The 140124-nt window shown below is 41.2% G+C and overlaps 3 protein-coding genes across 4 annotated transcripts; 1 reads left to right on the top strand and 2 right to left on the bottom strand.

Moving 5' to 3' along the window:
• Positions 1-20816: 20816 nt before the first annotated feature.
• klhl8 (kelch-like family member 8) lies at positions 20817-57051 on the bottom strand. Of its 2 annotated transcripts, none has more exons than XM_052010130.1 (10): positions 56907-57051; positions 49784-50086; positions 47082-47630; positions 35322-35508; positions 31186-31329; positions 30990-31101; positions 28672-28840; positions 27676-27835; positions 25528-25729; positions 20817-23506 (listed from the first exon to the last, which is right to left on the bottom strand). In XM_052010130.1, exons 2-10 carry the CDS (start codon positions 49979-49981, stop codon positions 23383-23385), a joined length of 1845 nt encoding a protein of 614 aa, XP_051866090.1. In that variant the 5' UTR covers positions 49982-50086; positions 56907-57051; the 3' UTR covers positions 20817-23382. The 2 variants fall into 2 exon arrangements, with proteins under 2 accessions (XP_051866090.1, XP_051866089.1); XM_052010129.1 differs by having other exon boundaries at positions 49784-50014; positions 56907-57025.
• A 6913-nt stretch (positions 57052-63964) lies between these two features.
• On the bottom strand, positions 63965-87307 carry LOC127587032 (flavin reductase (NADPH)-like). Its single transcript, XM_052045179.1, has 5 exons — positions 86963-87307; positions 75854-75996; positions 75468-75669; positions 72011-72178; positions 63965-64818 (listed from the first exon to the last, which is right to left on the bottom strand). Exons 2-5 carry the CDS (start codon positions 75986-75988, stop codon positions 64661-64663), a joined length of 663 nt encoding a protein of 220 aa, XP_051901139.1. The 5' UTR covers positions 75989-75996; positions 86963-87307; the 3' UTR covers positions 63965-64660.
• A 5223-nt stretch (positions 87308-92530) lies between these two features.
• On the top strand, positions 92531-131668 carry sdad1 (SDA1 domain containing 1). Its single transcript, XM_052039615.1, has 22 exons — positions 92531-92697; positions 95429-95533; positions 95805-95903; positions 96834-96944; positions 97038-97109; positions 99560-99660; positions 101517-101574; positions 104566-104640; positions 105593-105694; positions 106653-106722; positions 108115-108218; positions 109461-109518; positions 109603-109661; positions 113910-113986; positions 115160-115257; positions 117505-117581; positions 118203-118317; positions 120299-120393; positions 122125-122312; positions 124834-124918; positions 127479-127640; positions 131023-131668. Exons 1-22 carry the CDS (start codon positions 92608-92610, stop codon positions 131068-131070), a joined length of 2049 nt encoding a protein of 682 aa, XP_051895575.1. The 5' UTR covers positions 92531-92607; the 3' UTR covers positions 131071-131668.
• Positions 131669-140124: the final 8456 nt, after the last annotated feature.

Here is a 140124-nt window from a genome sequence, read left to right as displayed (position 1 = left end):
CCAAGTGGAAGGTCTTTAAAAGTGTGATGTCAAGACTTCAGGGCCTACATGTTCCTGTTAGGGTGATGGGTGTTAGGGTGAAGATCCCCCAGGGGATCGCATGTGTCGTAGACGGTGTCAACAGTATTTTGATTTGAAGTAATACGTTCTGCAATAGTTTAGTTCGCATCTGATGTAGTTATGCATCTGTGTAGTTCACTTTGTTGTAGTGGCTATTGTAATAGCTGCTGTAGTTTTTGACTCTGTATGTTATTTTGTAGTGCTTTTAGCTGAATAAGCTTTTGAATATTTTACAAAAAAAGAGCAGAGCTCCTTCTGCTGGGACCAGAGCAGCAGCAGAAAATAGTGGAGGGTGCAGCTACTGCAGAGGTCAGAAATTCTCGGTGGGCCAGACAGCATCTGTGTAGGGAGAAACAGGTAATGTTGCAGGTCAGTGACCTTTCACCAGAACTGGATAAACTGGAAAGCAAACACAGTTTATGTTGCAGAGAAGGGGTGCGGGTAGAGTGAGAGTCTGTGATTTCCAACATCTGCATTATTCTGCCTCTCTAGTGTTTTATATCCCACAATACCAACATTGCTTTTCTCTCTCATTCTCTACCTTCATCCTTCTCTTAGTTACATCTGCTCCAGATGTCACTTGCAATAAAGAAGTCTTCGCGCCCCTCTCTCACCCAGCACCACCACTATTGTCTCCCTTGGTCTCCACTGTATCACAGACGTTCCCCACCATCATGATCCATGGTTGAATTCTGTCCTCCCGGCAGGACAGATCAACAGGAGTAAGAAAAACCAGTAAATAGTAATGTGGAGGTGGTCCCAAGTCGATGTTTGGATCCTATGAGATAGAAATATGTCAGGTCAAAAATCCTATTGATTAAACTTCCTTCCACTAACTCCCTCAGCTGATAAATCAATCAGCATCCCCCCATTATTAGACACGTCGGCCTTAACTTTTGATAAGATGTAAATGCCAAGAAATTCATCCCCTGTCAGTATCACTGTAGAGACTACTTAGACTCATTTCTAAAATCAATTCTTTTTCCTGGGCAATCCCTTGGGATTGAGGATGACTTGTTTTCCCTCTGGTTTTCTGGGAATGGAGGTGGCTAGAGAGGTCGAGGTGGGATCCTGAAACTCTCCCACAGATGGTGGCTGAGTGCATGGATAGTCTACGAGGTGTGTTGTTCCTTTCTCAGAAGGTTTTAAAGAGACAGCAATGGTTGTATCTTTCCAGTGCCTTGAGGTGCCTGCTGTAGATAGTCTTGGACGCAGAATCATACAAGATGGCAGGGATCGCCTGTGCTTGATCCCCTTTCCTCAAATCAATTAAAATCAACTAGATAGCCACAGAATATTGTGACTATCAGGGCAATCAGAGTCTACATATCCTATGTGACTCAACTCCCAAAGCCTTTCCATCATCTATGAGGCTTGTCAGGAATTTGATGGAATACTCTCTACTTGCCTGGATGAGTGCAGCTCCCACAAATGGCACGACATCTTCTGGGATGTATTCCAGCAACTTAGAGTCATAGAGTCATACAGCAGGGAAACAGGCCCTTCGGCCCAACTCGTCCATGCCGACTGTGTTGCCCAGCGAGCTCGTCCCATCTGCCCGTGTTTAGTCCATAACCATCTAACCCTCTTCTATCCATGTACTTATCTGGATGGCTTTTAAATGTTGCTAATGTGCCCACCTCAACCACTATTTCTGACAGCTCATTCTAAATATGCACCACCCTTTGTGTGAAGAAGCTGCCCCTGATGTCCCTTTTAAATCTCTCGCCTCTGATATTAAATCTACGTTCTCTTGTTTTTAGCACCCCCTCTCTGGGAAAAACACTATGTGCTTTCACCCTCTCTGTGCCCCTCATGATCTTATATGCCTCTATCAGGTCATCCCCCAATCTCCAACATTCCAGGGAATAAAATCCTAGTCTACTCAACCTCTCCTTGTAACTTAGGCCCCCAAGTCCAGGCAACATCCTGGTAAGTCTTTTCTGCACTATTTCCAGTTTAATAGCATCTTTTCGATAACAGGGTGACCGAAACTGTACACAATAATCCAAGTGCGGCCTCACCAACTCCTTATGTAACTGCAACATAACTTCCCAACTCCTATATTCAATGCCCTGACTGATAGAGGCCGGTGTGTCAAACGCCTTCTTCACCATCCTAGCTACCTGAGATGCCGCTTTTAGCGAACAATGCACTTGCACTCCTAGGTCCCTCTGATCCATAACATTCCCCAGGGCCCTACCATTCACTGTACATGTCCTACCCTGGTTTGATCTCCCAAAATGCAATACCTCACATTTATCTGGATTGAAAGCCATTTGCCAATCCTCAGCCCACATGCCTAAGATCCCCCTGTAGTTTTTCATAACCTTCTACACTATCTACAACTACATACTTTAGTATCATCTGCAAACTTACTAACCACACCTTGTGCATTCACATACAAATCGTTCTTATAAATTACAAACAACAAAGGTCCCAGCACCATTCCCTGTGGCACACCACTAGACACAGGCTTCCAGTCTGAGAAACAACCCTCGACCATCACCCTCTGCTTCCAATTATGAATTATGAATTCAATCTGAGCCAATTATGAATCCAATCCACTATCTCCCCCTGGATCCCATGCAATCTAACCTTCCAGACTAGCCTGCCATGAGGGACCTTGTCAAAGACCTTGCTAAAGTCCATATAGACAACAATCACTGCCCTACCCTCATCTTCCCTCTTGGTTACCTCCTCCAGGAGATTTGTCAGACATGACTTCCCATGCACAAAGCCGTGCTGACTGTCCCAAATCAGATCCTGTCTCTCCAAATGTTAGTAGATCCCATCCTTCAGAATCCCCTCCAGCAATTTACCCACCAATGATGTCACTGGCCTGTAGTTTCCTGCCCTGTTTTTGCTACCCTTTTTAAACAATGGTATCACATTAGCCACTCTCCAGTCCTCCTGTGGCCAGAGATGAAGCAAAAATCTCTGCAAGGGCCTCTACAATTTTTTCTCTGGCTTCCCACAAGGTCCAAGAATGCACCGGGTCAGGCCCTGGGGATATATCCACCTTAATGCACTTTAAGGCCTCCAATACCTCCTCCCTGCTAATTCATATGTGGTCCAAGACAACACCACTCATTTCCCTCCATTTCCTTCACAAATTCCATCATTTTCTCCACAGTAAAAACTGAAGATAAATAGTTATTAAAAATCTCACCCATTTCCTTTGGTTCCACACACAGATGGCCATGCCGATCTTTAAGAGGATCTATTCTTTCCCTAGCCACCCTTTTACTCTTAATATACCTATAGAATTTCTTAGGATTTTGCCTCACCTTGCCTGCCAGATCCTTTGTATAGTCTCTTTTTGCCCTCCTAACTTAACTCCTAAGCGCACTCCTACACTTCATGTAGTTATCAAGAGATTCAATAGTTCCCGATTGCTTATGTGCAGTGTATGCCTCCCTCTTTTTCTTAACCAGAGCTTCAATATCTCTTGTCAACCAGGGCCCACCGATCGCGGAATTCCCCCAGGGTGCAGGGTGACATGGCCTCAATTCCCATGGCCCAAGCCCTTTAAGATTTCAGAACACTCTACAGCAACTTGAAATTGTCTGTACTGCAAACCAAAATATCTAATGCAGTCAATTTCTCTACAGTTAGCTGTCATTCTTTCTAAACATCTGTGGCAATTGACACTTCAGCCATGGTGCTCGTCTCCCATCAGAAACCCGGCAGAGTTGCAGAAGAGGCCACTTTGTTTTTAATTTCAAAAATAAACTATTCCTGATAAAAAGATATATACAAAGGAAGAACACAGTGCAAAATACAAAACCTTAACATTCATGGTTGTTACATTCAGAATTGTAAAACTTAAGGGAGAAAAGAACAACAAACAAACAGCAGCATTGTTACCTATGTGGCTCCCTGTGGTGATACCCCTTTTATAGTTCGAGGGGCTTCCTCACCCAACTCTGCCCCTCCATGTGCAGTAACAGAAGGATCCTATACTGTGGTCCTTCCCCACAGAGTCTTAGCACTGGCTGCACTGAGCTTCAGTGCATCCCTCAGCACATACTCCTACAGCCTGGACTGTGCCAGTCTGTAGCATTCCCTTACAGACATCTCGCTGTGCTGGAAGATCAACAAGTTTCGGGCAGACCAAAGGGCGACCTTCACTGAGCTGGTGATCTTCCAGCTGTACTTGACATCTGTCTCAGTGCATGGCCTTCCATCCTTCTCCACACCCTCTTAGCAAATCCAGAGTCTGCAAAGAGTTGGGTGACCGTTTGTTCCCCACCACAGCCGTCCCAAGGGCTGTGTGCATTGGGGGTGATATGTCATCTGTAGAGGAAACCTCTGACTGGGAGGGCACCTCTCACCGCCAGCCAAGTGAGGTCTTTGTGCTTGTTGGTCAGATCTGGTGATGAGGCATTCTGCCCCCGCAGGGGATCGTGTGTGTCGTAGACGGTGTTAATGGTATTTTGATTTGAAGTGGTGTGTTTTGCCGTAGTTTAGTTTGCAATTGCTGTAGTTATGCACCTGTATAGTTCTTTTTGTTGTAGTGATTATTGTCATAGTTCATGTAGTCCTGCATGTATGTCTTCTTGTAGTGCTTTTAGCTGAATAAACTTTTGTATTTTTTGTAAAAAAAAAGGCATTCTGCTATATGATTTGGACCGTTTGCTCCGGGAACAAACCCACAGAATCCATATTGTCCCTGTCCTGCAGTGTCTGCAGTACATTCCGCGCTGACCACTGCCTGATGGACTTGTGGTCAAAGGCGTTTACTCGGAGGAACTCTTCCACAGAGGACAGGTGGTGCGGCACCATCCAGCTGACTGGGACGTTGCACGGTAGAGGTCCAGGCCTATATTCTGCAACACCGAGAACAGGTAGGACCTCAGTACGTAGTGACACTTGGTGCCCACGTACCTTGGGTCCACACACCGACTGATACAGCCACACACGAAGGTGGTCATCAGGATGAGGGCAATGTTGGGTACATTTTTACCCCCATTCTCAGGGGACTTGTGCAACGTGACCTGTCAGACTCGCTCCACCTTGGATCCCCAGGTAAACTGGAAGATGTACCGGGTGATTACCAAGGCAGAGGAGCGAGGAACAGGCCACACCTGCGCCAAGTACAACAGCCCTGAGAGCACATTGCACCTGATGACCAAGTTCTTCCCAGTTAGCGACAGAGGACGCCATTTCCACAAACCCAATTTTTATTTTACCTTCCCAATCTGCTCCAGCCAATTCTTGTTACATGCCTCAGCACCCCCAGCACCTTCAGGTAGTCAGAGCTGATGGTGAAGGGGATGTTGGATCCGTCGGGCCAGTGTCCGAAGAGCACGGTTTTGCTCTTCCTGCGGTTGATTCTGGCCCCCGATGCCAACTCGAACTGGTCGGTGAAAGCAATACTGCCCACAGCCAGCTGCTTGATGTTTTCAGGCCAACTTTTCCAGGAGAAGCCTTGAGGGACAGCACTTCCCACATAACGTGTAGTGCAAAGGAGAAACTGAAAAACCCAAACTTGACCTCGGACCACATTTCCCTCAACTTGTACTAATGTCGTTATGTTTATTTTGTTGTGTAGGTTATGCATAATTTATGTTAATTTAAGCTTTTGTAATCTATGCTTGTCGTATTTGTAACATACTGTGCTGCTGCTGCTAAAAGATAATTTTCATGGCATTTATACCCTGGGTATGTTTGCCTATGACAATAAACTTAAACTTGAAATGCTTTCTGAATGAACGGCAGAAGGGATTGGTGGGTGGGGTGGGGTGGTGGGGGTGGAGTGCCCTGCTGAACCAAAGTACATCCCAACAATTCTCATTCTGTATACTTGTTCCTTTGACAGTGTAAAATCTTGCTGAACCCATCTAACCTTTATACCTAATAGGTTATAAAAAGTGAGGCTCGTTGTCTTGGCAACAGGCCTGTCTCCCATGTGCAAAAGCCTTAGCTTGAACTCACTGCATGTTTCATAAAGTACAGATATTAATTTGTGATTGATCCTTAGTTAGCCACTGATGTTCTTTGATGTCCTTCAAGATTTTTGATGATAACTTTGGCTCCAATGTTTAGAATTAGGAAGTAAGTGACAATCCAACACAAGGCAGTGCCTCTTTTGCCCCTCCTATCAAACCTCGCCCTCCCTCCACCATCTCCTCTGGCAGGACTGTGCAACTTGGTGGAATATTTAAGTAAAGGCTGTAGTTTACTAAAACGCAAGCTGTTTTTGATATCAGTCACAGATGGCTGCCAGCAGGCAATGTTTATAAATTAAACTTTGCTTGCCAAGAGACTACTGGTACGTAAAGAAGACATTATATCATGATTAAGAATGTCCTTGGCTGCATGTCGAACACAGTGAAACAAAGCAAACATAAAATAAAATGAATAGCAACAGTTTTTCCAATAAAAGTCATTTGGAAACGTGTGGATTGGTGGCACCGGGTATTGGAGTCTACGTCCCTACTGTGCTCCTCTGGAGAAAAGCCAGGTGGGAAACCAAATGTTTCGAAGGGTGGAATCCATCAGTCATTCACTGGCTGATCTTCAGCATCCCCTAGTGGCTGTCTCTAGAAGCCTGAAGCCAGGCCACCAGTCTCCTTCCTGCCACAAAACAAAGCGCTCTCTCTGTAGTTCAAGAAAATTTAAACATGTTTCACAAATTCAATAAGTATGTACTGTGCAATGGAACCACCATACACTGATGTAGGGACAACACAGTGCAGCCAGTACTCTCTGACAATCAGCCACAACATTCCTTACCTCCAATATCCAATCACAGATAAACAATGATTTCTTTCCATCAAACAATGAAAAGGCCAGTGCTGCTACTTCCATTTTCTGAGACCCAAGTCGTATCATTGCCAGAACCGTCGTTCCTCTCACACGTGAAGCAGATTTTCACAGCAATCTGTTGAGCTCTGAGCTGAGTTCCCAACTCACTCTATATCTGCATCATCACAAAGACTGCCTGCTTCCACCTCCAAAGTGTCACCCATGTCTCTGCCACCTTGACATTATTATTCCAATACTGTCCTGGCCGACCTTCCAAACTCCACACTCAGACTTTCAACTTAACCAACTCTCTCAAGAGCAACAAACAACCTGCTGGAGGAACTCAATGGGTTGAGCAGCAACATTTGGGGGGAAAGGAGCTGTCAATGTTTCGGGTTGAAGCTCTCAGTCCTGATGCAGGATTTCAGCCTTCCCTTCTGTGCTCGTTAACAAACAACAGATCCAGCCTACTGTCCTCTGGAGTCAAACACACAGCTCGGTCTTGCAGAGGTTCTCCAGCATTTGCCTGGGGCCATCAGCTGCCAGAGCCTATCCTCCTTCCCTGGGAATTGTAGGACTGTGGGAATGGAAGGAGGAGGAAGGTACATTTACCAAGTATTTCAGGTTTGTTTAATGTTTTGAGTATCTGTGTTGATGTTTTAGCAGTTTTTTTATAAATTTTGCTTTTTAAGAATTGATTTCATTTTTAATGGTTTTCTATTACACGGTAGTATAGCGGTTAGCGTAATGCTATTACAGCACCGGTGACCCGGGTTCAATTTTTTCTTTTTATTAAGTCTTAAGTATAAGGCTTAGTTTTTAATAGGGTTATAATTTACTAGTGTTAGGATTTTTTATAAGTGTTTTAAAAGTTTTTAGTGGTCGAGTGGGGGCTAGACTGCGCAGGCACGGCGCAGGCAGTTTAAAAAGCCAACTGCCTATAGAGCGGGCAGCGTCGGAGCGGGCAGCGGAGTGAGTGGGAGCAGAGTGTTCTGGGCTTTGGCTCAAGGGGCTTCGGCGTAAAGGGGTAAGGCAGGTGAGTAGCTGGTAGGTAGGCAAAGGTAAGGTGACCTGTGATAAATATTTAAGTAGGATATCAGGAGGGGTAACTAAGAGGAGCGGCCAGTGTGTGAGTGGCTCAGGGTAGGAGTGGACCTTGGGGCTTTGGCTCAAGAGGCTTCGGCGAGCAGAGGCTGAGGAAGAGCTAGCACCCTGAGAGGTGAGGCCGGTAAGTTCCTTTAAGTTAATTAAAGTTGGATTGGGTAATGAAGGCAGCAGCTAGGGCAGTTGTGTGCTCCGAATGCAGTATGTGGGAAGTCAGGGACAGCACGCTTGTCCCTGATGACTACACCTGTAAAAGGTGCATCCAGCTGCAGCTCCTGGCAAACCATGTTAGGGAACTGGAGCTGGAGCTGGATGAACTTCGGATCATTCGGGAGGTGGAGGCAGACATAGATAGGAGTTTCAGGGAGACAGTTACACCTAAAAGTCAGGAGGCAGGTAGCTGGGTGACTGTTAGGAAAGGGAAGGGGATTAGACAGAAGGAGCAGAGCACCCCTGTGGCCATTCCCATCAACAATAAGTATACTGTTCTGGATACTGCTGGAGGGGACGACCTACCAGGGACAAGTTGTAGTGGTCAAGTCTCTGGCACCGAGGCGGGACCCTCATCTCAGATAGGAGGGTGGGTAAAGAGGAGAGCAGTAGTGATAGGGGATTCAATAGTTAGGGGGACAGATAGGAGATTCTTTGGGAGAGATCGAGCATCCCGGATGGTCTGTTGCCTCCCTGGTGCTGGGGTCTGTGATATCTCAGATCGAGTTCTTGATATTCTCAGGAGGGAGGGTGAGCAGCCAGATGTCGTGGTCCATGTTGGGACCAATGACGTGGATAGGAAGAAGGAGGAGGTCCTGCAAAGAGAGTTTAGGGAATTAGGTGCAAAGTTAAAGGACAGGACCCCCAAGGTTGCCATCTCAGGATTGCTACTGGTGCTACGTGCTGGTGAGGCTAGAAATAGAAGGATCATGCAGCTAAATACGTGGCTAAGGAGTTGGTGCAGGAGGGAGGGCTTCAGGTTTCTGGGTAATTGGGCTTTGTTCCAGGGAAGGTGGGATCTGTTCCGAAGGGACGGTTTACACCTGAACTGGAAGGGGACTAACATACTTGCGGGTAGGTTTGCTAGTGCTGCTCCGGTTGGTTTAAACTAGATTTTCAGGGGGAGGGGAACCAGAGTGTTAGAGAAGAAAGTGAGGAGGAAAATGATCATGCGAGGTCTGCAGGTATGGACAGAAATCAAAGGTTTGTGCATGATAGTAATGTTCTCAGATGCATCTGTTTCAATGCAAGGAGCATTGTAGGTAAGGCGGATGAGCTTAGGGCGTGGATTGGCACGTGGGATTACGATGTTATTGCTATTCGTGAGACATGGTTGAAGGAGGGGCAGGACTGGCAGCTTAATGTTCCGGGCTTCCGTTGTTTCAGACGTGATAGAGGGGGAGGGATGAAAGGGGGAGGAGTGGCATTACTGGTCAGGGAACAGATCACAGCTGTGCGTAGACAGGACAGCCCAGAGGGCTTGTCTACAGAGGCCATATGGGTGGAGCTGAGGAACAGGAAAGGTGTGGCCACACTAATAGGGTTGTATTATAGACCGCCCAATAGTCAGAGAGAATTGGAGGAACAAATCTGTAGGGAGATAGCAGACTGATGTAAGAAACAGAAAGTTGTGATAATAGGGGATTTTAACTTTCCTCATATTGACTGGGACTCCCATACTGCGAAAGGGTTGGATGGCTTGGAATTTGTCAAATGTGTTCAGGAAAGTTTTCTAAATCAATATATAGAGGTACCAACGAGAGAGAAGGCAATACTTGATCTCCTATTAGGGAACCAGGCAGCTCAGGTGACAGAAGTATGTGTAGGTGAGCATTTTGGGTCCAGTGACCACAATGCAATTAGTTTCAAGATAATTATGGATAAGGATAGGTCTGGTCCTCGAGTGGATGTTCTAAATTGGAGAAAGGCCAATTTTGTGGAAATGAGAAAGGATCTAGGTAGGGTGGATTGGGATAAGTTATTTTCTGGCAAGGATGTGCTCAGTAAATGGAAAGCCTTCAAAGACAAAATTTTGAGAGTGCAGAGTTTGTATGTTCCTGTCAGGATTAAAGGCAAGGGTAACAAGCATAGGGAACCTTGGTTTTCAAGGGATATTGGTGAGCTGGTTAAGAAAAAGAGAGAGGTGTATAGCAGGTATAGGCAACTAGGAACAGATGAGGTACTTGAAGAGTATAGGAAATGTAAGAAAATACTAAAAAAGGAAATCAGGAAGGCAAAAAGAAGACATGACGCTGCTTTGGCAGATAATGTGAAGGTAAACCCAAAGGGTTTCTATAGGTATATTACGAGCAAAAGGATAGTAAGAGACAGAATTGGTCCCCTAGAAGATCAGAGTGGTCGTATATGTGTGGAGCCTCAGGAGATGGGGGAGGTCTTAAACAGTTTTTTTGCATCAGTATTTACTCAGGAAACTGGCAGCGTGGATATGGAAGGAAGGGAAACAAGCACTAGTGTCATGGAACATATAGAGATTAAAAAGGAGGAGGTACTTGATGGTTTACAGCGAATAAAGGTAGATAAATCCCCAGGGCCTGGCAAGATATTTCCTCGGACCTTGAGAGAGACTAGTGTAGAAATTGCAGGCGCCCTGGCAGATATATTTAAAATGTCCTTAGCCACGGGTGCGGTTACAGAGGACTGGAGGATAGCTCATGTTGTTCCATTGTTTAAGAAAGGCTTGAAGACTAAACCAGGTAATTACAGGCCAGTGAGCCTGACATCAGTAGTGGGTAAATTATTGGAAGGTGTTCTGAGAGATAGGACATATAAGTATTTGGACAGCCAAGGGTTGATTAAGGATAGTCAGCATGGCTTTGTGCGTGGTAGATCGTGTTTAATGAATCTTGTGGAGTTTTTTGAGGAGGTCACTAAGAAAGTAAATGAAGGTAAGGCTGTGGATGTTGTCTACATGGACTTTAGTAAAGCCTTTGACAAGGTCCCACATGGGAGATTAGTTCAGAAGGTTCAGTCAATGGGTATCCATGGAAAGGTTGTAAACTGGATTCGAAATTGGCTGAGTGGGAGAAGACAGAGTGGTTGTGGATGGTTGTTTCTCAGATTGGAGGCCTGTGACTAGTGGGTGCCTCAGGGATCTGTGTTGGGGCCATTGTTGTTTGTTGTCTATATCAATGATCTAGAAGATAATGTGGTTAAATTGGATCAGCAAGTTTGCTGATGACACTAAGATTGGAGGCGTAGTGGACAGCGAGGAAGGCTTTCAAAGCTTGCAGAGGGATCTGGACCAAATGGAAAAATGGTCCAGAAAATGGCAGATGGAATTTAATGCAGACAAGTGTGAGCTGTTGCATTTTGGAAGGACAAATCAAGGAAGGACATACACAGTAAATGGTAGGGCACTGAGGAGTGCAGAGGAACAAAGGGATCTGGGAGTTCAGATACATAATTCCCTGAAAGTAGAGTCACAGGTAGACAGAGTTGTAAAAAAAGGCTTTTGGCATCCTGGCATTCATAAATCAAAGTATTGAGTATAGGAGTTGGAATGTTTTGGTGAGGTTGTATAAGTCATTGGTGAGACCAAATTTAGAATATTGTGTGCAGTTCTGGTCGCCGAACTACAGGAATGATGTCAGTAAGATTGAAAGAGTGCAGAGGAGATTTACAAGAATGTTGCCGGGTCTTCAGGAGTTGAGCTACAGGGAAAGACTGAGCATGTTAGGACTTTATTCCTTGGAGCGGAGAAGAATGAGGGGAGATATGATAGACGTTTACAAAATGATGAGGGGCATAGACAGAGTTAATGCAAGTAGGGTCTTCCCACCTAGATTAGGAGAGAGAAGTACGAGAGGACATGGCTTTTGGGTGAAAGGGGAAAGGTTTAGGGGGAACATTAGAGGGAACTTCTTCACTCAAAGAGTGGTGGGAGTGTGGAACGGGCTGCCATCTGATGTGGTAAATGCGGGCTCGCTCTTAACTTTTAAGAGTAAATTGGATAGATACATGGACGAGAGAGGTCTGGAGGGGTATGGGCTGGGGGCAGGTAAATGGTACTAGCAGAATAATGTTTCGGCACAGACTAGAAGGGCTGAATGGACTGTTTTCTGTGCTGTAGTTTTCTATGGTTCTAATTCCAGCCACTGTCTGTAAGGAGTTTGTACGTTCTCCCCATGACTGTGTGGGTTTCCTCTGGGTGCTCTGGTTTCCTCCCACATTCCAAAGACGTACGGGTTAGGAAGTTGTGGGCATGGTATGTTGGCTCCGGAAGCTTGGCGACACTTCCGGCTGCCCCCAGAACACTCTACGCAAAAGATGCATTTCACTGTGTGTTTCGATGTACATGTGACTAATAAAGATATCAAACATCTGAATATCAGAGGATGTCAGGAAAAAAACCACCAGCATTGGCAACTGACTACACAGGGGGCAGGGTTTGGAGATCATCAAGACTGTCGGGGGTACTACATCAGTGCTTCATCGTTGGGGGGAGGCCGTCTGCCATTCAGCCCACGCTGCTTGAGACTGGGCCACTTCCAACCAATCAGTTTGGCCCTCCAGATCTAGATCAGATGTCTTTGGGCAGGATGCCGGACCAGAGCCAGCAAGACCTAGCTCACAGATACTGCCTGCCTGGTCATTCCCAGCATTTACTGTTTTAATTCGAGATTTATGGCAGCTGCAGTACTTTGGTTTTGTGCTCTACATGCATGGGTTCTGAAATTAGGTATTTTCCTTTTTTTTGGCGGCATCCTATTTAGTAGAGACACAAGAGACTGCTGATGCTGGAATCTGGAGCACAAAACAAGGTGCTGGAGGAACTCAGTGGGTCAGGCAGCATCTGTGGGAGGAAAGAAATAGTCAATGTTTTGGGTCGAGATGCAGGATTTTGACCTGAAACATCGACGATTTCTTTCCTCCCACAGATACTGCTTGACCCGCTGAGTTCCTCCAGCACCTTGTTTTTTGATCCTATTTAGTAGGTTTTATTTCATCCATGGCTTCAGTTCTAACTCATGCCACTAGAATATACTGACCCCCTCTACATGAAACTTACATAGTCCAATACATGACTTCAAGGCTTGGATGGGTGTGTAGGAGGTGCTGTGGACTATCAACAATAGCAAGAATGTACGCCACTATGACCTGTATCATGGCCCAGTATACCCCTCAGTTTATCATCAGATCTACCCAAGTTCAATGAGGAGTGCAGGGGGCCCTGTGGGGTGCAGCACCCAGCATACCAAAAAATGATGTGTTGTCAGCCTAGTGAAGCTTCAATACAGAGCTACTTGCAAGCAAAAACCACATGCAATAGAACAGAGCTAAGTAATCTCAGCGCCAACACATCAGATCAATACTTGCAAAAGGTGATTAAAGAGCTAATGGGAGAAACTTTTCCAACCTCAGCAATGGTGGGGCCCAGAATGTGGGTGCTAAAGGCTACAGCATCTGCAGTCCGGTTCTGTCAGAACAGATGATCCATCCCTCTCCTTATCTTGTTCCACTCGTCACCTTCCCTTCTCGTCAGACTCCATAACCTGCAGCCCTTTGCTGTCTCCACCTATCACCTGCCAGCATCTGTTGCTATCTCCACCCCTCCCTCCCTCACCTGTCTCCAGCTGCCCTTCAACCCCTCCTCACCTGGGTCCCCCTATCGTTTGCCAGCTCCTGCCCCACCCCTCCCCACTTTATACTGGCTATCTTCCCCTCACACTCTCAGTCCTGGGGCAGGGTCTCGACCCGAGACATTGACTGTCGCTTTGCTTCTTCAGATGCCGCCTGACCCGTTGAGCTCCTCTAGCAGCCTGCTTTTTGCTCTAGGCTCCAGCACCTGCAGTCTCCTGTGTTTCTTGATGATCCCGCTCCACTTCTTTCTGAGATTCCCATCATCATAGGAGCCATTCTCTAGCCAATCTGATTCACTCTATGTGATATCAAGAAACAAGTGAGAGCACTGGATATAGCAATGGCTACAACGGCAGACAACAACCCAGCTGAAGTACTGAAGCTCAGCACTCCAAAACTTGTGCCGCCAGCCAAGCTGTTCCAATAGAGTCACAAGACACTGTAGATGCTGGGATAAGATATCTTTATTAGTCACGTGTACATTGAAACACACAGTGAAATGCATCTTTTGCGTAGAGTGTTCCGGGGGCAGCTCATAATTGTCGCCACGCTTCTGGCGCCAACATAGCATGCCCACAACTTCCTGACCCGTACGTCTTTGGAATGTGGGAGGAAACCGGAGCACCCGGAGGAAACTCACGCAGACACGGGGAGAATATACAAACTCCTTACAGACAGCAGCTCAGGTCGCTGTCGCTGTAATAGCGTTACGCTAACCGCTGCACCAGCAACAAACAACCTGCTGGAGGAACTCAGTGGGCCGAGCAGCATCTGCGGGAGGAAAGAAACTGTCGACGTTTCGGGTCGAAACCCTGCACCAGGACTGAGAGTGGAGAGGCGAGATGGCTGGTATGGGGAGGAGAAGGGGGGTGGTGAGAAAGGATTCCGAGGCAATTGGTGGACGGAGGAGGGGTAGTGACCGGCAGGTAGTGCCATGTGGGGGGAGGTGAGCGGGGGTGGACTTGGAGGACCGTGGCAGTGAATGATAGATGAAGGCGGAGCTGTTCTAACACTGACATCTATCTGACAATGTGGAAAATCGCCCAGGCATGTTCACAAACATGGATCAAACAGCTGAATCCCAAAGGTATTGGGAGAGTAACAGCCCTTGATACCACTGTGGAATTTGACCAAGTGTGGTGTTAAGGTGCCCCAGTTAAAACTGAAGTCAATGGACATCAAAAGGAAAACACTCCAGCTGTTGGAGTCACACCTCACAAAAAGGAAGATGGTTGTGGTAACCAGAGGTCAATCACCTCAGCCACAGGACACGAACGCAGAAGTTCCTCAGGGCCGTGTCCTAGGTCTGGTCATCTTCAGCTGCTTTATCAATGAGCTTCCTTCCCGCATTCTCCTATGACATATAATGAGGCCGTTCAGCCTAATGAGTTTACGCCGGCTCTCAGCAATATCACAATCCTATTTCCTCCTCTTACTTCCCCATAATCTCTTCTCTCATCAACTACAGCCCGATCTCCCAATCCTAAAGTAATCACCTAGGATTAGGAGATGTATCTCGTAGAGTAATTTACAGCAGTCAGTTAACCAGCATGTCTTTGGGATGCGAGAGGAAATTGGAGGACTTGTGGTAAACCCCTATGGTCAGAGGGAGAACATACAAACATAGAGCTAGCACTGGAGGTCAGGATCAAACCTGGGCTGCTGGAGCCCTGAGGCAGCAGCTCTGTTGCCCATCATAGGGTCAGAAGATGAGATGTTCACAGATGATTGCACAATGTTCAATTCCATTGGCAAATGAAGCAGTCCATGCCTGCATGCAACAAGACCTACAAAACATTCAGGCATGGGCTGATAAGAAGCAAGCAACATTTGCACCACAGGATTGCTAGGCAATGCCCATATCTGAAAAAAAGAAAGTGAAAATCCTTTGCAATAGCACTGTGGGAGTCCCTTCAGCAGAAGGGCTGTGGCAGTTCAAGGTGGCAGCTCAGCAGTGATACAAGAAACTTGAAAATGAATTTAAAAATAAATCCATTGGGTTTAAACCACACTATAAATTACTCATAATGTATGCAGTTGCTGTTTGAATAAAGACATTAGTTTATTTGAACTAGCACCTTTCCTAAAGCACAGGGTATAAGAATAACAAATCAATGCTTTTGTTACTAATATAGCACTACTTAACTTCCATGTCTTGCTTTTAATTTGTTACCTCATATCAGGTTGTAAGTAGCTAACTCAATTAGCTTCTGAACAATTAATTCACCAAATTACTCAGTAATAACTTCACTTGAATTGTTAGTGAATCATTGAAATAGTCTAGTACTGAAAGTCTACTACTGAACTCAAAACCATTTACTGAATAATTTAAATTCGAAAATGGTAACTTGAATTAAGCAATTACAATAAAATGGATATTCATCATTTCAATGCACTTGACAGTTGAATTATGGAATCACTCAAATTATGTGCCTTTGAGTTATCAGATGTCGACTCTACAATGCAAAGCATATCTTCATTCATTTACTACAACCCTTTAATAATTACATTTCAAAACAATCAATATTACAAGGTTCTCAAAAATGGTTTAAGATAAGCTGCTGTGAAAGATAGGTTCTTCTATGCAATCACAAGAATTACATTGCAGTACCACAATCCATCATCTACTGGGGCAGGCTAGACAACTACCAATCTGCTTTGTTGCCTGCCTCAGAGAGCTGACAATTTGTTTCATTAACACACATCTCTGCAGTATGAAGTTAATCCTACAACACTGGTAATCACACAAGTTTTGGATGGTGATCAAACAGCTCTGACACCCACATGTTGCCAATCAAATCCTGAACCCATATGGCACTGCAGGTAAGTTAAGGAATCATTTGTGCAAAACCTTTTATCTATATAGATTCATAAGGCATTGACAAACCGAATAGTGAATGGTCCTTTTATATCCAATACCTGACAATTTATGTGATAGATATGATGGAAACAATAAGGCTGGCAAACAACCAAACAACAACGGTAACATAAGTTGTGGTTAGAATGATAAACCTGCTGGTAGCATTCCATAATACAAATCAGATACAGTTCCAGCTTGGTTCACCAGCTACATCTTCTGGGAACATCTCAGCTTGTAAGAGTATAAATTATGTCATTGTGCACCATTTATCACATCATGCCCTGGAGAGCTGTTATCACTAACATTAAATAAAATATATTGTCAGTTAAATAAAAATGTGCCATATTTTCCTGCGATATTTTAAAAAAATCTATTGGCCATGAAAAAGATAAAATTTTTGCTTTAATAAAATAAACATTGCCCCCGCCAAAGCCATTTTGCTAATGCTTTGTTCTGTTGAAGTTGTCTACCCTTCTCTCCTGTGGGATTTTCTTCACAGCGTGCAGTCCTTCAGACACCAATACCCTCATACCTCTCATAAATAAACCCTGATACTAAATGCAGACATTAATCAATCTGGGTAGCATCATGACGAAGTTCAATCTTGCCTCACACACATACAATCCACCCTGTGGAAATTTCTGGGGAGCAAAGTGGGACAAGAACCTCTGGCTGATTTCCCCCCAACTCGGACACTCTCACTCACAGTGCCTGACACGGACTAACCGTGCATCATGTCAAAAGCTCCACCACTTACAGATTTCACCCCTTTACTACCCAAAAGGAGCCAGTCCTTTACTCGGACAATGTAAAAATGTTAAAATTCTAGTTGAACAAGGCCATATGAATGATACACAAAGCAAAAGCAGAATTCAGTTGACAAACTAAAATTGAGAAAGAATGAGAGGGAGGAGCTGAAGAAAAAGCAGAATGTGCCATCTTATTTTAAATAATCTTAGTCATATTTGGGTGGCGTTTCAATAAAAGGCTACTCCTAAATTTGGAGTCTATTATTGCGCTTAAGTTTGTTCCATTGTTTTTGTTAGTTAGCTTTGTGTGGCAGATTCCCAAAAATTGGTCATCTACAAGAGTAATTTGTCTCATTGTGTGAATGGTGTCCACAGCATCAAACCTGGCACCCCTCTCATGGCATGCTGCGTTCTCACCCAAGCACGCTGCATTGGTGGGCACAGTCGGTGTACCCAACGTAACCTGCTTCACACCAAACACAAGGAGCAACGCCAGCCTTACCCTTCCACAGGTCAGGGAGTGTGGTTCCTTGTCACACAGCATCGGCCCATCTCATCTATGCCAACCAAGAAGTCTAGCTGAGCTAGTCCCATTGCCTGCATTTGGCCCAATCCCTGTAAACCTTTTCTATCCTTGTACCTGTCTAAATGTCTTTTAAACATTGTAATTGTACTCACCTCTATTACTTCCTCTGGCAACTCATTCCATACACCCTCTGTGTGAAAAGGCTTTCCCTCGGGTCTCTTTTAAAGCTTTCTCCTTTCACCTTACATCTATGTCCTTTAGTCTTAGACTCCCCTACCCTGGGAAAAAGACTGTAACCATCCACCTTATCGACCCCCTCATGATTTTATAAACCTATGTACTGTGATAATTTACCTCCTGCCAGAAACTGCAGGCATCCTTCATCCTCTCCACGTTATTGTGACAGCCAGAAAGTGTTTACCATTCATGGTCTCTAAGCACAACACTCTGTAGCTGCTTCTAAATGGACACCTGCAGCAGGAGATCTTACTCTTTCCTTCCACTATTCCACTCTGCGTCTATATAAGCGAAAATATTGAAAATGCTCAGCAAGTCAGTCAGCATCTGTGGAGACAAACAGAGTTAACCATCTGTATCTACCGTCTCCTCACCCACCCAGTTCCATCCGCCTAATTTTTCCCCCTTATCTGTTTCCACCTATCGCCTGCCAACCTCTTGACTCAAACACTCCTCCCTTCCCCTAACTTGGGCTGCATCTGCTTCCACCATCACCTACCAGCCTCTGTCCACACACCCCCATCTCACTTCTATATACTGGCTGTCTTCCCTCTACATTCTCAATCCTGATGCAGGGTCTCGACCCGAAACACCAACCATCCCTTTGCCTTCACAGACGCTGCTTGGCGCACTGAGTTCTTCCAGCAGTTTGCTCCGGAATAGAATTCTATCCTTAGTTAGTAAAGGTGTTAGAATGAACACAGGTTACAAACAGGGAAAGGAAAACTAGGCCACTGTCTGGTTTTGAGAATTGCACCATAGATTTGTATATTTTAGCTGATATATTTACCATGAGTAACACCTGCATGAAAAGCTTATTAATTTCTCATTTTCCTATCTGATTTCCATGGGGATCAAACAAAAGAATAATCCATACCACCACAGCAACAATAAACTATACTAGAATTGTTTGTACAGATAATCTGAATTAACAAATAGGGAACCATCCCTCTGATGTACTCACCTGAAAATGTAATTCAACAAACAGCATTTCACATGTATCTGTTTTCTGATTGAGAATGACTTTGGTAGGGTTACATTAATCATCCCTCTTTAATTACTGTGACAAGATAATGGTAATCCTTCATCAGCAATTCTGTGTGCAGCACTTGTTAGATTCATATACACAGTTTAAAAAAAAATCATTAAACAAATGGGAATATTCAAAGTTTCCTTCAGGTCACCAAGGTGGGAGAATGACCCCAAAAGGATATTAGCCAGAGCAGCCAATCTTGAAAGAATTCATTAATGGTTCAGTTAAATTGAATGGATTAGTGATAATTGTCTTGGTCTTTACCTACAAAAGGAGAACTTACAATATCTTAGACCATATCATTATCATCAAATCACAATTTACTGCTCTGGCAACAACATTTACCAAAATTAAGATTTGTTTTTGTTAAATCAGGTGTTGCCAGCTGCTGACCTTAGCAAAACAGTACGTTTTCATTGCTACTGCCAGTGGCTGCATGTGCCTTACAAGTCGTAAGTGTATTGTAATAAAAAAACTGAAGCTTTTAGCTTTACTTGCCCTGAATTTCTCAGTCTGTCATACGTTAGGAAACACACGTGCATTCATATGAATCTATGTATCACCACCATTTCTTTGCTCAGAGCTTCGGTCCTTACATATTAAAACACCCAGGCCCTCCCTGATAATATCAAAAATACATCTTAAAGTTTCCCATTTCACACGATTTGTTTATAGAATGATTCAACTTCATGTCATTTTATCAGTACCATAAATTCGCTCTTGAAAATGTTTCTGGTAAAACCCATGGTTAGAATTGATAGTGTAGTATCCAGTATAGAAATGAAATCTTCCTGTTGACGTGTCAGACAATAGCCCACTCCACCACTGGGTGCACCTATTGGTTTATTATTGTCACTTGTACTGAGGTACAGTGAAAAACTTGTCTTGCATACCGACCGTACAGATCAATTCATTACAGTGCTGACGAATTGCTGGCTCAGAACATGGTTACACTGGGTGCCACCAGATTTATGGTCGAGAGGAAAGGAACTGGAGCAAAAACAGCCAGTTCCAAGCCAGGAGAGAAAGCAAGAAGATTTTGAGTGGATGACAACGTCTCCAGGTCAGGCAGGTGCACTCCGATGGAATCTAAAAATCATCAAGGTATACAGAGCCAAGAATTTACTTGGTGAAAGTCAATAGAAAATTGAGGGAGGATTATACAAGTCATTTGCTATTGGACAATTCCCAGGAATTGAAAGTCATGACTCACAAGCTGAGAAGAAAATGGAACAGTTGAACACAAGGGTGCAACAGACAAGCTGGTGGTAGAGAGCCTGAGGGAGGTTGCAGCAAATTTTGAAATGGGTGGTTGGTCAATAGCCAGAGGTGAAGCTGGAGCAACATCAATCATACTGGCCCTACTTAGAACATCCCAGAAATAAGACCTGTGGGATGAGAAACCCATATATTTTCAAATGTATGCATAAATGCGTTTTATGTTAATAGGGAGAAGTGTTTTATAATAGTATTGGCTATAATGGGTTTATTGTTGCCTTAAAGTTGCTATCTCAAGGTCATATGAGGTACACTCTAGGTTGCAACATTGCTTGTAAAAGCTTTAAGTCTGGGAGAATTTCATTTGAATAAATAGACATATTTATCAGACATCATGAGTCTTGGCAAGTTTGTCCAACAATTCACACAGTGGCCAAACAAAGAACCCAGTTACCTTAATAATGTTCTCAGATTGAAAGCTATATAGAAAAATCACTTGTTAGGTTGTTTAGCTCTGTGCATCTTGGGAAGGATATCAAAGCCATCTGACAGTGCAGAAAAGAATTCACTGATGATCTTATGACAGACATCCTTTAGTTATCAGGCTGAAACTAAATGAATTTGTGCAGCTTTCATTTGGAAAAAACGTTTATTAAAGACATTCAAAATAATGAGGTGCTTTGATGAGATAATCTGGGAAAGAATTGTGGATCTAAACTTATCATAGAAAGATATAGTTATGTTTTTTGCCAGATGCAACACTCATCATGGCACAGACATGACAAAGAAAGGATGAAAACACTGATATTTTTTGGCAGTAAAATCCAATGGGCTCTTTAACCCTCTTTAACCCTCTAACTGCAGTGCTGTGATTAAAACACAGTTTCTGGGTTATTTTTCCAGGACCCTACATTAACTGAAAGAAACAACATCATACCTCAGGAAGCAGAGAAGCTGGAAGATGAAATATTGAGCAAACATAGTTTTACATTAGCATTGGTAAGGAAGATGCAATTGCAATGCAATTAAGTGGCTTTTATATGTGTACAATAAAAATAGTTGACAGCATGTGCCCACAGCTGTAAGATTTTGCTTTAATACATCATAATGTTCACTGACAAAGTCAGTGTTTGAATTGTCTTAAATTTTGTGTACATAGATATAACATGGCAAAACTTTTTTCTTCACAATTAGTAAAGGATTTAAATGTAACAAGACATTTCAAAAAAAGTTAAATTTCATTAATTATGATTGTATTACAAAATTTATAATGTAAACTGTTTTGAACAATTTACCAATGCTAACATTAAAAGCAGAGTTTTACAAAACGAATAGTTTCATTTTAAATAATCGTAATATCTGTTTTAATTTAAACTTTAAGCAATTATTGGTGCTTGTAATTATTACATTGAAGCCCATCCTGAAGTGAAAATGATGCTGAGGACTAAAGACTATAACCATGGATCATCTTATGAATCTTTTGCTGCACCTATATTCTTCAAACAATGTGTTGTTTAAATTACTCAGTGGTTAAATAATGATGTGGATTCCCTTTGTTTCTGTTCATTCACCTCCTCCTTTCAATAACTGGTCAGGAAGAACTCTTGGCAAACTAATGTGGGAGAAGTAGGTTTTAATAACTTAAATCATTCATGTAAATATTATTTGAGGCTTTTAAACATTACCTTCGATGATACAGCAAATTGTAACTTGACATGTTTAGGCTGCTCAATGCCAACACATTTCTTATTGCTGTCATTTAAATTAAAAACAAACCTGTGGTCAGGAATTCTATTATGGCTTAGTTTTTCCCCATCTACTTCCCAACATAGTTTGTGATTCTTCTTCCTGTCCTTTTCAGGTATCCTCCTAACTACCCAAAATTTTTCCTTGAAGGAGCGTTTGCCAATGGTCACACAGACACAAATGGCAAAAGGGATGAACATGTCCTTAGAGGTTTATACCATCTCTGTGAGCTCGCACATTATTTTTTTAATGAATCCCAGTACAATCAGCAACTCAGTGTGTGAAATACAAGGGTTTCTGAATTTAGGTAGGAGAATTACTGTAGGTGTTTATCCCCTTTTGTTTCATTCTTTATCAGGAAACTTATCATTCCTTTGTCCCAAAAATTAAACTACCAAATCTTTCACAAAATAAACATTCAGTTATCTCACTGAAGGCATGTCAATTTATGCAATGTTTTGTATACAATTCTGGAAGGTGCAGGCAGTTTTAGGAGACGATACACGATGATATAAAACAGGGATCAAAGATACTAACGAATAGTCAGTTGTTACCAACACACATGGGAAGGCCCATCACTGTTATGCACAGGTTCAGTATGGGTATTTAGTGAAAATCAAAACTAGAAACCTTAGTTATCAATCTATCAATTGCAAGATTTTTGCAAGAATTCACAATGACAGGATTATCAATAATAACAATATTGTAAATATTCTAGCTAATAATGAAACAGTGCACTATTGCTTTTGGCTTCACAAAACAAGAATTATTGCTTGCTGAATTTGGTGCTAAACTTGCTAGAATTTAAATGCATTTAGGAACCTTGAAATGGTGGTGGGGGGGGGGGAGGTTGGGAAAGCAAGGAGAGAAAGCGGTAGGACCACTGACATACCACTAAGGACTGGTTAAGACACAGAAGGGCAGAAGCGAAGAGGCTAAGAGTATATTTAATGTTTCCTTCAAATAGAAACTTCTAGACAAACAAACCTATTTTTTTTTCAATGTGAAATAAAATCTACAAAGTTTTAGCTTTTCCCTGGACATTTTCTTTTTTAAAACAGCTACAATGCATTTTTTTCTTCTTCAGCATCTGTACCACAAGGAATTAGTTCCACCAATAAATTTACAATTGAGGTTTCTTCTGCACAAGTCCGCCAATAACTGTTAAGTTCAAATCAGAAAGAGAGGGAATATGCATTCACTGGCATCTTACAAGACTCCAAAGGAGCTGCAGGCCGGTTGGAAACAGCCAGGGTTGTGCTAGAAGAACAGCATGCATTCAATTTGCAAAACCATTAAATACAATGCAAAACACACCCACTTCAAACAGTTCTAAGAAATCAAACCTGCATACATTAAAATAAAAACCAAACTGAAATTTTGTAATCAATTTTTCCAGCCTTCTTTCTCATTCTACAGTAACTGGATACATGGAATGGAATTTTTCCTCCGTAAAATTACTATCTTCAGAAAACTCTACCGTATCCCATGTCGACTGCAGAAATCACATGCAGTCAACAACGTTACTGGATCCCAGGCCAATGTCTCTGATCTGGCTGACCAGGCAAGAACACACAGCTACTCCAGCCCCAGCCCTGCAGTGTGAAATGGATCCAACCAACTCCCACCTAGAATACAGGGAAAGGAAAAGAGTAAGACACATTGAGAAAAAGACATATGCGGGGGAAAAAAATTACTAAGAGTCATTGAATTTATCAGCTTATCCACACTGATGCACAGCATTCCGGTATCCCCAATATCACGAAGAGTGTACGTAATGCACAACTTCTGGATCTTTAATACTAAACACATCTGAAAAATCCTTAAAATAATAAAAAAGTCATTCCATAATGACAATGATGTAGTTTTCAGAAAAACTGAATAAATCATCCTTTCTTTGTAGAGGGGAAGATAACGTAATGCTAATTTTTGAGAAATTTCTGGAATATCAGAAAATATGTCAATAAATATCAAATAAAAATTTTCTGGAAAGACATGTCCACGGATAACCCCTTTGCCTGGAAAATAATTTTGCACTATAGACTTTTCTCACCTTTCATGAGCCTATACTTATTTTTCCTTATAAATCACAACCCTAGTTCTCACCATATTTATATGTAGTTACTTGCTTTAAGATGCTTTAAGTTTATGTTTAGTATTGTTGAAAGGTCAGTTATATGGGGGATGGAGCCAGCATTTGTTGAAGCCGTTTGTTCATTCTCCGGGCTGACATTCACAGTGCCCTCTAAAGAACAAGACTCTTCACTTTCCATCATTAACGCCAAAACTTCCTCCACTCGCAACTACAGGAATTTCTCTCCAACCTGCAGCCTGGCATAACGCACTAGTATGTTGTACATGTAAGATTAGGTGGGAAAGTGAAGAGGGTAGAAAGTGAAGAGGGTGCAAAGTGGCTGCAAAAGGAATATGGACTGGTTACCCAAGAATGTGAGGAGATGGGAGACAGCAATCGATGTGGGAAACTGGGAAATTATCCACTTTGACAGGAAGAATGGAAAATCTGGACTGTTTTTTTAAAAAAAATGAAGGACAATTATATGTTGACAATCAGCCCATTTTATACATGCTGGTCCACTGGTACCTTGCTCAGGGTGCCTTCTCCAGGCACAGGCGTGCCAATGGGAACTGCACTAGAAGGAGTCATTATCGCACTATGTACAGAGATGCGTCTCTGACGGCAGTGCTGTGCTATGAATCTGGTATGAACTCAGAAACGAACAACCCCCTGGCTTGGGATGAAGGGGGTGCCTGTGAGGCCTAGTGTTGGGTGGTCTTGGGCAAGTGATACGTCCATTCAGTGGTGAGGTGTAGGGCTGAGGGATACACCATGGCCAGCACAGCTGAATGCAGACCACTGCTGGGAATTGGCAGGAGCTGCTCCATGTGTCGACAGACCGCCCTGATCCCTCATCACCTCCTGTTGAATACAATGGATGATCCCGTCTTCACCTCCGAAGCCCACATCTCAGCACTGAGCAGCCACACTGCTCACCCCAGCCTCTCCACACCAAGTCACGGGAACTTCAATGCTGCAAGAATACCGGCAGAGGGCAAGGATTAGCATCCGGATCCCAGCACAGCTTGAATGGATATCTTTATTTAAAAAGTATAGGGAAGTGCATACTTATGAGCGTTTGGACACCAGGACCAAGAACTCCATGCCCCATTTGCCTTTTGCAGGACAACAATAACTGGATTCTTGTATACACAAAAACCACAGAAAAGCCAGCCCAGAAATACAGCTGCAATTAGGCTTACAGCCCTTACACAATTACTTCAATTTTGAACCACAGAATCTTTTTCAGCAAGTGGAGGATAGGGTTCCTATTTGAAAATGGGTGTACAGGACTAATTAGCAAGAAATTTACATTGAATTTTTGACTGTATCAGCAGGGAGTAGAGACATCAATTTCTGAAGAGCAATGGAAATGTCTGGTGTTCGTTTTAAGTTCGAGTATAAAATGCAACAATCCTGTGCTGCATTGAGCTGCATTTTACTGAAGTAGATTTTTTTGGGATGCAAATCCTCTTTAATGAGTGACTCTACAAAAGCATGACAACATTTATTATAAAGATGCCACATTTTGTCCCATTCATTACTCAGAGCTGCTGGACTGACACACTTTACCTGTTCATTGTCGGATCATAGGCTTCCACAGTATTTAGATAAACGTTGCCATTGTGGCCACCAACTGCAAAGATTTTCCCCATTAGAGTTGCCACTCCAACTCCACCACGGGGTGTTGTCAACTCAGCTACATATTCCCACTTGTTTGTACGAGGATCAAATTTTTCCACAGAACTGAGTGGAGAGTTATCGTCAAACCCACCTAAATCAAATAAACAAACATACTATGAGCACAAGATGATAAAAATAAACCACCTTATGTAGTCGTAGCCGAGGTGAAGCATTGCTACATGACGTAGCACAATCTAGGCCTCTCTCCAGTATCACAGACTTCCAATCTCAGCTAATCACCCAGTTTAACAAAAGAAGAGACTAGTTCTTCACTAAGCCACCCCTGTGGATAACATGATACCTAAATGAAGAGTGCTTTCAGCAGTGAGCTATAACCCACCTCCTCAAAACGGGAAGGCAAAGCAAAGTATTATAATTTCAAAAAGCAGAAATGCTAATATGGAGACATTAAAGCTCCATATTAAGTAAAAGAAGTAGGGAGCAAGTAAAAGAAAGGTAGGGAGGTTCCTTTAGTGCAACCGCAGTAATGAATATAAATGAATAGAGCAGCAGTTCAGGCATCAATTCAAAGATCACCTGACCCTGAGAATGGTGTATTTTCTTTTTTTGGAAAACAGTGCAGCTGAAGTAAAATATACCATAAACTTTGCATCTGAGTTTTCACTTCCAATTTGTGTTTTGCAATAAAAACAATTAAAAATAAACATTAGTATTGTTTAAAAAAAAGCAGGTGTCAGCTTCAAGTTTCTGGGCGTCAACAACTCAGAGGATCTATCTTTAGCCCAACACATTAATAGAATCACAAAGGTAGCGTGCCAGGGGCTCTACTTCATTTGGAGTTTGAGGAGATTTGGTATGTCACCAAAGACTTGCAAATTTCTACAGATGTATGGTGGAGAGCATGGTGATTGGTTGCATCACAGTCTGGTATGGTGGCTCCAATGCGCAGGAGGGTAGAGGGAGGCTCTACCCTTGAAAGAGACTGCAGAGAGTTGTAGACTCAGCCAGCTCCATCACAGGCACAACCCTCCCCGTCATCGAGGACATCTTCAAGAGGCGGTGCCTCAAGAAGGCGGCATCCATCATTAAGGACCCTCACCATCCAGCATATGCCCTCTTCTCGTTATTACCATCAGGGAGAAGGTACAGGAGCCTGAAGACCCACATTCAATGTTTCAGGAACAGCTCCTTCCCCTCCGCCATCAGATTTCTGAATGGTTCATAAACCCATGAACACTACCTCGTTATTCCTCTTTTGCACTATTTATTTATTTTTGTAACTTGTAGTAATTTTCATGTCTTGCACGCAAAACAACAAATTTCACAACATATGTCCAGTGAAAATAAACCTGATTCTGGAGTTTATAATGGCGTAGCACAAATAGTAACAATTATTCCACAGCACATTGGCTTTTGTTCATCTGCAGTGCAGTGTCTAGAACCAGAGGTCACAGTCCAAAGCAAGGTGAAAGACATTTAGGACTGAAATGAGGAGAAATTTCTTCATGAAGAGGGTGATGAATCTTTGTGTTTCCATAGGCCTCAGGGATACAGAACTTTAGTCATTGAGTTCACTCAGAACAGAGGTGGGTACAAAGGCAAGGAAGGGATGTGGGGTTAGTGCATGGAACAAGGCTGCAGGGTAGATCAGCATGATCTTGACACAAACAAGAGCAGTCTCGAAAGGCCAAATGGTCTACTCCTGCTTCTTATGTTCTTAATCGCTCCTGAAAGGCTACATAGTGAAAGATAAAAGTCACATTGATGTTCATTATAAGCGAGTGGTAATCGCAATGCAATAAAATTAATGCATTGGGAATCCAACTGAGATGTTTAAGAGTATCACAGTTTGCTGTAAATCAGCTCTTCTTCCATCTTTTTCTCCAACCTTCAGTTCTTCCATATTTTCCATGGTCTGTCCACAGTTAAGCAGGATACTTACTGCCAGCTTTGGCCAACGTCTTCCTGAACTAGCCATTGGCAGAATGGATAATTTACAAAAATTCCATTCAATATTTCAGTACAAATAGGAATCATTTTCTGAAAGTGTGCCAGTTATGCAAATTTAACACTCACCAACTATGTACAAGCAGCCATTTAGTTCACCAACTCCATTTCCAGCTCTTCTTTGTCCCATATCCTTAATTTCTGTCCATTTGTCCAAGTAGGGATCGTATCTCTCAACACTAGACAAACTAACCACTCCATCATTTCCACCAACAGCATACACATAGTTCTAAACATGGAGAGATGTACAAAGCATTAGATTTGATCACGAGTTAAGAGGAAAAGGAGATGAAATGGGAAGCCATGTGGTGGTACAAATCTTCTCCTCAGACAGGATCAATGGAAAAAGTACTCCAGCCTGTTCATCCTTTTCTCACAGTTGTAAGCACTCACACTTATTCATAACATTTTAGTAAATACTTGTTGCATCTTATTGAAAAAGCAGAATGAGAAACAGTTTGAAGAGATCCCTTTTTCAACCCAAAACATGAACTCTGTTTCTCTTTCCACAGATGCTGCCTGATCTGCTGATTGTTTCCATTTTCTGTTTTTACCTCAAATTTCCAGCATCTTCATGTTTTTTTTAAATTTTCCCTTTTTACACTTTCTTTGGTGCTTCCATATCCATTTAACAATGTGGAGACCAGAATAGTTCACACCATTCCAAATGTGGTCTAACTGAGAAACAGATGCTGGAATCTAGATGAAAAACACAATGATGCTGGAGGAACTCAGCAGGCCAGGCAGCATCCGAGGAGAAAAGCCTTTCTCCATGGATGCTGCCTGGCCTGCTGAGTTCCTCCAGCATCATTGTGGTCTAACTGAGGTTATCACAGAATTGAAGATCAAATAAGCTATCCCTAACAAAATAAATGCTAATCTGCTTTTTTCCTTATTATTAGCTTTATGGTTCATTTTCATTACTTCTCAGGGAATACTGGAAAAAAGTTGTCACTGCATTGTTGTATGCTGTTGATATCAATACCTAAATCTAATATCCAACAATCTTCAGTCTGGAAATTAAGATCTAGGTACACAAGACTAAGAAATTTAAGAAATACTCACCCCGAGTGCAACTGAACCTACACCACCTCTTGGTGTGTTCATTGCTGCCACAGTGCTCCACAGATCTGAGCCAATGTCGTATCGCTCGACATCACTAAAACACGTATGGTCATCTAGACCTCCTATAGCATAAATTGGGCCTCCAAGGGACGCCAGAGAAATACCCCTCCTGCAGATATCAAAAGTCACAATGAGGTCAAAATCACAGTAACTTGCGTACATATGCACACACAAAAATATAAACACACATGACTTTGAATAAGGTAGCAATTTGTGTTCCTCTCTCAATAACGTCAGGACAGAGAGTTATACTAGCAATCTCTGCTAGGGAAGCAAGTGTGGGAAGCTGAAAAACATACAACGTAATAGTGTATCAGACAACTTGGAAGATGATAATTATGCACAATATGGATGTGGCATCTAGAATTATAGAGTAATTACAGCACAGAAGGAGCCATTCCATCCGTTCATGTCCACACTACCTCTCAATCAGAGCAACTCTTTAGTTCCACCTGTTGGCCCCTTCTCCGTAGCCTTGAAAAATTTTATTTCACCACATTTATCCAAGTCCCTCTTGAACGCCACAAAGGCAGATGCCTCCTTCATGTGGCAGTGCATTCTAAACTCCAATCACATACCATGCAAAGTCTGAGACGGAGCTGGCGTTCATAAAGGTTTGGCATAACTTCCCAGCTTTTATATACTCTGCCTCTATTGACGAAGCCCAGAACTGCATAAGCCTCGTTAGTCGCTTTCCCAACCTGTCACACACCACTTTCAATGACATGTGCACACAAACCCTCAGGACCTTCTACTCCTGCCCCTTGTAGAACAGTATCCTTTACTCTATATTGCCTCTCCTCATTCTTTTTACCAAAATGCTTCAGCCTCACACTTCTCTGCATTAAACTTCATCTGCCATTCACCTGTCCATTCCACCCGCCTGTTCATGACCTGCCTAACACCAGCACTATCCTCTTCACAGTTCCCAATACTGCTATGTTTTCTGTAATCCACAAATTGAGAAACGAATGGCTGCCCGCCCAAACACTGCAAAGGAAGAAACTAAGATTGAGAGGAAAAAAATTCCAAGTCACCATTTTGGAGAAAGGGAAAAATAGAAAACAACTTGCCAGCAGGGATTTTTCTTTCACCAGAATCTGTAATTTCTGAATATTCGACTCTTTCAATTGTTTATTGTGCAAATGCTGGTGGAGTTTTACTTTCTGCCACACGAATCCCCGTGATCAACTGTAATGTCATAACCTGGCACCTGGACAGGGCCACTGGCAAGTTTAAAACCCAAGGAAGTGGAATTCCTTTGTGCTTTACAAATCACACATAATTACTATACATTTGTTAGCAGTGAGTGAGTGTTAAAGAGATGCTCTTTTTTTTGCTTTAGCTCCTTTTGAGCTTGTTTTAATTTGGTGTGCATTACTGCACAGCCAGGCATTCACTGTTTTCATTAAGCTAATGAAGCACCAATAAACAAAAAAATTCCAGGCTGCATTATGTTCATATTTGCCACCTTTGAAGCCACTGGCAGCCACTGTAGTGGTAGTGGCAGGAGAAGCAGAAGATTTAATAACACACCAGAAAAAGATCCCCAGCTGGTACACACAGATGAGAGGGAAATGGACACAAACACAAGCCAGCAAAGGATGAAGAACTTAGTCAATGGGACAACTTTTAACAGAGGGCCTTAAAAGACTGGGAGGGGCAGAGAAGTTTGGGAAAGAAATACCAAAGTGCTGGGTCCAGACACTGTAGGACAAAGTCACTAATTAATTAGATGAAAGGAAGAAGGGGCCAGAGTCAGAGGAAATGTTTTAAGAGAAGAGTTAGAAGGGGGTCCCAAGGTAGAGAAGAGCAAGGCCTTTAAAAGAATTAACTAAAGATACTGGGGACAAGGAACCAATGTGGGTCAGCTGTAGTAGGTGTGCAGAGAACTTGGTGCGGGGTAGGATACGGGCATTGGAATCAGTGGAACAAGATGGGCGTCCTCAAACCTTCAGATCCTTTCAAGGAATGGTCTCCTGCTTAAACGACTCGAATAATTACTGCTTCAAGTTATACAAACGACAGGGCTACTGTGCCAAATCCTGTAACTGACAGCAAATGGGATTTTAAAGGATGAGTTGGCAGAACTGCAAAACAAAAAGGGCAGTGACCGGATTGCTCTACATGAACCAGCATGAAGTCAAGGGGTTGAAAGGCCACCTCCTGCATTGTTATAATTCTACCAGCTGGAGAATTAGTGAATTGTAAAATTAAGGCACCCATAGTTCTAATGCAGAACTGAAAGGCAATCTTACCGTTTAGTGTTCATAGAAGCCTTCATCATCCATTTGTTTGTCATTGGATCAAATACTTCCATGCTACCCAAATGCTCATTTCCATCATGACCCCCAACTGCATAGACTTTCCCTGTGGTTCAACAAATAGGAAATATCAGAATTCTTGCAGCTTTTATGAAATGTAGATGGGACTATTATTTGAAACGTTATTTACCATCCACTGAGATCACTCCAACATGTCGCCTTCGACTATTCATTTCAGGCGCAAAGAACCAGCTGTTTTTGCTAATGGAGTAACATTCAATACTGCGGAATGGGTCACCGGCTCCTCCTCTGCCACCGACACAGAACATGACGCCTGCAACAAGGACAGGAAAACGTGTAAGTACTAAATTTCATTAGTTGACACAAAAACTCAAAATAATAAAGAAATTCACCCTACAGTTGGACAGTAACATAGTGGGGAAGAACTGGCTAAGGCAATAATCCACTATTTTGATTCAGGCCTCACTGCAGATGACAATAAATGCAGCAGAAATAGATGGAAAACAGGGGTTGAATGGGAGTGATGAGCATAAAGTAATTAACATCATTAAAGAGAAAGTACTGGATAAATTAAGCGGATTAAGTTTGACAAAACCCCTGAAAGATAGACTAAAAGAGGAAGCTTCAAAGATAGTTGATGTTATAGTAATGATCATCCAAAATTCCTGCAATTCTGAAGCAGTTACAGCAGATTGGAAGATAACAAATATAATGCTGCTGTTTAAGAGGGAGACAAAGAGAGAAATTAAAGGGAAATAAAGACCAGTCAGCCTGACAGCTGTTGACAACAAATTACTGGAACTTATCATTTATGACTTGGTAACTGGGCTCTTAGAAGATTGCAATGTAATCGGCAAAGTCAACACGATTTTACAGAAGGAAAATAGTTTTTGACAAACCTAATAGTGTTTTTCGAAGATGTAACTACCAGGGTTTACAAGGGTGGGTAGTTATTGGCAACTGTAGAATATTTGGATTTTAAAAAAGGCATTTCATAAGGTGCCATACACAAGGCTGCTACATAAATTAGGGGACTGGGGGTAACACATGGGGCCAGATCTTCCAAACTGCATGACCGCACCAATTCCAGGGCATATCCACATTACCTCACAACGCCCCAATTTCCAGTGCTGGTGTGGACCTAACCTAGCATTTTGACCTGCTACTTGTCCCTGTGCTGCACCAGTGAAGTCCAGGGCAGCACGAATTTCCACATCTCTCAGGTTGGAAAGCCTACCTACCTAACCTGCACCATTAAACCTGTGTACAGCAATCCCCATCAAATGAATGGGAGCAATCAGCTACTGGGAGAAAGATAAATTGAGCTTTTTTTTTGACAGGGCATGCATTAAAGACATTCACAAACATTCAATGACAGTGACAGCTTTCTTGGTCGGCGAGACGGGGGGGGGGGGTTTGGGTTGGGGGGGGGTGGTGGTGTAAGACAAGAAAAAAGTGTCCTCGCTGTCTGTTCTGAGAGTGCAGAGCTCACTGCAGTACTCTGCAAAACCCACACCGGAATTAACACCTATTCCTGGGCACTGAATGATCTGCCCCATTAGCAAGGTGACAATTGGTTAAAGGAATGAATTAATCGTTTTCAGTTTGACTAACTGTTTACTCATGTAGTGCTATAGGAACCGGTCCTGACGCCCCACCTTTTTACAATAATGACTTGGATGGAAAAAAGGGTGAGTGTAACACATCCATGTTTGGTGCTGAGCCAGAGCTGACTGAGAACAAGAGTTGTGAGGAGGACACAAAAGGCTGGCAATAGGCAGGTGAGTGAGGATGGAGCTGGCACATGGAGCATAATGTGGGGAGGGGTTAGATGACGCACTTTTGTACAAAGAGCAGAAAATAGGAAATTATTTAAAATGTGATACACCAGAAAATGCTGGTATACCAACAGATGTTATGCAGAAAGTAAACATGCTCGTATACAAACAATTAAGGAAAGGAGGTGCGAAAGAAGTTGAACAACAAAAGGAAGTCTTGCTGAGATTGTAAGGAGCTTTGGCAAGTTCTCACTTGGAGTACAGAGTGCAGTTTTAATCACCATGTCTAAAAAAGGATATACTGGAGTGAAGGGTTTGTCTCGTGAAGAGTGAATGAGCAAGATTGTCTCATGTTTAGAGTAAAGAAGAATCAGAGGTGACCTCACTGACTCACACAAGGTCTTGAGAGGGAGTGACAGACTGAATGCTGAGAGGGTACTTTTTTTTAAAATGCGCTGGAGAATCCAGAACCAGGAAATACAGCTCCAAATGGACCCCTTATCCTGAACTGAGATGATGTTTATTTTTTTAGACAGTGGTTGTCTGAATGTACAGTCATTGAATACATTCAAGGCTGAGAACGATATAGACATTTGGACATTCAGGCAGTTAGAGGGTAGGAAACTACGTGCCTGAGATGCTGCTGCAAGCAAGTTTTTCATTGTGCTTGTACCTCACCATATTTGGGCACATGACAATAAATTTAACTTGACTTCAATCAGGCGGAAAGTGAGCTGAAGGCACAGGATCAGCTAAGACTTCACTGAATGTGGAGCAGGCTTGAGCAGCAATATGGCTCTCTCCCGGTTCTTTCTATTACACTATGTTCTCACCTTCCAAGAAATTGCTTTATTGCATGCATCAGATTATTAGAAATCTGATTAAACCTGCAGTAAGAGAGATTAAACTTGAAAAGTCAATGACTTTGTTTGGTATAATCAGGTTGTAGACTTCACTTCAAGTAAAATGGGTAAATTAACTGGTAAAATGTTACAGATTGAGGAGAGACTGGATAGGTTGGATTTGTTTTGAGGAAAGAATGAATGAGCTGGGTCTATTTTCCTTAGAGCAGAGGAGGCTAAGGCATTACCTGATTGAAGTATACAAAATTATGGGAGGCATAGATAGGATAGATGGGTAAGAAACTTTTCCTTATAGCAAAGTATCTATAACTGGAGGGCCTCGGCTTAGAGTAAGTGTTAAAAGGGGGTAGAAGGAAGAACCTTTTCACCAAGAGCAAATTTTCTTCCTGTACATGCTCAGGTTACAATTTTTCACCAGTGAGCCCAACCCTGCTCCCACCCAATGTCTGTTAATTCCAGCAAGGATTAGCTTGAAAACAAAGAGGGATCACAGGTTTATTTTCCTCCCACTTCAAGCTACAAACATAATTCACAATTTCTGTTCCTAAATCCAGTTCTTCCCTTACTTGTTCATGAATTATCAATTAAATTACATCAGCTAATTGCATAGACAGATAGAGAGAGCCAGCCAGACACAGGGAGAGCCCGCAAAGGATGTTCCTGTTTCAAGCGGTTATGCTGGATAATGATCTAATTCAATGAACCACTAAATTACCATACAGCTCAAGAAAATAAAACGTTTAACAGATAACATGAAAAAATGTCCTCAAAATTCAAAACATAATTGATACAGCGTTTGCTTATTATAGACAATCCTCTCATGCAATAAATACTAATTTGCCTAACAAAAATCAAAATGAACTCTCAAACCTTGCCATGTCCCCATGCACTTTCCCAATTTTTGCTCAATTCCTCAGTTCCCAGGAACAATTTACAATCACTCCAACATGATTGTGTTTGAGGTAATAACTGACTGATATATTGCACAAGGTTCCTCCTTGCACAATGTGTGGAAGTGCTGTCACTGTCTATGGCAAGTCCAAAATATGTTATTTATTTAACAACATAGATTCTGATTATTATAATACAGAGATCACAGTAACCTATTAATGCCTTGATAAACATGCTGCCTTAATTGTCTGCAGTCCAGAATCTGGAAACTAGCCATTGCTAGATCTGTTTGGAGCAAAAGGGGAGAAGGGAATGTGGGATATGACATATCATGACAGGTCTGAAGACAGTAGATCATAATAGCAGTAACTCAAAAAAGGTGAGTAAACCATTATCGATCTTATCAGCCTGATAAATCAGAATTTGGGATTTGGATCAGTTCATTCTACTGTCGACTTAATTTGAATTGAAGTCCCTTTAAGACAAACAGGAATTCTAGTGTTGTACCAACAATCAATCCTACCATTATAAATAATTTAATATAACCCATTTTAAATGAAAAAAGTCTCTTTTTTCAATATAAAAGAAAACATTGACAGGATTGTGATATAAAAATAGACAGTTAAAAATTGCATGCAGTTGGAAATGACCTAACAAAGGAGAAAACAAAAGAACCTGCAGATTTCTCTCCTTACATGATACAAGAAAGTACATTTTCCTATTATGCACTGGAAGCTATCTTCTCTGGTCAAGAAAACAAAAAGCTGTGTTACCGGCAGTGTATTTTCTTGATGTTGTGCGTATGGAGTATTCAAAGTCTGGCACTGGCTTGTTACTTAGCTGAAGATGATAGTTTCTGGCTTCATCCAACAGGTCCCTGCACTTCAGATTCTGTTTGATTATGTTTTCTTTAGCCACAACCCCCATGAGAAAATCAACAGGTAATAATGGCAATCGGACCTGTCAACAAAGTAGAGTTTATCGTACATGTCTGCAAAGTGTTCCACATTCAGAGAGTAGCTGAAGCATTTCACTTTATACTTGAGTACACAACAACACTTAATGTACTTCAAAAACAAAATATGCAAACAGTTGTATGACAAGGGACTAAAAAGCTAGACTGCTCCCAAATTAGTACAGGGTTTGTGCAACTGTTACTGAACTGGGATGGTTTGTATTTCCACTTTCGTTCCCCTTGTGCATGTAATTATCCATTTAAATCGTAAGCAGATTTTGCATGGAACTACAGGGGAAAAAAGAAATACTCTGGCAGAGATGTTATTCTCCCCTTCTGAAAGTAGAAATGACTCAGTTCCAGTTGTATTTGGCAGAAATATCACCACTGAAGTTTAAAAGCTTAAAAATAATTCTAGTGAAATTCGAAAATAAGTGCTGTAAATACAATTAATCAATCAGTATCTGAGAGAAATCACATTGATTGGCACCTTGCATCAGGAAATAATAGTTCCCTTATAAAGCACATCAGATACAAGCTTCCAGAAAGTTCTCACCTTAAATTGTTTGAAATGACTTTTGAGGGTCTCATGCACAAGGATATATCTGTCAACCTCTTTATTTAACATTTCACTCAATACCATCAAGCTGGTTCTTTTCCCCTATCCACTTCTTTCATCTTCATGCATCCTTTAAAGCTTGTTGATGTTGAGAAATATTTAACTTAAAAATTTATTTCCAATGATTTGTCATTTTGCAAACAGTTGTGTATGATGAGGCAGATAAACCTTTCGTCATTTGAAAAATAAATGACTGTAACTCATCAGGTGTCCAATTCTTGTTGGGAAGAACAACCTACTCTCAAGCAGCTGAAACTTTACTGCCACAGAAATAACAAGGAAATAAAAATGTACTTCATTTCCATAACCTTTTATATACCTAAGTTTGACTGTGGCTTGCAACCAATAATGTACTTTTCAAAAGTAGGTGTGTACAAAACGCAGATAATTTGCAAACAGCAATCCCTCAATCAACACCAGATAATCTGTTTTAATGTCAGTTAACTGCTGTAAATTAATCCTCATGCAAGCGAGAATCAGAGGAAAGTCAATGTGCACGAGACAGAATAGGTTAAAGGAAAATAAGAGGGGAATGGGATTGCTTTGAGAATCAGCATCCACTCAATGAGTTGAATGGCCTCCTTTGTAAAATAATACGAGAAAAATGAAAGCATAGACAGGAGTAGCAGCCAATCTGGCCTTTCATGCTTGCTCCATCACTCAGTGAAATCTTGGCTGATCTTTTTTCTCAGCACCGCCTTCTTTTACCAACCCCCACCTCCCTTGATTCCTTTAATATCCAAAAATGTATCTACCTCTGTCTTGAATGTACTGTTACAAACCAGCAACAAAAGAAACACTGCAGGTCATGTATAAGTGTTAAAAAACTACTTTATTAATAACTACTTATGATAATAAGAAAAATAAAAATAAAAATGTTAGAATGTTAGAAGTAAAAATGTTAAATCTTAAACATTAACCCCAAAAACTAAACTCGTAGAGTGTGTGTGGCAAATTCCCAAACTCCAAGTCCAGGCATGGTTCTCAAAGTTCAGTTCAGCAAGCTGTAAGGTGAAACATGAGCAAAGGCTTCTTCAAAACCACCGTTGACTGAAGACAAAACGTAGAGAGAAAATAGAGATATTACAAAATCCAGATGTTCCACGATGGAACCCAAACGACACCTCAGTGTCTACTCAGCAGTGACCACTCCACCGCATCTTCCTCACCCCGAAAGGCACTCGAATCGTGGCCGTCCACACAAATACCTGTTTCCCTCTACAGGTTAACGACAAAGTGGACTCCACCGGATTACTCCAAAATCCATACGTGGATTGTAGTGACAGACACAGTTATGGTTTTTCATCCATCGATAGAGACTAGCAGGCTGCTCTCTCTCTCTCCTCTGACCGATTCCGACTGACTGCTTCAAAAACATCATTATGTCCTTTATCTTCTGTTGTCGTAACCACACACACACGCACACACACACCACTATGCTCTATCTTAAAAGGACATTCACCAATAGTAACCTAGTCCATAACAGTACTCAGCAACTGAACTTACACAGCTCTCTTAGTTAGAAGATTTGAATGATTCTTTATCCTCTGTATGAAGAAATTTCTTCTCGTTTCACTCCTGAATGGCCAACCCCTTCTTTTAAGACAGTGACTCTTGGTTCTAGGCACACCAGCCACGGGAAATATCATACTAGCATCTACCCCATTAACCCTGTAAGAATTTTCTTCATTTCAAAGAGATCAACTCTCATTCTTCATAAACTTGAGAGTATAGGCCCAGTCTGCTTATTCTCAAGAATCAATCTGGTAAACCTTTGCTCTATTGCAAGTGCATCATTCCTTACTTAAGGAGACTAGACCTGTACGTTAATATTCCAGCTTCAATCTCACTACAGTCCTATACAATTACAGAGATGTTTTTACTCTTGTAAATCCTCTTGCAATAAAGCCCAACTTACTGTATGTTTTTCTAATGCTAACTTTAAGTGGTTAGTGTACAAGGACACCCTTTTCCCTCTGAACAACACTATTCAATCTCTTACATCGAAAAAAAAACTCCTATTTTTCTATTTGTTCCCACTAAAGTGAAGGATGTATTTTTATACATATTATTTCAGCTGCCACTTCCATCCTTACTCACTTAGCCTGCGCATACACCTGGGAAGCTTCGACACATCGTTGTCACAAGAGTAATCAGTTTTGTATCATTTGCAAATCTGGATATATTACACTTGGTCCCCTCGTTCAAATAACTGAAGCAGATTGTAACATCTGGGGCCTCTGTACTGACTCCTGCGGCTCCCCACATCGCAGCTTCCCATTTATTTCTACACTGCATTTACTGCCCATTAATTAGTCCTCATTCCAGCCCAATCGCATGCTCTAATTTTGCTTAGTACCTCTCGTGTGGCACTTCTCAAAAGGCTTTCTGCAAGACCAATTACATCATATCCACGGACTCCCCTCATTTATTCTGCTGGTCACAACTTAATAAAATTAACAGATTTAACAAACATTTCTTTTCATAAATCCATATCAACTCTGCCCAATTTTATTATTAATGTTGTTTAAAAAAAAAGATTCTAGCATTTTCCCCAATTACTGATGTCTGGCTAATTAGTGTAAGGTTCCAGTTTTCTCTCTTCTGTCTTTCTTAAATAGTGAAGTTACATTTATGACCTTCCAATCTATGAGAACCATTCCAGTACCCATGGATCTTGAAGACGACAACCAGTACATCCACTATCTCACTGCCATCACTTTCAAAACTTCAGGATGCAGGTTAACAGATCCCAAGGATTTATTAGCCTTCAATCCTATTATTTTATCTAATACTACTTTTCTACTCTTTCAGCTCTTAATGTATTAAAGACCTGTGGTCCTCCACTATTTCCCCAGATGTGTTATAAATCTACTTCCCCAAAAACAGAAACAAGTTGTTCAATTTCTCTGCCATTTCCTTATTCCTCAACACAAGTTCTGCTCTCTCGGTCTGTAAGGGACCCACATTAACATTTGCTAATCTTTTCCTTTTCACGTATCTATAAAGCTCTTACTGTCTGCTTTCATGCTTTTCACTAGATTACTCTCGTATTCTGCTTTCACTTTCCTTATCAATTTCTTGGTTCTCCCCCAAAAATTATCCCAATCCTCAGGCTTAATACTTTTTGGCAAAATTATAAACCTTTCTTTTAATACTAAACACGACACGGTAGCCTAGCGGTTAGCGTGACGCTATTACAGCGCCAGCAATCGGGGTTCGATTCCTCTCGCTGTCTGTAAGGAGTTTGTATGTTCTCCCATGTTTGCGTGTGTTTCCTCCGGGTGCTCCGGTTTCCTCCCACATTGCAAAGACGTATGGGTAGGTTAACTGGGTCTAAAATGGGCGGTGCGGACTTGTTGGGCCGGAAGGGCCTGTTACCACGCTGTAAATAAAATCTAAAAATTTAATTAAAAAAAAATTCCCTTGTTAGCAACAGCTGGAACATGTTGAGTTTCTGTGCCTTGAATGGACAAATTATGTTTTTAAACAATGTATTATTTATTTAAATGTTAGCCATTACTTGTTTACTGTCATACTTTTCCAGTATAATTTCTCAATCTACCATCATTAATTCGCACCTCAAACCTTGATCTGGTGTCAGATTGAACTAAATCACATCATATTTTAAGATAAAATTCTATCATATTATGATCACTCTTCCCTAAAGGCCCCTCAGTCACCTGGAGTATTGTGTACAGTTTTGCTCTCCTTACCCAAGAAAGGAAATACTTGCCCCATAGGGAGTGCAGCAGAGATTCACTAGACTGGTTCCAAGGACGGCAGGTTTGCCAGAGATGGAGAGATTGAATAGACTGTGCCTGTATTCTCTGGAGTTTAGAAGAATGAGAGGAGAGCTCATCAAAATATACTAAGTTCTTGAAGAGTTTGACTGGATGGATACAGGGAAGATGATTCCTCTTGCTGAGGATTCCTGGACCTGCATGCACAATTTAAGCAAAGAGGGTAGGCTGTTTAGGACTGAGATGAGGAGAAATTTCTTGACTCAGAGGGTGGCAAACATCCACAATTCTTTACCTTGGAGGGTTGTGGCAGCTCAATTGTTGTGCTCATTCAAATCATAGATTGAAAGATCTCTGGATATTGAAGGAATCTAAGGATATGGAAAATTGTACCAAGAAAGGTCATCAGCCATGATCTTAACAAATGACAGACCAGGCTCGAGGGCTGGAAAAACTAATCCCACTCCAATTTACGTTATGATGTTCAATTGAAAGATTATTAAATTAATCCTTTCTCACTGAACGTTACCAGATCTAAAACAAACTGTTCCCTCAACATAACCAATGTAGTAGGAGAGCACATGGCTGTCACATGACAGTAACAACACTGACCCCCCACCCCCGGTCAGAGGACAGCATTGCTCCTCGGATCAGAAGTGACACCACTATCAAGGTGTGGCTCCACCCCACCCATCAGGTGTGGGCATTGGGATTGGCCTTGGAGAAGGACCTTTGTTCCTGAACCTGCCTGACCATTGGCTGTGGTAAACACCTTTGTCCTTGACCTCCAAGCCATTGGCCTGTCTAAATCACCTGGCCAGGGTCCACCCCGCCTCCCAGCACTACAAAGAGTCTTGCAATCGCCTGGCCCTCTTTTTTGACTGCCCCAGGAATAGTGAGACAATGCTGCAGAGACCACTGGTAAGAGTCTGCACTACCATGTGGTTTGGGAGCATCTTAGTCAGATTCCAGGGAGTGTTAGGGCCAATGCTTGTTTGAGTCAAGGTATTCAGGCATTGAAGTGTTTATCCCTCGATAAGCTGTACCTTGTTTATTGAGTGTGTGTGTGTGTATCTCATCCTCATTGCAATTTCCCCCTCACGTTTGCAGTCTCCTGCGTGTGTGTGTGCATCTGTTCCCATTCATTCTGTCCCTGTGTTTGTCTTTGTTAATAAACCATCTTTAAATTACAAAGACTGTGTCCAGAGTTCCTCTACCTTTAAGATTCCAAAAGAACCTTTTCACACAACATTTGGCACTGCAAGCAGGGTCTTGAAGGTCTTGGCTGGACACAGACGTGGGGGGGGGGGGGAGATGTTTTGGAACTGGTGGAAAGGGGCTAGTGCAGGCACAAAGGAGAGAATCCCTGGGTGGACAGATGAGAGTGAGGGATTTGGGAGCTTGGCCGGCATGCTGGCAGACCACGGTAAGCCAGTGGACTGGGCTGAGCAGTTAGATCCACATGGTGAGAAACTGGGACACTATGTGGTGGCACTGCTCCAGCAGTCAGGGTTCCCCGTACCAAAGGGAATCAAAGGGGTGCCTTCTGGCTCCTGGTGTCCCTCCTGAGGTGCCAGGTCAAGATTACTGGCCAGTAGCAGGATACCTGCCTGCAGAGGGAAAAGGAGATAGAGGCCCTCCGGCAACAATGCTGCACGCTGTGGGAGGCGGTTCAAACTGCCCAGACCCGAGCCAACGACCTCTAGGTCAGGGGTACCGAGGTCGCCTGCCGGCTGATCAAAGCACAACAGGCACAAGCCGCACACAGGTATGGCTGGCAGCCAGATCCATTTAAAATTCGAGCCCTGGTACGGCACGGCGACAAGCTGGACGCCTGGCTGGGAGATGGGGATATATGGATGGATACGGATGAGGAGGGGGTGCCCAAAGAGCAGGGGCCCCCTCACGCCCGCCCTCCACCCAATGTACCCAAGCCCCTGGAGGCTTGACCTGTCCAAACACAGACCCGGGTCTGCCACGAAAGGGAGGGGACCGGGGATGCGACCGCCGCAGGGGAAAGTACATGGAGCCCCTCTGAGACCAAGGAGACCCGAGATTTCTCCATCAAGGAGCTAACCCAGCTGGCAGACCGGTACCACCAGCAGCCGGGCGAACACCTGGCCACGTGGTTGCTCCAACTGTGGGATGAGGGGGCCCCCACCGTGAGCCCCTCTCACCTGGAGGCAAGCACCCTGGGGAGCTTGTCTGACCAGCAGAGCATTAACAATGCCCCGCGGGTGCCACGTGGAGGGGCTGGGGACAACACTACCCTGTGGGAGTGGGTGGTGACTGCAATAAGGGTACCCTCCTTGAATGGGATTTATGCAGGCGACCGCAGTGGAGCACAGTCAGTGAGGGCACCAGGATCATCAGGGAATGGGTGCTGGTGAACTTGAGCCCTTGGAGGACACCATGGCGACCAGCGCACTAGCAGGTTACCTGGTCACCACCACGCGCCCAAGTTGAGGCCAGTAGTCCTGCCTTTCATCGGACCGGTTAGTGGGAGGACCGTGCGGGAAGACATCACCCTCCTGGAAGGGTTGGAATACATGCAGCGGGGGGCACCCACCCAGGTCCGCAGAGCAGAGATGAGGGCTGGGGACACGACACCCCTGTCCCACACAAGCAGTTATACTTAGACCTGTTGTGCGCAGGGGTGGATAACGCCAGCATAGACGGGGTCCCGACCTCCACTCTCCACGCGTGCTGGAAGGAGCTCTGCGGGGGGAAGCCCAGCTGCGGGAAGATCCACAGCCACCCTGGGTCCAAGCCCGACACAGGGTGCCCCCAACCACCAGACCATGTGGCCTGCCCCTGCAGACACTGATATTGCTTCCGCCCCTCCCTCACCTGAAAGTCTCCCCTGCCCTTGTGGCTCAGCTCCGGGACCTGCTGTGACAGGAAATGGCCCATTCCCACCAGCAGGAACCCTCACCCACGGGGTGGCAGACCTCTACCTACCCCCCCCCCCCCCCCATAGGATGGAGGCCAGGGTCCCCAGCGTGCTTGCACCATCACCCTTCCGCGCCCAGGGGACCTGAGGCCACATACGTCCGCACAGGGACCCAAAACAACAGGCTGCTTTGAAGCAGCAAAGCAAGCTGTGGGACAAGCACTGCCACTCGCTTCCTACCAGGCAGGTGTCCTTTTTGAATTGCAGGTCTCAGCTGGTAAGACAGTCGCCAGATGGAGCCTCTGGCAGGTGATGGCACTACTCCACTCCCTCCTCCTGACCATGATGATTGGCATCGACATCTGCTAACACCTTCCCCAAAGTTGCCTATGAATTCGCCCAGCACCTCTAATATATGGGACTGTTGGATTTGTCCATGGACCCCAGCACATGCTGGTGAAGCTCTGTCATTTACCATGATTCCCCTGGATAATCTTCAAATGAACTGCTTACACAGACTTTTTGCGCCGATCGGGTTCGGTATATCGGTTGGGGGGGGGGGGGGGGGGGTGCTGCGCCGGATGGCAGTTCCTCACCACTGCAGCACAGTCCTTCCAGAGATTCCCAATAGGGTGGGTGTTTCAGGACCTGGTATTTCCCTTCCTATAATATGACCTCCACCCGAGTCCCGACCCTCAGAGTCACCCCACAGACGTTGAGTAAGCCTGAATGCTGGTGCAGACTCCACAACGAGCACAGTTCCACCTTTTCAGTTGGCCATAGTGAGTGTGAGCGAAACTGGTATTCAGGTGCCTCAGTGACCGCTGCCAATGGTGCCGCTAAGCTGGGGGCTCCCCGGACTTTGAGTGGGACCCTCTGGATTTGCGGCTACCGTGCATACCCATGGCTCCCCACGAGCTGGTATGGCTGCTGCTGTCCAGTGTTTGGGGTGCCCTATATCCACCTCTCCAAGAACTTGAGGAGCACCTGGCATACAGCGGCCACAGGGACAGGAGGGCCATCACGGAGGTGGAGAGGTTCTGGATGATAGCCTACCCCACATATGGCATGGCCCAACTGTCCCGTGAGGTCATACAAATGACCAGTGTGCTCCAGATGCTGGCTGAGTCCTGCAGAATGACGGCCCTGGATTACCTACTCATTGCAGATGGTGGTACGTGTGCAGTGATTAGTAAGGAGTACTGCACTTTTATCCCTGATGAATCCAGCAACACCACCAGACTGGCTGCTCATGTTAGGGACTCGGTGGCCAAAATTCAAAAGTGAGGGACCAGCTCCTCCAGCACGGCACCTTCTGGGGAAACAGGTGGCCATTTGGGTCTCCGGGGGAATGTTGGGCAACTGTCACCCACTGGGCCACTGCCCTCGTTTTAGTTGTTATAGTTTTTTTTGTATTTTCTGCTATCCTTGAAAGTTACTATTACCACATTTTGACACATATCTCTTTCCTTAGTTGTAGCTCTCCCCTTCATTGGTAAGTGATCTAACTTCCAAGGGGTGGAATGTAGTAGGAGAGCACATGGCTGTCACGTAACAGTAACAACTCTGACCCCCCTGGTCGGAGGACAGCATTGCTCCTCAGGTCAGAAGTGACACCACTGTCAATCAAGGTGTGGCTCCACCCCACCCATCAGGTGTAGGCATAGGGATTGGCCTTGGAGAAGCACCTTTGTTCCTGAACCTGCCTGACCATTGGCCGTGGTAAACACCTTTGTCCTTGACCTCCAAGCCATTGGCCTGTCTAAATCACCTGGCCAGGCTCCACCGAGTGTTGCAATCCCCTGGCCCTCTCTTTTTTAACTGCCCCAGGAATAGTGAGAAAGCGCTGCAGAGACCACTGGTAAGAGTCTGCACTACCATGTGGTTTGGGAGTGACTTAGTCAGATTCCAGGGAGTGTTAGGGCTAATGTTCGTTTGAGTCAAGGTACTCAGGCATTGAAATGTTTATCCCTCAATAAGCTGTACCTTGTTTATTTTGTGTGTGTGTGTGTGTGTGTGTGTGTGTGTGTGTGTGTGTGTGTGTCATCCTCATTGCGATTCCCCCTCACGTTCGCTGTCTCCTGTGTGAGTGTGCATCTGTTCCCGTTTATTCTGTCCCCGTGTTTGTCTTTATTAATAAACCATTTTTAAATTACAAAGACTGTGTCCAGAGTTCCTCTACCTTCTAACAACCAATCTAAAAAAAATTCACTCCATGAATTCATCCTTCACACACTATTGCTAATTTGGATTGTTCTCTCTGTATATTGATTGAAGTTCCCCATGATTGTTATATTACTCAAGGAGGTCTGCCACTGGCAGGACGTTGTGCACGTCTGCCCAACCAAATGAGCAAGGAGCCCTTGTTCACATAATGCAACATCGGATCACAGTTGCTCTGGGAGCTTTTCAGGATTCAGGGAACAAGCCATCTGGTGGCAGCGATTGTTTGTCTAACCCATGTTATTATTGAAGCCAATAGGTCTCCTTCAGGCATCTCCATCTGGGCTGTTAATGACAGCAGGATGACCCAATTTCAAAATAAAAGACATCTCATATCCGCAAGATCTCCAAACATAGTTCAATGAATGAAGCACTTCTGATGTGCCTGGAGCATGCCTTTTGACCCTTCAACATAAACACATAAAATTTCATCTTTAAGGCTCCATCAGTAAAACTGAATAAGCATTTTTTTTTATCCTGGAGGCCAGCCAGACACAAATTCAATCAATAGAACCCACTGCCATATGAAAAAAGCTGACAAACAGTTACATTGTTCAGTTCTCTACTGGCATCATGTACCATCACTGTGTGGCAGCCTCTAATTCAAGAAAATGTACATGTTGGTGGCAGGGCATGAATGGCATTCTAAGGAACATTCAAATTTTTGCTTGGATACAAAGGAATTTCAAACTAGTGAATCCTTTCATACAGAACTTAAATGAGCTAAACATCAGCAATTAGATGGATGACCTAAAACTCTGTTGTAAAATAGCCATGATGTGAATATCAAGTCAAAGCTTAATGCTACTTGCAAAAAAAATTGTAAAAGCTGCTTGAAATAAATGGAAGATGTGCACTATCGAAATTATTTGCCAAATCATACTCAGAATGCAGAAGTTTTTTTAAATTATGCTTTGCATGGATAGAAAAGCATCTGTGCAGCAGGATAAGTGCACTGGTGCTACTGTCTAACACACATCCTGTGTTCATTATCCAGGATCCTACTATCACCACAGATGTCCTGATCAGAAAAAAAATAGCACAAGGCGCACTTAAGATAAAAACAAAGTGCTGGAAATATTTAGCAGGTCAGGCAGCATCTGTGGAAAGAGAAACAGAGTTCATTCTTCAGGTTAGTAACCCTTCATCAAAAACTTATCTGGTTGCAAATTTTTGGCCCCAAACCCTTTGGGGCACTTCGCAGTTGAAAGTGTAGACATCTAGCTATCAGCCTTTTGCCAACTCCATAAAGACGGAGTGAGTGCTTGCTAGATGGCAGAACGATTCCTTTCCACTCTTAAGGAGGCTGGACCACACTAGCTGAAGACTCAGAAGCATTCCCAAATTGCACTTTCTAATGAGTGAGAATTCCAGTTCCAGCACACTTTGTTTTCAGGCAAAGGAAGCAAAACTGTTGAAAAGGATGATGCGAACTCATCTCATCTTCTTTTGATGTTGGCGAGGGAGGACCTTAGCTAGCGCCTGCTCCCAGTTCAAGTTTATAGCAGGCAGGCAGAGATCTGTTATAAAATGCCTTGCCTCGAATTTTAGTTCCTCCACCTACTATGCATAGCTGAAATGCTTCCAATGGGGCCAGATATTTCATGTTTAAATGTGCAAGAAAAAAAATACTAAAGGTTTGCTTTGAGTTCTCAGAGGCCAGATACAATATAACACATGAGAAGAAAGCACCATGACTTCCCCTGAAGCATCTGTATTTAATCCTTTCATCTGACTGCAAGGAGCAAAGCATACACAGAGGCATCCTTAAGAAACAGGATTCATCAACCATCTCAGTGGTGATGATCCAGATACAATCTCTTGATGTTGTTACTTTTCTGGCCTCACATTTAATTGCAATATAACCTCTAACTACCTGCTGAGTAAATCTGTTCATTAAGCTTTGCATTTTAAATAGAAGCATGTGGAGCAATTGTGATCTGAACTCATCTAAAAGGCTACTTTTGTGCAGCATAAAAATCATTGTATCAATAATGTTCACAATATACAATGACCTTGAAAATTAATCTACAATTTTGCATTTTACCACTTAAAGACCAGCTAAACCTATACTGATCTCTAACTAAAGCTCCAACCTACCTGTGCAAGAACTTGGTCCAACCACTTGGCATGATGTTGTGGATTTGAGTACAGCCACTTCACAGCAGCATTATACACTTGCTTTTCTTTTTCCACATTCAGATCACTGGATGAAAGAAGTGCAATGAGGTGCTTTGGTGAAACATTTATAAAGTCTTCACATTCTACTACTTCATTAAAGTGTTCGCAAGCATACTTATCAGCCATGCCCATTAAGTCAACGCGGTTGTGACTCTCAGCAAATGACCGGACTGCTAGGCAGTTTGATGGGTGAAAATGGGCTTTCATGTATTCACAGCACGCCTTGGCCACAAGCTCTACCTGCAGAATGCATGCTGCATACAGAAGAGGTTGTACGTTGTCTACAGTAAGTTTAATCCTCGAGCAATAAGCAAACTTCACAAGGTCATCCATTGCATTGCCATCAAAATCTTTAATCTCTATCAAGTCCTGTTTGGCTTCAGCCATTTCTGAAAGAAACATTGCTCTGAAGTATGGAATCACACAGGCTAGCACCAATTTGTGGCATGGAATTAATTTAGGCCCAACCTATTGGGAGGAGGAAAATAAAACATAACTTTAGTAACTCAATTTAAAATGAGCCTGAATCAACAAAGGCTGCTTAAAAAACTACCATCTCTACTAAATTGGGAGTATTAGTTACAGCAGATTACTTTCCTTGTGCAATACGCATTTAAAAACAAATTATACTTAGAGCAGATTATCATAATTCTGAATGTCTTGATCAAAATTGAATCAGATAAATGACATGAACAAAACTGAGTTTAATACATTATGAAATCTAGCTCCTGAAAAGTCCTAACATTAATTCTAATAATGTTGTTCATTATTTAAAAAGGTAAACATTAAAATTTCCACAGCAGAATTTAGTAGCAACACCAAAATTTGCAAAGTACGTTAACAGTTTGACTGGGTGTGATGAGACTCCATACATACAATTACTGCTATTGAAAAAAGGAGTATGATTAGCCTTCGATTATGTGCCATAAATGATACCTGCCAATTATCACCTCAAATGATACTGCCAATTATCTGGATGTTGTCTCCAGTTTGCTATGTGCGAACATGGACAATTTCTGCATTACCACCAATGGAATTGATCACCAGGGAACATTCACACTTTTGAGCACACGAAGGAAGATCGGTCACCAATGAAGCAGACAAACATGATTGGACCTTGGATATTTCCCCAGGGAACTCCTGCAGTGATATCCTGGAGGTGAGGTGACAGTCCTCCAACATTCACAACCATATTCTTCAGTACCAAATATGATTCTAGTAGGTGGAGAGTTTTCCTTTTGATTCAGATTGACCTCAGTTTTACATGAAAACAGCATTTGACTGAATTAGGGTTCCTTGACACCCTATTCAATGAAATGCTGCCTTGACGTCAAGGACAGTCACTCTCACCATGCTTCTGGCATTCAATTTTTTTGTCCAAATCTGAACCGAGTTTGTAACAAGGTCCTGGTGAAACCCAAAGTGAGCTTTAGTGAGCAGGTTAAGGCAAGTTCTGCTTGATAATGCCATCAATAACACTTTACTGCTGACTGATGGTGCAGTAATTAGGCAGATTGGATTTATCCTGCATTTTGTAGCCTGGACTCACCTGGGGCAATTTTCCACATTGGCAGGTAGATGTGTCTCAATTTTAGCTGTACTAGAATAGCAGGACCAACGTGCAACATATTTAATGTCATAATGAGAATGTGGAAGCTCAAAAGGATATAAAATATTTATGGGTGAAGGATCAAAGGTCTGTGTACATATGCTGACACAAGCTTTTCCTTGGATTACATTTGTGCAACAGGATTCAGATGCTTATAACCTAGAATCCAGAGCTGCTGGACTTTATTGGCAAAAATAATAAAAATAGACCTAGAGGCAACCACATCAAAGACAGGTGGTCAGAGAATTAATTCTGGTGGTTCATAGAATCCAACGTGCAGAACAAAATGTTCTCACATCACTGCACGGTAAAACAATGCTGACTGAAGTGAAAATATATTTGCCAATGTTTTTACAAACTGGGATTAGGGTCTGACACATCCAGGTACAGCTGAACAAGCAACAAAGAAATGCCTAAAATTCTGCCACCAGTAAGCTACCTGGGTGATGACATGCAGTGCAACTGCTATATCTTACTTCCAATGAGCATGAATTCTGTAATGTTTGGAGTAGCACCAGTGCGTCAAGAAAGCAGAGTTTTCTCAGAGTTTTCTCAACATTTTCTACATTCTTGATAAGTGAATTGTTGCAAAAACAAAATGCAGGAAATGCTCAGCAGCTGAGGAAATTTCTGTGAAGACAGGGTTAACTTTTCAGGTCAATGACCTTTCCTCATGGAATTTCTGAACTCATTAATAATTGTTTTCCTCTTTACAGATGCAAACTGACCTGTTGAGCATGCCCCACATTTCTTTATTCAGATATTCAGCACCTACAATTGCTTTCACATTATAGAATTGTTTGTGATAGCTTGCCCAGAAAAGTAACCCCACTGAATCTTACAGCCCAATTGACAGTTTAAAATCAAGATTCCTGACAGAGAAAAAATTCATATTCAGATCAACCACATCCCAAGTTACTTTGCATCGAATGCCATTAGGTGTGGATATTTTGGAGAGAGAAGTGAGGGTGTCAGACAGTTGTTTAAAAACAAAAGGAGGCATTTTTCTCACCTTCAATGTTACATCACACAGTTCTTTGGCTTCATAGAACTGATAGAGAGCTTGGTGATATTCCTTCCAAGCTTCATCTGCTTCAAAAAGAAAACAGCCATCTGCTTCAGCTTCATGGTCAATGGACCTAATGGGAAGCTTCCTGTTCTTTTGCTGATGATGCTTCAAATTTTCTGGAATCATATCACTTGAAGCCATTTCTTTAAACGTTGTAACTTCACCTGCAAGCACCTAATTGAGATCTTCAACACATTACTGTTTGTCGATTTAACATCTTGGTCATATATACAAATGCACTCTTTCCTGGTAAAAATAATAACATCAATTAATTAGTAAGTTCTCAAACCTACTTTCATATCAAACTGCTGTTATCTGTTGGGCATCTCCAGCTAAAAGATAAAAATATTAAAAGTTCTTGAGTGTAACATTACCAATGACTATTGAGTGTCACTGTGATGAATTTAATATTCCAAAACAAAAGCTGTGCATTTCTAATATCAGGTTTTATAACCGAGATTTCCAGACCCCTGGAGATCTATGAATAATCAATAAAATCACTGGATTTTCTATGGTATTATTTCTACTACTTCAAATAAACTGCAATAAATATTTCCTTTAATACAAAAAAAATTCCTTCTCAATCTTTCTGGAACTAAGATCAGGCAGGAAAGTAATTTTCTAACAAATTATAATCAGGAGAGCTGCTCTGGTCTGACTTTAGAAGTTAGTTTTAAGCAGCAATGTCGGAAACTTAAGACCAAAATACACAGCTGTTGTTGACTTGTTGGCTAAAAGAGCATGAAAGAATAGGTAAACCAACTTAGAACCTTGTTTCTTAAAGTACAGTTGAATATTCATTGAATATGTAATAAATGTTCAGTGAATATTCAACTGCATTTTGAGATACAAGATTATACCACCTAATACACGTTTAATCCTTCTGTGCTGATAATTAAACAAAAATCATTTTGAAATGTCCACTTTCAATTTCCCCCCAGCAAAAATAACATTTCACTTCATACATTCATAGAGTTATACAGCATGCAAACAGGCCCTTCAGCCCAAATTGTCCATGACAACCAAGATGCCTCTCTAAACTAATCTCATTTGCCTGCATTTGGCCCATATCCTTCTAAACCTTTCCTATCCATGTACCTGCCCAAACATTGTTTTTGGGGGAAAAAAAAACACTATAATTGCACCCACCTGGACAACTTCCTTTGGCAGCTTGTTCCATTTACCCACCACTCTCTATGTAAAAAAAACTTGCCCCTCAGATCACTTTTAACTCTTTCCCCTCTCACCTTAATCCTACATCCTCTAGCTTTAGACTTCCCTACCCTGGGAAAAGTGTGAATATTTACCCTATTTATGCCCCTCATAATTTTATAAACATCTATAAGATCACTCCTCTGCTCCAGGGAAAACATTCCCAGCTTATCCAATCTCTCCCTATAGTTCAGGGAACATCCCTGTGAATCTTTCCCACACCCTCTCTAGCTTAATCACAACATTCCTAAAGTGCAGTCTAGCCAAAGTTTTCCACAATTTGACACGACTTCCCAACTCTTGTATTGGTATTGGTTTATTATTGTCACTTGTACTGAGGTACAGTGAAAAACTTGTCTTGCAAACCGATCATACAGGTCAATTCATTACACAGTGCAGTTGCATTGAGTTAGTAGAGTGCATTGATGTAGTACAGGTAAAAACAATAGCAGTACAGAGCAAAGTGTACTATTTTCCCTTCTACAAATTTTTCTGGATTCCATTCAACTTTCCTTGGTCTATTGAAAATTCTCAGTTTTGAGTCTTTCATGATTAGAATTTCAATATTAAAAAAAATACTGAAGAGAGCTTGCCCAGGGAAACTGAATTTCAGGTGAAAGTTCCATCTGAAGTGCAAACACCTGCTAACATGTAAAGGGCCTCTTCTACCAGGAAGCACATATTCAATCAACTAAAACTACTTCAATCCCACTAATCAGAAGCAATCTGTATCCCAAAAGAAAGTGGTTGCATTATAGGGAATATAGGGTAGCAAGAAAGGAACTTAAGAAGGGGCTGAGGAGAGCAAGAAGGGGACATGAAAAGGCCTTGGCGAGTAGGGTTAAGGAAAACCCCAAGGCATTTTTCACTTATGTGAAGAGCAGAAGGATGATGGGAGTAAAGGTAGGACTGATTAGGGATAAAAGTGGGACGATATGCCTGGAAGCTGTGGAAGTGGGTGAGGTCCTCAATGAATACTTCTCTTCAGTATCCATCAAGGAGAGGGGCCTCGATGACACTGAGGACAGTATTGGGAAGGTTAATGTTCTAGAGCATGTTGATTCTCAAGAGAGAGGTGTTGGAACTGTTAGAAAATATTAAGACAGCTAAGTCTCCGGACCCCAACGGAATATTCCCCAGGCTGCTCCGCGAGGCGAGGGAGGAAGTTGCTGAGCCTTTGGCTAGGATCTTTGAGTCCTCGTTGTCCATGGGAATGGTACAGGAGGATTGGAGGGTGGCAAATGTTGTCCCCTTATTCAAACAAGGTAGTAGGGATCGTCCAGGGAATTACAGACCAGTGAGCCTTACGTCTGTGGTGGGCAAGCTGTTGGAAAGGATTCTTAGAGATAGTATCTATGGGCATTTAGAGAATCATGGTCTGATCAGGGATAGCCAGCATGGCTTTGTGAAGGGCAGATCATGTCTCACAAGCCTGATAGTGTTCTTTGAGGAGGTGACCAGACAGATTGATGAGGGTAGTGCAGTAGATGTGGTCTACATGGATTTTAGTAAGGCATTTGACAAGGTTCCACATGGTAGGCTCCTTCGGAAGGTCAGAGAGTATGGGATCTAGGGAAGCTTGGCCATGTGGATTCAGAAATGGCTTGCCTGTAGAAAGCAGAGGGTTGTGGTGGAGGAAGTGCATTAGATAGGAGGGGCTGTGACTAGCGGTCTTCCATGAGGATCGGTTCTGGGACCTCTGCTTTTCGTGATTTTTATTAATGACTTGGATGAAGGGGTAGAAGGGTGGGTGGGCAAGTTTGCAGATGACACAAAGGTTGGTGGTGTTGTGGATAGTGTAGAGGATTGTCAAAGATTGCAGAAGGACATCGATAGGATGCAGAGCTGGGCTGAGAAGTGGCAGATGGAGTTCAATCCAGAGAAGTGTGAGGTGGTACACGTTGGAAGGACAAACTCCAAGGCAGAGTACAACGTTAACGGCAGGATTCTGGGTAGTGTGGAGGAGCAGAGGGATCTGGGGGTCCATATTCACAGATCCCTGAAAGTTGCCTCACAGGTGGATAGGGTAGTCAAGAAAGCTAATAGGGTGTTAGCTTTCGTAAGTTGAGGGATCGAGTTTAAGAGCCGCGAGGTAGTGATGCAGCTCTATAAAACTCTGGTTAGACCACACAGAGTACTGTGTCCAATTCTTGTTGCCTCATTATAGGAAGGATGTGGAAGCGTTGGAAAGGGTGCAGAGGACATTTACCAGGATGCTGCCTGGTTTAGAGAGTATGCATTATGAGGAGAGACTAAGGGAGCTATGGCTTTACTTTTTGGAGAGGAGGAGGATAAGAGGAGACATGATAGAGGTGTACAAAATATTAAGAGGAATAGATAGTGTGGACAGCCAGTGCCTCTTTCCCAGGGCATCAATGCTCAATACAAAAGGGCATGGCTTTAAAGTAATGGGTGGGAAGTTCAAGGGAGATATCAGAGGAAGGTTTTTTACCCAGAGAGTGGTTGGGGCATGGAATGCGCTGCCTGGGGTGGTGGTGGAGGCAGGTACGTTGATCAAATTCAAGAGATTACTAGATAAGCATATGGAGGAATTTAAAATAGGGGGATATGTGGGAGGAAGGGGTTAGATAGTCTTAGGCGAGGTTTAAAGGTCGGCACAACATTGTGGGCTGAAGGGCCTGTATTGTGCTGTACTGTTCTATGTTCTATGTATTACTTCTAGTTAAAAATGAAAGATTACTAACCAGGCAATTTTACATTGGTTATATTTATAACCCACTCAAAGACAGAGCACCATATAACATTCAATTACAGAAGAACACAGCTGAAAAACACAGGGTACAAAACACAGTGATTTTTCTGTGTAGCAGTTATGCATTTATTGTAAATGATTTCTGATTCATGCCAATTAAATTGCTAAACTGGCTACAACATTATTCTTAGAGGTGGCCCCCATGTTACGGCCATTTGGGATGGAAATTCGCCCTTGCAGAACTCACAAATCACTACCCAAAAAATTAAGATTCAGAATAAAGTTCTCTCATGGAATTTGTCTGGAAAAAGAAAGTAGATAAATCAACAGAACAATTTTTTTTCCACTCAAGTTTCTTGATTCACATGCTGATGATGCAGCTTCATGTTACAGAAATTCAGGACATGGCCCGTTTTCTAGGAATGCAAAAACATCCCTCCCCTCCCCCCCCCCCCCCACCATAATGCAGGAGTCACCCGTACAATATTTTTTGCCTGCCATATTTTTTCTAATGAAAACAGAAACCTGCATTCCTCCTAAAATGGTACAAAGTAAACTGATATTGCCAAAGCAGCTGTTATATGGCTGAGCTGGGAGGAAGGAACAGAACTGGAGCGTCATATGGCAAATATAGTGTTACACACAGTCAATTTTTTTTTCTTGCACAAATTTCTGGAAAGAGCCTAATTTTCAAATTGATACCTCAATATAGATAACAAAAAAAGGAAACAGTGTAGACTGTGGACTGAAACAGGAGTAAATTGGCACATAGAACAAATTAGATTCCCAGCAGGTGAAGCATTCATACAATTGTACCAACTGTGATTGGATTCATTTCCTCAAGGTAATTCAATGCAAATTTCTGTTAATTCTTTGTCACCCTGGTGGCAAAGAATTGCAATGACTTCAATGAATAAATTAAACCTGAAGCAGCTGCTCCAAGAATTAACGTAAAATATGATCTACTGCAAAGTTTTCCATCTTGAAAAGTATTGACACCCATTCAACAAAACTTTATTGAAGTTTACTACATTTTAAATTCATTCCAACTAACTTCATAATTTAATAAGGAAAACAAAACTTAATAACAAAATTTAATAAGGAAATTGTATTGTTTTAGTTTGCTTGAAACAACCCAAGGGAAGAACCAAGTGAGAAAGTACAAAAGATATAGCTAGGTTTATCAATGTAAAAGTGCCAAGCTTCTGCAAAAGTAGTATACTTTTAATAAAAAATAGCTGAATGGGCATCATTTCAACGTCTAGATGAAGGGTTTCCTCACTCACTTACTAGTTATGTCCATTCAGCCCACTGGGTCCGTTCTAGCTCCAGCTGAGCAATCCCCTCAATTCCATTCTCTAATTCCCATGTAGACCTCCAAGTTATTCTCTCTCACCTGCTCACCAACTCTCATTTTTGATTGTTTTGCCACTCTACAGCAAACAATATTTTACAATAGCCAATTAATCTCCCAGTGCACCAAGGGGGTGAAACCCATGTAGTCATGGGGAGAACTTGAGAACTCTGCAGACAGGACCAGAGGTCAGTATTGAAACAAGGTCCCCGGAACTGTGCAGCAGCAACATTGACCACCTCACGCCCCTGCCATTTCACCATGCCAAAGGGAGAGAAACAGAGAGTAGATATAATAGAAAGAGAAACAAATCAATGATGTTATAACCAGAGGAAATGCCTTAACTTAGCTTGTCACAACAGACTGAGCATACTTATTTTTTTTCACTGACCAGAGTGAATTAATAAAGATTATGCATGTGAGAAACCATAAATAGCCACTAAAGGAATCAGCCACCCTTAATTTGTCTAATCCTGGCCTAAGATAAAATAGTGAACTGGTGGTGCTCCCAAGTAAGCCTCCAGAAAATAAGGAATAAAATAAATCTGTGTGTGTGCTAGGAATCTCTCGATTTATGCAGCTTTTAACAAAATAAACAAAAATCTGTGATCGAACAGTCACTCTTTTCAACAACACTTGAGCAACAGTTTATATAAACAAATACAGAAAATGCTGGAAATACTTAGCAGGTCAGGTAGCACCTGTGGAGAGAGAAAAAGTTAATGTTTCAAGTCCATGGCTTTTCATCTAGATGGAATGGGGTGAGATGGTCATGATGTCAGAGGAACAGCGTGGTTGCCCCTCACTCCCTCCTCCTCCTCTACAATCTCTCACTCTGACCTCAGAACCCTATACACCCTCACCCCGACTCTATCGGCTCTCGTCCACATTGTAACCAAGGGTTATTCACATCGCCTGAGTTTGCAAGCTCACCACCAACGCCACTCAGCTCCAGTGTTACATCCAGAAACCTCGCACTCCAGGGCTGCTTCAGCTGGACCCTACTGGACTCCTTGCCTCAAGGTGCCACAACATATTCTTTATCATAATGGTCTATCCAACAGATTGGCCATTTCCCAGTTCAATATTGGTGGTCAGTTAGCCCAGGAGATGAACAGTGCGCCAGTATTGGCATATGCCACTGGGCCCCATTGCAAACTATGGCCTCCGAATTTCCTGGGCACTATGGGGAAGGGAATGCGAGTTATCTGCCCCAGCTCTTAACTCATACGTTGGGGTTGGGTGGCGACAACAGCACACCATATCCCGAACCTCCCACCCCACCTGTGGCGTGGCAGAGTCTGCGGATTTCACACTGAAACGACTCTTGAGCCACCTCCGAACCCACAGAACTGGAAACAACTCACTCTCGACACCCCCCTCCCCCAAATGGATTTGCCTCAGAAAAGAAGGCATTGCAACAACCCGAACCAAAGCCACAACCGTTTCCAGACAAACTGTCCGGAAAATCGCAGAAGGGAACGTGCCGCATTCCCGGGGAGAGAAACACTGAGAAATCGAGCTGCTTACAAAACAACTCGAGCACGGCAAAATATATCAGACATCGAGTTTAGAGACAGAATCAATGCCAATTCAGGTGAACCGCCCGTGAGTTTAGTATTTATTTATACAAATACTTAGCAGCCATTCTAATCCCGGAATCCAAAAATAATCCTCATTTTTAGTGCAAATATCACAATGCACTAGTTTGTTCGTTGTTTTTTTAAAAAATCTAAACTAACGTAAACTACTCATCTGTACCACCGTCCTTGCATTCTCACACATACCTTCTCTTGTGCTTCTACAGCCATTACAGACAGATGTAGGAACTCGGAACAGCAGCTAGGAGATCAGTTTGGGCTTCCGGGTTGGCCTAGCTGTGTGGGCGAGAGCCATGCCCCGGTCCCGGTTAGGTTTGCAGGCCAGGCCGCTGCCTCCGCCGCCGCCGCTCCGCTCCCGCCACACAGGCACGCGCCGGGTCCCGGGAAAGGTTCCAATCGCGGCGACCGCGTCTGACCCCGGGGAGCGTTCCAGTCGCAGCGCAAGCGCGCCAGCCCTGTACTCAGATGCATCCGTCTCATCTCCCGGGCACGCACATAGTTGCAGGAGGCACAACAAAGTTTTTTATCTTTCAAGTATTTTTTTAAACTTCACGTTGCTTTGAAAACTGTTTTGAATCCAGTGGCTTACTGCTGATCTGCAACAGACGTTGAAGGAACTTGAACCTCTGTATAAACTCCATGAGGCAATGGAAAGATTGGTATGAAATTTACGCCTAGTATTACTTATTTGTGACTGCGTCCGTCTAGCAATATGGATGATTCTTATTTCAACATTTTAAAAATAAAACAGGAGAATACAACAGCAAATTTGGTTAAAAATGTCCCATTTATTGCAAATTCACAACATATTACATGACACCAAAACTACTGGAGAAAAATATTTTAAAAATTGGCGCAATAATTTACAATTCAAGTGGTACTACAACTAAAAATTAAACGAACTCATTTGTGTTAATTTCTAGGGAAACACTAATTCTTTAAACTGCTCTTTTGATGTAACAATTCAGATGTGCTTGATAGGGTTCAAAATGTCTTCCGTGTCATCGGCCTCTACACCATTCCTCATAACTAATAAAGCAAAAATATGCAGTGCTTGAAATCTGAAATAAAAACAGAAAATGCTGAAAATATTGAACATCTCAGACAGTAACTGTGAAAGAGAAATGGAGTTAGCCTTTCTGATGAAGGGTCTTGGACATGAAACACTAACTCTGCCTCTCTTTCCACAGATACTGCCTAACCCACTGAGTGTTTCCAGCATTTGCTGTGCTTTAACCTTATAGCTGATAATTCCTGTGCCTCTAAAATCTGTTTTAAACTTCTGAATATCCTCTGAAGTAAAAGCTAGTCTTTATTTAAGGCCTTTGTCCCAAAACATTAATTCTGATTCTTTCTCCATTAAAGCTGCATGACCTGCTGAGCATTCCCTGTTGTTATTTTGGATCTTCAGCATCTGCAGTATTTTATTCTACCACCCTGATTATTGGATACTTGGTGAGGCTTGCACTCTGAGAAATAAAGCCCTTTGCAACTTGGTTGTGACTAGTTGAAATTGCAGCACAAATTCTACTATTGTTCTTCATGCCCTCCCCCACAACAAAGGCAACAACAGCTTGTAAATAAGGGAGCCAGTCAAGTGAAATGTTTTGTCCAGAAGTGCACTGAGCTTCTTCACGTACACAGCAACCTTTCTGGTAAGCTGACCCTAAGGCCTTCTGGCCGCAAGCTGCATTTGGCAAAGCATAGGCACTGGCATTGCATGTGCACACAGGTATTGAAGCAGTGCTCTACACTCTAAAAGGCCTTTGGGTGAGCCAGATTCGCAAAGAAGTCAGAATGTATCAGGGATTCTGAGTCAAACCCAGAGGAGCTCCAGGTATGTGAGAGTCATTAGAGCTGCATTCATCTAACAAAATAGACAGTGTTCCTTCATGCTCCTGATTCATGCCCTATCATTGGTGGAAGTGCTTTGGGGAGTCAAGAAGAGAGTCATTCACCACAGAATACCCAACAACTGAAGTGCTGGTGTTGCACAGTTTTTATGTGACAGGTCCAGCTGAGTTTCTGACCAGTGGTGATCCTCAGTATATTGATGATGGGGAACTTGGCTGTGGTAATCGTGTTGAATATCAAGAGTAGATGGTGACTCTGTGTCTTGTAGGTTGATGCTGCTTGCAATTTAGCAGTTCAGAAATGTATGTTGCTATATGCAGGTATGGGCTACCTCATTATTGAGTTACAGATAGAAAACTGATTTTATGATGGAGTGAACATAGTTGCAGCAGCTAAAGATAATCACTTATATGATAATCATCAGTTCCTCAGTCAATATGTTCTAATAAATCCCATTCCTTGTGTGAGCCCCAGCCAGTTGACTCATTCTCCACAACTTTCTGATTGTAAAAAACACGCAACCATTTTCCATCCACTTAATTTTAATTATTAAATTATGGGGCTTTGAGCAACATTCTTCATATAAATTTTTACTGGTCATTTTTCTCCAATGTCGTAACAGTTGTCAGTGAAAAAACTGGCTCTTTAAATTTGACAATACGCATTGCAGCATGATAATTGCACCAATAGTTTCATGTCTGTAACTATGGAGATCAGGTGACAGCTGTATATTCAGGGTTTGTTGTAGAATGTTCAGTGGCACCATTGCTGTATCCCATGTTACAATCACCAATTAAAACATCTTTCTAGGTCATCTCTTTGTGATAATAGCCACACTCCAAATTATATAAAGTTGAAATGAATTGGGGGAAGGTGTTACAAAATAAACCCGCTCAAAAAAAATTATTTTCTCTTTTCTAAAGCTGTGTTAATTGCAGCTAATCACACCACTTGTGCTGTTTGTGGAATTTGGTGTGAATTGTTACACTGTAATTTATTACTTGTTCAAACTTGCAAAAATTAAGTATTTTGTGAGTGAAGCTTTAATTGAAGTGTTATTGCCAATTTTATTACAGAAGCAGTCTTAGAAAGAACGGTGCACTCTTTGTCAAAACTCTCCATCTCCCAAAATGTGCATGATTCAGGAAAAAGAGACTTGCATTTATATGGTACCATTCACAGTTTCAGGACTCTCCAATACTTTACTATTGAAGTGTTGTCACTCAAGAACATGTGGAACAAGGTAGATCACTTTGACCTTCAACCCTGCTCTACTGTTCAATATCTTATACCAATATATCTTCCCACACTATCCCTAAATTCTCATAGAATCCAGGAATTAACTGAACCATCCACTGAATCTACTCAAACACAGAGGGCCCGCAGTCCTCTGGGAAAGTGAATTCCAAAGATTCACAGCACCTTGAAGAAAGAAATGCTAGTGTACACACAGCTGGGACCCAACATATATTGTTCCCTGGTATTTTAATGTAAGAGGTCTATTCACCAACCCCCTTCCCAGTATGGCACTGGTGCAATACAGCAGCAAACCTGTACTCACCAGTACTATAAGCTGTTTTATGGTGACAAACCAATGCCCATCATTACAGTGCTTCAGAGTCTAGAGCTGTATTTGAATCTGGATCTGGACTCGGCCAGTAGATCTGATCACATTTCACACAGTCCCTGGTTCTCCGGTCCTAGGCCGAGGGACTGCTGGCAATCCCCAGCTGACGTGGCACAGTGAGTGCAAGCTGATGGACCTATCCCAATGACTGGATGAGGCCACGTATTCATTATTCCTGTATAAGGACATTCAAGGCCCCCTGAAAACCAATATCTCTCAGTCTCTCACCATTTTAAAAAAAACCTACTTTTTAACTCAAAGGAGTTAACTTCACATTTTCCACATCATAATCCATGCACCAAATTTTGCACATTCACTTTATCCTTCTGCAGCCTTTTTGTATCCTCCTCACAGCTTTCCTTCCCACCTAACTTTGTATCTTCTGCAGATTTGGATGCTAACTCTTGATAATAACTTGGATGACTGGATCAAGTGTGTAGCATAAGATATCAAGTGTATAATATATTATAAAAGTGGAGACCCAAGCATTTGTGCTATCACACCCTGCCAAATGGAAAATAAAAAAAATTCTTTTCATTAACCAGTTTTCAATTCATGCTTACATTAGTATCCCAGCTGCAGTACTGAAGACTTGTGAGCTGAGACCAGCTGTGCCTCAAAGTAAGCCGTTCAACACTGGCATTTACCCAATAATGTGGAAAATCATCCAGACATGTCCTGTTAATAGAAAACAGGTCAGTGCTATCATAACAAACTTACTTTTAACCTACCCAAGCCCAGTTTGAGTTTCAAAAAACACCTTAACTCCAGATGTCAATATGGACCAAAGAGATGAATTCCGGAGGTGAGGTGAGAGTGACTGCCCTTGACATTGAAGGCAGTATTTCACTGACTATGGCATTGGGAGTCCTGTAAAACTACTCAATGGACAACAAGGGAAAAACAGTCCCAAAAGCTGGAGTTTTAATTAGCACAAAAGAAAATTGTTGTGGTTGGAGAAGGATGCAGGAATTCCAAGGCTGTACGGTCTTTAGCTGCTTTATTAATGACGTTCCATCTGTCATTAGACCAGAGGTGGGGATCTACTCTGATGGTTGCACAATTATCATTTCTCTTCACAGTTCCTCAAAACCTGGAATTTCCTGGAAGGAGTGAACTGCCCATGCTCACATTCGACCTTCGTTATAAGGATGAATTTACTTTTAGTGGATGACCCATTGTCAACCTCCTGGCAGAAGTAGGCCTAATCCTTATCGGCAAGCATTATGCTCTAGAAGAATGGTGGGGAGATAGTAGTGTTGGGTGGTGCAGTGCTGTAGGTGGGAGGCCAGAACAAGCCTCACTCACAAAATAGCCGGTAAAATACCTGCTGGGTGGTTGCCTCTTGGTTTGGCCAGTTGTCAAATCTATCAAAAATCATGATGTTTCTGAATGTCACTAGCATTCAGATATAATTAGAAAGTCCATCAATTAACAAAATTTAAAGAATTGAAAATAAAATGAATAACTATTCCTACACTCTATCTAACCTGATGCAGATTCTGCTGGCAAATTCCCCAGTGCAAGTGTTGGGAATTGCCTCAATTTTCTGCCAAACTCCATGCATCAAAGGGCATTTGGGGAGTGGCTGATGAGGAGAAGCCAACAAGTACAGAGGTTTGAAATCCATGAACCACTGGCTTTTCCTGGTACATTCTTGGCCAGATTCTTCAGAAACAAGTTCCTGTGATCTGTATATTTATAAATCAGCACAAAGATTCTTCATTGCTTTGTATTGTTCTAAACACTGCAGTTTGCTTAGTAATGCTTAGTTTGCAGTATTATTTCCAAATATTGTGAATTCTGCTAAAAGCAGATGTAATTATAAAATAAGAAATACAAGGCAAAGTACTTTTCCAAACTAATTGTAAATTGGATGACACTGGTGATGTAATCCTGATATTCAGTGAATATATTAAGATCTATATATATTAAGATGTATTAAGAATCGTGCCGGAGGCAGCAATACCTCCGGCACGATTATTCTCAACCCTGGTGTCCCACAAGGCTGCGTCCTCAGCCCTCTACTCCCTATACACTCACAACTGTGTGGCCAGATTCTGCTCTAACTCCATCTACAAGTCTGTAGATGATACCACCGTTGCAGGCCGTATCTCAAACAGCGATGAGTCGGAGTACAGGAAGGAGATAGAGAGCTTAGTGGAATGGTGTAATGACAACAATCTTTCCCTCAATGTCAACAAAATAAAAGAGCTGGTCATTGACTTCAGGAAAGGGGGCGGTGTACATGCACCTGTCTACATCAATGGTGCTGAGGTCGAGAGGGTTGAGAGCTTCAAGTTCCTGGGTGTGAACAGCACCAACAGCCTGTCTTGGTCAAATCATGTAGATGCCACGGCCAAGGAAGCTCACCAGCGCCTCTACTTCCTCAGGAGGCTAAAGAAATTTGGTTTGTCCCCTTTGACTCTCACCAACTTTTACCGATGCACCATAGAAAGCATCCTATCTGGATGTATCAAGGCTTGGTACAGCAACTGCTCTGCCCAGCACCACAAGAAGCTGCGGAGAGTTGTGGCCACAGCCCAGCACATCACGGACACCAGCCTCTCCTCCTTGGACTCTGTCTTTACCTGTCGTTGTAGCAGCCAGCATAATCAAAGACCCCACCCACCCGGGACATTCTCTCTTCTCTCCTCTTCCATTGGGTAGAAGATACAGGTGCCTGAGGGCACGTACCACCAGACTTAAGGACAGCTTCTACCCCACTGTGATAAGACTATTGAATGGTTCCCTTATACAATGAGATGGACTATGACCTCACGATCTACCTTGTGACCTTGCACCTTACTGCACTGCACTTTCTCTAGCTGTGACACTTGACTTTGTTCTGTTACTGTTTTTACCTGTACTGCATCAATGCACTTTGTACTAACTCAATGTAACTGCACCGTGTAATGAATTGACCTGTATGATCGGTTTGTAAGACAAGCTTTTCATTGTACCTCGGTACAAGTGACAATAATAAACCAATACCAATCTTCACTAATTTTAACTGCCAGACTGCATGCTGCCTTTTAATTTATTCACTCTATATTCACACTCTAAAAAAAAATCCAGTTTTTTCTTTAACACTGCCTTTAGCAGATGGCAGTTGAGTAATTTAGTAATGCATAATCTTTTTGACATTTTTATTTAGTTGTCTAGGGAGATTCATACTGCATAATATTTGGTGAAAAGTGATATGTCCTTATGTTATGTTATCACTTAGTACTGATGCTGTTGTATTCCTGGAGATGACAGTCAGTTCATACTTCACAACTATCTTGCACTCCAAATTTAACATCAGTGCTGAGCAGTTTCCACTTTGGAAGAATGCTATATTTGCCAAATAAAATATAACCTGATTTTAACATGCATACCTTGTTTCGTTTCCTTTCCTTTTCTGGGTTCTATTAGATTTTCCAACCTAAATTAGTGTTCAGATCTTAAAGATGGATTATGTGTCTGCGTGGGTTTCCTCCCACATTCCAAAGACGTATGGGTTAGGAAGTTGTGGGCATGCTATGTTGGCGCCGGAAGCGTGGCGACACTTGCGGACTGCCCCAAAACACTCTACGCAAAAGATGTATTTCAGTCTCTGTTTTGATGTACATGTGACTAATAAAGATATCTTGTCTGATAACTCCAAATATTACTAACATGTTTTGCTATATAATCCAGATGTGTGTAATGTAGGTATTCATTGGATGTAAAAAGAAACAAAAATGTACCCATTTTAAATGACCTCCAGCATGAGTGCATAAAATACTTTAATTTTGCAAGTTACCATGCAATCAGAATCCATTACACATTACTATTATCCTTTATTTTGAATTGTCAGCAATCAATTTGTTAATATAGGTTAGGCAACGCACTGACACAGATTCAATCCCGAGTCTACAAAAACACATTCAGGTTGATACAGATTATATAATTCAGGTTCAGATGAGGTATACCTGCATTACTTACATCATTATTTCTTTACTTTGATTACCCATTTTGTTCTCTGAATGCATCCAAATCCCTTCACGCAACTAGTTTGCAAACTAATTTAATTCTTGTCATTAATACAGTCTATCATTCAAAACTGCTTGTAAAATCAAGTAGTTTTATATCATTAGCTTTTAAAATTCTGTGCAGTTTTCTAATAACATAGAAAGAATTAATCCCACTAAATATCCCAGCAGAGAAGAACAAATACCTGCTTGATTTATCATCGCTAACCCAAAGAATATTCTGTAACTGAATGCAGCCAAAGCTATACATAAATAAACTGGAGATGAAAGAAAGTAGCTACTTAGATCTTGGGTTAATCATTTAGCTCCTAGCTACACGCAAGGTAACGTCTTTTAATTATTTTTGTTTTGCTGTTAATGTAGTGTTTCTTATTTGTTTAGATACACCCATTTTAAGGAATAGTGAAAAGAAGTTACCACCCAGCAGTGTAGGAATTTGTCTTTCACTTTGTTACCATGGCCACAGACTTCTTCACCCACAAATCCACATTTAGCTGGGAAAGCATAAAGCGAGCAACATCCCCCCGCGTCACTGAATTTGTAATGGGAATTCCGTCCTGATCCGGAACAAAGTAGCCGTCATAAGTTAATATTTCCTTATCTGTAAAAAAATGTAAAAGAATAAATGCTGAATCATTTACAAGCACTGTTTCATTGGAATGGAGAAAAAGTCAACTAATGAGGGTCATCATAAGGAATTAGGACAGAAATCACTAATGCCACAGTATTTTTAAATATATAGAATTAAAAGTGACAGGGAGAATCCTATTGTGAAAGTATATGCACATGCATTTTATGCACTGTTTTAAATCAATTCTTGATAGAATACAAGAATTGGATGGCTAAAATTAATAATTTTTTGAGCCTTAACTCAATATCCACACAGATTTCATGATTGCATATTAGGAGGCCAGGAGAAACCCAGTACCAAAGTACTGCATGTGGATGAGTACCATTGGTGCACTTACCATCCATACAAAACTCCCCCCAGATTTATAATGTATCCAGATAAGTGGACAGGATTGTATCACTGATGTGGATTTTGTTCAGCTATCTTTATCACTAGTCTCATACTCTTCACATATTGTGAATTACTCTACTAACTAAGTGGACCTGTGAATGTTTGTGCATGGCTGTACACTCTGATTTGGATGCTCTGAGTGAAAAAAGGTCTTCTGAGGAATCATCCTCATGATCTCCTGCAATGTTGCGTGCATGAGGGCCCTAGATACAAAAGAAAGGGATGTGATTGAAATCTTGGCCTATGCCTTATTTGGCCTTTTCATAGTTCAATTACTGATGAAATAAAGCCAGTCTATACGTCAGAGGTGTTTTTAGTTCCATCAGCAGCTCTGCCTGTTTCTTCATCTCTGACGTGGATATAATGTAGCATTTAGGGCCTTCTCCCTTGCATTTATTAACAGGGCAATATGTGGCAGCCCACAGCAATGCTGACTGTGGCCGTTTTTAGGTAACTGAAAATGAAAGTTCACCTGTAGGATAAGATAAGCAAGCAACAAACTCTCAGCAGTGGACTATCCCAGGGAGAGCTGCCATTCCTACACTCTTCACATCTGTATGAGCAAAATGTATGAGCCACAACATCACTGGAATTTACCCATACTGACGATGTAGCACTTGCAATCAAGGTAAAAACATTCAGGAGCCTGACGTATATCTGATGGCAGATCTCATTGCAATGACTAAATACTTCCAGAAGTGGGGGCTGTGACCAAATGCAATACAATCCATGGTTATTGAACTTCACCTCACAAACTGTGTGCCAACCATAACACTCGATGTTACCTTCTGTGGAGAAAAGATGCAGCACAGTCTAACCAGGAGGGGATGATCTTCACAGAAAATGAAGGCTGGGGGTTGCTCAAATATGCAGACGCATGAAGAGTGAAGTGATAGTGTACACTTGGCCAGACAGAGTGAAGGTGGCTTTAACCATAGGATGTATTTACCTTAGGAGATCAACATTTCCTGAGATAATAAGGCTATTGAACCAATTCCTACACATAATCTTATCTGGACGAAACCACCTTGTAGCTGACCACTTCAGCTACTCCGACCACATGAGAGTTGCAGGTTTTTTATATGCATTGCTAGAAAAATGTACTTTACCCTTTCTCCTGACTACACCCGGCAGTGGTAAGTCACCGAATATAGTGTGCACCTCTAATCTTCACTCTCCCCTTAAAATGGCCAAGCACATAAAATGCAAAAATACATTTCTACTCAGCTCAGAGATGGAAAACCCAGAAGACAAAACTATATGTATTTGGTTAATTAGCAAATCCATATTCCAAGCTACTGATTTGATCTCTGGATTTCTGCATACAATTCCATTCCCCTTTGCCCCTTCAGATCACTAGTGTACCCAAATGGTGGCTGTGTGACATAGCACCAGATTTTGCAGAAAAATGCTGGCAGTTCTACGCATAGCTGCCACTGTTATCCTATGCAAGAGGCAGCATGTATGTCTGGAGTCTGCTGGCAAATTTCCAACAGCCTTCATGCAGCCCGGCAGCAGAGTGGATGTGCTGGGCACACAAGGGAGACTGCAGACGCCGGAAATCTGGATCAACACACAAAATGCTGGAGGAACTCAGCAGGTCAGGCAGCATCCATGGAGGGAAATAGACAGTCGACGTTTTGGATCGAGACTTTTGATCAGGACTGGTAAGAAAGAGGGGAGATAGCCAATATAAAAAGGTGAGGGGAATTGGAGCAAGACCTGGCAGGTGACGGGTGGATCCAGGTGAGCGGGGTGATAGGCAGGTGAGGGAGGGGGAAAGTGGGAATGATATAAGAAGCTGGGAGGTGATTGGTGGAAGTGACAAAGGGCTGAAGAAGATAGAATCTGATAGGGGAGGACAGTGGACCGTGGAAGAAAGAGAAGGAGGTGAGGAGGGGAACCAGAGGAAGGAATGTGTGGTGATGGGCAGATCGAGAGGGTGGAGGAGGGGAAAGAGAGGGGGTGATGGGGGCTGGTGGGATAAGGGGAAATAAAAGATTGGGGACAGAGGGTAGTGGTTACTGGAAGTTGGAGAAATCGATGTTCATGCCGTCAGGTTGGAGACTGCCAAGGTGGAGTATGAGGTGCTGAGCAGGCTGCTTGAAGAACCTGTGCCTGGTGAGACCTGCTGCAGGGAGTTCTCTCCATAGATTTCAACAGGGAACAGCTGGGAGGAAGTAAGAAGTGAAAGGTGCTTTGTTTTTGTTTGTATGTATTGCAATGTTTCTTATTGGTGTGATTTAATTTTTTTAATGGTTTTGTAAGGATTTCGAATGTTTCTGAATGGTTTTGACAGCTGGAGGTACAGTTTAGTTCTTTCAGCATTCTGGTGGACAGGCATTATTCTGCTCCCACCTTCCCATTAAAATGGATTGAATAGCAGAAAGGCTGTGTCATGGTGCAGGCTGTGCTACTGATTTCAGCACTGGCAATCTTGAGAAACTTCTCAGTGAAGAAACAAGTGCAATTTTTCCCCACAAATTCCGCACCAATAGCTCACAGCAGGAATTCCAATGAACAAACATTTTCTGCCAAATCTGGCATTGTAATTCAACTAACGTTAAGTGGATACTACACTGTGAAAACACTCTGCAATAAATGGGACAAAAGTTTCTTTTACAATCCCAGGTTATAACCAATGATAAATTATCTCCTTTTTTTAAGCTGAGCACCATACTAGTCACCAAAACACTAAACTGCAACAAAACCCTAAAGTAAGCATGCTAGCTCTAGAGTGGATTCATCAGGATTTTAAGTTTGTTTCCTTCATTTCAAAGTTCATTTTCTAAATTACATTTTTGTCATTATTGTTTCCTACATTTCTTTTTTTCCATCTGCATTAATACTATTGGAGACCTTATTTCCCATTATTTATTTTCTTAATCCAATCTTAACTGTTTAACTGCAATCGGAACATCTCTAGAATGGCATCTATTTTTGGCCCCAGTCTGCCTGGATGGCACGTTAATTCAGGTCCCGGGGAACATAAATTTGCAGACTAGTGGCAAGAGTAAAAGTTCAAGAAGACTCCACTCATAAATATTTTAAAAAACCATTCTTTGCCTTTAGAGGAATCTAATGGTCTGCTTAGCCATATCAAGAAATAAAATTTTGAGGAAATTGTGGCCAAAAGTATCTATAATAAATAATGAAACAAGCAAAAGTTCATATAATGTAAAGATTTTTTTCTTAAATAATTCTGTTAGAGCTTAAAATTATTCTTTATGAAAAGTATGCACTACGTCCAAAAGTAAACATCAATAATTGCGCTTCTTGCAGAGCATAGTCGAAGTGCCGGTGACTTCTTTGTTGATTGCTTTGTTGAATGTGTGATAAACAATCCTGTCCAGGCATACGGCACATGACACACTTGTGTTGCTAACATCCAAAAGTTCATCATTTTATCAAGAAAATATCAGAGCCTTTCTTAACAACTGCAGTGTTGCTTAATCATGAAGAATAATTTTTAAGAAATTAATGACAACATGAAGCTAGTCCATCCCTTCCCAAATTAGCTTAAAGGCTCATAAATTTAAAAGAAATCAGTCGAAATAATGCAACTATGTACTGTATATTCTGAGGTTTACCAGGTGGCCAGGAGCAAAGATACAAGGATCTTCTCAAAGCTTTGAAAGAGTGTAGCTACCCCACTGACTTGTGGGAATCACTGGCCCATGATGACTTAAAATAGAAGGGAGCACTCAGGATAGCAGTGAAAACCTAGAGTCCATTCTTCATGAGCATAAAGTATGTCCAACATAAACAGCTGAAGGATAAACTAATTATGGACTTCAGATGTGTCAATGAGGGAGGCACAATTATGCTTGGGGAAAAAAATCCTTGTAAAATTATGTAATTTTATATTTAAAATATAAATAGTTTACCTTTGTCTTCTCATGCCTTCACAATAAATACAACAAAACTACTAACTGGCGTTTCAGAGCAGTCTATGAAATTCATCAATGCAAACTAACTGGCATGAATGTGAAGTGAGCTATAGGTCTGAAACTATCACTTTCAAGCAGGGTGATGTTTTGAGTATCTAAAAATAAGTCAGCTTTCATGCAGCAGAATTCATTGGCTGACACAAGGGACTGCAGATACTGGAATATGGAGCAAAAAACAAACTGCTGGAGGAACTCAGCGGGTCAAGCAGCATCTGTAGTGGGAAATGGACAGTTGACATTTCGGGTCAAGACCCTTCATCTGGACTGGAAGAGGGGAGATAGCCAGTATAAGGAGGTGAGGGGGAGGGGGTGGGGCAAGAGCTGGCAAGCGATAGGTGGATCCAGGTGAGGAAGGGTGATGGGCAGATGGAGGAGGGAAGAGTGGAAATTGTGACAGAGGCTGGGAGGTGAGAGGTGGAGGTGACCAGATGATGGAATCTGATAGGAGAGGGTGGAGCATGGAACCAAATAAGGGAGGTGGGGTGGGCAGATGGGAACAGTGGGGGGGGGGGGGGTGTGGGACCCAGTGGGAGGAGTGTATGGGTGAGTTCCTCCAGCAGTGTGTGTTTTCCTCCAGAATTCATTGGCTCTTCTCAACAATACTCCAATACTTCAGTCTGTTGACGTACGTACATGAAAAAGTTAACCCACATCACCCAGCTTGAAGGTGATAGGATCAGACCTGCAGCTCACTTCACATTCCTCTCCATTTTAGTTTGCACTGATTGTAAAACTAGGCTGTGGATAAACAGATTACATATCTGATGCAGTCAGTTCCCTGCCAGTTTGCCATGCTAAAATTACCCCTATTGGTTTTTATGGAGTCAGTCAGAAATTTCATGAACTGTTATCACAAAAACAGTTTTGTTCCAGTCAGGCTCCAGTGATGAATTGGCTCAAATTTCAAAATAGTTCATCTGAATAAGAAAGCTGATTGAATTGAATTTAAAATGCTTTTGCAAAAGACCTCAACCAAACTGTTTTAAGGAAATCAGTTTAAGTCACACTAGGGTGTCGACGGCATCAATAATTCCTTGATAAAACTGTGGGTTTCAAAAATACTAGATCATATCAGATAATAGAAGTTCAACTGACTAAAAGACACCTTCTTTTCTGGATTACTACTATCATACCTTTGGATCATCTGGCACCTCAGGTTTCTATTGATTGTAATCACTGGCAGCCACATCCACTCACGCTTCATGCAGAGGCATAGCCTGGCAGTGAAAGAGTGCCGGATTATGCACATTTTATCCAACAGTGTTCCAGCTCACCCTGTATACTTCTATCAGCTTTGTTTCACTTCATTTTTCTGCATATGCTATAAAATGTGCTTTGTACCACCATTTCAAAGACCCCACCCACCCGGGTCATTCTCTCTTTTCTCCTCTCCCATCAGCCAGAAGATACAGGAGGCTGAAGGCATGTACCACTGGGCTCAAGGACAGCTTCCATCCCACTGTGATAAGGCTATTGAATGGTTCCCTTATACAATGAGATGGACTCTTGACCTCACAATCTACCTTGTTATGACCTTGCACCTTATTGTCTACCTGCAATGCACTTCCCTGTAGCTGTGACACTTTACTCTGCACTCTCTTATTGTTTTTACCTGTACTACCTCAATGCACTCTGTACTAACTCAATGTATCTGTACTGTGTAGTGAATTGATCTGTATGAATGGTATGCAAGACAAGTTTTTCACTGTATCTCGGTACAAATGACAATAATAAACCAATACCAATTTAAGCTTTGTTATTGCTCTAAATGGACAAATTCAAGGAATAATCAAATTGAAGAAAAGTTCTTCCAGTAGATTATTCAATGTCACTGGTTATAGTTGCGAGTGGAGTACTTAAGGAGCAATCTTGACCTCTGAGCTATGCACATTTTGCACTAATGATGTAGATGAAAAGACAGCATGGAATGTATTGAGGTTTGCTGATGCAACAAAACAAGGTGGGGAAATAAGCAGGGAGGAGTTTGCAAGTATTCTACAAAATAATTCAAGCAGGTTAAATGAGTGCATGAGACGAGTGGATACAGTGGGAAAGTGGCAGTTTATTCATTTTGATGGGGGAGAACAGCAAAAGAGAATATATTTTAAACTATAAAACAGTAGTAATTGTGAGTGGGTAAAAGGGTCTTGATGTACTGGTACACTAAGATGCAGAAACCTGCAGGTACAACAAGCAATCAGAAAAACTAATGAAAAGAGGCTGGGGCACAAAAGTAAGGATGTCTTGCTGCAGTTATACAGGAAGCACCATGTGCAGTATTTGCCTGAGAGGCACTGTGGCATAGATCTCACTGGGATGCTTCCTGCATTGGGGGGCTTGTTCTACGAGGAGAAAACAAGTAAGATTGGCTTATACTCACTGCAGTTTAGAAGGATGACGGGTAATCATATTCAGATTTACAAGATTTGCAGGGGGATTGACTGGAGATTTGCAAGGTGATTGCTTCCTCACCCTGGAGGATCTAAAATCATAGGTCACAGTTGCAGTTTAGGGGTCAGACACATAGGAAGAAAAAGGAAGAGAATCTCCTTTACTCAGACTGTAGCAGAATTAAATTTTCAAATTCTGCTACTGCAGTGAAAATTATACACAGAAAGTTATCATTGACAGAAACTGCACAAGTTGGTCTCATTCTCAAATCTAGGAAAAGGCTTGCCAACTGCATATCAAAATCACAAATTCAAAGTTTTATTCTTAAATTATGTAAACAAAAAATGGAGTTGTGATAAGGTTCCTATCCCTGAATGGAAATCAGGAAATCAATTATAAAGGTATATGGAATTGATAAACAAGATTTGAACCTGTTTCCGGAGCAGTCTTAAGTTCTGGAGGTCTTACTGTAGTCCAATCGAGATCCTCACACTCCTCATTCAAATAATTTTCCATCTCATACATGTTGTTCAGTATGCTACGGATCATGGGGATCAGCAGCCATCGTACCATCCAGGAGGCCTTTTGTGCACTCTCAGCTGTAAAATATATACACCGCTTTTATTGAAAAAGGACCACAATATTTTCTTGGCATAAAAACATAAGAACAGAAACAGAAGTAGCCAATTTGATCTCTCATCTCTATTCCACCATTCAATAAGATCTTGCTTGATTCCTTATCATAATGCCACTTTCCTAAACTAGCCCCAAGTCCCTTGATTTCCTTAATATCTAAAAATCTATTGACTTCTATCTTGGAAATACTCAGTGACAATGTCTCCATCACTGTCTAGAGTAGAGGATTCTAAAGAGACACTATCATTTGGATGAAGAAATCTTTCCTCATCTGTCCTAAATGCCTGACCCCTTATATTGAGACTGTAGCCCTTTGTTCTAGTAACCTCAACTAGTGCAAACATTAACTCAGCTTCTATCATGACAAGCCTCCGAAGTTTTATTTGATACAATAAATCCCTAAGGGAGCGGAGCTGCCAAATTTAAGTCAATTATGCATGTGATATCAATGATGAAATCTGGACCTAGCACTTGTTCAGTCATGACACTAGTAAAGGATGAATTGGAATTGGAATTGGTTTATTGTTGTCACTTGTACCGAGGTACAGTGAAAAACTTGTCTTGCATACCATTCATACAGATGAATTCATTATACAGTATATTGAGGTAGTACAAAGCAGTTAGCGCGACGTTATTACAGCACCAGTGATCGGGGTTCGATTCCCGTCGCTGTCTGTAAGGAGTTTGTATGTTCTCCCATGTCTGTGTGGGTTTCCTCCGGGTGCTCTGGTTTCCTCCCACATTGCAAAAAGACGTACGGGTAGGTTAACGTGGGTTTAATATGGGCGGCGCGGACTCGTTGGGCTGGAAGGGCCTGTTACCACGCTGTAAATAAAATTTTTAAAAAATTTTAATTTAAAGAATGCACAGTAAAGTGTCACAGGTACAGAGAAAGTGCAATGCAGGTAGACAATAAGGTGGAAGAAGGTGACATATTTAGTGACATCACAAAAAATCCAGAAAAAACATTCTAATGGTAAACCAGTGGGCCTAAAGGTAGACAAGTCCCCTGGTCCTGATGGAATGCATGCCGGGGTACTGAAAGAAATGGCAGAAGTTACAGTAGAAGTGTTTGTGATAATTCTCTGGACTCTGGGCAAGTCCTGGCAGATTGGAAGACAGTGAATGTCACGCCAGTTAAAAAAGGATGTAGGCAAAAGGCAGGTAACTATAGGCCAGTTAGCTTAACATCTGTAGTTGGGAAAATGTTTGGAGCTATCATTAAGGAAGAAATAGCAAGACATCTGGATAGAAGTGGTTCCATCAGTCAGACACAGCATGGATTCAGGAAGGGCAGGTCCTGTTTGACAAACTTATTGGAGACCTTTGAGGATATAATGAGTGCAGTGGATGGAACAGGTGGATGTTGTATACTTGGATTTCTAGAAGGTGTTCGATAAGGTGCCGCACAAAAGACATCCATAAGATAAGGAGGCATGGAGTTGGGGGTAATGGGTATTTCTCTGGTTGGCAATCAGTGGTGAGCAGAGTGCCACAGGAGTCGGTGCTGGGCCCGCAATTATTCATGGTATACATTAATGATTTGGAAGAGGGGACTGAGTGTAGCATATCTGAGTTTGCAGATGACACTAAACTGAGTGGAAAAGCAAATTGTGCAGAGGATGCGGAGAGTTTGCAGAGATATAGATAGGTCAAGTGAATGGGCAAGGGTCTGGCAGATAGAGTACAATGTTGGTAAATGCAAGGTCATCCACTTTGGAAGGAAAAATAGAAGATCAGATTATTATTTAAATGGTGAAAGATTGCAGCATGCTGTTGTGCAGAGGGACTTGGGGTGCTTGTGCATGAATCGCAAAAGGTTGGTTTGCAGGTGCAACAGGCTATCAAGAACGCAAATGGAATGCTGGCCTTCATTGCTAGAGGGATTGAGTTTAAGAGCAGGGAGGTTATGCAGCAACTGTACAGGGAACTGGTGAGGCTGCACCTGGAGTACCGTGTGCAGTTCTGGTCTCCTTACTTGAAAAAAGATATACTGGCTTTGGAGGTGATGCAGAGGAGGTTCACCAGGTTCATTTTGGAGATGAGGGGATTAGCCTACCAGGAGATACTGAGCTGCATGTGACTCTACTCACTGGAATTCAGAAGAATGAGAGGGGATCTTATAGAAACATATAAAATTATGAAAGGTAGCTGAGGCCAGAACTAGGGGACATCGACTCAAGATTCAGGGGAGTAGATTTAGCATGGAGATGAGGAGGAACTGCTTTTCCCAGCGAGTAGTGAATCTGTGGAATTCTCTGCCCAGGGAAGCAGTAGAGAGTACCTCATTAAATATATTTAAGACACAGTTAGATGGATTTTTGCATAGTAGGGGAATTAAGGATCATGGGGAAAAGGCAAGCAGGTGGAGCTGAGTCCACGGTCAGATCAGCCTTATTTTTTTGGATGGCGGAGCAGGCTTGATGGGTCAGAAGGCCTACTCCTGCTCCTATTTCTTATGTTGTAAAATTATGACTAAAAGCATAAGGATGTAATGAAAATATGCCCATCCACAGAGGAATTAACACTTGGCATGAATTATCATCAAATATGACAGAAATCAAGTGAATCTCGCTGTCTCCTACCATCGAGCCAATTTTGTATCCGATTTGCTATCTCACCCTGGATCCCATGTATTCTCACATCATGGACCAGTGCTCATGAAGCATTTCAAATGGAATAATAACCCATCTTCCTTTTAAATTCTGAGCAAACTGCTTTGCCATTCGCGAGTTTTCAGCTTTTCTTTTTTTTATTTTTTTTACTTTTTTTTGGTTTTGTATATTTTTTTATATGGTTTTGTATATTTATTTACGTTCACACAGAAATTTTCCCACTACTGAAGCTTTACCCTTTTCAGAGGATACTTAATGTGTGGTATTATCGCTTCATATGATATCCAAGGATAGTGCTTGGTTAGTAAACCTTTTCTTTCTACTCTTTAAATGTAATAAATGAGTAAAAGTTCTCTCAATTAACTTCCTCAAATATACCAGTCAACTTTCCAGGCTAAAGTACGAGGAGTCGAGATCAATTGGCATCCTCCTGTGAAGCAGAATTAAAGGATGTGGATAAGTGGATCAGGACAAGTAGGTATCCAGTTGTTCTTATAAATTCCTATATTCATATTTATAATAGACTGTTCACACTATATGCATCACCTCCCAAAAGAATTCTATTCTATTGCAATTCTATTCTGATGTGTTTACATAGGCAGTTTTCATTATACATACAGTATGTCTAAGGACTCACTTTGTGTGTACCAGGATGTCATTGCTATAATTCGATTCACTTTTGCCAGGCGCATTGAAGCAACGATAGCTTTCATTGATTCTGTATATCCAGTAATTCGAGAGAGTATGCTTATTGGGAAACCAAGACAGGACATGACAACATCTTGCTCGTTAAAGTGCTCCATAAGGCTGTCAGCTGAGAAGATATTTGCTTCTACAACCTGCAAAAGAGTTGATAAATGTACAAGGAACAGTTTACGTCAGGATACAAGTTGTCATATGTATCGGGAATTGGAAGCACGATAAATTTGGTATAATTTTCTCATTTGTAGAACCTACATACTGCACGTAAATGTTGACTTTATTGCAGAGTATACAAAAGGATTCTATCACACCAGGAACTACCTTCAGGTTATCATGATGAATTGTGAGCTTGCTGGGAGTTCTTACAACAGCTGTCACCACATGGCTCTGCTGCAGAGCTTGTCTCACTAGAAACTGGCCTGTTTGTCCTGTGGCACCAAGCACCAAGAGTTTCATTCTTCAGTCTAAAAGAGACAAACAGTAAATCACACAATCAACAGATGGTGGATGTTTATAATTTCAAATGCAGTTTAACAGACTAATAGCTTCCTTGTGAATTCCAAACACACTTTCATAATCCAGAATCCAATTGTAAGAACTCACATGTTCTCTTCACACTACATGTATGTTGCCAGAAGTAAGCTAGGAGCTGCAGGATGCTGTAGTTAAGATACTGTTCATTCATTTTTGGATTTTGGCTTCAGAAAAAGGTGAGACTGATAGGAGCAAAGCTGCATTTAATTGGCTGCAAATATTCTTGGTGTAATGAGTTTGCAAAGTCTTAATTCAAATCCTGTTGGTGTGGATCCACAGCACAAAACTATATGGCATTCTTGCCTAGATCTGAGAGAAGTACAGATGGTTGGTGTGGTTCTCTGTATTCCTTTAAGAACTGGACTCAAACTCTAAATGTTAACTATCTGCTTCATTTACTTCATGGCTGATATCACATTTAGAATTGATTAATTTTTTTGTAATTTATTCTTCTGAAAATAAAATAAATAAAATTTATATTAACAAATGCAATTAAGGATGCTTTATCTATTTTGTTTTTACCCAGCTTCTTGATTTATACTTCCAGGATACGGCCATACAATAATGGTTGTTAATGGTGAATGTCTTCTGCAATTTTTAAGTTCCTGAACAAAATATAATTTCACTTTTGGATAAGTAAAAGTAAAACTAGACAAAAAATAGAGAGTTTCTTTATGAATAAAGTTGTATTACTATTAATCTAGAATTTTCCAATGCTATTCTATTTCTAAAAGCTTTTCAAAAGTAACTTTAAAGATTTGCTTTTGGCACAGTTTTGTCTTCATCCACTATCAAACAATAGCTGGGATTGATAGAAGGAACTACTGAATATTAAACTATTGTAAAATTTGCTGCTATACCATTCTAGTACTGATCCAGGTTGCTTTAAATTACTCATTGCACTACACTGGCACTTAAACTGATATTTCTGAAACTCATCCAACTTATCATGGCCTCTTGTCTTTGGGTGAGGGAACTTTGTAATATCACTCCAATTATAAATGCCAATATAAAACATGCAACATTACACATTTTCCCATTTTGACGATACCATTTCTATGCTACTTAAAAGTTAGATCTGAGGTGTACTTGAAGTGGGAAATACTCCTGCAATGTATTACTCCATTCAGAATTACTCTTAAATGGAGTAGCACTTTGTAGAATAATACAAACTAGCAGGTGCTAGTTCAATATCTGGTCCTTGTGTAGTCAGCTCTGCAGTTTGTTTCTATCCTGGACATCAAATCAGAGGTAGTATTAATCTCTTTGACATATCAGTTGTTACACAATTCAGCGCACACCAACATTTATACCCATCACTATTCCACAGACAGCCTACCCCAGGGATCTCCAGTGAGGCAGGCATTCTTCCCTTTGGTGGGGATACTAATATATCAGAGTGGGTTTGGGAATTTTGGACCCACGGTAATTATTGACTGATAGAAAAATACAAATGTTACGGACTCAGTGAAAGTCCCTTTAAGATAGAGAGTGTGTGTGTATGTGTGTGTGGGGCGTGCTTACGTCAATAGAAGATAAAGGATGTAATGACGTTGTTGAAGAAGTCAGAAGAAGGAGAGAGAGAGAGAGAGAGAGAGAGAGAAGGGAGAGAGACACCAGCCTGCTTGTTTTCTCTATCGATGGATGAGAAACAATAACTGTGTTTGCCACTGAAATCCATGTATGGAAGTTGGAAGTAATCCGGTGGAGTTCACTTTGTTGCTGACCTGTAGAAGGAAACAGGTATTTGTGTGTGTGGACGACCACGATTCGGATGCTTTTCGGGGTGAGGAAGTCACTACCGAGTAAACACTGAAGTGTCGTTTGGGTTCCATCGTGGAACATTTGGATTTCGTATTTACTCTCTCTATGTTTCTCTACGTCTACGTCTTCTGACAACGGTGGTTGTTGAAGAAGCCCTTGCTCATGTTTCACCTTATGGCTTGCGGAACTGAACTTTAAGAACCATTCCAGAACTTGGAGTTTGGGACTTTGTCACACACACACACGACGAGTTTAGTTTTGGGGTTAACGTTCGAGGTTTAACATTATTGAATTCTAACATACTAACATTTTTACTTTTATTTTACGTATTATCATAAATAGTGATTAATAAAATAGTTTTTAACACTGAATCATGCTCAGTGTGTTTCTTTTGTTGCTGGTTCGTGACACAAATGTTAGCCAAATATAGGGATGTATATGCATGGACGTCTGAAAGCAGAAACCTTTCAAACAAATTGGTCATAGAAATGGAATTAATTTTCCCTTTGATGAAAATTTGCATGCACGTAGATCACTTCATCTGATTTTCCATCTTGTGGAAAAAATTTAATGAACACATTCTAATGGTAATATATCCCTACAGTAGGGATGAGGGATTATTATTTTTCTTCTAAAGTAGCTTCTCTGATCAAATTCAACTACTTATCACATGCTCTCCTCCATGCATTGCTCTTAAAGAAATGCCACAACTGCCTCATTGTGCTCCTTTTAAATGTAGATAATGCTAGGCTATGTTTTGAAAAATAGTTCATGTGATATTTTTCTGTCACACTAAAATCAATCTGTTTGAAGGTATTTTTTTCCAAACAGATCTTCATTCATATATATCACTTCCAGAACAAAAGAAAGACTATATCATTACAGCAAAGCATCAAACTTCCATGGAGATAGGTTTTGTGATATGGTATTGCTGTTGCCAGTATACAAAGCGCAAGAGAGTGAGGATGGTTGTCAAAGGATTCAGCAGGATATTGACCAGTTAGAAATGTGGGCAGAGGAATGGCAGATGGAGGTTAATATGGACAAGTGTGAGGCATTGCACTTTAGGAGGTCAAATGCAAGAGGAAAGTATACAGTAAATGGCAGGACCCTTAGAAGCATTGATCTACAGAGGGATCTTGGAGTGCAAGCCCATAGCTCCTTGAAAGTGACAACACAGGTAGATAGGGTGGGAAAGAAGGTGTATAGCATACTTACCTGCATCAGTTGGGGTGTTGAGCAGAAAAGTCAAGAAGTGTTGCAGCTGTGTAGAACTTTGGTTAGGCTACATTTGGAGTACTGTGTGCAGTTCTGGTTGCCACATTACAGGAAGTATATGTAAGTTTTGGAGAAGGTGCAGGAGAAGTTCACCAGGAATTTGTCTGGATTAGAGAGTTTAGCTATAAGGAGAGGTTGGACAAACTTTGATTGTTTTCTCGAGTGTTGGAGGCTGAGGGGCGACATGAAAGAAGTATATAAAATTATGAGAGGCATGGATCAGATAGACAGAATCTTTTTCCCAGGGTGGAAATGTCAAATACTAGAGGGCATAGGTTTAAGGTGACAGGGGGTAAGTTTAAAGGAGATTTACGAGGCAAGGTTTTTTTTTACTCAGAGAGTAAAAGGGGCTTGGAAAGTACTGCCAGGGGAAGTGGTGGAAGTAGATACAATAGCGACATTTAAGAGGCATTCAGACAGGCGAGTGAACAGGCAGGGAATGGAGGGACATAGACCACAGATGGGATTAGTCCTGATTGGCATCATGGTTGGCACAGATATCATGGGCCGATAGGCCTTTTCCTGTGCTGTACTGTTCCATGTTCTATATTATTTTCCTTAGTTCAATAACAACATGCATTTACATGAATATTTAACCCAAATGTTCCTTACTAGACCTCTAGTCATGGTGAGAGTCAAATCTTATTAAAAATCAAAAAATTAGTTGCCAGCAGGCTATAATCCTGAAATTACCTATCATCACTGTTTATCATACTTAATTGTGATTATTTTTTAAGTGACATAAAACCAGTTTTTACAGAATAGGAAAAGACTTCACAACAAAAGCAGCATTAAGCAGTTTAGAAATTTTGTTTATTTCATGGTAATAAATCCAGTATCACAGTTCATTAAAAAAGGGAAATTTCATTAGCAACCTAGAAAATTATTAATAAAATCATATAGTTTTAAAAATTGTTTCTCTCCCCCAGCACATAAATAACCCTTATTAATTGACCATGCTGAACTCCATATCTCAGATAGGCAGCATTTAGAATGGTCACAGTTGTAAATCTGACCCAAAAAAAATCCAGTGCCAAATTTCAAAACATAAATTGTAATTTACACTACAACTTACAACAAAAAAAAACAATCTGAATAGAGTAAGGACTCAGTCTGACACTAGATTTTCATTTTGGGGTTAGTCTTAAAAATAGACTTACATTTCACAACCTTGGTGTTGGTATAAAGTTGAAATGTTTCAAACTGGAGTCAAAACTGTCTTATAATTACACCTTAACTCTATTTTGTTATTATATAATTGTGCAACATGGATTTATGAAAGGGAAAGCACAGTTCATAAATCTGTAAGAGTTTTTTTTGAGGTTGTAAGTAGTGGTGTAAAGAAAGGGGAAACCAGTAGAAGTGGTGTATTTGATAAAGTGCCATGCACTACACTATTAAACGAAACTAAAGAACATAGGCTTGTGGGTGTAGGACACAGATTGAGGGTTGGCTAATGAACAGAAAACAGAGAATAGGAATAAATGGGTCATTTTTGGATCTTTGGTTTAACTGTAACTAGTGGAATGCTATAAGGATCAGTGCTGGATTCTCAGCTGTACACAAACTGTATCAATAATTTGGATGAATGGAAAAAGACAGCAAAACTCTGATAATCTGGCACTTTGGTAGTGCCAGACCTACAGATTTTCTGGTGGAACACACAAAATGCTGGAGGACCTCAGCAGGTCAGGCAGCACCTATGGCGGGAAATGGACAGTCGACGTTTCGGTCGAGACCCTTCATCTGAACTAGTCTCTTGTGTCTACGCATTTTCTGGGCTATTGGATGTTGCTCCTATTAATACCCTACACACTTTATTTCATTTTCTTTTACATGTTACACTGTAGTTTATTAAATTTTCCAGTCAAGGGAGCAGGAAATATACAAACCTGCCCAACCAAGTTCCTGGCCACTAATATACAGGTTCCCCAGCTGGCTCTGGTTGCACTCTGGACCCCCGGCTCATATTCACTACTAAGGAGTGAGCCCATTGCCAAACTGTCAGAATTTCTGAACAGTCAGATGCCAGATTATTAGAAATTTACTGGTATCCAGTTTTGCTGATGATACAAAGCTGTGTGGGAAAAGGATGCGGAAAGATTTTGCGGGGACACTGACAGGATAAATGAATGGCCAAGGACATGGCATGTGGAAGGAAAGTAACATCCACTCTGGTAGAAACAACAAAAAAGTAGTTTTTTTAAAAATGATGAAACATTGAAAAGTACTGGTGATCAGAGGGATCTGCACATCCCTAGACTTGAATCACTATAAATTAACATGCCAGTACTACAACTAATTAGGAAGGCAAATGGACGCTGGTCTTTAGTGTAAGAGGATTGGAGTTGAGGAGCAAAGACTGCAACTACATAACATCTATTCTCTTGCAAATATCTTCCTTTCAAGTGCTTATCCAGTTCCCTTTTGAACACAATTGAATATGTCTCTACTCCTCCCCCCAACAGTATGTTCCAGACACTAACAGTTCATTGCTGAAAAACAAAGTTCCTTATTTTTTTGTTCTTTTGCTAATCACCTTTGTCATCTGGTTCTTGACCCTTCTATCAATGGGTACATTTTCTTTATGTCTACTCTGTCTTGACCCTTCATCCTTTAAGTGCCTCATCAGATCCCCTCACAACCTCCTTTATTCTTAGGAGAGCAACCACAGCTTCTCCCTTGCACCTACTAGCTGTAATGTACATGCATATACACAAGCCCTCACTTCAAACTTGACCCAATGCCAACTATATAGAGAAGCATCAAGAGTCACAGAGAGCTGCGAGAATAAATGCAACTGGTTCATTCAACTCCAACTACGTGGTGCATTTGTCATGCATATCCATCATATATTTATATACATTGCATTGCTTTTCCCTTTTTGAAAAGAGAGCGATTCTACATCATTTAAGCATTCAACCAATCAGATTTTCTGAGTTGCTTTTATCTTCCTAAAGGAATTTGTGTTGTAAGTGTTGTACCTACTGTCACGAACCAGCAACAAAAGAAACACACTGAGCATGATTCAGTGTTAAAAACTATTTTATTAATCACTACTTATGATAATACGTAAAATAAAAGTAAAAATGTTAGTATGTTAGAATTCAAAAATGTTAAACCTCGAACGTTAACCCCAAAACTAAACTCTTCGTGTGTGTGTGTGGGTGGCAAAGTCCAAAACTCCCAGTTCCGGAATGGTTCTTAAAGTTCAGTTCCGCAAGCCATAAGGTGAAACATGAGCAAGGGCTTCTTCAACAACCACCGTTGTCAGAAGATAAGACGTAGATGTAGAAAAACAGAGAGAGAGTACATACAAAATCCAAATGTTCCACGATGGAACCCAAACGACACTCCAGTGTTTACTCGGTAGTGACTGCCTCACCCCGAAAAGCATCCGAATCGTGGTCGTCCACACAAATACCTGTTTCCTTCTACAGGTCAGCAACAAAGTGAACTCCACCGGATTACTTCCAACTTCCATACATGGATTTCAGTGGCAGACACAGTTATTGTTTCTCATCCATCGATAGAGAACACTAGCAGGCTGGTGTCTCTCTCCCTTCTCTCTCTCTCTCTCCTTCTTCTAACTTCTTCAACAACGTCATTACGTCCTTTATCTTCTATTGACGTAAGCACGCCCCACACACACATACACACACACTCTCTCTCTTAAAGGGACTTTCACTGAGTCCGTAACACTACTTCTTGCCTAATTTAGTGCAATCTAGGGTAATTTCTTCCAGAGTTTCCACTGGAATATACGAGCTTCTAGCATATATTAATAATCACACAACTCTTTGAAATTCACTTACTGGAATTAAGTGATTTATGTGAATACTTATGAATTTATCCAATTTTCTATAAGACAAGCATGAGCTGTCACATTGAATTACTGTAATCCTTCTTTGTATTGCCTACATCAACTATTACTCCAAAATCCTGTTTCTGAAAGTCAGATTTTCCAGGAGGCATTAACAAATGAACTCTATTGTATTGTGAGCGAAAATCTTCTCCTCCATGACTTCAGTTATAATTTCATTTCTGTCTCAACTGCCTCTCTTCTAGTGTCTCCTCAGGTTTTGCCTACACTAAACTCAATTGTGTTCTGAGTCTGTTACCCATTAGTAACTCAGCAAAGTATAAATGTTGTAGAATGTGGTGTTGCACTGCAGTTTAGCAAAAAGTTTGCTGATCACTGAAATATTGGTAAACTTTAGTACCCTTCTAATACCTGTTTATTCAGTATTTCTTTGGCGAATCGGTGATGTCTCAGCCACACCATTTGACACTGAATGTTATGGTGAAATAAGCATATCCTTAATATCATTTTGATTTGTAAAGTGCTCAGGTAGATACAAAAGGAGAACATTTATCCAAGACTGGTTCTTTTGGTAAACCCTGACATGAGAACTTGGATCTCATTTCTTTACTCTGTTATAAAACTGGATCCAACATGTTTCACCTTGACCCATTTGAGTGTTTTTTTTAATTTATTCATTTTTCAAGATGTGGATATCATGGGTGAGCCCAACATTTATTATCCATCACTGAAGGCCCTTGAGAAGGTGGTGATGAGCCTCCATCTTGAACCACTGTAATCCTTTTGGTGAAAGTGCATTCCACAACGCCGTTGGATTTATACCCGGCTACATTGAAAGAATGCGGATATATTTCCAAGTCAGGATGGTGTGTGATTTGGAAAGGAAGCTGATAGTGGTGGTATTTCTACAAACCAGTTCTTCTTATCCTTCTAGATGATAGAGGTGTCAGGTTTGGGAGATGCACTCAGAGTAACTAGGCAAGTAACTGCAAAGCATTTTATAGATGCCACACAATGTAATGATGGTGCACCAGAGTTACTAGGAGTGAGTGTCTAGGGTGGTGGATAGGGTGCCAGCAAAGTACACTGCTTTGTCCTGGATGGTGTCAGGTTTCTTGAATGTTGCTGGGGTTGTACTTATCTACACAAGAGTATTCAATCACACTCCTGACATGGTGAAAATGCTTTGGGATATCAGGAGGTGAATGACTCCCTGCAGGAAACCCATCCTCTGACCTGAATCTCAAGGATAGGAGATTCCTCTTTCATTTCCTGGCTTTTTTGCAGCACAAGTATCATTGTTGTCAGTTATCAGCCCTTCTCATGCCTTAATGTTGTCTAGTCCTTGTGCATGCAGGCATGGACTGCTTCATTTGCTGGGAGGTGGGATCTCTGTAATTGTAACACTTTATTCTGCATTCTGTTATTGCTTTTCCCTTGTACTACCTCAACGTACTGATGTGATGAAAAGATCTGTATGGATGGCAAGCAAAACAAAGTTTTTCCCTGTACCTCAGTACATGTAACAATAATAAACCATTTACCAATCATTATGTACATCCCCATTTTTGACCTTATGATGGAAGCAAGGTCATTGGTGAAGCAGCTGAAGATAGTTTGGCCTATGCACGACCTTAAGAATTCCTGCTTTGGTGTTCTGTGGCTGGGACAACTGACCTAAATAAACCACAACCATCTTTCTGTCAACTACCGGAGTGTTTTCCCCTCACTGTCTATAGGCTGCAGTTATGTTCGGGACCATTAAAGTCAGGGCCGTATGTCAAGGGCAATCATTCTCACCTCAACTCTGTAATTCAACTCTTCAGTGATGAGGTTTGGAGCCAAGTCATCCTGGTGAGTGCTTAAACTGCCCAGTTTGGGTTTGTCAATCCTCTTCTCACAATAACCCAACATGTACACTTTGGAAAGGTCTCACTGACTACTTCCAACTCCGAAAAGGTGACTTCACTGTCTTGGGTCCACAATCCTTACACTTACCTAGTTATCAAGATTGTTAACTAACACTGGACAATATCTTGCTCCTGTCTTTATGCCCAAATATTAGAATGTTTATTGTGAAGATACCCTAAAATTTCTCCTCTCAACACACATGGTATAGCAACTCTGTCACCCCAAATAAATACAAGATGTGCGGCAGAAAGTAAACCCAGTATAAGTAAAAATTGCAAAATATCAAAGCTTAAGGTTTTTTATCTGAACGCACATAACATTTGTACCAAGACGGATGAGCTGAAGGCACAAATAGTAACATATGGGTATGTTCTAATAGCTACTACAGAGATGTGGTTGCAGGATGACCAGGACTGGGCACTCAATAATCCAGGAAAGAAGCACTGCTAATCAAGGAAGAAATCAATGCGGCACTAAGTAGTGATATAGATGCAGTGGTATGCAATCAGTTTGGTTAAAAATAATGAACGGCCGGGGAAAGAAGGCACAGGCAGGTGTAGTCTAAGACCAAACCCCCTCTCCACCCCCCCCCCCAACCCAAGTTGTTACTTCTCAAGAGGATAAATGGGGAAATAACAAAGGCATGTAAAAAGGTACCTGAAATTATAATTTTAATCTGCACATTGATTGGACTAATCAAACTGACTACAGTATTATAGTCATACATCACAGAAACAGGATTATTGATCCACCATGTCCATGGAAGAGGAATTTATGGAACGAGTCAGGGATTGTTTCTTAGGGCAGTATTGTACAGAACTTACCCAGCAACAGGCTTTTTTTTTAAAAGATCTAGTCATGTGCAATGAGACAGAATGAGAAAGGATTAGGCAAAGATGTGGTACCTAAGGAAGCCCTAGGGAATAGTGTTCACAAAATAATGGAATTCCAGACACAATCTGAAGACAGACACCTGGGGTTCCTAACCAATAAGGGCAATTACAATGCTATGAAGGCAGAGTTGTGTGCAGTGGACTGAGTAAATTGGCTAAGGGAAAGATAAGTGGATGAGCAGTGGAAGATATTTAAACAGTTAGTTCATAAGGTTCAGCAGAATTTTATCTCAATTAGAAAAAGAGATCCCAGGAGAAAGAAAAAACATATCTGATTAACAAAGGAAGTCAAGGAAAATATTAAATCAAAGATTAGAACATAAAAAGTATGAAATAGTTGTCCAGGGGACTGGGAATTGTACAGGAACCAGCAGGGACAGACTAAGAAGTTAATGAGGAAGAAAATTGATTATGAGAGAAAATTGGAAAGTCATGAAGTCTTTACAGCATAGAAAGAGGTAGCACCAACCACCAAGCTCCTATTTTTACATTAATCTTACCTTAACATATTTTGTTCTTCCCACGTTCCCATCAACTTTCACCCAAATTCTACCACACATCAAGACACTAAGGGCAATTTACAGTAGCCAATTAATCCACTAATAAATACAAGAAATACAAAACTGGGTGGAAATGGCAGAAATGGAGTAGTCAGTCACTGCCAAAACAACTGGTGGTTCCAAGATCATGCAAGGATAATCCCATGGCATCTCTTCCCTACCACAAACTATACTTTCTCATCTCTCTCTCTGTTTGCATCACCCTCGTTCCCAATAGCGTGTCCGAAGTGATCATGAATTATTCTTTGCCATGAAAGTCGAGATCATCTACGTTCTTAATGAAGACCTCAGGCGATTTTACCTGATTAAAGGATCCGAACAGATTCAAACCATATGTTGTTCTTCTTCAGCTGTGGAGAAAGTTACCTCCCCACACGTCGATTTGGCGTCTTCAAGTATTTTTTGCTTTGATTTCTGAATCTCAGCAACTATGGTACTTCATAGTTTACATATAATATTACATAATTTTAAAATACAATATTAAATCACTTATCAACGCCGGCAAGAACTACTGAAAAAAATGCACGATCGTTGTTGCTTACTCCTACGCCAGTTCTGAACTACAAATTGTAGTGTTTAGGAAATTAATAATCCTTCAGCAGCACGTATAGTAAAATATTCCAATGTATAACAAAATAAACCACACAATGTAACAGGACATACTCACTTTGTAAAACAAAAATAAGCTGTAGCTCAGGTTTTCCCTCGATTGCTGTTGGAGGAGAGTAGTCAAAGTTTGTGAGATTTTGTTGGTAATCAGTCGCTTTCAATGTTTTTTTTCAGAAACAAGTATTACACAAACAGCGCTGTTTCCGGGTGCCAGAGCCCAATCCCAAAATCTTCCCGCCCAGCCTTATCGAAGGAACCTATGGCATTTCCGTAACCGCCGTCAACTGGAACACCATGAGCCAGCCGGCTGGAAATGATAACCATTGTACATTTGGGCAACACCGCAGAGTGTAAGTAGTGGGGTTCAAATCCACAGTGGTACATGCATATTTGTCAGACGTGACACCCGTAGAGAAACACATTCCTGCCACAGCATGTTGCTAGAGGTATCCCGAAGACTTGAAGTGAGGTAGTTTATTGGAAAGCACTATCTTCGAAACTATTCTGGATTCCATTCTACCATTCAGCTCTCACCCTGTAATCTGACTGCCTTCCCCCACATCTTAATATGTTTGGTTATCAAAAATCTGTAAATCTCAGAGTTAATTTTAACAATCGAGCTTGCATCAACTGCCCCCGTGTGGATTTTTCAAATTTCTACCGCCCTTTCCTTAAATTTCGTGTGAAAGGTCTGGCTTTAATTTTCAAGTCATATCTCCCGGCCCTAATTCCCCAATTAGTGGAAATAGTTTCTCTCTAGCTTACTAGCTGACCGTAACATCATGACAAAGTTTATCAAGACATTTCTTTAGCCCTTTAAGTTCCAGGAAATATAGCAACTATTCATTTAAAAGCTCCTTACAAATTAGCTCTTTGGAATCCAGATATTGTTCTAGTAAAACCATGCCTCACTCTCTTCAAGATCAATATACCAATGGTGTGATGCCCATGACTTCTCATGGCACCCCAGGAGTGTTACAACCATGACCTTATATAGCCGAAATACAATGCATACTCCCTTATATTCCTGCTTTCTAGACTTAAAAGCCACTATTCCATTACGCATTTCAATTTAATTTATGTATCTATCCATGTTGTTTTAACTATCTATATCTGTGGTCCCTAAGGCACATTGGACTGTTGTTATTTCGAGCTTTACACCATTTAGAGCGCATATCTAAGTATTCATACAATGTCAAAACTGGATGTCCTTACATTTGCCATTAGGAAATCTATTTGCGACAGTTTCTTATATTTACTTGATCTAATAGCATCTTTTTACACTTTAGTAGCTCCATCTGCATTGTTTATAATACCATCTATCTTGTAGGCAAACTCGGATATGTGGGTCACTATTGGTATTGGTTTATTATTGTCACTTGTACCGAGGTACAGTGAAAAACTTGTCTTACAAACCGATGTTACAGGTCAATTCATTACACAGTGCAGTTACATCAAGTTAGTACAGAGTGCATTGATGTAGTACAGGTAAAAAAAAGCAATAACAGTACAGAGTAAAGTGTCACAGCTACAGAGAAAGTGCAGTGCAATAAGGTGCAAGGTCACAACAAGGTAGATCATGAGGTCATAGGTCATAGTCCATCTCATTGTATAAGAGAACTGTTCAATAGTCTTATCACTGTGGGGTAGAAGCTGTCCTTAAGTCTGGTGGGACATGCCCTCAGGCTCCTGTATCATCTGCCCGATGGGAAAGTAGAGACCCCACCCGGGTGGGCGGGGGTCTTTGATTATGCTGGCTGCTGCACCAAGACAATGATAGGTAAAGACAGAGTCCAAGGAGGGGAGACTGGTGTCCGTAATGCGCTGGGCTGTGTCCACAATTCTCTGCAGCTTCTTGCAGTCTTGGGCAGAGCAGTTGCCATACCAAGCCGTGATACATCCTGATAGGATGCTTTCTATGGTGCATCGGTAAAAGTTGGTGAGAGTCAAAGGGGACAAACTATTGCTTTATTTAACTTGTTCACAAACATAGATCCCAAAGGGAAGCCTTACTAACATCATGTCATTTGGAGCATTTGTTCTATTACTTGTATTTATACAGCATCTTTTACAACCCCAGGAAGTCCCAAAATGATTCAAAATGACTTATTTTGAAGTATTGTCACTACTGAAATAGAATAAAACAATAGCCAAATTGCACTTCTCAAGTCCACATGATAGCAATAGAATAACGACTTTTTAAACAGATGCTGGCTGAAAGATAAGGAAAAGAACTTTCATGCTCCTGTTCCATGCCCAGTAATCCTTTATCCCCACCCGAGGGGGCAGATAGTGCCTCATTTTAAAGTCTCAACAAAATAATGGCATCCCTGATAGTGCAGAACTCTGCTGGTTATGTACTGAGCCGTTAGGCTAGAAAACTAACCCCACTTTTTATTACTCTTTTTCCATTTCCCTTTATTTTCATTTGCTAAACTATCTATCTAATTTTCTAAAATACACAATGCTGTACCTCAGCCTGTATTTGCGGCAAATCATTCCATTTCCAACAATCCTCTGCATAAAGAAATTCCAATAAATCTTGTCACTCTTGTGAGATTTAAATGAATGAAGCTTCATGGTTAACTTCCCAACCAGAACATGCAGGACTTGAACCTGCTCGCACTCTACCAATTTAGTTTACAGGAATTGCAGCTGAAATGGAATCCCTATTGCAGTTTTGCTGTCTTTCCTTATTTTCTCTTTTTAAACCCTTTTTAATCTCTTTTCAATTAACTTGCTAAAGGGAAAGGGAAATGGAAAAAGGGTAATAAAAAGTGGGGTTAGTTTTCTAGCCTAACGGCTCAGTGCACAGCTAACAGAGTTCTGCACCGACAGAGATGCCATTATTTTAAAATGAGGCACTTTTAAATGAGGCACTATCTGCCCTCTCGGGTGGGGATTAAGGGTTACTCGACTTGGAACGGGAGCACTGAAAAATTTAGTATCGAGAAATCTTCAGGATTTAGAATGTAATCAAATTCGATATATTCCTACAAGGCAAAGGGGTGGGTGTGGTGAATCAAAAGAGTGATTCCATACTTAAATAGAGTTAACAAAGCTAAAGTGAAACAAGAGGAACATCTTAAATGAAGCAGGGTAAAGAATCTGGGTAGTGAGAGAGAGCAGAAGGATAATGATAGAAAGGATGAGGGTTTGTTGGGAGAGGAAGGAAAACGATGGGTAAAGGGAATAGGAAGGAAAAGCAGATGAAAAGGCAGGTACTGCAACAAGGTGGGGAAGTGTAATGACTCTTTTCCTATTTTATTATAAGTGGCAGTTGCTGGGCAATTCTCCTAATGCTGTCAGACTTCTGGTTAGCCCACCCTCAGTGTATAAGATCCTGGGACACCCCCTTCCCTCCCAAAACACTCTTTCTCTCTAAGGACACAGTATCCAGATACAATAATCTTCCCCACCCCTTTACTTTTTTTCTTATTCTGGGCTCATATCCCACTCTTTACCAAATCCCAAGAACCCCTCAGCTCTCACATCAATCACAAGACTTTCATTCAACTTCACCAAATTACTTCCCTGTGTTGCCATGTGCATCTTCCTTTATGTCCTCTCTAAGATCAGCTTTAACATTGGGTTTATGTAAAGCTTCCTTAGCCTGATTCCTAATAAACTGCTAAACATTCCTCCCAGGTATCTTTTCTAACTGAAGTTATGCCCTTAGAAAAATTGCCAACCCCACCCTTTTCAAAAAATTGACATTTCACTCTTCTGACCTACTGAACCATGTCCAGTCTCCCCTTCCTCTCCAGAGCCATTATGTTGATGCCTCACAAAATCTATGACCATCATGTTTGACTGGCTCCAACCTGTTGCAATACAGTAATGGGCCTAACCAAAGTCAGAAACAAAACCCTGTGGCACTACACTCTCCATTAGACTCATCCTTCATCACCCCCACTTCGTCATGCTGCCCATTTTAAACATCATCTACAGCAGAGGGCATCTTCCAGTTACATACTGATGATGTCTTTCTCTGTTCCCCACTACCTCCACTGCCTTTCTCTGATTACTTGGCCAACACTTAATCCTCCATTTGGCTTATTTGGTTCCGGCAAACCAAAAGCTCTCGACCCCTGCCATTGATTTTGCTGAGGCTACAGCAGGGAGTCTTCCTGACTACAAGCATAGTCTACAGACCATGTGCTGGAAGATGGCATTAATACAGATGAGTGCCCACTGGTTGGCATTGATGTGGTGGGCTGAATGGCCTGTTTCCATGCTATACTATTCGTTTCCATGCTTAAGCCCCTCTAGGCTTTGCCCCTTTGCTAAGAGAAATAGGTCCTTCCTACTTACTCTATCCAGGTCCCTCATACTTTTATACTCCTCAATTAAGTCTCCTCTCAGCTTCCTCTAATCCAGCCAATTCAATCATTTCTCATAACTAAAATTTTCCATCTTCATAAATCAACTCTGTGCTTTTTTCAGTGCAGTCACATATTTCCTGTGTCGTCACGATCAAAACTGTATACCTGACACACCAAAGATTCTTCACAGGGCACTAGTCAGGAGTGCGATGGCATACACTACTTGCCTGGGTGAGTGTAGTTTCAACTCTCAAGAAGCTTAGTACCATCCAGAGGAAAGCTGCCCATTTAATTGGTACCCCAACACATTAATTCCCTCCACCTGTAGAGCACAATAGCTGCAGTGTGCACGATCTGCATAATGGACTGCAGTTACTCACCAACTTCTTTGACAGCACTTTCCAAATCTACAATCTCTACCACCAAGAAGGATGAGGGCTTGTGGTGCATGAGAACACTACCACTTGGATGTTCCCTTCTCAGTCACACAGCATACTGCCTTTGAATAAATCACCATTCCTTCATTGTCACTGGGTCTAAATCCTGGAACTCCCCACCTAACAGCGTTGTGGGAGTACATTCACCAGAAGGGTGGCAGGGGTTCAAGGTGGCAGATCACCGGAGTTATTAGGGATGGTCAATAAATGCCAGCCTTGCCAGCAATCTGCAGATCCTGAAAAATGAACATATTAAAAAATCTCAAGGTGATTGACCATGATCTTATTAAAAAGCAGCGCAGGCTTGAGGGGTAAAATGAGCTACTCCTACTCCTAATTCATATGTTTGCATGTTCAAAGTTTTGTTTAATTATTTGTCATCAGATAGATTGTAACTTTTGGTATTTAACTCAAAATTTCAAAAAACATAAAGGCCACAAACTAGTTCCAGTAAAAGTCAAGAAATCGAATTAAAATTCCAACTAGGAGCTGTTAATGATACCAACCAGTCCTGAAAAAAAATGGCACTAATATTATTGAAGTACAACGACAGTGACTTAGCAATGAAAATCTAGAATTTACACACCTCATCACCACATAGCATTGCAACTGAGAAAATTGCTCAGAAATTGATACTCTAACAACAAGGGCTTTGTTCACGTGATAGAAGCTGTGACTTTAAAACTGTACATTTATATTTGACTGTCGTGGTGTCCAGAAAGCATGGCCTTGCAGCGCGTTTATCCCATTGCAGAGTGATCAGGAACAGGACAAGCTGCGAGCTTGTGGGGCCACTCATCCCGCCTCCTTCTTCAGCTGGTAGTTTTGAAATTGTTTCTTTTCGCTTCGCGCTGCGCTTTTTGAGCCCCGCGGACACCGTTAGGAGCGTCGGGCCGGCGGCACGTTGCTGCGGGTCCCGACCGGGGACGGTGGGCGCCGCGATGTCAGCCAGGAACAACAACAAGTTGCCTAGTAACCTGCCCCAGCTGCAGAACCTCATCAAGCGGGACCCGCGCTCCTACACCGAGGAGGTGAGTGGCGCCGCAACCGGCCGGGAGGGCGGCTCGCCGCCTGCCCCCCCGCCCCTCACCGCCGGGCCCTGGCTTCTGGGCATCGTGGCAGCCAAATATAAACGTGCAGCTGTAAAGTCACGGCTGCAGCACTTGTATCCTACGAACCCAGCCGTTTTTGTTAGAGTTTCCACTAATTTTAGAGCAATTTCCCCAGGTGCAGCGCTACCTACAAAGTGCCCGTGCTGCTTTGGGGTGTCGTGAGCTTTAGGATGAAGATGGCCCTCGTTTCCAGTGCTGTTAAGTCGCCAGTGGGCATTGACACCACGTCTTGGTCTGTGGTGGATGCATTTGGGGAAACCTGGCTGGAAAAGGTCTCTTGATCTGTCCCGGTGATAGGTTTAAGAACGTGCCTTAACTCGACCTCTGTGTGATCTCTCGCCTGTCTCCACTGGGTAGGTGGTTTCAACGGTCGGCTTGAACGTCGTGGGCCGAAGGGCCTCTTGTTCTGTACGACTCTTATGTCTGGAGTGTTGCAATCTGTATTTCTGCAGTCTTCCTACTCCCTGGTATTTGAAACAATCTGTTCTGGTGATTTACAGGGGAGTTGGTGCGATGAGTCCCTTTCACTGACAAAGGTGCAGTCAGAATTTCGGTGTCCTAGAAGTTTGTAGCCTTCAGGCTCTGGCCATCCAGTGCTTGGAGCTGAGACAATTTCCCTGCTTCCTCTTTGCTGATTTGCCCATTTGAATTTTGGATAGGACTTTTGCTTCACTGCTGGACAAGTTGTAGATTGGAATGCAAGAATCTGATCACACCAACAACATTAGCCCAAGCAGTTAAATAATATCTTTGATAATCTGATTGTCCCAGAGTGCTTTTTGGATTGAGTAGCAATGCGAATATTGGCCTGACCCTGACAAATGACAGAAGCTACGGTAATCAGCCTCTGAATTTTTGAATGATCTACCATTGTTTGACTGAATTGATGATTTAAGGTGCCCTCTTTCAAATATACTTTTATGTTGCTTCTTTTTTATTACTTTAAGAACAGTAAAGAGCATTGTTTATTAATCTCTAAATACCACCTGTACCATTGACATCACTGGAATGAATTTTGGAGGTAGAATAAATGTGCCACCAGGGTAATATAGTGCATTTAGTGCTATTGATCAAAGCTAAACTTAAAGTCACAGACCTAAAGTGATACAGCACGGTAGCGTAGCAGTTAGTGTAACGCTATTGCAGCGCCAGCGACCCGGGTTCAATTCCGGTCGCTGTCTGTAAGGAGTTTGTAAGTTCTCCCTGTGTCTGTGTGGGTTTCTTCCAGGTGCTCCGGTTTCCTCCCACATTCCAAAAACGTACGGGTTAGGAAGTTGTGGGCGTGCTGTGCTGGCGCCGGAAGCGTGGCGACACTTGCGGGCTGCCCCCAGAACACTTGACACAAAAGATGCATTTCACTGTGTTTCGATGTACATGTGACTAATAAAGATATCTTAAAACAGATCCTTCAGCCCAGAGAGCCTGTGCTGACCATCAAGCACCAATTTATGCTAATCCTACATTAATCTCATTCTAAGTAAATCTGTATTTTAAACTATGAATAGAACAGGGTGGGGAGGAAATCATTGGCTTTATTTGTTTTTAAATTGAAGTATTATTAAATGAGGAAAGAAAAAAAACACACTATAAACTTAAAGACAAGAGCTTTTATCAATATAAATTTTACCAGAGTAAAGATTTTGAAATTTGTCCTCTGGTTTCTCCTTAAATAATTTGAAACAATTTTGGAGTCATATTTGTTTTATGCTGATGAACCATATTCTACCAGTACCGCTGGTTGACACTGGGTGTAATCTGAAAAATGAGATCTGCCATCCTTGCTCCCATCACCCCAATGCCACTAATTTAACATGGCTGCAATTCTGCACAGATTTACTGTTTCCCATACTTGGATTCAAATCCTTCCATGATCTCACCCACTGTATCTTGCAACTTCCTTCAGCCCTACAACCTTTTAACAACTGTACTTCTGTCCTCTTGAATACCCTCGATTTCCACCGCATCACCCTTTGTGCTGTGCCTTCAGGTGCCAAGGTCCAAAAGGCTCAAATTTCTCTCCTATTCTCTTTTCTGCTTCAAGAAGCATCTTAAAGAAATTTGACTGGGTTTTGGGTCGTGTCTCTTTGTGGGTGTCACATTTATGTTTGATAACTCCAATGAAGAAAACCTATGATGTTTAGTGACACTGAAAATGGGTAGTTGTAGCTTTACTGCACAATTTCAGACCACGAATTTAAGTTTTTACTTGGTTGCAGTGTCAACTAAAAATATTATATCCAAGCAGATGCTTATAGGAGAAGATAAGTAAAAACATCAGTGAAGGTATTCAAAGAAAATGTAATGTAGTGAATGAATGGAAATGTGTGATTGTGGAATATGTAACTTCACATTTTATTTTGTTTAGATCCTTAGCTTGAATATTAGAATTCCAATTGCTGAAACACATGGTAAAAAACCGTCAGAACTTTGTAGTGATTTTGAGTGAATCTGAAGATCAATCATATGTGCCTGTGCTCTGTAAAAGAGATACCATGCCTAACATTGAACATTCCCATTGGAGCTGCCCATGAGAGTAATATTTCTAAAGCTTTCCCAATGAACCATGTCTTCCTTGTAAAGAATTTAACAAAAATACTTATTTGCAAATGACTTAAACTGAATTTATATATCTTTTTCTCTCTTGCCACAGTTTCTACAGCAGTTTAACCACTACCAGTCCAATGTACGTATTTTCAAGCTACAACCAGACAAACCTAGTAAAGAACTTTCTGAACTGGTGATGTTTCTTGCACAGGTAAATTTACTTTTGCAGTTAAAGTGGATATACCTGCAGTTTGACTGAAAACCATCTGAATGCATTATTTTTCATGAAGGTTAGCAAGATGCTTTTAATGAAATCTATGGTTGGGAACCATATGTACTAAGTTTGAACTCTAAGATCTGTCAAGGCAATGAAGGCAGCCTCGTTGCCACGCTGTGAAATTATGAAATACTTCCATTCATTGTGGGAAGGATAAGAATGTTATTTACCAGTGCTTAAATATCTTCCTTTCACTCGATTCAAGGTTGCACATTGTTACCCAGCTGAACTGACCAACTTTGCCCAAGAATTGAAAGACCTTCTTTTCTCTCATCACACAATTCTGGACTCAGATTTGCGGATGGTAAACCATTCTTAATACAATTTATTCTTTAGATGTCTATTTCAAAATATATTTTCTTTTTATGTGATGAATAATTGAGCCCATTTTACTACGTAACATCAAAGTAAGTTTTCAATTTGTAAGATGTTTTGTAACATTTGGGGTATGGGGTTCTGAAAGAGTTAAAAGAATTGCTGCAGTTGTTGTTCACAACATGAATGTTTACTTGCGCATTACATCTTTATGTCTAATTAAATATTCAGGATTTTGAGGATTCTGCTTTTAGTTTATGTTTAAAACACTGAATAAATAATGAATGAAGATTCTTTTTAGGTCTGACTAGATAGTGTAACTGTCCAATATTTAGTGTTTTGAAAAAAGGTTTACCCAAGAATACATGGTCTGCTTTTACAAACATTTTATATCTCCATGTTAGAAATGAATAAGTTTAAATAATTACTAAGAGATGTAGTACGTAACTCACATTGTTAATACTGGGATCAGCTGGGCTGCCGTGTTGCCTTGTATTCACTGTCACAGTGGATAAATGATCTGATGTACTGTAGTTGCAAAAGGAATGGGCTGCAGTTCATTGCCTCAGTTTGTTACACTAGAGGGAACAAGTTAAACTTTAAAGGCAGAGCAAGACATAATAAACAAAACCTTATTTTATCTGACACCCAGTTACAGCTGAAGCTAAATTTCTTTCTAGTTGTCTTTCATACCAGCTGGGCTAGAGAGATGCAGCAGAGTTTTGTTCCTCTTTCAGAGACCACTCTGGCATAGTCAGCAGTTGGTCACTGACTGAAATATCCCTGAAACTTGGATATCTGCATACTTTCTTAGCTGGTGACAGTGTATGAAAAAGGGTCACAAAGAGAAACTTTGTTCATTGTTGTGCAATACCTTTGATCTCTGTGCATTAACTTCTTTATTTCCTACAATTTTCAGACATTTTGTAAAGCTTTGATTTTATTAAGAAATAAGAACCTCTTGAATCCTACAAGTTTGCTGGAATTATTCTTTGAACTCTTGAGGTGTCAAGACAAACTCTTACGTAAGGTATGCTGCTACTTCTATGCTATTTCAAAGCCACATAAGTGCAGATGTTTTGGTCATCCTGAACTTCAAGATGCTCCCTTTTTATCTTACCAGACCCTGTACTTGCACATTGTGACTGACATTAAGAATATCAACGCCAAACACAAAAACAACAAAGTGAACACAGTGAGTAACTTTAAATACTTAAAATAAATACAGCATCGCTCTGGTCTTGGGTTTCATTCTATGTAAGACAAGAGAATTTTTTTGTCAGAGATTTCCATGTTGGGGTATGAAGTACTGATGTTTTGGAGATGGACTTGATTTATAAAATCTTCAAAATAACTTTAACAAAAGGTCAACAGGTACTGTGGAAATATTGCGGAAGCAGTGGTGGTGCATTGTACCGGGAAACCTAATGAATAAGCCACGTGTATTTCACTCAACCTTGCTCCCGTCTATGAATGAAGCAAACAGTGTAATTTGCATATTTGTAGCAGTCAATAATTTAATGCAGGTGCCTCTGAAGTCTATGATTTGAATCAATTTGATAGAATTGAACTATTTTCATCTTCAAAGTACAAAAGTTTTTTTTAAAAATCTGAAATATTTAAAAAGTTACATTTTTCATTGCAAGTCATCAGTGAAAAAACATGAGGATTATATCCTGGAGCTGTGGCATAACTGAAATTTACCTGTCAGAATTACTACCATCTATTGGAATCTGCAGAAGGAACTAGCTAAAATTTGTATATTGCCCAAAAGAAACTGGCAAACTTTGTTGTTTGAAAAGTTGTTTTTTGAGGCCATTGCAACCATTGATGCATATTGAAAGTTGCAATGTGCTTTGCATCATAGGTAATTCCGACCGCTGGCCTGGTTGCTGCTTGATTAGAAGACTGCCTTGGAATACCAGATGCAGTAGGCTTCACCTGGAATATAAATGGGCAGCAGCAGGTCCAAGTTGCCACTGTAGTTTCACAAAAGATTTTAGTAATTCTGACAGGTAAATTAGTAATGCTGCAAGCTTCATGGTTCTTGGACAAGTTTTGCATTGAAAAATATGACTTGAATGCTTTGTATCTTTTTTTACTTTTGTATCATGAAGATGAAAAATGATTCAGTTGACTCAAATAATGGATAAGTTATTGCCAGCTCTAAATGCATAAATAACACTTTCATTTTGTATGGGGGAGTGGGGCTGAGTGAAAAACAGAGGGTTAATTTTAAGGTGTTTAAGCATAATGGAGTAGAATTGCTTATGTAATATTTTCACATCATTTTTTAACCTGCTTGACATTTGAAATCAGACAGGAAGAGATGTTTCCAAACTAGAAGCAATGGGCTTGAATACAGTTATACCCCATTATGGAACAGCAAGAGTATTCAGTTCCCCAAGCCACGGTTGAATGGTTTCTGACTCTCAACTTAATCCAGCCTGCAGAACTCTGTCTCTTGAATTCCTACAGCCTCTCAAGAAAAATTACCATTGTGGAAGTTTCAAATAGATCACGGTTGCTTTGCCAGCAGCCTCGGTAAAAGTACACCAGGTTAACATCTGCCTGTTGCTCCTTGGGTTGTACCCTGCAATAGAATGGCTTCCCAAGGCAGATCCCAGTGAAGGAGCACAGGATTGAGGAATGCATTTGCAGGCCAACTTCATACTGTCTTGCCAAGAAAACTGGCAGTGCAGGCTTTTTTTTAAAAAAAAGGATCAGGATAAGACATGTACAGAATAGGAGTTAGGGGAAAAAAATCAGAAATGAATGAAGTTCAATTGACATGGTAAGATTAGGAATGAAGCCACAGTTCGATCTGGAGTGTTTTTAATCAAAATCTGCATTAGCACTAATTTTGTTACCAGAAATGGCTACTCCTGCTAACGTCTGTCTTTAGTGGTGAGCAGCAAAAATCCAGTACAATATTAAAAATGTGCTTTTGCTGTATGGGGCAGCAAAAGTCTCCTAAATTCAGTTTTTGCATGCTCTCTCTAACCTAAACACCTGGCAGAAAAGAACAGAATCACCTCACAGTTGACCATGTCAATAGGTGTGAACATGTGAACTAACATTTCGACATCACTGGCTTTGTGGACCTTTCGCCAACCTAGGAAGATCTGCAGCCAAAGTGAGAATTATCATGCAACTTTGTACATCTGTGTGGAGCAAAGATTTCATTTGTGCAGTGATAGTTATAACTGCGTAAAAAATGAAATAGCTTGTGTGATCTTTATAGAGAGAGCAATAATTCTTTATTTCCTTGCATATTCCAAGGAGTATGGAAGAATCTAATTTGATTCTGAACAATAGCTCAAAACCTCCAGCCATTAACATAATTTTTTTTGGTTTTGTAATACCATGTTAGTTCTGGCACTGGCTAGTAGTTGTCACGGGTTATTTTCATGGAGGTAGTCTGGGCTACATAAAGACTGTCCATTGGTGACAGCAAGAAATGGTGTAGCAGGTATGGAGGTTTAAAAAAAATCCCCACAAATTCAGGTGGTTTTATTTCTCCATCAGAAAATGCACAAGTACTTTGAATAAGACTAACATGAATGTAGACTGCTCTTTGTAAAACAAAATATTGAAAGTTATTAAAATATAAATAATGTGACCATTGTGTTTGAACGTTCTCAGATGTTACAAAACTTTATGTACACGATGTTGAGGGACAGCAACCCCATAGCAGCCAAGATGTCCCTGGATGTAATGATAGAACTGTATAAGAGAAACATCTGGTAAGTTTGAATGTAATTGTTTATGAGTAGTTACCAATTAAGTTACTTATAACAATAGATATTTTAAATGCACTAAAATTAAATCATTAATTGCATTCCTCAAATTATTAATGTTTGAGCAGGCTGAGGACCAATGACATTGCTCAAGGTTCTGCAATAATTGCTTGGACAGATTTAGAAAGAATTCTAATAAGTAAGCTGGAAGTTTGGTACTAGGTCATTTGCTGTTTAAGCTTGGGTTTTGAGCAACGGGTGTTTTCAAGGAAGTATCAAAGCTCTGATCTCGGTTTACACAAAGAGGGGGATTAATCTGATGTTGTGGTTAAATATTTAATTAATTAAAGGATAGGACATGGGCGGTGGTGGTGAACAGAAAAAAGAAACAACAGCTGGAGGAACTCAGTGGGTCAGGCAGCATCTGTGGAAGCAGATGGATGGTCGATGTTTCTGGTCAGGACCCTGCATCATGCCACCCAACCCACTGAGTTCCCCCAGCAGCTTGTTTCTTTGCTCCAGGTTACAGCATCTGCAGTCCCTTGTCTCTCCAGTGGTGGGAAATTAATGTTTTCTAACTGGAGAGAAAGAAGAGGGTCCCCCAAGGAGCTGGTATTGGAACCAATAGTATGGGTGTAAGGCATGTAGGTTCAGTGCAAGTAATGTGTGTGGAATGTGGTAAATTGTGTGCAGAGTGACAGATCAGGTGATGCATTTTGCGAGAAACAACAGAAGTGGTGATATTGTCTGAGTGGTAGTGATTTTGGAGAAGGGGGATTGTGAGAGCAGAGAATTTGCCAAGTGCTCACTGGCCAATCTTTGAAGCTAACAGGGTATATTTAGAAGGTTGTCCAAATGTTTGGGATGTTCAGGACATTGAGTATAAAAAAAAATGAAGTTGTGTTCTACCTTTACAAATCACTTGTGGAGCCTAAACTGGAATAATGCGTACAGTATAGGAGAAACATCATGAGAGATGTCAAGAGTTTGGAGAGGACACAGTGGTTGTTTACCAGGGTGGCACCAGTGATGAAAGGATGCAGTTATGTAGAGAGATTGCAGAGTTTTCTTGGACCAGAGCAAGTTAGGGACAGACCTAATACAATTCATGAATTTTATAGAACAGGTTGGGATAACCTACCAAGTGCACCAGTAATGGGAGACCACAGATTTAATTGAAAAGTACAGGAGAGTAATTTTTTTCTCGGGATTTAAGATCAGGAATGCACTACCTGAACATGAAACGAAATGTAATTCCATTGGATTTTTCAGAAGGCAGTTGGAAATGTGGAAGAGAACTAATTTACAGGGTTTTGGGAATGACTGGTTAAATAAACTTGTTTATTTCTTAAATATAAATTCACTGGGTAAATAAACTTGTTTCCGTCCGTCATGTCTTATCACCATATTTGGATAACCAATCAATGAAGAAGATGCAACCAGTTCAACATAAAACTTCAGGAGTCGAGTGTGTGTATGTGTCTGTTGTGTATAGCAGTCTGGAGTTATAGTTACTCAAATGTTCTAATTTCCCATCAAATGTAAATTTAAAAATAGTAGCAGATACTGGAAATCTGAAATAAAAACAGAAAATTCTTGAAACGCTTGGGTCATGCAGCTTCTGTGGAAAGAGCAACGGTTAATATTTCTGCCTGCTCTGCCCAGTGTTCCTAGCACTTTCTATGTTTTGTTCTGATTCACCCTGTTCGAATAGCCTGCTGACACTTGTCAGATTCTAGTATGTAGAACAACCTCTTTGGTGGATGGTTGAAGATTCCATTGCCACAAGTCTGTAGGGTTTCAAAGAAATGCCCAGAGGAAGGGGAATCGTTACTGAAGCGAAGATTTTGCTTTACTTACAGGAATGATGCAAAGACTGTGAATGTCATTACCACAGCTTGCTTCTCAAAAGTGACCAAGGTAAGAAGTAACTAGCAATTTACTGTCCCACGAGGCAGGACATTCTGTTGCAAAAACAGAGCCGTTCATGTACAATTTTTTTTCAATTGTGTGAAAAGAGTTGATGTAAAAAAAACTTCCTTAAAATCCATAATTTTATAGGTTTAAGGTGAGAGGGGAGAAATTTAGTAGGAACCTGAGGGGCAACTTTTTCGCCCAGAGGGTGGTCAGTATAAGGAATGAGAGGAAAGCAGGTACATTAACAACATTTAAAGGGTACTTGGACAGGTACATGGGTAGGAAAGGTTTAGAGGGATGTGGGCCAAACATGGGCAAATGGGACTAGCATAAAATGGGAATCTTGTTTGGCATGGACCAGTTGGGCCGAAGGGCCTGTTTCCATGCTGTATGACTCTGTCTAACAAGACTGCATGTGTATTTGAATAAATATGATTATGGTTCCCTAGAAATTATTAATGAACACAGAATTAACTAATTGTTAGATTAATTAAACTATGGACCAAGGTATTGGGAGACAATCCAGTATTGCTTTAAGCATTAACTTTGTAGATACAAAAGGGGTAAGTCTCCACATACCTTTTAATTAATTTACGTTATAACTGAGATTGGATTTGGGAAATCTCTTAAATTTAATTTTTCTTTTATTCAGAGGCAAGGTGTCTAAAAGTGCAGCCTGAGGAAAATTCTGGGACTGGGAATGTATTGCAGTTAGCAGTGGGAATAAACAGCAGAACCTATTAAACAATGTTATTATTAGCAGAATGGAGCTAAATTAACCTTTTAGCTTAAAAAAAAGCTTTAAGAAATTGGGATCATGCTAGTTGCTGCTAAAGATTTTTTTTAATTCCTGGGAATGTGAAAAGATGACCAGTACTTTTTCTCTCTCTGCACTGGGGGCAGATAGACCCCAGAGTGATGAAGTCTTTTTTAATGCTTATATCTGCCTTAAAAAAAATTTGCAACCATTGAGATTGACAAACAGGGAAAAGGTTTTTTTTAATATAAAGGCTGATAGTTACTTCCAAACACTTCAGTGTGGATAAATTTGATAAGGAGAAGAATCTGGCCCCTGAGGTGCACGGCAACAGCACCACCTAGGTGTGTAATTATTGTGTTGCAGTTGATGGCTATTAATAACAAAAGGCTTTTCCATTATTTGTGGTTGAGAAGTAGATATTACAGGGGCAAAGAATAGCATCCTGAACAGCTCTGGGTTTCTGTACATGCTTCAGAGTTTTAATTCCATGTTTTTTTTATTTTCACCAGAATCCCTGTTGGAAGCCATCCTGATTGGCAGGCTTGGCTCCCACTCAGGAGGGGAATGTTCTGGAGTAAACCCCAGCTGCCAATGGAGGTTGGGACTCAGATTCATGTCCCTTGGTAGAATGACAATGCTAGGGAAGTTTAGGAGCTTGGGCATTGCCAGGGGAAGAACTCCCCACCGTCTTGGTGTGGAAAAGCACTGAACATTGAAGCTGTCCTCTCCTCGTGTGAGCAGCAGGGTTTACCAAGGTCTGGGAACAGTGGTCAGCCAGGCCATTGTGATATTATTTATTACTTAAATAGACTATCTGGCATCTATTAAGCCTCCCATTAAATTCTGAAATAGGTGGGTTGGTCAGCTCTGATATTTCATCACTGAGAACCTTTAGCATTATAGGAGTACCTTTGGCACATGGAGTGTAGTTATGGAAGGTGGGTCACCATCACCTTCTCAAGAGCTGGTATTACAAATACTCTTAATAACTGAATCCTAACTACATGTCTCAAAGACAGTTTTTCAATTGCTTTTAGTGCATGTTATCAGTGAGTCTTGATGATGCAACATTGCTGGTTACAAACCTACTTCTTTTAAATTGTGTGGCATCTCTTTCTGGTAATAACACATTCCTCTTCTTCCTCGTGCTGGTTAACACGTTTTGGTTAACACGTTTTGTTCTTTCATAGTTTTGCATTGCAACGTTACTGCACTTTATATTGCATAGACTCACAGAAAATTTCTGACCCAAGTTATCATGTCTGTTCCAGTTAATAACCTTACATAATCCCACTTTCAATCGCTTAACCCATAGTCCAGCAGATCATAGCTCCTCAGGTGAACATCCAGACACTTCAAATATGTAGAGTTTCTGCAATGTCCGCCACCTACCATCTTTCCAGGCAGTGATTTCCTCGTGGGTGGTCTTATTTCCTCATCTCTTCTGTAGCTTCTGCTGAGTGCTTCAAATCTTTGCCCTTAGTTCTTGCCTCCTCTGCTAGGGGAAATGGGTCCTTCACATTTACTCTATCCAGTCCTCTCATAACTCGATATGCCTCCGTTAAGACTCCCCTCAGCCTCTTGTTCCAAAAAAGCAACCCCAGCCCATTTAATCTTTCTCCATAGCTACATGTTTTCCACTGCTGACAACATCCTTGTAAATTTCCTCTGCACCTGCCCCACAACAGTTGCATCTTTCCTGTAACGTGATGGGCAGAATTATGTGCAATTCTGTTTCATTTATCACTTGAAAGCAGTTGAAATAGAAGATGTGAGGGTAGGAGGTTAAAAGGCAAAATCCACAATAAATTGACAATCGACGTATCCTTATTCATTTAATTGATCTTAAGATGTCACCTTTGTTAATTTTTTTGTGTTTGCTTCTATCTGACTAATACCTAAATGTTCAGGTTTTCTAACATTTTGGAATGGTTTTTCACCTCAGTTTGTTTTTATTTTACATCCTCTTTTTCCAACTGGACCTCTTTAGCTACATTGACTTCAATTAACCGGATCTCTTTAACTACATCTGTGCTTCATGTTCTAGTGACTGATCATCTCTGATGCATGTGTTCCAGTCTCGGATATCAGTGTTTTGGCATTTTGAGCAGTGACTGTCTTCTCTGAAGAAATTGTTTCTAAACAACCTACTGTGTTGTATATATAAATTATAAACTTCTGAGTTTTGAATTTCACCTTGCCACCATAACCTCCTACTGTTGCTAAATTTTCAGATTTTGGTTGGAGCCTTGAAGTTCTTTCTCGGTAAAGACATAGATGAGAAAAATGACAGCGATATGGATTCTGAGGTAAATCTGAAATTTAATTCTTGAAACAGATATCAGGGAAGGTATTTCAGAATGATTGGAGGTAGCTGCATTCTACTGCAACCACTTCAGCCATTTGGGTATCAATAATCTGATTATGGGTCCAGTGGACTGGAGTCTTCAGCTGTAGCCAAAATATGAACCATAGTAAGTAATTCAGAAGACCAAAGGAGGATAATAAGGGAGAGTCGTGGAATTTAGGGGTTCCACGGGGCATTAAAGGTAGCACCTCGGGATGATGAGGTTGTTAATCACAAAACTGTTGGAATATTGTGTGTCATAGAAAGAAATACAAAATCTAAACGTTGTGAAGTAATGATGAATCCAAATGAAAACTGTGCCTTGCTAAGCTGATGAAGTTTCGGACACACTTTAGAACAGATGTTGAGGGACTGGAATGCTGCCTTGTGTGAGGAATTGCAAATGAGAAAAGACTTGGAAAATTTGTGATAGTTGCCTTGGAACTGGAGAGATTAAGAACAATTTGATAGTTAGTTACATAGTGATTGACTTAACAGGGGAAAATGTTTCCAGTGGTTGCAGGATCAGGCGTGTAAATAAATTAAATGCAAAAGACTTGGGTCAGAGTACAGGGATGATGTTATTTTTACAGTGGGGATTGTGAGATACTTGATATCAAGAACAGGATGAAGGAAAAGTCTACTGCCAATATGATGCTTAGGCTGAATGGCCTATTTCTTATTTTGGATATATATTGGGTTGAGCTATATTGAAGGTGCATGCAACCTTTGCCTTCCAACCCTGAGACTGGGGTACAGATGCGGTCTGATGCTGTGGAAGTTTGGGGTGGGAGCATAGAAGCTGGCACAATGAACCGTAGAACATCTTCCTCCCACGATATCATTTCTGTGTAAGCCTTTGCAGGGGGCAAGGATTTTCTTTTCGATGATCTTGTGGGCATTTTCCCTTTCAGGATGAAGGACCCACAATGCGAGATATAACCACAAGGTTTGCAACTGGAAAAAAATCATCAAAAAATAAAAAGAAACTGGAAAAGGCTTTGAAAGTCCTAAAAGTAAGCAATTTTTCAGCAGTGAAGTCTCTTTGGGGACGCTGATTAGTAATGGAGGCATTAAATTGGACGTGTTGTATGGAAGAAGTGGAGACACTGTGCTGCGTCCCATAGTGTTGTACATGTTCTGGATGAAACTGGCTTCTTGCCTAATAACTTGTAGGTGCTCCCCAGGTTACCACAGGGTTCTGCGCCTGAGAACTGTTTGTAACTGAGTTCCCACATGGCAGAAGATGCATGTAACCCTGAAACTGCTGGCAAGTCCATCCCACTGGTCTCCTGAATGCTCCTCTGTATGTATGGGCTATACGTAGGTCAGGCATTTGTAACCTGGGGAGGACATGTATTGCCCTTACATTTGCTATTTCTAGACAACATAAAACAAGTCGTTATGTAAGCCAAAAACACTGCCTTTCACCTCTGCCACCTGGATTCAATTTCAGCCTAGACTGGTGAAAAATGTCTATGTTTTCTTGCTTTACACATCTGGCATGGTGAGTTTGATTAGTCTTGTGTCTTATTCTTGATGGTCACAGCCTTTTAGTGCAGAGCTGCCCATAATTCAGTTCCACTTGTTGCTGAATTGGCTGGCGGACTCAGAAGTGCCAACGATGTACTGTAGATAATGTCATAGTTTTAAAGTACTCTTCTAAGTTTGGGGGTAAGAACCTTGTTAAGAAAGGAATAACTGCTTCATATTAACATGGGATTACCAATGAAAAAACATGAGATTTTTCTTGACTTGTGTTCCTGACCAAGGTCAAAGCAGGGTCCAAGAAAAAAAATCTGTCAATTTTCTAATTTCTGATTGTGCTTACTAAATAACATTTAGGCATCCCAAATACCCCTTAAACTTTTGACTCGATTCCATTTAAGGGCCAATTACTTCATTGTAAGTTTGGCAATAAGTTGATGTTTCATGATTTTAGCTGTAATGACTTTATATACATGTTGGTTACAGAAACATAAAAAGAAGAAAAAGGCAGAAGTATTTAATTTTTCAGCTATTCACCTCATTCATGATCCACAAGGTAAGAAATTAGTTTGTGTTCAGTTTACTGTGAACATTTGTGAAGAGGTCAAGTAATCCTCATTTAAGGTGCTCTCTTGCAGTCAGGTCTCCCTTACAGAAATGCAGTTGGCAATGTAAGAGCAGATCATTATTAGAAATAAGAAAAGGTCATTGGTGATAAAGTATTTGTGACTTTTAGATAAAAATCAGTAGGTTGCATACTTTAATTTCAATTGACTTTCAGAAATTTCCATTCTCAGGCGATAGAGCTTTTTTGGATATTTGATTCCAACTGTCTGTGTGATTTGAGATTTGCTAATGTCACAGAATGTTCGTTGCCATATGATGGCTTTAATCAGTTCAAATTGTTGGTGATGCTGTTCCTTATAGCGAAGTCTGTGATTTTCCCAAATGATAGATACAGATGACCCTCCCTGCTTCCCCACACCCCCCCCCCCCCCCCCCAAACGTTACGGAAGGGTTGTGTTCGTAGAAAACAGTCTGTACCGCTATTTTACATAACGCAAAACCCTATTTCCTACTGAATCCCATGTTATAGATGGAGATTGGAGATGCATTCCTATGGGATGCTTTTCTTTCAACAGTACAGAGCACTGCAGCTGCTGGTTCATGGAGGTGGGTGGGGAGGCTACTTAAATTGTCTTGTCAGTTTCCAAAGCAAATCTCTTAAGTGACCAGCAGAAACATTTGGAGACGCAAGCGACTACAGACGTTGTAATCTGGAGCAAAAAACAAGCTGAAGCAGGAAGGTGATAGAGAAACAAATGGGGGGGGGGGAAGAAAAGGGCAGATAGAGCTGGACTGGGGGGAGGTTGGAGGTAGGTGGCAGCCTCTTGTGTCTCCACTTACCATTTTCCAGCCATCAGTTTGAATGGAGATGTACACTTTTAAATTCAGACATTATGGGCAAGATACTTTAATGATATAACTTGCAACAGATAACAGTAGATAATAGGGAAAACTTGTGGGGGTGGGGGGGTGGTGGGAGGAAGAACTGCCACACAGCAGAACGAACCTACTGCCCTAAAAACTCACCATGTTATCTGCGCATGCGTCAAGAAATGCGAGTTGGGAAAAAAACCAAAAATAGACAATTTATTATTTCTGTTGCATTTTGCGTTTATTTATTTAAATTTTTTCCCACATTAATTCTGTAAGAGCAAATTTTATTCCATATCTCAGATTTTTGGGTCGTGATTTGTGAATTCTGTAAGGGCGAGTTTCCGTAACCTGAGCGGCCATAACACAGATGTCACCTGTATGGTAGATTGTCCCAGGTGTTGCTACATTTAAAGATAAATATAGCATCTATTCTCCATTGGTGGAAGTTTACTTCAACCTGTTTCTTGTGAAGAAAATTTCCAGCAGCATGCAATTCACTTTATTTCAGGCTTTGCAGAGAGACTTTTCAAACAGTTGGAAAATTCTAAGGAAAGATTTGAAGTTAAGATGATGTTGATGGATCTCATATCAAGGTTAATTGGAATTCATGAGGTGAGTTTTCTTTAAACCTAACTTCAGTGATACTTTGCTTTTCTTTGGCAAGTCATTTTTATATTTTTACACATTGAATTAATACACAACAATGTTAGATAACCCAGAATGCAGCACGTTATTAATTTAGTTAACTGAAGATATCTGTCAGGCTGCTTAGTTGTTTGGTTATGCTCTTTTGTAAGTCAGAAATTGTGGATTTAAGCCACATTCTAGGACTAGAGTGTATGACCTAAGGAGGTATTTTGAAATACTGAGGGTGTACACCATTGCTGAACATGCTCTCTTTTAAACTTTGAGATGTCTAAGATCTTTTAGGGTAGCTCTGCCATCTTGGTGAGCATTTATCTTTAAAGTGGCATGACTAAAAGGCCAATTTTACTCGTCTTTTGTGTGGTTGCTTAAGGGATCTTGGTGTGTTTTTTAAAAACAAAATTAGCTGGCATATTTCCGTACACAAATACAATAAATAATTGACTGAGATACACATTGGAACACTTTTGGGGATATCAAAGACAATGCACAATAACTTGTATTACAATATTAAATATATAAAAACATTTTTAGAAAAGGAGCAGGAGTAGGCTATTTGGCCCTTTAAACATGCTCGGCCCTTTGAACCTGCTCTGCCATTCGATATGAACACATCTGATCCTCGATCACAAACAATATTCCCGTTCTTTCTCCCCATACTATTCAGCAATTTTATTTGTTTTTGCTTCCACATCAATCTGTGATAGAGAATTCTACAGGTTTCTAGTATTCTATAGTAAAGCAAAGCATGGTCTTCACAGGAATGTTAGAGGTACTTGGTGTTGCAGAACATTGTCTGTCTTTATCATACAAAATTTGTGGCTGAGCAATACTGATGCAGGGTACTGACTCAACATAACCATCCATTTGCAGATCCTGCTTAACCCACTAAGTTCCTCCAGCAGTTTGTTTTTTAGCTCCAGATTCCAGCATCTGCAATCTCTTGTTTCATTGGTTACATTTTTCCCCAAAAGGAGAGTACCTACATCATACTGATCATTTAGTAATCTCTATAATTTGAAAACCAAGTTGTAAAGGTATTGCCATTGATTGGAGTGTTTAAGGCTGGTAACATTTGCAGACACTTCACAAGGTCAAGTATTTAGTAACCATTTTTGCTAAATGTGGAAGAAACTATTTTAACCTGTGAACTAATTAAGAATAGTCTAGTACAGCATTATGTTACTTGTTTTTCTTTTTGCTAAACAGTTATTCGTCTTTAACTTCTACCCGTTCATACAACGTTTCCTCCAGCCACATCAAAGAGGTAAGCCTGTCCCTAGTATTATCTGTGTGAAATGGTACCTTTTAATGCATTTACATGTGGTTCTTTTGTCTCTCCCCTTTTTAGATGTAACCAAGATTCTTCTCTATGCTGCACAGGCTGCCCATCAGTTGGTTCCACCAGAGGTAAAGATTAATTACCTGAAGTGTTGTCTGCTTAGATATTTTTATAAAGACTTAACACGAAAAATGTTCTAAATATTTTTTTTATTTTCTTTTATTTCATGGTTTCTGTTGCTGTATACTTGGGTAGTGAACATATTTGAGTGATACATTTTTTTTCTCTGTGGTGTTTTCTCCAGAATAAGACTGACTTTTCTAAAATAAAATAGATTCTGAGATGGGTTAATCTGGAACAGGGAGGCATAAAAAGCAATAGCCATTTTAGATGGAGGAAGTATTTCTCCTCTGGAGGCTTGTGAATTTTTGGAATTCTCTACCACAGACCGAGATGTGGATGCTAAGTCATTAAGTACATCATTAAGTCATAAGCACCTCGAATGGGCTAGTCAGCCCATTAAGCTTGCTGCACCTGTCAGTAAGATCCTGACTGGTCTTGACCTCAGTCATTCCTCTGCTCTCTCCCCACACCCTTTTGCTCCTTTGTAGTTTAAATGTCTGTCAGCCTCTGCCCTGCATATATTCAATCTGAGGTAGAGAACGCCAAAGAGTCACAATCATGAGAGAAGAAACTTCTCTTTATCCTTCTCTGAAATGGGGACCTTTATTCTAAAACTGTGCTCCCTAGTTCTTGATACTGCCAATGGTGGATACGTCCTTTCAGAATCTTGTATGTTCCAGTAAGATCATCTCTTCAATGTAGGTTCAAACTTCTTCCAAGGATTCAATCTAGTGAACCTTTTCTAAGGGCGAGATAGACTTTTATACATGAATCAAAATTGTAGGAACAAAGAGGAAAGTGAGTTAAGGCCAACAGTCGGAGCAGCCACCATGGGCTTGCTGAATGATGGAACAAGCTCATGGAAGCAAATTGCCTCTTCCTCTGCTTATTTCTTGTGCTCCAATATGTCTAGTCTTGGAATGTGTGGACAGTGTCTTAGTTATTTAACAAGAATTTGATGACCAATAGAGATGGTGTTCCATCAGGAAGTCCCTCTTGCTGCAGCAAAATTCGATGTTGAACCAATGACATACTTAGAGTGTTGCTAGATTTCTGGTTCATTTTCTGACATTAGGGATGCTGTACGTTCTCCCTGTGATTTCTTCTGTGCCGCTCCAAGGTTGCATGATTGTGGAGGAGTCTACACTGAGCCCCGTGATCAAGAGTGAAGGAATAAGATAGAAACAGTATTTTACACCAGGAAGTCGTTTAGCCCATTATGTGTAAAGCAGCTCCACTATTTATCCTGTAAAATTCTGCAATTGTTTTTTTGTATTTATTCAAGGGTGTGGGCTTCACAGGCTGAGCCAGCATTTAAATGCCCATCCCTAGTTGCCCTTGAGAAGGTGGTGTTGAGCTGCCACCTTGAACTGCTGCAGTCTGTGAAGTGTGGGTTTACCCACAATGCTGTTAGGGAGAGTTCCAGGATTTTGACCCAGTGACAGTGAAGGAACAGCGATGATATTTCCAATTCAAGATGGTGTGCAGCTTGGAGGGCAACTTCCAGGTGGTGGTCTTCCCATGCTTTTGCTGCCCTTGTTCTTCTAGCTGGTAGAGGTCGTGTGTTTGGAAGGTGATGTCTAAGGAGCCTTGGTGAGTTGCTGTAGTATATTCCTGTAGATGGTACAAACTGCTGCTACTGTGCGTCAGTGTTCAAGTAAGTGAATGGTTGTGGATGGGGTGCCAATCAAGCGGGCTTCTATGTCCTGTATTGTGTCAAGCTTCTTGAGTGTTGCTGAAGCTGCGCTCATCAAGGCAACTGGAAAGTATTCCAACACGCTCCTGACTTGTGCCTTGTGGATGGTGGATAGGCTTTGGGGAGTCAGGAGGTGAGTAACTCACTGCAGGATCCCAGCTTCTGACCTGCTTTTGCAGCCACAGGATGTGTTTGGCTACTCCAGTTCAGTTTCTGGTCAATGGTAACCCCCAGGATATTGATAGTGGGAAATTCAGTGGTGATAATGCCTTTGAATGTCAGGAGGTGATAGCTGGAGTTTCTCTTGTTGAATCTTGTCATTGCTCAGCACTTCTGTGGTGCGATGCCACTTATCAGCTCAGGCCTGGATATTGTCCAGGTCTTGCTGCATTTGGATGTGCACTGCTTCATTATCTGAGGAGTCGCAAACGGGGCTGAACATTGTGCAATCATCAGCGAACAACCCTACTTCTGACATTACAGTTGAAAGAAGGTCATTGATGAAGCAGCTGAAGATGATTTGTTCTAGGACACTACCATGAGGATCTCCTGCAGAGGTATCCTGTGGCTGAGGAGATTGACCTCCAACCACCGCAACCAGCTTCCTTTTTGTGATTCCAAACAGCTGAGGTTTTCCCCTCCAGTTTAGTCAGAGCCGCTTGATGCCATACTTGATTAACTGTTACTCTCATGAAAGTTCCTGTGGGATCTGATTCTACCACTGTTCAGTTATGTCATTTCATATAAGCCTTGTGCAATGAAAAGTTTCCATTTCCCTCTTGTTCTTGCAAATTATTTTAACTGTGACTTCCAGTCATTGATCAACTTGTCACAATAATGGTTCTTCCATACTTATTGAGATCTCTCTTGATTCTTCCCTTAACATCCTCCATTTTGTAGAAGATATTATCAACTTTTTAAAATCTTTTTTTCTAACTGAAATCTATCATCTCTGGAATTATCCGGATAAACATCCTCTGTACAAAGGCCTTGGCATTCTTCCTGAATTGTGATGCTGTGAACTGTATTCCATTTGTAGCCTGAAGTGGTTTATAAAGCTTTATAATGACCTCATCGCTTATGTATTCAGAACTCCCAGTTACAAAGGCAGGATCCCTTTATGCCATTTAGATTCAGCTGCCTCTTCAAGTTAAATCTTTCAAAATGCATCACATTAGACAAGTTGTAATTAAATGGCGTCTACATTGTGTTCACCCATTTTGCCCATCTTCCTGTCTTCCGAACTCCTGGTCTGCAGCCATCATGTTTACAATTTCTTGTGCTCAAGAGTTTTGTCATCAGGAAACTCTGCACCAAAGCCCAAAACGTATAAAGATTTGCACTTGTACATCACTGTTCATGGTTTCAGGTTTCTCGCATAGCTTTATAACCATTGAAGCACTCTTCATTCACAGTCATTGTTGCATAATTGCAGATAGAACAATCAATTTGCCTATAGTAAACCCCCACCAATAGCAATATAGTATTGACCAGATAATCTATTTTTAATGGTGTTGATTGGGGGATAAATATTGGACAGGTCACAGACTACAAACTCTCTTGTTCTTCAAAATGGTGTCAGGAGATCTTTTGCATCCCACATAAGAAAGCAGATTGATTGGATGGTGAGTGTGGCTGTGGTATGTCTCATCCGAAAGATGGCAATGCATCACTCACTCACTCCTATACCTGAGCATCAACTTAGATATTCCGGCTTATTTCTCCAGAGTGAGGTTTGAATGCACAACTGACCAACTTGGACAAGAGTGCTACCAACTCAACCCCAAATTGATTGGTCTATGTCAGTTACGTAAGATAATGAAAGTAATGGTCCTGATTTTGAATCTTGGCAATCTCCATTTTGCATTTTTCTCTGATTAAAATTTCATCGATTCATCTCTACTCTCTGTCCTTTCATCAAATTGGTGTCTCTAATTACCACCTCCCCTTTAATACCATGTGCTTCCCTTTTGGTAATATCTGATCTGAAGCAATTTCTCAAGTATCTTTTGAAAGGCCATAAACACATACCTGCTGCATTTTCTCAATCAAACTTCTTTTGCTTAGTCAAAGGATTTTACTTTATCAGTTTAGTTGGACTTGATTTCGTCTAACAAGCTGTATTGTCTTTTTATTAATTGGAAAACCAAAAATTTCTGATGCTGAAAATGTGAAATAAAGAGAGAATGCTGGCAGTATTTTTATAGGTTGGCAGATGAGTTGCTTGCTACAGAATACCCATCTTCTGACCTGCACTTGTAAACATGGTGTTTATATTACTGATCCAGTTGAGTTTCTGGTCAGTGATCTCCCAAAAAGCTGCTAATTCAGGATGTGGCAAATGTAATGTTATTGAATATCAAAAGCTGGTGGTTAGACTCTCTCTTGTTGAAGATGGTCACTGCCTGAGAAATGTTACTTGCCACATATCAAGTCATGCCTGTTTTTATATGTCCTTGTATGTCCTGATTGGTGGAGAACCTGCATCATCAAATCAATGTTTGTGAGCATTGCTGTAATCAAAAATGTTAATGAAATCTGTTGTTTTATTTTCTAGACTATTCAAATGTTAGTGATGACAATAGCAAACAACTTTGTCACAGACAGAAATTCTGGTGAAGTTATGACTGTTGGGTATGTATAGGTAACGTTAAATTTATTAATTCAGGTAAATACACAATGCAATCAGCTCTGCTTTAGTAAAGAACTTCATGCTAAAGTAACAATGTAATCTATTTTTAAATAAGCTCCTGATAGTGTAGTGAAACTGAATCATCCATATCAAAAGGTCCCAGGTTTGATCTTTGGCTGTCAGCTGGACCGACCTGAAAGCACACTTGGAACATCATGGTTTGTCTCTGGTTCACTTGAGTCAGAGGAAGAGAATCAGTCAGAGCTTCTGGCAGTCCCACAGGCCTGGATGTTAGCTGAGGAAGGACTTGAATTTAGTCTCCAAACTCAAGTAGACCACCCAGGCTTAAGGCTTCAGCTTGATCATTAATAGACCACTTTCGGCAATCACGAACCATCATTTTAATCAAAATGAAAAACACAATGATGCTGGAGGAACTCAGCAGGCCAGGCAGCATCCGTGGAGAAAAGCAGGTGGTCAGTGTTTCGGGTCAGGACTCTTCTTCAGGACTGAAGGTAGGAAAAGGGAAAGGCCAATATATAGGAGGGAAAAAGCAGAGCAGTGATAGGTGGACAAAGGAGGGGAGGCGGGGTGAGCACAAGGTGGTGATAGGTAGATGCAGATGAGAGATAGTGATAGGCAGGTGTGGGGGAGGAGGGGAGAGCAGATCCACTGAGGGATGGGTCAAAGGTAAGGAGAGAAAGGAAGAAAAGGTAGAAAAGAGGAGGTAGGAAAGGAATCATTTTAATCCTCAAGACAATGTTACTTGCAAGACAAAAGCAGCAGCATCTTTTTAAAAAAACAAGCTATTATAAATTTATGCAGCAGAATAATTAAGGGGCATCTAGATCCCTAAAGAGTTGGTAGTTAGACTGTCTCTTGTTGAAGATGGTAATTGCCTGCTGTCAGTGTTACTTGCCATAACAAGCCATGCCAATTATTATATGTCCTTGCGTTAAGCCTTGCTTCAAGTGACAATTTTATCTCTGGCAGTCAGAGCACACCAAGCCCTGATTGGTAGAGAACATACATCATCAAATCGATATTTGTGAGCAGGATTCTGAAGATCACAAAGATTTGATGACATTGCAGACCCACAGGGACTCCAGGTGACCTGGATTAAAAACCTGCAGATCAATGGGCCATTATCCTAAAGCAGATCTTTTCCCAAACAGGATTAATACCATCAAAGAAGTGAGTGCACGATGTCCTCTTGCCATCACAGAAGATCTTCTCCAGGACCTTGCTCAATACAAAACCCACAAAGACAAAAGTAAGTTACCAGAGTTAAGCATTTAATTTTAAAAGAATTATTTTAAAATTATATTACCACTGTCATCAACTCTAGCAAATGGTACATGTACGTTTTTCTTGTGAAGTAGCACTCACTTTGAACACTGTTTTCTCCTTTTGAATGTTTATTTATCACAATCGGTCAAATGTTCAGTACAAATCTCCAGTCTCAAAAATCTGTGTTCCATAGTTACACCTGTGTTTATCTGGGATCAAAGCCATTGCTGATGAAATTAACACCCCACCCATTTGGCAATGACTTTTTATTGTTCTTTTGTAATGAAGACTAAAATCAAAATTTTCAGTAGTAAAAGAAAAAAAAGTAATTTATTACCAAAGATTATTCTTGCTACTATAGCAATGAAAGTCCTTTTCGTTATCAGAGTAGGAATGTTATTGTTGGGTATTATAACACTGGTGCTCATATATTAGTTAGTAAGCAGACACTAAAAATCTTTCTGCTCTTCCTAATATTGTCCCACCTTTAAGGGATGAGTCTTCACACTTGCATATTTAATTTTTTTTTAAGACCGGGGAAGCTGTTCAGTAATTATCACTTACCAGACAGCTTTAAAAACTTGCATAACTCTTGAATGTACCAGCTTTTTCAACTGTTATTAGTGTGGAAGTGGTTCACGGTATCAGCAATTTCTTGCTGAGTCTATTGTGAAACTAGTCCATGTTGTTGATGATTTCAGTGCCAACTTCATCAGCACAGCCAGTGTAGGAGCAGGGCATCTCTGACAGAAATTTCTAGGTTTCCGTATTTTCACTAGGTTTCAGTTGTATTTGCCTTGTACAGGTCCTCCTCAGCTTACAGATGCCTGACTTGTATACAACCCGTACATACGAACGAGCATTTGGCAGACTGGCGGAATGGATTTGCCTACTACTGTAGGGCTGCAGGGATCTTCTGCCATGTGGGAACTTAGTTTGTGGCCACATTTCTGACTTGCAAACTGCTCGGGTTACGAGCAGGTCTTGGGAATGGAACCCTGTCATAACCTGGGGAGGATCTGCAATATTACATCTGATTTTTAAAAAAATAACCTGTTTTGGCCTATTTTTTTTTACTGTACCTTGGAACAAGATCTGTATTCAATCCAAAGTCAGCTGATACATGGGAAGGTTTTCATTAATTGATTAATTAAGGCAGAACATCACAGATGGTACATTTAATATGCTTATCAATTTGAGCTCCTTGGTGCATGGGCTTGTTTGAACCACTGTCTTGTAATTTCACTTTGAGCTGAATTGAAATACAGTGGTGCAAGACTGGCACAACTTTGGGCAATTATTGGCTTTAGACTTTCACTGAGAATTGCAGCTGCCTCACCCTAAATGTGCCCCTCATGATTTTGTATACCTCTGTAAGGTCACCCCTCAGCTTCCTACACTCCAGGGGAAAAACTCCTAGCCTATCCAGCCCCTCCTTACATCCCAAGCCCTCCAGTCCTGGTAAGATCCTTGTAAATCTTTTTTGCACCCTTTCCAGTTTAATGACATCCTTCCTATAGCAGGGTGACCTGTACACAGTACTCAAAAAGTGGCCTTACCCACATCTTGTACAGCTGTAACATGACACTATGCTGTTGGTAGCAATGTGTACAATGACCCCTGGCTACTCACCCTCTTCATTGAGAATGTTCTGCACCATCCATGACCCTGGTACCTGGGAGGTGACATACCATCCTGGAGTCTTGTTCACAGGTACAGAATCCCCTGTTTGTCCCCCTAACTATCGAGATTCCTAACACTGCAGCTCTTCCTGTCTCCAACTTTCCCTGCTGTGTGCATCAGAGTCGGGCATTGTGCCACAGGCCTGGCTGCTGCTACTCTTTGCAAGGCCTTCTCCCCACACCAGTGCCCCACCCCACCACCAACATGATATACTTGATACCGAAGGGAACAACCACAGGGGAATCCTGCACTCTCTGCCTACCCCCTCTCCCTTTCTTGGTGATCCGACTACCTACTGCCTGCATCTTTGGTGTGACCACCTCATTAAAGCTCCAGGCTCTCACTTTTTAAAACAAATGTTACCTGATATCATAAGTTTTCCAGTGAACCTGGTGTGTTTAAAGGGAGAGCAAGGAACAAAACCAAGTGAGTGAAGTTATCAGAGTTTTACTCTCTATATGGAGAGAGTCCATAATTATGTTGATATGATGAAACAAGTATCATTTGCAGAGACCATGCATTTATGAGTTCTTCTCTTACTTCCTAGATGTGATGATGTCTGCCAGATGCTTGATTCAGCTTTTTAGAACAATGAACCCTCAGTTACTGCACAAGAAAGACAGGGTAAGTATTATTACAGTCATTGTATGAATGTGCTGAGATATTCTTCATACGATGCTGTAAATTGTATTTTGGTTCTAAATTTGATATGTGCTGCAGAGTGACTGTATAGGCCAGTAAACGTGCAGCTGCATTTTCTCGATTCTCGGATGGGTCATCTGTGTTGATTTCCTGACGACCCAAAACATTGGTCTGGCACTAGAACGTGAGCTCCTAACTAAAAGTACATCCTAGTTTATGTGATCTGAGGAGATACTTGCTTCTTAAAATAAAAATTGAACCATAGGATTCAAGTTGCAATTTAAAGTGCTCTAGATACTTATAAGGTGTGACGAGTTCCTTATTTATAATGGAATCTTGCTGTTGTGCTCAGTGTGTCTGTCTTTCCCCTGGTCAAAGAAATGTTTCTCCTAAGGAAAGAATGCAGATGTTTGCAGCAGCAAGTCCAAATGAGTGGAGGAGTAAATATTTAAAAAAAAGCACAATCAGACTTCAGAGCATTCAAAGTCTTGATGTTCCAAAAACCCAAAAAAGTCTTGAAACCTCAAAACCTCCAGTATTGCGCTAGCTTAAGGAAAATTTGTTTGAAGTGGCTTCCAAACTGAAGATGCATTTTTGCAATAGGGTAAACCTACAGAAGCCTCAAAAGAAGCCAGATGCCACGAATATGGTGAATTGGATTCTAAAAACTACATCCCAGGAGCGGAAGTGCTGGAAGAGGAGGGAGAAGAGGATGATGGTGAGTCTCCATAATTGCACCCCATGTTTATCAATTGGTGTTAATAGAAACCACACGGTGCCAGCATCACCAACTAGGTAGGGACATGAAGTGCTCTGATCATCAGTATCTCAGTGACTATTGATATTTAGTGAACTTAACTGCAATGTATATATCCACAGATGGGCTGCCTTAGCTAATTCTGTTTCTCTTGAAAATTACAAGTTGTGCATTTGTGAGGAACAAATTTTTATGCACAATTAACAACATTGCATTTATATAGCAACTCTGAATGAAGAGGAATGCCAGGACATTTCATAGAGACATAATCAGGAAAAAAAATGGATAGAGACCATGGGAGAGGAGATAAGAAGGGTAACCAAAAGTTTGGAAGAGGTAGGATTTCAGTAAGAAAGTTAGAAAAGTGGAATGGGGAGAATATATTTGAGGATGAGAATTGATCCAAAAAATAAATAATTGGGTTAAATGAATCCATAGCTTGCAATGTTATAACCAGCATTGGTTAGATAAGAGTGACATCACATGAAAGGAATCATTGAGTGGAACAGTGGAGGAAAGGAGGGGTTGCATATAGTACAATCAGCTGTGTCAAAGGCTGCAGAGAGATTGAGGAGAGAGACTGTACCACACTCAGACAATTTGTTATTTCTCAGTTTGATCAAGGTGTTCGGCAAGGGGAAAACCTAATTGGAGAGAATTGGTCATGGAGTTGCAGCAATGATGTGTGAATTTCTGAGGCGATATGTTCAAGAATTTTAGAAGTGGTGTAAAGGTTAGGATTTTTTGGGATGGTAGCAGTGGTTTTGAAAGTGTTCGATTACCACGCTAGGAAGGAAGAACATTTATTGGAAATAGGAACAAAGGAGCACGGACAATGAGCCTTGAGGAGTGAATGAAGAAAGTAGATGCATTTTCAGGAAAGGAGGGAGGCTGAATAAACATGACCAGGAAGAAGGAGGAGAAGCAACTAAACAACTGGTGTTGGCCATGGTGATTTTCTTGCATTGTTGTTGGAGGTGAGGGCAGTGGAGAGAAGTTCTAGGAGAAATTATTAAAGAAGTATCTGAGGATTAGTTTTGTTCTCCAGAATAATCCCAGAACAATGGGTAGTTTTGGCAGAAAGGACGTACAGTTGTAGATGATGTGCTCCTGTTCTATCTGATCATGGATGTCCAAGCCAGTTGTGAGCACATTCACCTGTAGTCTGAGAGAAATACCAGTGAGAGGGGGCAAAGGCATCAGAGGTGAAATCACTTGAACAGCCAAAATATCACAGTGAGTGAAGGCTCAAAGTGAGGCAGTGACAGGCTCCAAATATAAATGTACATGATTTTGGAATGTATTTTTTTCCATGGACATTCTCTGATGGGAAGTGACCTCTTGTGAAGGTGTAAAACAGTGTGACTAGGACTTCAGTGTGGCAGTGGGTATGTGAAGCAAAATGTGGTTTGTGGGGAACGTAAGGAGTTCTAACCATTAGAAGAGCAGAAGAGAGCAAACGGTGTTGGAAGATGGAGGTCGTAATCTGAGGACAAAACTTTAATCTTGTCGGCAGAGTTCGTATGCCCATTAGAGTCAAGCAATCTTGGGTGATGGGAGAGGGATTGATGGAAAAAAATTGGTTACGTTTAAACATGGATGAGTTGGAGAGGAGAGGAGAGGAAGTCATGGCGACTCTGCCTGTTACCTCAAATGTTCAAGCTTTCTGTTTCTAAATACTGTTTTTACTTGGACCAGGTGTTATACTATGATTTCTGATTGATTGTTGTCTTTCAGAGCCACTGATGTTCACCTACTTTAACTCCCAGCCAAAAAAAAAACAAACCCTTCCTTCCAATCGATCAGCTGTGCGGTGTACTGTTAAATAAAGAGGATGCTTTATCTTAGCCATTTTACTTTATGGCTAGAACGTTCTTTGCGATTGAGGTGTCAGCAATAGTAGCTCTGTCAGTTAAGATTATGAAACATCTTCCAATTCCAGCTGGATGGGAAAGTGCGAGCATGGATGAGGATGAAGATGATGAAGGTTGGATTGATGTTCATCATTCTTCAGATGAAGAGCAGCAGAAAGAGGTGGTAAGTCTGAAGCTTTCCTCATTAACATAATTGATATTTGGAATCATCAAAGTGGCAATGGAGTATCTTTTAATTATTTTTGTTTATGAAGTGGGGCATATATTGCCCATCACTGTGTACCCTTGGGAATATGGTGCTGTTCCTCTGTCTTGACTGAATCCTTGCAGTCTGTGCAGTGGAGACACTGCCACATCACCTGGTTTTTCATTCGATGGTGAGCTTGCTGGGTCATGTCTGTGGGCAGTTAATGGTAGGACATGTTGGTGTGGACGTGGAGTCGCAGAAAGGCCAGACTAGATGAGGACAGCACATTCCCTCCTGGAACTAGTAATTAGTGAGCCATCAGTGGCATTGACATTTTTCTTTTTGAAGGGACATCATGATTCTTGTAGAAATTTGGCATAGTGGCCAAACAAATGCCCACATTCTGGTCAATTCCCATGTTTATATTTGGGTTGGGGCTTCCCACTAAATCACTGTACCAACAAGGTGATCTGTAGGCACCCCCCCCCCCCCCGCCCCTTAATATTCTCTTAACATGCACTGCTGTGCAAGTTCTTTTTTACATTTCCAAATCTCTCTCCCTTCGTCTCATGAGTTATTCACATGTTTTCAGCATTTTCTGATGTATGTTGATTTGATCTAAAAGTGCCTGGTGATAACATGTTGAATATATATTGGAGCATCCAGTCTGTTCCAGTGAGTTCACGAGAATGACCAGTTATCGGTCATTCACGAAAATAAAGGCAGAAATGTCAGAGGTAAGAAATGAGATTTCCTAATGCAGAAAAACAAAATGTTTGGAAGCAAATTCAGAGAATTTGAGCAAAGGAACAGACTGTAAATCCCCAGAGATGTCAAGGGTGAAGACAAAACCATATGCATCACTGATTAATGGCTCCCAAGGGAAAATCTGCCAAGCTCATCTTGTCTGGTGTATGTGTGACTTTCTCTCACAACAACGTGTTTGATTGTTAACTGCCTGCTGATGTGGCCCAAGGCTTGAAAAAAAATTTAAAAGAATGTGCATAGACCACAGGAATTAGGATTGTGTAAATTATAGTGGAGTGACAATAGATAAAACCATCATTGACAGGTTGCTCACTTTATTAGAAAATAAGCCAAAAGAATGTTTTTTAAGTTGTGAGGAATTAGTAAATGTTAGTAAAAAGAAGTTAGTGACACACCAAAATTGTATATCCTGGTAAAATTAGTTATTACAAAAGCAAAGGGTATGTTGGCATTTATTGCAAAGGGGTTGAGCACAAAATTAAGCATGTCTTACTGGAACTATGGTTTATTTATGGCTTCTGTGCCTAACAAAGTATACACTTGCCATGGATTCAGTGCAGTGTAGATACATTATTGGAATTCTGGTGAGAGGATTACACTATGAGAAGAGCAAGTAACATTGGCAGATACTCGCTGGAGTTTAGGAAAGTGAGAAGTGATCTCATTGGGACGTGGATGATTCTGAGGGGGTTTGATGGTGAGAGGATGTTTCCCCTGGCTGGTGTGTCAAAGGATAATTGTACTGTATGTTCAGAGTGATGGGAGGGGGGTGTGGTTGGGGGATGCTGGAAAAACATCGGTGGCCCCTTGGATTCTGAAAGGAGACAAAGTAGGTTCCATTAGGGTTGTTTTTGCGTGATTAACAGTTTTTAAAATAAAGCTCTGGTTCGATGAAATGTTTCTTGGAGATGGTTTCAGTGGAGGTCTGTCTTTTGAAAGGTGGAGAAGGTGAAGAGTATGCCCACAGAAGCACGGAAAGCAAAAGCAGCACTTGTCAGTGCTAGCCGCCTCCTAACACAGGAAGACTTCAAGAAAATCCGACTGGCCCAGATAGCTAAAGAGGTTGACCCTGCCCCTGGCAAAAGTCAGAAGAGGAAAATTGAGGACAGCAGTGATGATGAAAGCAAGTATGTACATTTTTAATTCATAATAATTAATGTGAAAAGTCTCTACACTGAGCACTTAAGTTTTCTTGGTGTAAGCAACATTAGGAAAAAGCTCACTGTTGAGATGAGGCCATAGCATTTCACTTGTTTGTAATAGTTTAAGTTGAACCTTAAACTCCACTACAAAATAACAATGTAAAAACGTGAGAAAAGAAACAGGGTAGGACACATGGCTTCTCAAACCCACTCTGCCATTTGATTAGGTTAAGTTTGATCATCTGTCACAAGGCTGCTTTCCTCCCTGATCTTCATCTCCCCTGATACCCATGCTATCCAAAAATGTGCTGATCTCAGCCTTTGAATATAATCAGTGCCAGAGAGCCCTTTGAGATGGAGTTCTCAAGATTTAGAATCCACACATGAAGAAATTTCTCCTCATTTCAGCCCTATCCTGTGGTCATTCCCCTAGCTGAGGTTCTCGAGAGGAAACATCCTCTCACCATCAGTCCTTCTCAGAATCATCCATGTCTTAGTGAGATCACTTCTCGCTTCTCAACTAATATTTACCAGTTCCTCATCATTGGGGGAAAAAACATTCTTTTCTTTAATTCCTAATAAAATGAACTATCTGCCATTTCTCCACTTGCTTGGCCTGTCTAAATCCCCTTACTGTAAGGGAAAACAAACAAAGCTACGGATGCTGGAATCTGAAACAAAACAGATGCTCTTCCAGCACCTTTTGTTTCTGCTTTAAATCCCTTTACAGACTGTGTGCCTTCCTCACCACTCCCTTTTCCACCCAGCTTTCTATCACCAGCAGACCTGCATTTTTATATCCTGTTTTTTTTCATTGAAATCACTGATGCAAGTTGAGTAGCTAAGTGTCCGAGACTGATGCTTATGGCATCCCTGGTAACAACATGTAAACAGACCTCTCTCCTTTTCCCTTTGACGCCTGCTCCTTCCTCAGCCCTGAAATGACCTTAACCCTGGCACCAGGAAGGCAATAAGCCTTTGGGACTCCTTGTTGGGCTGTGGAGACTGTGTCCCCTGCAGCTAACGAGTACCTTCTAACTGCCCATGCCTGATTGATCTTCTGGACTCAGTGCATGATCACATTTCGTCACCCAGTGAATACATAATACCTGTTGGGCAAGGTCAAAGGCTAAGGCTCCTGCATCACCGTATCTTGGGGGCTCTTGACCTACCTGAACTATGGACATCCTTTTATCCATGATCTACCTCTTTCCAGGATACTGCCTAAACTAAGGGCTGTGACTGCCTAGATCAAGCAATGCAGTGAACTCCCCGCCTTTTCGTGATGCATTGCGAGGTCTTTAACTCAGAAACCAGTGCAACAACTCTGCTGAAAGTGTCTTCACCTTGAAGAGCTCTTTGCTCCAAGGACATCTGGTTCATCTCTACAAATTCCAACAAGTTACAATGACAATGTATCACAGGCTCTACTAAATCTTAACATGCTCAGTTAATTGAGGGTTCTGCTCACTCAATTGTTAGTTTGCTATTAACTAATTTGTTTATACTGTACATTAGCAAGTACATATTACTTAAATTCTTTAATCTGATGTAGGCTTTTATTTTAGAAAAAACACACGTTCTTGCGCTAGTTCAGACTGCCTGAAGTGTTCACATACTTTTGGAGGGGAAGGCAGCAACTCTGCACCAGTTTCGCATGCTGACCAAATTCCTAATTTTATGAACATAAGTAATAGAAGCACTTCTTTGTGCCTGCTCCACCATTCAAAAAGATCACGGCACCAATCCTAGTCCCTCCTTCCCTCCTCCTCCTCCTTCCCTCCCTCCCTCCCTCCTCCCTCCCCTCCCCCAAAATCATCTATCTTCCATTTGCTGTATCCCCTGAGCCTCCATGTCTTTCTTGGATGGAAATTCTAGAAATTCTACCTTTTTAAGTAAAATTTCTTCTCATCTCTCTCCTAAATGGCTGACCCTTATTTTGAGATTGTGATCTTCCCCTCCCTCCCCAGCCAAGGTAAGCGTACCTGCATCTGCCCTGTCAAGCTCAAGAAGAATTTTGTACACACTGGTAAAATTGTACTCTGTTTAAACTTCACTTGAAAAGGAAAATAACAAGGTTATAATGGTGGGTATGCATCTTAATGGTTTAGTACTTGTAAGCAGTATTTTTTTGCTTTTCTTTTGTTGCAACATGTAATCAAAATGACTCAGAAGTGCATTCATCTGATTTGCCTGTAAGGTTGATATTAGGCAAGGGGAATCTGACTCATTTATGTATCGTTGGGTTTTTGGTTCAGTGTGTGATCTGTTCCACAAGACAGCATTATTTTTTGATCCCCGCTGACAGCACTACAGGTTTGGAAACAAGAAACTGCTAATGCTGGGATCTGGAGGGTCTTGACCCAAAGTGTCAAATATTCCTTTGCTTCTACAGATGCTGCTTGACCTGCTGAGTCCCTCCTTCATCTTGTTTTTAGCACTACAGGATTACCCACTTCCAAGCCTTCAGTTTTAATGTGTAACTATAAAATTTTTAAACTTTCAGAGGAGAGCTGCTTTCACTGCGAAATATAGAACGGCTGCATAAAAAACCTAAATCAGATAAAGAAACTCGACTAGCAACTGCCATGGTAAGTAATTGGTGAATATTCTTAGTCAAAGCTGCATTGTAATTTGGTATCTTTGAGGTCTTGCAAAGAACTTATTGCTACACAAAACATTTTTTTGTTTACTGCCTGGGATGGTTCTATATTTAACATTCTGTATGTACATTACTTACAGAATGAAAAATCGATATTGATGCCTTTTGTTCAGTGCACCCACTGTCCCCAAAGCACCCACAGTAGCATTTAGCTAATTTTTAAAAAGCCACATAAAATTAATTGTTAATTTCTTGACCTATTTCTTTGGCTTTTAAGGATTTAATTTCCTTAAGTATTTATGTCAAAAAAATTATTATGTTGTGAGTGAACTTTGCTCAGAATACTAGTACTGCCGTGAAAATCAAGAATTAAGAAAAGCGTGTTTGCATCAAACAAAAATTATACTGTAACCGCATCATGACTATTCCTTGATGTGGAGAGTATGAAAAGCTGTTTTGTCAGAATCTCAAGTTGGCAGAAGCAGAAGGGGCTAGACTTTATAGTACATGCCTATGAAATGGCTGATGATGTTGACCCAGAAAAACAACTGCCGCCAAGGTTTAGGAAGCTTCCTCGATTATGACTTCAGATTGAATTTGCCATTTTCTACAAGGGATCTGTAGCATCCAGCAAAAAGCCAGGCAGCAGGCAGGATGCTCAGCCAATCAAATTGAAAAATATCTCTCAGACAGCAATATGAGTAAAAACTAGGAATTTTAATCGTATTTATTGTACAAAAAAAATGAGGTATGCACATGAGATTAGAAACCTTAAAAATGTAATTTTTACTTAAATCTGGAATATAAATACATTCTGCTGAGAGATTGATTCTATACTTGTAAATTAGTTTTCAGCTTCAGGGAGATTGTTAAGCAATAGTTATGCCTTATTGCAACATTACAACCCATTTAATCTTGATTGACAAGGCTTTTTCTTTGGCTCCTACAAACAAATTACCTTAAACACTAGGTCATGGCAATCAGTGATTTATGTTTTGAGTGTTTTTGAACCATGATATACTATGGCTGAATTTTAAATGGAGTTTGGTTAAAACTGATTTTTTTTCTTCTTGCCCCAAATAAACCAAACGTCTAAAGAGTTGACCACATTTGACAAGTACCTTAAGTAAGATAAGATCTTTATTAGTCACATGTACATCGAAACACACAATGAAATACGTCTTTTTTGCGTAGTGATTTTGGGGGGCAGCCCGCAAGTGTCGCCACGCTTCCGGCGCCAGCATAGCATGCCCATAACTTCCTAACCTGTACGGCTTTGGAACGTGGGAGGAAACCGGAGCACCCGGAGAAAACCCACACAGACACGGAGAGAACATACAAACTCCTTACAGACAGTGGCCGGATGATTTATTGAGATTCCATTGTTTAGCATTTGTCACTTTTGTGACTTGCATGCAGTGTTTCCTGATCACACTTCATTGTGTCCACATCTCAGTTTCATTCCTTTTTTATAACTGTTGCCTCTTCTCTCCCAATGGTGGTAATTAATTTCTGATTACAGTTTCATTGATTAATTTCTGATTACAGTTTCATTGGTGATGAAAGCTCTCTGGTACTTTTTAAAAGAAAATTAGGCATCATTGTGTGAAGCTACACTTGCGGATTTTTCTTCGACAGTGCTTTGCAATTTTTTTAAAAATCCATATTTTAAGCAAACCTGTTTTTTTTAAAGTTCCTGCTAATTTATGCTTCTTGCTATTCTTTGTAGGCTGTTACAATCTGTCACTACTTATTTCATCATAATTCTTTCTAATCTGTATCAAATTGCCATTTTCCTGGAACGTAGAAGTTTACTGCACAGTTGGAGGCTTTTCGCCCTGTTTTGGCTCCAATGAAAAATCCCTAAAACTTCAACGCCATCCCCATCCCCTCATCATCTCTGACACATCCCATCTTGGCAGGGTTTGTAGCTAGCCATTAGAAAAAGGCAGCTGGCCAATTTGTTTTTCTGCTTCCTCAGCTGCTTTCACTAAGCACAGCAAATGCAAATGACCAAACATGTCCATGTGGTTAAATAAGTGATCTAAATAGTTTTGAAAGTGTTCATTGTTTTGGACACCATGGCTCTAGTTATGTTCTAATTTGTTATTAATGAGAAGACCTTGAGATTGTGCTTTATAAATAATATATATATCTTCATTTTCACAGCTTTAATCTTCTGTTTACTGACAACAGACAGAACACTCAAATAGCAACAGTCAATGGAAACTGTTTCTATTGCCCAGATTATATATTGGCTAATTAATGCTAGCGACTGATTAAAATGTGCTACAATAGCATTTTGCTCCATTAACAATTCTAAGGTAGCAAATCCATGGTGCCCACCATGAGAATGTGTGCAACCTATCTTTAGGAAAAGTTGTAGCCAGTGATTTCATTGCCAGACCTCAAACCATAACTTTGGCAAAAATGTTATCACTACAACTTCAGAGATGTGTGAGGTGAATGGCCTTTCTCTCATGATTATGTTGTTTTGTTCTCTTCTTTGTCTGATTCACTTTTTTTTTTGGTTTAAAACAATCTGCCAGGCTGGAAAATCTGAAAGAAATGAGTTTGTGAGAAAGAGAACCAAGTTGAATCCATTTGCAAGCACAACTAACCAGGACAAGAAAAAGAAAAAGAATTTTATGATGATGAGATACAGCCGTAATGTGAGATCAAAAGGCAAACGTTCCTTCAGGGAAAAACAGGTAATTAACTATTCTTTAGTTAAATATATATATTTAAAAGAAATAAAATGCTGTGGAAATGCATAGCAAGGGAGGGAACATATTTCCAAGAGAAAAGACAGGAAATACAACTCATCCACACAAAGGATTGCTCAGGAGCTGGTTAATAGTGCATGTGGCATTAGGATGCAGGTATAACTGCTGGTTGTTTACTTGCATAAATGGTGTGTAGAAAAACCATTTACTATCACCTGTGTGCATTTATTTCATCTGTTTGTTACACATGAAAAGAAGCTTATTTGTCAGATTAATATCTGGTTAAGTGCAGTATTGATAGTTTTAAGGATAGATACAGAGTAAAGATCTAACTTTATCATCATATTGTTTAGAATAGTATTTGAGAATGATGACACTTGCATGAAAGGGACCAGGGTAATACATTGGTGGGGGGACTGATTTTGAGGGATTAGAGAAAGAACTGGGGGGAAAATAAAATGAGCAGCAATATTGGCAAACAGTGATGAAGGACACTGGGAAGCGCATAAAACGGTGCATGACAGACCCCAGGAAATAACAAACTAAACACCAATGAAGCAGCATAAATAAGAGAAGAGTAAGAAGGGAACATACACAAAGTACATTCACACAGAGAAGAGGAAAGTGAGTGAGAATTCAAGGAGACTTAAAGACAAAATATTATAGTAGGGAGAGAACTGAACAGTGGAAAGGTTATGCTAAAATGAAGTTGAGTCTTGCTTGGCCACAGTTGGAGTTCAGTTTGCAGTTGTGGTGTATTGTGTAAAGTAATACAGAGGAAGTGCAAAATGGATTTGCAACAATTTACAGGAATTCAAGTATCAGGTTTCAATGTTAGGGGGAAAAAAATGCATCGGTCGATTCTTTCTCCTCTTGAAAAGTGAAGGCTGATACATGGCCCAACAGCAGGTCCTTGTCCAGTTGTGGTTTCCAGAGATTCACTTCTGCAAACTGAACTCCAACTGTGGCCAAGCAAGACTCAACCTAATTTCAGCATAACCTTTCCACTGTTCAGTTCTCTCCCTCTTATAATATTTTGTCTTCAAGTCTCTTTTGGATTCTCACTCACTTTCCTCTTTTGTGTGAATGTACTTTGTGTATGTTCCCTTCTCAAGCACTCTCTGGTGCTCTAGCTTCATAATTTCAGCAGACATGTATTGGGGAGCCATGATATTCAGCTCGCAGTATCCTGACCTTGTCATCTGCATAATTCTCATAAGTTTTAGGTGATAATAATCCTAAATTAATTCCATGGATGACAGTGAATTGCAGGTGTGAAGGTGAAAGCATCAGCTATTGGGCAGGCTGGGAAGATAATTTTTCATTCAACGTTAAGATAACAAGCTGCTGTGCTTTTCTGTACCTGAGCTGCAAAATGTTACTCGCCCATTACAATCAACTTGAAATGTAACCAAAAACAAATCACAGCAAGTTTTCATCTGAATATTCTCCTGGATCAGGCCATTCACTCTGGTGCAAAATACTGAAAAGTAGTGTATTTGTTAACTGGTAAGAGAATGGGTAGTGTTGATGTACAAAGGGACCTGGATGTCCTTGTGTACAGACACCAAAGGCTAATATGCAGGTGTAGCAAGTGATTTAAGAGTGCAAAACGTATGTTGGCCTTTATTACAAGAGCATTAGGTTACCACAGTAAAGAATTGCTTAGGGCCTTGCAAAAATACATCTGGGAATTGTCAATAAAAGATGTACTTGCATTGAGGGAGTGCAGCAAAGGTTCAATAGGCTGGTCGCAGGGATGGCTGATTTGCCACATGAGGATTGATGCAGTAGACTGGAAAACAAAAAAGAAACTGCAGCTGCTAGAAATCTGAATGAAAACAGGAAAAAGCTGGAGACGCTCAGCACGTCAGGCAGCATCTGTGGAAAGGAGCAAAAGGGTTAACATTTCAAGTTGATGACCATTCACCATTGCTTTTTAAGCAATATTTGTTTGCTGTGTTTCCCTGAATGAAACTGTGAAAGAAGAAATCAACATTTCAACTTAATGGTGCTAAAAAGTGGTAAACTGCAGTGATGATGTAAAGAATCACTGCAGTTTACCACTTTTCCCAAATTTTTGTTGTGCTGCTCAGTGTTGTAACTGGTAGAGCATTTACAACACTTTGGTGGGGAGGGGAAGGGAGTGAAAGTAGGGAAAGGGGGGAAGAAACGTCAGCCTCATCCCAAGTGAACACCTTGCAAGCACATACTTGTAATGTGAAAAGGTTACACGACCTGTCCTGGAAGGACTCGTCAACAGTTCAGAAAATTTATTCAGGAGCTGGAAGTTGGAGACTAATCCAATGGCTCCTCATGCAACTGTATTGCAAGGTGATAATCAGCCAGTAATGACTTGGATACCTTTTGTGGAACTATTGGAGGTTATCATTGTTTTCCTTAAAGAGAAATCCTACCTACATGTTTGAGGAGCAATGAGCAAGATCTGACTCTTACCAATATTGTAGGGCACCCATACATCCAATAAGATTATATCTGACACTTGTGAAGTCACATGTGTTTAGTGAGGAAGTGATGGAAACCTTCCTTCTCCTGTCTTTGCTATCTGTAATAAAGTGATTTGGTGGAAAGGACACCCCACTTGATTGGTGAATAATGGTCTTGTATGTTCTTGCATCAATAATTGTGAAATGATGTGTTTAAGTTTGTCATTTGAACATAAGCAACGTGCCTTTCTTAGGACAGCAACCTCCAGCTGGTGTTTTTAACCTCCAAATATTCTGGTTGCTGCTTTGATTTGGTTCCTAAAGGATCTATTTATTTATTTGTTCACGGGATGTGTGAGTCACTGGCAATGCTGATATTTATTTCTCCATCCCTAATTGCCATTGAACTGAGCAGACAGTTAAGAGTCATCATCGTGGGTGGGTCTTGAGTCACGTGGAGCAGACCAGGTAAGGTTGACTGATTTTGCTCAGTTCTGATGTGGGGTCTTGACCCAGAATGTCAACTTGTTCCTTTTGCCTCCACAGATGTTGCTTGACCCACTGAGTTCTTCCAACATTCTGGTTTTTTTTTGTTAATGTGACAGGTTTCCTCCCCTGAAGGGCATTAGTGAACCAGATGTTGTTTTTTCATGTATCTCTAAGTCATGCATGCATCAACAGGTATGAATGAGTTGGGCATGCGTGAACTATTTCAATCACTGGCTTTTGAAAATAATTTTTTACAAACTTGGAAGTTTAGAAACTTGCACTCAATTTAATTTTTCAGAATCTTTGCCAAGGATAAGGTGCAGAAAATGTTTTAAAATGTAACATTTTATTATGTTGTTCAAAATCTTGGAGGGGGAAGATTTATTGTTTCTGGAATGTCTGTAGACTCAAGTTCTGTTTTCTTTTAACAGATTGCTTTGCGGGATGCTCTCTTAAAGAGAAAGAAACAGTTGAAATGAGTCCAAGAACTTTGCAACAGTTATGAAATTTTATTCTTCCTTATCAAAACGAGGATGTAATAACAACGAAAACCCACAGAAACCAAGTATTGCAGCCACGAAGACATCACTATACATGCAACCCCGCATTACAGAGGGTTTGCGTTCCGAGAAGCTGGTCCGTATCGCAATTTTCCATAACGTGAAGCTGCGTATGTGTCAAGAAATATGAATTGAAAAGAAACATTGTTTATTTATTTACTTTTTTCCCACAAATTCTGTGAGAGCGAATTTTATTTTGGAAGTGATCTGTGAACTCTAAGGGTGAATTTCTGTTACTCGAACGACTGTAATGCAGGGATCGTCTGTATTCTTGTTAACATCTTTTATACAGTAATTGATCTTTTAAAAAAAATGCCAAATCACTACTCATTGTATTCTTTTTCTGTATCTCCATTTGCAAAAGAAATGAAGCTTAAGAGTAGGTTGTGTACAGACAGAAGGTGCTGATGGAGGCAGTGGACTTTCTGGACTCTCAAGCTGTTGGATGGAGGCTCCCTTTCACCTTGATGTTCCAGTGTAACACAAGTTTGGAGCAATAAATCTAGTTTCCAGCCAATACTTGGATGGAGCTCTGTTTGGCATGAGTTAAGCAGTCACATTCGGGGAGACCATATGTTGATGAAATTGTCACACTGATGAGGCTTCATGCTGCCCTGAGGTTACAAATGAGTCATAGAACCATACAGCAGGGAAACAGGCCTTTCTGGCCGCCACATCCACACTGACCAGTGGGCATCCATCTGTATTAATCTCATGTTCCAGCACTTGGCCCAGAGCCCAGGAGCCCAGGCGATTCAAGTTCTCATCTAGACGCTTCTTAAATGCTGTCAGTGACTCCGCTTCCACCCCTCTGACAGGCAGTGTATTCTAGGTACTCTCTGGGTGAAAAAGGTCTCTTCAAATCTCCTCTAAATCTCTTGCACCTTTGCATAAATCGATGTCCTCTAGTTTTATCTGTCTCTGATAAGGAAAAAACTTTCCTGCAGTCTACCCTGTCCACACCCCTCATAATTTCATATACCTCAATCGTATCCCCTCTTCCTCCGTTCCTGGGAAAACACACTGAGCTTCTCCAGTCTCTCATCTTTACTAAAATGCATCATCCCAGCTACCATCCTAGTGAGTCTCCCCTGTACCCTCTCCAGCACTATCCCATTTTCTCTATATTGATCTGACCAGAACTGCATGCAGTACTCAAGTTGAGGTCTGACCCAATGTTTTGTAAAGTTGAGAGTATAACCTCCCTGCTCTTGTACTCAGTTGAAGGCCAGTATCCCATATGCTGCCTTAACCACATTATCTCCCTGCCCTAACACATTTAAGGATCATTGAACGTTCACACCAAGGTCCTTCTGTTCCTGAATACTCCCTAGAACACTACCACTCATGGTGTATGTCCTAACCTCATTAGTACTCCTAAAATGCGACATCTCATATTTATCAGGGTTAAACTCCATCTGCTATTTCTCAGCCAGTTTCACCAACACATGGATATCTCTCTGAAGCCTAAGACTACCCACCACACTATCAACAAGTCCACCAATCTTTGTGTCATCTGCAAAATTACTGATCATGCCTCCCACATCCAAATCATTCACGTATATTACAAACAGCAAAGGTCCCAGCACCGATCCAGGTAGAACACTACCAGACACAGGCATCCGATCACAAAAACTACCATCACTTTGTCTCCTATTGCCAATTTAATTTTGAATCTAATTTGTCAAATTGCCCTGGATCCCATGGGCCCTAACCTTCTGAGCCAATCTGCCATGTGGGACCTTGTCAGAGGCCTTACTGAAATCCATGAGTTGAAAGAACTTAAGCCTGACCGTACTAACATACATTTGAGACCGTTAATGAGGATGTCTTGGGGATAGTCTGCCTTACGGCAGAGGAAGTACTAGCTGTCTTAAAGTGTATGAAGGTAGATAAATCTCCAGGGCCTGATCAGGTATATCCAAAAACATTGTGGGAAGCTAGAGAAGAAATAGTGGTAGCACCTTTCATGATGAGTGAAGTGCCAGAAGACTGGAGGGTGGCTAATGTTGTGCCTTTCTTTAAGAAGGGCTGCAAAGAAAAACCTGGGAACTAAAGACCAGTAAGCCTCACATCTGTGATAGGTAAGTTATTGGAGGGGATTCTGAGGGATAAGATGTATAAGTATTTGGAAAGACGGGTTGATTAGGGATACTCAGCACAACTCTGTGCATGGGAGATCATGTCTCATGAATTTATGTTTTTGAAGAAGTAACCAAGAAGGTTAAGGTGTAGATGTGGTCTGCATGGACTTCAGTAAGGTCTTTGATAAGGTTCCACATGGTAGGCTGCTATGCAAAGTCAGATCACAGGTGATCCAGGGAGAGCTAGCTAACTGGTACGGAAGATTATTGTGGAAGGTTGTTTTTTGGACTGGAGTCCTGTGACTAGTGGTGTTCCCCAGCTCTTGGTGTTAGGTCTATTTTTACAGAGGGATCTTCATCAGCTGGGTAAGTGGGCTGAGGAATGGCAAATGGAGTTTAATATGAATAAGTGTGAGGTGTTGCATTTCGGGAAGACAAATCAGGGTAGGACATTCACAGTCAAGAGTGCAGCCCTGGGGAGTGTTGTAGAACAAAGGGATTGAGGATAACAAGTACAGTGTTCCCTGAAAGTGGTGTTGCAAGTAGATAGGGTGGTGAAGAAGGCTTTTGGCATGCTGACCTTTAGTCAGGGCATTGAGTATAGAAGTTGGGATGTTATGTTGCAGTTGTACAAGATGTTGGTGAGGCTGCATTTGGAATATTGTGTTCAGTTTTGGTCAGCCTGCTATTGGAAAGATGCCATTAATCTGGGAAGAGTACAGAGGAGATTTACGAGGATGTTGCCAGGACTCGAGGGACCAAGTTATGGAGAGAGGTTGACAAGGTTGGGACATTGGAGCCTAGGAGAATGAGGGGTGATCTTATAGAGATGTATAAAATCATGAGGGGCATAAATAGGGTCAATGTGCACAGGGTTGGAGAATCAACTAGAGGGTGTAGGTTTAGGCTGAGGGGGAGAGATTTAATAGGAACCTGAGGGGCAACTTTTTCACCCAGAGGGTGGTCAATAGATGGAATGAACTACTTGAAGAAGTGTTTGAGGCAGATACATTAACAACATTTAAAAGCTACTTGGACAGGTACATGGATAGGAAAGGTTTAGAGGAATAAGGGCCAAACAAGGGGAAATGGCACTAGCTTAGCTGGGAATCTTGGTCAGCATGGACCAGTTGGGCTGAAGGGCCTGTTTCCATGCTGTATAACTCCATCTGACTTTGATGCTGCCACCCATTGCTTTGAACAAGGAAATGTTACATTTCCCAGGGCCTACACCAACAAGTTGATGAATAAAAAATTGACTTTATTTAGTTCTTTTAACATTTGGCAAGTTGCCAAGGGATCCAGATTTTCAGGAGTTAGCTATTTGAATGTGCAAGATATTACTAACTTGTAATGGAGTGTTTAAACATCTGAGGTCTTGCTTTCCCTAGTGTTTAATGGGTAAATTCACCATGTGATTTACTAAAGCTTTTGACTAGAATTTCCCACTTCAGTCCCTAAACTGCACTAAGTTAGCTGATTGCACTTGGGGGGCAATTTCAGTCTTCATGCTGGAGGGCACTGCAACTTATCCAATTGACTGGTTTCAAAGACATGGAAGAAGTTGCAGCAATGCCTATCAGGAGAGATGAGGTATTGGGAAAAACTAACAGGACTAAAGCCAAACAAGTCCCAAAGTTTTAAAGGAAGTAGCTGCTGAGATGGAAGTGCCATTTGTTGAAGTTTCTTGAAACTTATTGAGTTCCGTGAGGGTACCAATGGATTGGAATGTCCTAAATGTGACTCCATTGTGCAAGAAGAGTAGGAGACAAAAAATGGGGAAATGTAAGCCAGGTTCCTTAATATCTATTTTTGGCAAGATTCAAGTCTATTATTAAAGAAGAAATAGCTAGTCATTTAAAGAAGTTTAATGCAATCAAATCAAGTCACTGTGGCTTTATGAAAATGAAAATTATAATTGACAAATTTATTAGTTACTTGAGGATATAACAAGCAGAAGCATTAGAAGGCAAGCTGTAGATAAAGTGTATTTGGATTTCCAGAAGGCATTTGCATCAAAAGGCAGACTATTATTTAAATGAAGATAATGAGTGGACAAGGAGGATTTAGGTTTTTTTTGCACATGAAGCACTAAAATTTAACTTGCAGGTACAGCAAGTAGTCATGAATTCAAATGGCATATTGGCCTTTATTGGAGTATGGAAGTAGAAAAGTATCGTTACAATTGCACAGTGTGTTGGTGAGGCCGTATCTGGAGTATTGGACATGGTTTTACACTTCATATTTAAGGAAGGATATTTTCCTATTGGAGGCAGCCCAGAAGACACTTGCAAGACTCACTCCTGAGATGAGGTTTATCCTGTCATAAACAACAAAAAAAAAGTATATCTGTATTCTATGGAGTTGAGGAATGAGGGGTCGTCTTATTGTAACATAAGATTCTAATGGGGCATGACAATGTAGATGTTTCCACAGGTTAGAGTCTCAAATGAGGGGGCATAATTAGATAAGAGGGTGGCCACTTAAAAGTGAGGAACTTCTTGCAGAGGGTGGTGAATCTCAGAAATTCTCTACCTGGAGAGTTGTGGAGGCAAAATCACTGGAGGTATTTAAAGAGGAGGTAGGTAATTTTATAAAAGATTGGGGAATTGAGGGCTATGTGGGACTGGCACAGAAGGGGAGTTGAGGCCTGGGGCAGATCAACAAGGGTCATATTGAATGGTGGGGCAGGCTTGAGGGGTTAGATGGCCTACTCTTGCTTCGATTTCTTTCATGGAATTGGCAGAATTTGGATATTCTTCAAGTTGTGAATAACTGTCCTCAACTTATTATTATATTGACTTGGATTTACCTAATATTTTTCACACACATTGAATTGGTATTTAACTGCAGTGCAGCAGTTGAATAGGGAAATAGTTGTAAATGTAGAGGATATTTTTCTTTTTTTTTGCAGCAAGCTATTTTGAGTGACTTTCACTTGTCCACGAGATTAGCAAGAATTATTGGACAGCCATTTAGTGTGCAATCTGTCTTGACATGAAGATCTACTGTTAATTTGTAGATTAATTAGCAATAATGCCTTCCATTCATCCACTTACCCCAGCTTTAATCTGAACCTGACCCAAACAGCAAAAACACCCATGGGAAGTGAATTACTGACAAATATCAAACCACACCAGGATACAAGTCAGTGTCTATTGAGGAAAAACGCTAACTGGTGAATCATCAACACATTGGACATTCATAATATGTCAACATGTGATATTCAAACAAAACTGATGCGTAGCTGGTTGTTACCTGTGGTCTGCCAAATCAATATTGAGGGTTGTGTGGACTTGCTGCAACATTTTTGGTTTCTCATTCTCGAGTTAAAAAATAAGGAAGTGGTATCACACAACAATTCTATTTCTAAATTTCAATTTCCAGATGATAATTTCTATCGGAAAAAATGCTTTACGCCCTATAATTTAATTTCCTCTTTCTCGTTGTGAAACTTGTTTCATGTTGGCTTTGCCTATATGGTACAATTGAACTCTAAAGATAATTCTGGGAAATTAGAGGCAGTTGTTGTCCCCATTACTCCATGGTGCCTTACATTGCACAAGGACACTTCAAAATAAAACAAACTATTTAATATTTCCAGTTTTGACAGATGTTCTCAGCACGCTTTTTACTCCAAAACATGTTTCCGTGTGATGAGGCTATTATTTTGAATGTTGCACTTAAATCATGAGATTTGACACCCCTTTGACACTCACCAACTTTTATCAATGCACCATAGAAATCATCCTATCGATGCATCACGGCTTAGTACACCAACTGCTCTGCCCATGACCACAAGAAACTGCAGAGAGTTGTGGACACAGCCCAGTGCATCACGGAAACCAGCCTCCCCTCCTTGGACTCTGTCTTTACCTCTGGCTGTCTTGGCGAAGCAGCCAGCATAATCAAAGACCCCACCCACCCAGGTCATTCTCTCTTCTCTTCCATCAGGTAGAAGATACAGGAGCCTGAGGCTTAAGGACAGCTTCTATCCCACTGTGATAAGACTATTGAATGCTTCCCTTATATGATGAGATGGACTCTGACCTCACGTCTAGAAGACAATGGGAAGGGAGCTCTGGTGAACAAAGGGTTACTCTCTCTCTATTGGTAAACAGCTTGAGTCATGTCTGCTCGTGTAGTCTGTGCTTAGTGTGATAAGGAGTTGCTGAGCTTCAAGGCCACAAGGAACAGGGTTGTTTGTGCACACAGCAGCCTCGGCTTGACCAATGGAAGCATGAGCTGGTCAAGCATACCCAAATATGGGTATGGCTGTGCAGTAGGTGGACACCGACCGGAGAACAATGTATTTAAGTTTGTTAGCACCCTGTATTCCTTGAGTTGGGCCACGTGCAGGGAAGAGCAGCACTGACTGTTTGCTCCTCCATGTACTCCCACTCCGGCTAGAGTTATACTAATAAAGCATTAATCGGAAGTTTTTTGGTTCTGCTGTTGTCTCATTTATTACAGAGCGCGGGTCGACTATCACACACGATCTACCTTGCACCTTATTGTCTATCTGCACTGCATTTTCTCTGTAGCTGTCACACTTTACTCTGTACTGGTATTGTTTTTACCTGTACTACATCAATGCACTCTGTACTAACTCAATGTAACTGCACTGTGTATTGAATTGACCTGTACGATCGGTATGCAAGACAAGTTTTTCACTGTATTTCGGTATAAGTGACAATAATAAACCAATACCAATACTTTGCTCGGGAGAGCTACCAAAAGAAAGACCAGTGGAACTCACTCTGCAAGGGATTTTTTTAAAAAAGGTTGAAAGACAATTTAAAAGTAGATCTAGATTCCTCCCTCGAAGACAATTGTAAGTGTAAATTATTCTTCATCTTATTTACAGTTTTCAGAAAATTGCAGATGACACTTAGAATCATTTAACAAGATCTATCACACCAATCACAATGATAATATAAAGGACTAAAACTCTCAATAAGTGACAAACCAAACAGTGAGGGCATCAGTGTGAAAAAATTTAAGAAACTGTAGATAACTTGGACCCTCACAGGCACACCTACGGTCTGCTACCATGTAGACAGGATTGGAGAGTTGGGCTCTGCATGTGAGGAGCACACATTCCCTCCTACTCCTGGCTCCCCACAAACAAGGCTGGGAGATATGACCCAGCTTCTCTTCAAGATTCGATCCAACTACCCCCTGAGATCATGGAACTGAGTAATTCCAGTACTTGTCATACCCTGGAACCAAGTTCCTTATCATATCTGGACTCCCACTTGGCCTCAAGTGAGCATGACTTTCGGCAGAGATACCACCCAACAAGGCAGTTTGAGATTCTAACCCTAAGCTAACAACTGGTGGAAAGAAGCCCATGTCTAGATATGGGCACAAACCATCCAACAGATTGTGATGATTCCCATCCTAGGGCATCTCGCTATATTACTGCAAGTTGCTAATCTTTTTAATTCATTAATAATGACAATTGCTGTGAACACACTATAATTTCCCAGCAAGTTCAAAGGATCTAATTGAAAATTGGATGGTCAGTCAATACACTTGGACTGGTCAAAATCATAACATTGCACTGTGGAGCAAATGTATTCACTAAGTGTTGGAGCAGATTCTCTAAGTAGTTTTGTCTACCTTTCATGTCTACTACAGGTTAATGGGGTGAAAAGGCAATAATTTGTTCATCAAAATGCATGCTTTACCAACCAGGAGCCCCAGTGACACAGCAGTTAGTGCTGCTCCTGCACAGCTCCAGCAACTCATGTTCGATCCTGACCTCAGTGCTATCTGTGTGGGGTTTGCACATTTTCCCTGTGGCTGCACGGCTCACTTGAGATTCCTCCCACATCACAAAGACGTGTGCATTGGTAGGTCAATTGGGCACTGTAAACACCCATAGTGTTGGTGGGTGGACTGAAAGACCTTATTCAATATTGTAAGAAGATACAACAAATATATGAGAAGACCAATCACAAATGTACTTATTTCATAATTTTCTCTTTCCATTCTGTTTCTATTTCAGCTGGTATGCATTTGATGTGAGGGGTCAAGGACAGGAAGGCATAATTCATAGTCCAAGGTTCACAGTTGTAAGAGGGAACTGACTCAGGTCACTCAGGTATTGTCTTTGGTCAAGGCAAGGGAATCAGTCGTTGTATTGGTCAGGAGGTCAACAGGTTTGTGAATGGGATGTGTTCCATGGGTAGTATGTTTGGAGCCTTGTTTGTGGCTGCTTGGTGGGAACATTGGAGTGGGAGTATGACGGTTGGGGGGGGAGGGGGGGTGTGGGGGGAGGTGTGCAAGCACTCACGTACACCACCTGAACTGAATTGTCTTTTTCTGCAAATCAAATTGAACGTAGAGTTAACAATTGCATCCAAGTGGAGTAGATGACCATGTAGCATTTGTTCTTCTTTCCACCAGGTAAGTTAGGGTTAGAATCTCAAACTGACTTGTTGGGTGGTATCTCTGCTGAAAGTCAGGCTCACAATTGAGGATGCCAAAGAGGAGTCCAGATATGACAAGGAACTTGGTCCCAGGGTACGACAAGTACTGGAATTACTCAGTTCCGTGATCTCAGGGGGTGGTTGGGTGGAATCTTGAAGAGAAGCTGGGTCATATCTCCCAGCCTTGTTTGTGGGGAGCCAGGAGTAGGAGGGAATGTGTGCTCCTCACATGCAGAGCCCAACTCTCCAACCCTGTCTACATGGCAGCAGACCATAGGAGTGCCTGTGAGGGTATAAGTCACTGACAGTTTCTTAAATTTGTTCACACTGATATCCTCACTGTCTGTTTGGTTTGTCACTTATTGAGAGTTTTATTCCATTATCTTATCATGACGTTTAGTGCAGTGCATCTTGTTAAATGATTCTGAGTGTCATCTGCAATTTTCTGAAAA

The sequence above is a fragment of the Pristis pectinata genome, chromosome 2 (genome assembly GCF_009764475.1).
Source record: "Pristis pectinata isolate sPriPec2 chromosome 2, sPriPec2.1.pri, whole genome shotgun sequence".
Lineage (NCBI taxonomy): Eukaryota > Metazoa > Chordata > Chondrichthyes > Rhinopristiformes > Pristidae > Pristis > Pristis pectinata.
The sequence above is the reverse complement of the archived record's forward strand: the minus strand, read 5'-3'. Positions and strand labels throughout refer to the sequence as shown.

Excerpts from the sequence above, each read along its gene's own strand:
- klhl8 (XM_052010129.1), bottom strand. The coding sequence starts at position 56,930 with ATGGCTGTAGAAGCACAAGAGAAG. Across the intron at positions 35,509-47,081 it reads TGGACCAAGTTCTTGCACAG|GTCCGATTGCCATTATTACC; the intron begins GTAGGTTGGAGC and ends CTTTGTTGACAG. Across the intron at positions 28,841-30,989 it reads GCTTCTATGAACACTAAACG|GAGGGGTATTTCTCTGGCGT; the intron begins GTAAGATTGCCT and ends TGATATCTGCAG.
- LOC127587032 (XM_052045179.1), bottom strand. The coding sequence starts at position 75,988 with ATGAAACTCTTGGTGCTTGGTGCCACAGGACAAACAGGCCAGTTTCTA. Across the intron at positions 75,670-75,853 it reads TTCATCATGATAACCTGAAG|GTTGTAGAAGCAAATATCTT; the intron begins GTAGTTCCTGGT and ends ACTCTTTTGCAG. Across the intron at positions 64,819-72,010 it reads TAAGACTGCTCCGGAAACAG|ATAAGGAAATATTAACTTAT; the intron begins GTTCAAATCTTG and ends ATTTTTTTACAG.
- sdad1 (XM_052039615.1), top strand. The coding sequence starts at position 92,608 with ATGTCAGCCAGGAACAACAACAAGTTGCCTAGTAACCTGCCCCAGCTG. Across the intron at positions 92,698-95,428 it reads CGCGCTCCTACACCGAGGAG|TTTCTACAGCAGTTTAACCA; the intron begins GTGAGTGGCGCC and ends CTCTTGCCACAG. Across the intron at positions 99,661-101,516 it reads CTGTATAAGAGAAACATCTG|GAATGATGCAAAGACTGTGA; the intron begins GTAAGTTTGAAT and ends CTTTACTTACAG.